The sequence below is a fragment of the Anastrepha ludens genome, chromosome 2 (genome assembly GCF_028408465.1).
Source record: "Anastrepha ludens isolate Willacy chromosome 2, idAnaLude1.1, whole genome shotgun sequence".
In the NCBI taxonomy this organism is placed as follows: Eukaryota; Metazoa; Arthropoda; class Insecta; order Diptera; family Tephritidae; genus Anastrepha; species Anastrepha ludens.
Window position 1 is genome coordinate 26875833 of NC_071498.1, and position 103442 is coordinate 26979274.

Here is a 103442-nt window from a genome sequence, read left to right on the forward strand (position 1 = left end):
TGGCTGTAATGCCATCGCTTATGCGGACGATATTGCATTAACGGCAATTAACAGGAAAACATCTCCAAGTTGAGCGAACTATAACAAAATCTCTGCACTCCCCCTGGGGATAGCTAGTGCAAGGAGAGTGGACTGAGTGTCAACCTCACAAAGCATAGTGTACTACACTTCTTCTGCGGGGCCACTGCTTGATGGCCAACTTTTGAAAAAAATGGTATTCAAGAGCAGACTGGAAAGCATCCAAAGAGATCCAGACTTATTACAGGAGTGCTGCTCTTTATCGCCACTAAGGCTCCTGATACTATTATACCTTCTCACTATAGTTATTAATGCCAAATTTCGGGTTAATTGCAACGCAATCAAATTTATGCATACCTACCCAATAAATATTGTAGATTTGGGCACTCGAAAATTCTTGGAACTTCTTCGGGAAAACATAGGAAGATAAATTGCACACTGCTCTACAATTCTGTTTTGAAAACAATTTTTCCATACGAATCCCAGAAGGAGGCGAACGTGTCTTCACTGACGGCTTGAGACTAAATACTATGGTCGGGAGTGGCATCCTCTCAGAAGTGCCGGAAACTAAGCCCACTGCTACCCGACTACTGCAGGGGCTCTCAAGTCTAGTTTATAGGTATAAAAGGGGTTGCATTGTGGGTCAGTAACTCTTTTGGGGTGGCACAACCGATAACTATCTACTCTAATAGTCAAGCTGAAATAAAATCTCTACAATGCAACAATAATTCTAGAAAAGTGGTAACTGAATGTATGTAGAGCTAGCTATTCTATTGTACTATTTCACAAATCGCCCTTCTTTTCCTCTCCATTCTCTCGTGCTGCCAAAATGCAACCTTGAGCTGACAGAAACGTCGTCTAAACAAAACGAATCTGTTAAAGGTGGTGTTGGTAAATCAGCTAATTTGTTTTTTTTCTTTCCCCGAGTCCATGTAGCTGTCTGCCCGGAATGAAACAAGGCGATTTCATTATTGGTTTTCTAGTCTCCCAATACTTTGCTTTGACAATCAAACGTACAGAACATTGTTGTTGGTCTAGTGCCACCACCATGAATGCGCCTTGCGTCGAAACGACCTGTTTATACGTACTTATATCACCTTCCATTACTGCACCATGGTAAGTATACAAATGTTACTTACCTGTGAAGATAAATTATGAGAGGAAATAACATGTAGATATGGTTTTGATTCAAAAAATTTTATTCGAGAGTTTGCATACAATTTTTTTTAAGTCTGCGAGGATGTTTATTTTATAACAAACAAATAAGTTCGGCCAGAACCGAGCTTTATATTCCATGCGCACCTTTCTATGAAATGTAATTAGGTCAGCATCGTATTTTTAGCTTTAAAATTATTATACGCATACAATTGGAATTCTATAAGTAATAGCATTAGATATATCACATTTTTAATTTTGAAAAGTTCGTGCTATGGGGGCTACTGTCATATTTTATTAATGTTTAAGCAGTGAGTGGTTTTATGAGATTAAAAGCAATGGGGGTCAAAGTTATATTGAGTCGTTGGAGTGTTTTTGCGATACAGACATTTATTCCAAATAAAAGACGTCGCGACCGTATTATTTTATATATAATTGTATTTTTGCAATCATTTCCTATACCTGATCTAACCAATTTTTATTTCTTTATTTAATTAAAAAAAAAAAGCAACCTACTATATAAGAAAAATAACAAGAGTTTCATTAATATTTGAACATTTACTCATGTCATCGTCTGCACGGACGGACCGGACGTACGAGCGGACAGACGTACATGCCTCGCCATCCTGGGCATCCTGGTAATACAAATGTTCGTTTCTATCATGAATCCGTTAGGTTTTTGCAAACAACCGGACAGGATTGAATAGATACATGTCATACACATATACATATAGTACGTAATTAATATAATATATTTTCTTATATATTTTACCACGCTCTGCCTTGTAAAGGCAAATACCCCGTGCACTGTTGCTGATGCCCGTTTGAAATAAAATTATTCTGATTGCGATATGCCATTGCTAAGCTGTTTGACATTAAAGAATTATTACAAGATTGTTGCTGGATTTGATTGTGACCAACGATTGTCCCATTGTAACTGGCAATGAGCGCATTTGATGTGTCTGGAGAGTGGGAGTTAGTTGTTTCTCCTGTAATAAGGTTCAAACTACTTGAAATGCTGTTATTTACTTCCGCGGACCCATTGTTTTCGTTTATAGTGTTATTGGTATTGCTGTTAGAACTAGAATTGCCGTTACTGGCATTGGTACTAGCTTGCTGCGATTGTGGTCCACTGTTATTACCCGCGCAGGGCTTACCATCTTTTACCAGTACAGGTACCGCAACACGTCTAGGCGAACTTGAGGTCTGTAATTAAAAGAAACGCAATATACATAAGGGGTCACACTGTAAAATATTGTATTTAAATAAAAAGTGCAATTTAATAGTAGTGCTTTTCTACAACATTTAATATAGTGCCCGCTCTCGGCTTTTCTTAAAAATGGCTAATCTTCTGTAAGAAGGCTTATATTGCAGAAACAAGCGAGATTTGCCAAACGAGCAAAGTGCATGCCGTAAGGCGACCACTATTAAACAAAATCCGTTCTAACAATTCCAAGTTTATTTTTGTTAGAGTTTGAACTCAGGAAATTCCGCTGGTAACTCACATACAGCGTCTGGTGCGTTTTACTAGGGTACTTGCCGACGCCGGCTTTACCTCACAGCACTCAAAAGCCCAGCAGAGCAAATTAATTCATTGAACAGCGCCCCAAAACGCTAAGACCATTTATGGTACCATGAAATGGGCACACTCGTCTCCTTGGTGGCGTTCGAGGCATATCTAAACATCTGCCTAACTAACTAAGGTTCTAATTGCCTTTCTGCGTTAAACCACAATCACCACGACACTCTTCGAAGAACGGTCTTCACAAGCAGGTTGGAGCAAACTCCTATTCCTCGTGGTATCGAATTTAAGTCTCCGTCAGACTTCGTAGCCGAAACTTTTACGTTTGAACCTCTACACCCCCAATATTCATAACGTCTAAGTATGTGGTCAGTCGCCTAAGAATGACATATGTCAATATGATAACATTAGCGCATATCAAGATTCCACAGTTTCTCCAGACTAAAGAAGAGAACAAAACAATTTCGTCAGAAAATTTACAAAGAAACCTCCGATAACTGATTGAAACCGATCGACTTCGGTGCGGCCCGAAGCACGATAGTCTGCAGCACCAGATTCTCGTTCTTTATGCATCGTCGCCGAAGAACAAATCAGATTTTGGCGAGCGCAAAAGAAAGGATGCTGCTTATAGGGCCACGCTTCGACCACGTAAATGCGAACGGTGTGGAATCACTACCGGGAGCAGAAAAAGGAATAGAGACGTATTACAGAATGAAGATACCAGAGGCCGAAATACGTGAGTGCGAGGAGCTTATGATGCTGCCCGATAAGAAAAGTGCACGAAGGTTCTACCAGAAAGTTTGGCGGCTTACAAAAGGTTTTAAGACACTTGCTGAATAGCGGCAACTGTGGATGTGCGAATATAAATGTGAATATTACGACCCCCCAATCGCTGAAGACGGGATTGCCATTCCGCTATATGACCATGATGAGACCAGAAGCTTGGGCGAAGACAATATCCGATGAGGTGTCCTTTGAAGTGTTTGAAAGAAAGATTCTGCTGAAGATTTATAGACCTTTGAACGTTGGTGATGGCAAGTACAATGAGCTGTATGTGATTTACGGGGACATAGACAAAGCGCAGAGAATAAAGATCCAGCGGCTTCGTTGGAGTGGTCATGTCGACCGAATGGACCCAAAAGCTCCGTCTTTGAACGTATTCGATGCAGTACCAGCTGGTGGTAGCAGAGGAAGTAAAATACCTCCTCTGCGTTGGAAATATCTGGTGGAGCAGGACTTGGCTTCACTTGGTACATATGTCCAACTGGCGCCGGTTAGCACTTGTTAAACTCGGCCAAAATCGCGTAAGCGGTTATCGCGCCAAACAAAATGAAGAAGTATCAAAAATGTTAATTTTATGGTGTTGGGTGTGCCCAGAATCGATTTTGCAAAGCCCTTCTCCGAGCAACACACGACATTGCACCCAGAAGTATGAGAACTATGGCGAGGCTGATGACTGACCGAGTCATTTGACTAGTAATACAGCGACATAGCCGTCATCAACATACATAGGTTTTTCATTAGAGATTTTTATATAATTCATTCTACAAGGTTTCTGTAAGAGGAAGGAGGAAACGACAACGTTTTTTATTGTTTAAAAATATTTAGTTATTATCAAAAGTGATATAATTAAATTTCTATAAGTTAAAGTGGAAAATATTAGAAATACCTGGTTTTGTTGACTTTGTTCTGCCATGGCCTTTTCTTTTGCTTGCCTTTTGCATTTATACCTGTGATTTTGAAACCATATTTTAACCTGAAAATTGCAAAATAATCGATTATATACATAATTTAATAATTTCATTGCTTTTTCTAGCATTTGAATATTTTAATAATAAGACACAAGCAACATGAATACGCTTCCTGCCACACAGTATGAATTATCAGTTTATGACGAGTTTCGGCTCGATACATCCGATGGAAATCAATGTTATTTGCCCTATCATTTTAAATATCTTAAATCACAAGATTATTACATCCATAGAGAAGTCACCGGAAAGCAGTAAAAATTAAAAACTACCTGAAAACCTGAACGCTTTATCGCTTCGTCAGGGGTCTGGCTCCCTTGGGTTTCAGACCCACTGCTGTTCGTCCTATGCTTTAATTATACTCGTATATGTAAGTGAATGCTTCCTTATGCCAAAATTGTACTGTATGCGGATGATCGAAATTGTTTGCAATCTCGACTTACTTTGAACATAAATAAATGGTTCAGAATGTTTTTGGCGAGAACCAAAAATGCCCGCACTACGTCATATTGTATTTCAAATAATATCCTGAAAAATGTTAACGAAACTAAGGGCGTAGGAATTACTTGTGCCACCAAGCTCAGCTTTAATAGTCACATGCGAATGCTCGGGCTTCTACGTTGTAGCATTATGAAGCTTATTGATCCATACAAGCTGAACATTTTATTCACGAGTTTCATCCGTTCTCTTCGATAATATGCAGTCTTTGTTTGTAGACCTTACAATCAACTACAGATGACAAGAATAGAGCGGATACAGAAGTTATTTCTCAAATTTTCTTTTTCTTTTCTGAATTTTGAAACTTCTATGCAATCGTACACATGCCGCGTTATGTGAGAATTGGTTAGTTCGGTTGCTTGTTTAAGACAAGACACCCCTTGGTCCTTGTGATACCTGAATTTGTTTCCCTTCCCCTAACTAAGTTGTTTAAACCACTTAGATCTTTTTAAGAAGGTACCTAGTCGCTCCAGTGAGACATTTTGCAAACTTCCCAGGTCCTCAAAGAAATAATTGGCAAGATTTTTGACACGGCTTCTTTGAAGTGCAGGACATTCACGGAGAAGGAGTGGGTCAGACTCAATTTCTTCTTCATCTCCGCAGAAGTCATTGTGAGGTACACCCATTCTACTGGCTAGGGTGCCAATAGTGCAGGGACCCGATATAACACGTATGAGGACGCTGGTAGTTGATCTGTTGAATCCAATAGACAATTGGTCCTTTTAAGATTTAGTTTTGGTCACACCGCTTTGAAGACCCTAGAGTTAGTTATCAAACACCACCTTCCATTGGTTTCCGCGATTACACTCAGTTCAATTGCCATGTATAACTCGCTTAGAGGAATGCTTGTGTCCTCTACCACATATCTTGAATTGATGCGCGTAGAGGTCAGTGCCTTGATCGCTGCATGGCTATCAACAAAAATGGTCAGGATTGCTGGAGGTAATTCTTCAGTGTTTCGCAGACCGTAGGACCGATGCATGACCGTGTGTGTTTTCTTTTAGCATGCCTGCCGCTTTAATCCTGGAAGCAGATTTGGCCGTTATCCCTTTAACATATATATCAATGGGTCAAATATGTAGGATCAATTCCAGTGCCCTGTTTTATGTTAATAAACTGAGAACTCTCGCAAGCCTACCTACATATATTATCATTAAGTTTTGTCTACAGTGTTATTAAAGGAATAGTTGACTATCGTTATCTCTTAGAAAGAATTAGTATTAATGCTCCGAAACGCAGACTCCAAATCTCTTATCGCCTCCACAGAGCCAATGTTCAAACCAAGTTTCCGAGGAAAGGGCAGGCATAGTCACTTATATTGCGAACCTTCAAAATGATATGTACTTATCTATTCAAACACAACTTGGCAGCGTAGGATAATCTATTGCCCAGCACTAAGACTTACTGAGGATCCGCACTAGCTCGTGAAGAAGTAGAGATTGTGCTCGGTAATAAGGAATTTACTTTCCTTTCTTTGACATATGACCTTAGAGTCTTGGTGCGGAGTTTACTCGAGAGTAGCCGCGAGTTAACAGAGATAGAGTGAAAGTGGTGCACTAATCGGATGACATATTAGTTATGGCATCTGGGTTGTGAGTTAATGCCATCAGCGGGCAGATTTAAGTTCATAAATCACTCAAAGGTCGAACTACGTCTTTTGCGTCTTACGGAACATGCTAACACTTAGGCAATATTGGAGATTGAATATGTACTACTGTTTCAAAAGAGTATATAAAGCCCTCTACTCTCGAGAGAAAAATATTGAAACAAAATAGAGTTGGGGCCGAAGCTCATCATAGCCTGGTTATGTAAAGCATTAATACATCCGATTATTTCTTAACGTTTGCTTATCTGATGGATGTAGGTGGGACGAACTATGTCTTTACAATGATGAGCAGGCTACAGTGTATCTACCAAATAAGCTACAATGAAGGGTTCTGCAGCTATGTAATGGCGAGGACATCGTGAAATACGTCAAGTCCCGATTATTCTGAGATGGTTGCGTCATATAAGGCGCATGACAGATGGCGCCCCCAGAAGTCAATCCTGTCATACAACTCCGTAGCACCTAACTAAAGCACGAGAACATCCAAGACTAATATGGTTTGAATAAGTTCTAATGGACCTGAGAACACTGGCTGTTAGAAGCTGGAGAACTGTTACCGTGCATCGAGACGCATTAAAACGAATCTAGAACGAAGCTAAAGCTTACCTCGAGTTGTAAATCTGCTCGATGATGATGATGAGTATTTCTTTTCTAGGGTTCATGATTTCTACCAAATTTGAGTAATTTAGCTTACTTTCTAACAGCGATATCACACTTTTTTGGTTTAAAAATTAACGTTATATGGGTGGTGGGTATGGTTATTGATTGATTTCTTCCATTTTCAAAACCAAACTACCTGGGATAAAGAGTAAAATGTGTACCAAGATTCGAGGCGAAAGTGACTCCTCTCACCATTCTGAGCATTTTGGTATATCTATTTCGATTCTTTTATGATTTTACTTGCAACTGTTATGTGGATCAAATTATAACACCCTAGTGCGCAAGTGCGCGGGTATAAAAAACGGTTATTTGATTTATTTGTTAATCCTAATTTGACGATTTTAACGCCATGAAACAATATATGCTTAATTTGGGCTTACATTATTCTCTAATAGCATATGAATTATTATTTTATATGTGTAAGTATGGTGCAAGGTAATGTAAAATGTTAAACATTGCTTTTCATAAGACATTGTCGTGGTACATCTATTATGTATAACTCTCAGAAATGGAGCACGACGATTTGTGAAATGTTTTAACGAAGCCAAAAATCTTTTCACTCTATTCACTCCATTCATGTCTTTTCTGCAATTATCGGAATTTTGTAAAACCGAAAAAGCATTGTGAATACACTAACCGCATTTATTTGTTTTGTTTCTAGCACTTAAGATATGAAGTGCCCTTCTATAACACACTTTACAGCATCCCCTAACGGAGGCATGGCAGTACAATAGGAAATTTTCAATTAATATTTTAGGGTAGTTACGAATATTTATTCTGTCCTTGGGTTCTTCATTGTCCTTCGGAACAAAGAAAAATTAAAAAACTAAATTCTGGAGACGTGATATGACACGCAGAAAATTTTTACAGTTTTATTGTTCGATCACGTTTTGGCTGATGGGGATATTTTCCACATATGTATGTATGTGTTTATCCATACGGAATATTTGAAGCATAAAGTAATCGAAGCTATTATCTTGTGTCCCTAACCATCATCTAATGAAAATTGTATGTTTTACCTTTAACTTGCCCTTATTTATACCTATGTATATATATGAGTGTAAAAATATATTTGTATGAATAAAATTGCCAACCTAAAACAATATTTCATTGATCATTTATAGGCTGCATCAGTTAGAAAAAAATTAAACTTCGAAAACTAAAAATAATTACTTAAGCAGCTCCACAGCTAATTACAATTACATTTATGTATGTACAATATATATGGAAGTTGATGAGGATATGATATACACACACATGCGTATGTATAATAATATAATGATATATTTTTCTAAACCATTATTTGATGTTATTCTTCTAAAATTCTGCTCCAATTAAATTTAGCTAAATTATTTTTGAACAGAAATGCATTTTTAAAGATAACATTTAATTTTTTTTTATATCTTAATAACAAATATTCCGGTTGCTCTGCTCTGCCGCTAATGCAAAATATGTAAGTCACCATTTTTTTCTCCTTGTTCACTCCCCTCGGGAGCATAGGGCCTCGGCAATACTCTTTCATCGTACACGGTTCTGTGCTGTTGTTTTTGCACCGTCCCTTGAAATGTCGGCATCTGCTAGTTCGCGCAGCATCGACCTTCTCCAAGTGTTTTTTGGTCGACTGCGACCTCTGCTCCCTTGCGAGTTCCAGTACAGTGCCATCCTCGTGATGCTATCTGGTGGTTTTCTCAGTGTGTGACCTATCCATCACCACTTTCTGCGTTTGATTTGCTTAAGAATGGGTTCCTCGTTCGTTAATTTCCACAATGCGTCGTTACTGATGGTGTTTGGCCAGAATATTCTGTAGATGATGCGGAGGCATTTGTTGATGAGAGATTGTTCAAAGATATAAAAATCAACATATTTTTTTGGATTACCCTTTCGAGAACTTTGATCAATAAGTTCCCGAACAACCGCTAGGTGATGCTCTAAGTCAACTGATTTGAGTTCTGTTTTTGTTTTGTTAGGCTGCCACATCTGTGAGTAACATTCCTCTTAGGATTTTCGCTATTACTTAACATTTGTGAAGGCAACGACATCTTTGAATTTGCAACAACGAGCTTGTATTAAATTTTGTGTTGAAAATGGATTCAATGGTGCGAAAACCTTAGAAATGTTGGAAAACTTTTGTCAGCAATGAATCTCTAAAGAAAACAGCCGTTTACGAATGGCATAATCCCTCAGAAGAGATCGTGAGTCCATCGAGGAGTTAGTTGTAGTTAATAATTTGGGTTGGCCCGTGTTGCTGCAAAGTTGGTCTCAAAGAACCTGAAGTTTATGCAAAAAAGTGGCCGAGTTGATATCGCCAAAGATGTGTGGGCTTATGAGAACGACATGCCATCCAAACATCAGGCGAGTGAGTGCAGAGCTCCAAATGAACCCGATTCTAACGGTTTTTATATATAACAACGGTGTTGTACACCACAATTTTTTTCCAGAAGGTTAGGCAGTTAATAAGGACTATTATTTGAGTCTTATGAGACGTTTGAGCAACCCGTGAAGCAATCCGCCAAAAAAGGAAAGGATTTGTGGGGAAACAACTCGTGGATTTTGCACCATGATAACGGACCGTCGTACAGTGGCATCATTATCCGTGTGCCACCAATTGTCCAATTACGAAACGAGTATCACCCAAAAGTCAACGAATTCAACTGATCCGGCTCCTTTCAATTTCTTCTATGTAATCGAGTCAAAAAACCCTTACGGGGAACGCGTTTCAACAGCCGAAAGGAGGTAATGGAAAACTCAAAGACGGCTCCAGAAACGTTTCGAAAGCTGGATCAAGCGTTGCCATAAATGCGTCAATTCTTACAAGAGCTGTACTTTATAGATCAAGATCTTTACGTGGTTTTTCCACGTAGCCGAAGGGCATAGGCCAACAAGTTGAGATTAACGACGAATAAACATTTCGGCGTCTTTTTCAGCACTTCGCTCTAAGAACTTCGCGAACAGACTTATTGTTTTCAAAGTAAATTTCTACGATTTGGAATAGTTTTTCTAGCGTTTAACGGTTCATGATGACTTCCCAAACCTTACTGTATAGAAATGCCAACATAGTTTGACATTCTCAGCTGTCAAATTATAGTTACCAATATAGATATTTCTCATGCAGCAAAAAACATCTGATATAACTGGCCACGCAAAAACACGGATTTCCGAGATTTATTTATTTGAGTATATGGCTGCAATTCGTTTCGGTTGAGATAAATCCTATCCTACACCTCATAAGAGCGTCTTAATTGTTCCATGATAAATAAAGACTGAGGTTCCCGTGTCACACAGTGGTACCCCAACGAGCCTATATGGTCTAAGTGAGTTGGCCACAAAAACCTAACCTAACCATGACCACAAAACCTTACATACTAACGGTACAATCATCACGTTTTCTAACTAAAAGCTAAAACGAAAGCAAATATATAAGCCCTTGGTAAAAAGGCATAAACCTTGAGAATATATGGTTTTGGGAAGAGCAAAGCTTAGGTCAGTAACAGCTCTTGTAATGAGAGTAAAATTTGTATAAGTTAATTTAGTAACATTTACATAAAACGGAGGAACGAAAACGCAATACTCTATGAGGAATGTTCAAGTGTATCTACTCTAGAAAAACAGGACAATTTACGAGACCACAGACAATGTCATAGATAAACATTACGGTGAACTAAGTGAACTCAAATCTATGAGCACACACCGAGAACAGTTGGACGATAGAGGTTCTACAAAATTAAGCGGTGGAAGAGCGAAGCGAATAAATCTACACTGAAGTCTATCGGTGCTGTGAGAATGCGTAGAATACATCTGATTCCAAGCTATTGGTACATATTACAACTTTGACCTAATCAGGGAATCGTGAAGAATTTAAAGAAGTATAGAAATCCTTAAGAGTATAAGAATCTTCGAAGTCCTTAGCATGGCGCCGCAGAAAAGCTTAACTAGAGCAGGCCTTCGGTACAATAAAGCTAATTTGGCTAATAAACAAAACCCTGAATCACAAACGGCCCTAAGGTCCAAAAATTCATTGAAAATAGAAAGCTGAGTGTTAGAAAGGGTATAAGCAGAGGTTAGTACTATAGAAAATGTCATATGGAAAAAATGATTTATATTAAGAGTTAATTCATTTCTAAAACACCAATCCAGGAATTTTCTGAAACTACCGACATAATCTCAGTATCGATACGTTTGTTTCAATACTGGGTATATCGGTATTCGATCCAATATGGCAATGCTATATTTACTACTCCTTTATTGGCAGTAATCTATCTGCACAATGTGTTTGGATTCAGCAACCAAAGGGAGAGAGTTTAGATGCGAAAGTTCGTTTTGCGCATGAACAGGTTTAACATGCATTAGTATCTGTGAATGTATGTGACAAATCCATTGAAGAGAGTGAATTCAAATGCCATTTATGACATACGATTACTTGGTTTTCCTTTTATTTTTTTTATATCTGTACTGTTTGTAATGGTTGCTGACCGCAATTGTTGATACAGCCAATATCCTTCATATGCGCCCATTGGGTTATTTTCTTTCGTTACTGCATAAAATTCTGCCTCGTGATTATTTGTGCTTTCATTACCTTTCCTTTCGATATCAATACTAATATTTGTTTTTGATACATTCTGTAATATTGGAGCCTATGTCTTTAACACATGGGCTGAAAAGTCTTGTGGCTAACAAAGGAAGCACTTTTTTGCTGAAAATTAGCTTTATGCATCAACATAATTTCCATCAAGAACAACGCAATCATTCCAACGATTTACCTTTTGCCCCAAAAGAGGTCTCAGTTTCAGCGATAAAACCTCTTCACTCGGGCGAAATTTCTTACGGGCCTGCGAACAGCCAGCATCCGCGGGAAGCTAAATTTGGTGAATAGGGTGGATGTGGTAGCACTCCGAAGATCTATTCATGTAGTTTTGAACTTCCGTCTGCTAAAGGATGAATGGAACAATTTCTGTTCTTAAGTAACACTGAATATGGCTGAATATATTTTTATAAGAAATAATTGATTAAGTTTTAAAATAAAAATTTCAGCTTTAACCCTTTAATCCCATGTCGATGGGTCGTTCACGCCCTATGCTTATTTCTGCTATATGACTCCAACAGAAATTTAGAAAAAAATCTTAAGGTATCTTCTGAACATATCCAAAGAGATTTTTTCAAAATTTTTTATTTATATAATATTCTATCATAAACAAACATGCACCGTGCAATGGTTTCATGAAAAATTCATGATTTCTCAACGAATTGGCCGGTCACGAACGACCCATTGACATGGGATTACACCTATTAATCAGTATATTTTCAGAAATTTGTGGAAAAGGTTAGCATTAAGTGGACCTTTCTTTGGATTTTATTCTGTTTTCTATTTCTGTTTCTTTATTTATTACGCACAATTTTATATTCAATTGCAGCCGTCGTTTATAATTTTGCATCAGAAGGCTAAAATATCGATACTTTACTTTCGATACCAATCGAAATATTAGTAACGATATTCATCTTCTAATACATATTTGTTAGTGGTACCGTTACTTTTTGTTATCTCACTTGATGAAACATCCGACAAGCTATAAGATTCTACTAAAAACTTCCGAGCCATCTGCATAAAGCAAAAACTTTGAATGATGAAAACAGGTCCCAATGTCATTAATGAAAATAACAAATAAAAGTGGTCCAATAATGTTTTCCTGGGGAACTCCAGAGGTGGCTTCAAAAATAAGCGATTTATCTATTTCAACATACATACAATATGTACAAACGAGATTCGTTTTGAGAGACATACCGTAATCCAAGTAAAGAATGAGGAATGAGCGCCTAGACTTTCAAATTAACGCAATAGAATATTATGAGAGACGGTATCGAATGCTTTTGAAAAACCTGCGTGATATCGTCCACTGAAAATCCATCCTTGAAAAATGCAATGCAAAATTCAGAAAATGCTGATAGGTTGTCTACTGTAGAACGTCCACAGACAAAATCATGCTGGTGTGGATTGATTATATCCTTGGTAGCATAAATTCATTTTTCTTCCACCACAATTTTACGCCAGTCTGCATTTGTGGTGAATGCACACGTGCTTTGTTTATTGTAATGTGGAAAAAACAAGACGGACCACAGTGTGGCAACTAAAAGAAATTAGCTGGACAAAAATATTCAATTAGCATTTTGGACAGATAAGGTCGAAATCAAAAAACAAAACAAAAAAAAGAAATTGCTTTAGGGTCAGGGTAAGAGAGGGTAAGTGTTAATTTATTTAAAATTTAAAACAAAATAATAAATTCTAAAACACCTTATGGCGCTGAAATGAAAAAAAAAAATAGTACTTAATAATAATAAAAGAGTAACACCCTTTGCATAATGGACAATTTGCTTTAAAAATATAAACTGCACTTTGCTACATCAAAAAAAAAAAATATATACATATATACGAGTATATGTATATTAGGGTGGTCCAAAAATGCATGGGGAAAAATTTATATTAAAATTTTTATGCTGCCGCCCCCCATAATGGTAAAAATGGTCAGGGAATAACAACCAATCTCACAAAAAAATATCATAAAAGTAATATAAAATATTGTTTTTCGATTTTTTCTTAGATTTTCGTTTTATGGGGGCTTTTTGGGGTTCTATAAAAAATAGTTAATACAAAAAAAATTAATTATTTCATAATTGGTTGTTATTCCCTGACCAATTATGAAGAGAAACTGAGTTATCCGGTTAAAATATATTCATTTTCCAGGTTTTTACATGAAATCTACGAAAAAGTATTTTTTTCCCATGCAAAATACATGGGATATTTCAAAGCCCCGGCGGCACCATTAAATATGGTCTGATTAAAAAAAAAAAAAAAATACGGGTCTTTTTATTTTTCATTCTTTACTATTTTGGGGGGCGGCAGCATACAAATTTTTTTTGGACCACCCTAATGTATATACGTATATCAAAGAATATCGGGAATTTTTCATTTAAAAAGCGCGTATATGTAACATATGTCTAAAGTTTTTTTGCTGAAACGTTGGTACAACTGCCCCCTATAGGGTCACAGAGCTTGAGCGTAATCTGTCAATTCGCTTGTTTTTGGCATTTAATTGCTGCTATTTTCAGTATGGATAAAAATATCGAGGAATTTGCCTAAAATTTTGTGTTTTGAACGGGATTTCGTATGCCGAAATCCTATGGCGAGGGTGCTTTGACAAAAACACGGGTCTACGAGTGATATAAGGCCTTAAATGGTTAAGGCTTAACGCCTTCAACGGATGAAAACGTCGACAAAGTCAAGGAAATGGTGCTAGAAAATCATAATTTAAGTTTGAGGGAGGTAACTCGTAACCTTAGTGTGTCTCACGAATCAATTCGGAAAACTTTAACACAGCAATTGGGCATGAGACGCCTGGATTTTCGACTCGTTCCAAGAGAGTTGAATTTATTTAAAAAATTTCATACACCTTCGGCTGAAGACGTGCTTGAGTAAGTGAATTCGGACCCAACGTTTATTTAGCGCATCAGCGCATCATAACAGGTGATGAGTCGTGGGTATATGAGTTGACATGCAAACCGGTCAACAGGCGGCTGAATGGCGCTATTTACATGAGCCGAAACCCAAAAAACCACGTCAAAGTCGGTCAAAAGAGAAAGTTATGCTGCTTGTTTTCTTTGATTCACTCGGAATTCGTTAATTCGTTCCAAAAGATTCTACGGTAAATAAAGAATATTATTTGGAAGTTATGCGACGTTTGAGAGAGAATGTGCCTAGGAAACGGCCCAATTTGTGGAAAGGAAACTCGTGGAAAGGAAACTCGGTGATAACGCACCGTCTGATAAGGCTCGTTTTGTGAACATTTTTTTGACCAAAACTCGACAAATATCATCGAACAACCACCGTATTCACCGGATTTAGCCCTCTGTGCCTTTTTTCTTTTCCCAAAACTTAAATTGCCACTCCGCGGACGCCTCTTTGAGTCAAGAGAGACAATAGAGACAATTCGCTGAAGGAGCTGAACAAGATCTCTTCAAACTCATTTAAAAAGTGCTTTGATGACTGGACTAATCGTTGGCATATGTATGTGTATTGCTTCGAATAGAGCCTATTTTGAAGGCGTCAAAATAAATTTTGATGATTAAACAATTATTTTGCGTCTTATTGAACAGTTCTCGGCACTTTTTTGACAGAATGTAAGTGCAATAGAAATTATGCTCGCAATGCTCCTATTGAAAAAGCTCTTCGTGATTTTAATGAGACCTCCATTTCTAACTTTCTAGATTTCTCAGTTTCTAAGAAAGAATTTTCTGTACTATTCAACTTTTTCTTTTAGTTAGTTAGAAATAATCTTGTATATTTTAGTTAGATGTAAGTTTTTAATTGAATTATGTACAAATTTTCATTATTTTTTAGTTTTACTAGTCAGTCTGAAAATATGTTTTCTTGACTTCTTGAAAATAAATAAATAAAAAAATATTAAAGAAAGTAATTAAAATTTCACTGTAAGAATGGAGAGAACTAAATAGTATTCATCGTCTTCTTCAGTTTCTGAATCTTCAAAATTCTATCTAAAATCTATGCTATCTCTAATTACAATGCGTATTTGTGTATTGGCTCAGGAAATAAGGAGAATTTTCTTTGATGACATTCTCAAAACCTTTATAAGAAGATCTGACATAATCTGTAGCATGAAAACAGATCTTCGTTAGTAGTTATAGGCGAACCCTTTCCAGTATTGTGAAGCCGATTTTTTATAAAATCCTTTTGGCGAGCTTCCTGAGGCTCTACTGACAATTTCCTATTGGCAGAAACGCGTATTTTACCACCTCATGGCTACGAAATAAAATTTTGTTTAACGTGGCAGGCATGTAGCTCCAATGGTATTGTTTTAAATAATCATTTTTTATTTAACTAGTAATTTCTTTCAACTTTTGTAAACTTATTTCATAGCCTAAAGAAAGGTCTTTAATGATCTCTACATCTATTGCTGTAATTTCAGAATCTAGCGGTGGATTTTTGAAAAACCTGCTTGCAGTGCTGCTGTCATTTAAAATTCCGTACGCTGGATTTATATGTAATGACAGCCATTCCTTCTTTAAATCTATAAGTAGAATCATCCACATTATCTCCTTTAAATCTCGATCCGTATTTGTTACTCTTTAGTGCGCCCTTTGGAGTTTCCGCCAATGGTGGTTAGAAATGCTGATATTGTTATTATTCTAACCGATTAATCAGAGGATTAGATTATATTTAGAGTGCAAAAACTTATATAAACCTTCTCTTTGTTTACTGTTTTGGGCTTTGGAACACTTTTCGTATACAGTAGGTTCTGTTTTTATGCGGTAGATACGTTCCGCAAGAAACAGCATAAAAAAAAACAGCATAAAAAAAGCTACTAGTTCTATAGTAAAACTATAGATACGTTTCAAATGCTAAAACCGCATAAATCTGAAATAATGTAATAAAATCGCATAAAAAAGGGCACTAGTCCCATATTATTACTATAGATACGTTCCATAGACTGCATGAATCTGAAATAATTAAATAAAATCGCATAAACAAAATATTGTATCTTTGAAAATTATATCTTTATATATCTTCCATACTTGTAGGGTTAGCATTTCTGATGTAGTCTGTGATGAGTTTTTGCTTAGCTGGTTTAGAATCTTGTTTATATGTACAATTCCCGATAGGTCGACATGCATTTTGTAATTTAAAAAAAAACCGCACTATTTCAAAACCGCATAAAAACAAGCCGCATAAAAACAGAACCTACTGTAGTTCGCATTCACTATCGCACATTCGGAAAATTCGGGTTTTGAAATTGTTGCGAATAGAGGGTTTAGCTTATAAATAAAAAAAATAAAAAATGTACGAATGCAGCCAAATACATAAACTCAGATCTATGTCAAACATTTTCACCTCTATGAGAGTTAAAAAATTGAGAAAAACTAAAACATTTTCAACGGGTTGAGTATTGTTCGCTATAACAACACAAATTCTAGTTCATTGCCACGAATTAAATTTGAAATATCAGTACATACCTTTAACTTTAACACTAGAAATACAGGGTTGCCCATATTCGACGGACCTATCTGGCAACCCTATATGTTTGACAGAGACATCAGATCGCTTAATGACATACCGCGTTGGAAGCGTCAGTCCAAGCAGATTTTTACCACGGACAGTACACGCCACGCGAGCGCTCCCAAATTGTTGAAATTTACATTCACAATTGACGAAAAGAAGAAGTAGAAGAAAAGTGTGATGCCAATTATTCGTCGAAAGCGAATGAGGCAGTTCGGGTTTCAACAAGACGGCGCTCCACCACACACAGCTCGCATCACAATCGATTTTTTGAAGAAATGTTTTCCTCGTCGTTTGATGTCGAAAAATAGCGATTTTGACTGGCCACCGCGTTCGCCCGATTTGACGCCACCTGACTTCTTCTTGTGGGGATATTTAAAATCAAAGGTTTATATTAATAAGCCAAAGTCCATAGAAGAGCTCAAGAACAAAATCCGTGAGGAAATAGCTGCTATTCCAGCCGAAATATTAGCTAAAACTATGGAAAGTGCTGCAAAACGGGCACAATAGGCCGTACAGGCTCAAGGCGGCCATTTGAGAGATATCATATTCAAAAAGTGATGTCAACAAATCTACTTAAACCAAATAAAATGATTATTATCGTCAACATTAAAAAAATTGTATTTTTCTTTGATTTAAAAAAAAAACACATGGGTCCGTCGAATATGGGCAGCCCAGTATAATAACGTAAATTTCACGTATACGCTGCATCATCACAATGAATTGCTAAAATCTCCCTTTGTAAAATAATCTTTTAAGTTGAAGTGACATTTAAATTCATTTTAAAGTAGAAGTGATTCCACAATACCGTCAATTGAATTGTAATAAAATTACTATTTGAGTGAAAACAAAAAAGTTGGCATTACTGATTTCGGCAAAATTGCATCGGTGATTAAATCAGTTTCAATGAAAAAACAGTCATTGATTTTCAAAATCCAAACGACTACGATGGACCAAATAACAAACAAAATATTGAAGGAGCTCTCTACAGTCCTACCGTGTCAACGGCAGCCTCAAATAAAGAATATCCAATTGTTATAGTCTCTGAAGATATTGCAAGCGAGGCAAAATCAATCATCTAACTTTATTTCTGAATAACTTTTGTACTAAAAAAAAGCATAATGCTTATTTTAAAAAGTGGCGAAAAATTAATCATTTAATTTTATTTCTGAATAACTTTTATAGTAACAAAAGCATCATCCTTATTATAAAAAGTGGCGCAAAATTAATCACCTAATTTTGCTTTTGATTAACTTTTATACTAAAAAAGTGATTTTAATTGATGGGAATCTTTACTTTAATCTTTCCCCGCTCCATTGTTTGTCATTTGTATACTGCAGCTGTCTAGCTCACATTTGCAAAAATTATAAATCTTCCGAGAGGGTGATAGGGATCCACAGTTTTAAGCCGACTCCGAACCGCAGATGTTTTTATGAGGAGTTTGTTCATGGCAGAAATACACTCGGAGGTTTGCCATTGCCTGCCGAGGGGCGACCGCTACTAGACAAAACTGTTTCTATTATTTGGTGTTTCGGCTATGGCAGCCGCCGATTTTTAAGATGCTATTATTTACAGGTAAGTAACACTTGAAACTGCTCTTCCAAGTTTCATAATGCTTATTTTTAAATGACCTCCCCACAATGTCTCTAAGTTTTAAATCGCTGTCTGAAACTGTTTGCACATTTTACCCAAGAAATTATTTTCAGCATCATCTCCTCCGGATAAATCAATTTTAATAAGCGTGCAATCTATTGCATCTATGAACCAAAGAAATCGTGAAATTTTTTAAAATTTTAGCTGAGGACTTTTTCATTCCCTCATTCGTTTCACAAATTTTGATTTATGTTGTCTATGCAACGAAGCGCTTTCATTTGATACTTTGTTAATAATCCTGCAGCTGAGGAAGTTGAAACACGAATGAAATCTGCAACTGCTTTTTGCATACATCTGAGGGCATGAAATGTAAGCGTAAATAGAATTCGATTCACTGGTTTAATACTTCCACCCCTGCAAATAATTTTGTTATTATAATTAAAAGTATATAATTGGTGCTTTTGAGGGGTTAATTTTTAGTTGGTGTCGCTATCAAACGCTCATCTGCTGCCAAGAGTGGTTGGCTTTGTTATTCTAAACCCAGTGAAAAATTCCAACTCATCAAATTTCAACCAGTAAATTCCCGGTACTAGCAGCCGGCTTGCAGGGCGGCACAACGCCAAAATAATTGAATTCCAGTACTCTGAAGCCTTGGAAACATGTTTCTTGCAGCTGAATAATGAACGTGCTGATACCGGAAGGTTGGCGTTTATTGAAAAAGCAATAAACAAATTTCCTATTGATTCATAAAGTCTAATTTCCGACTTTTTTACTGTTCAATCCTGGCTAATATACAAATGTCCAAATTTGAAGTGGCTGTCGGCAAAGTCACCAGACTTTAACGCAATTGAAAATTTGTGGAGCTGAAAATGAAATGAATGAATATTTCGTCTGATCTTCAAAATCGTCAAAAACTGATGGCATCAATGCCAAATTTGTTGAAACCTGTTGTGGACAGCAAGGATTATCATACTAAGTATTAAAAAAACTGAAAATTGTGTTTTACTCTACTGTTTTTGAAATTATAAATCCCTGCGTGAAATAAGCTGTGACCTGTATTTAGGCAGTATTTTAGGTGGCGTGGGATTCGCAGCACTTTAAGCGTCCTACTTTTGTTATTACTGAGGCCAAAGTGTTTTTGATATAGCACACGATAAGATAGAACTCCATCTGCCTTGCGCTTTTGTAAGAAAGAAATTGTGCATTTTCCCTTTAATAATAATCAAGGGGGTACCGATGTCTGTGATGGGGACAACTGAAACCGGCAAGCTCATTCACAATTTCATTCCTCTATGTTCCAATGGCCTGGCATCCAGATTAAAGAAAGAAATGTTTCCTGCACAGCCGAGCTCCTCCTCCTATTTGTGGCGTGCGCCTTGATGTTGTTCCTCTAGCGCTTAAATTTTGCAGGAAATTTAAATATCAAAATTGTAGGACTCAACATGCTTTTGATAATCAAAATTCAATACAAACTCATCTCCACCGTTGGGTTCCTCAAAAAACAAAAAAAACAAAACACCTTGATAGTCCGCTCAATAATGTATTTACCCTAAACTCGCCCACATTCCACAACCTACATATACCTTGAATGCACAGTTTCAGTAAACAGTACCAGCAGCCACGTGGATGAGTGGATTTTGGTGGTTGGTTATACTTGTAAAATTGATTGTGTCTGAATAGATTTTTATTGACTACGGATTAGGTGAACAGTTTTGTTGGTAACGTTTATAACGGGGTTGCGAATTTCTGTATTGTATTGGCTGTTGGTTGGCGGCCGCCGTAGCCGAATGCGTTGGTGCGGTAGAACCAAAGGATAGTGACCAGGTTCGAAACCCATTGAGAAACACAAAGTGATAGAAGCAGTTTTTTCTCATAGCGGTCGCCCTTCAACAGGCAATAGCAAACCACCAAGTATATTTCTGCCTGGAAAAATCTCCTTATAAAAAGCCATTTAGCGTTCGTAGGCGGCATAAAATTGTAGGTCCCCCCTTTGTGGATTAACATCAAGACGCACACCACAAATTGGAGGAAGAGCTCCGCCAAATACCCAAAAAGTGTAAGTGGTAGTGTTGAATTTTTCGTCGTATTCTCATATGATTTACGCAACATCTTCGCAGGGAGTAGGGCAATATTTTTGTAATTTTGTCATATACTCGTAATGGGATGACATTTCGAAAAAATAATTAATTGATAAAAGAAGGTGAGCGGCGTACTGTTTGTTGTTCGAAATACATATATCAAAAGTAGTGCACAAGTGTTCGCGGCACAAGAAACCCAGAATCATAGATTTATGTATCACGTTTGCTCTTTAACTATGGTGAAAAAGAAAATTGTGAGGGGAGATTCACCCGAATTAGTTCATCCGAATCCGCTCAACATTAAAATCTTTTCACCAAGCAAGAAACATAGGTGCATGAAATAAATATTGTGCAAGCGCAAAAGCAAACGATCTTGTAAGCATGTGGAAAATAATCGATAAGGTGTGGCCAATATCAGACCGATAACCGACTCTCAGCGAATTTTTCATTACGTCAGCTGATTGGCTGACCGCGCCGGGATTATGACAGCATTCTGCTAACGAAAAAACTGAGACTGTGTTGGTTATATACGAAAAAATTAACGGCGTTTGACTTTCGTCTAATCGAATGAGCGGACCGATGTCGGCTGCCGAGTACCCGGTGACGTGGCACAATTTTGTTCTACACCATTGCAGATTGGCCAAACCTGGTTATCTTCGTCCTTGCTTGTAAGTACGGCAAGCAAAAAATAGATGAGGAATATAAGTGCGATGTGTCAATAATTTGCTCGTCGCAACAATAGAATTCACCGCCACCAGTCTAAGCTCTTTTTGTCAAAAATGTAAACTTCTCAGACCCAGATGTTAGCTTTTGCAGACAATAGATTTTCAATTGTGCTTACATATGCAAAAATTCAACAAATTTGCTACTTATTTCGATATCTGAAATTTTATTTTACTTCTCCTATCTCAATAATAAAACATATTTCTCACAATTATATTTTGTAAGTGCTTTCTTCCCATCAATTGGATACTCTAGTGAGTTTCCATATGTTGCCCACTTGACCAAAGAAAATTGCCGACGGCGCTTTACACTTGTTTTTGTTCTTCAACACATACATATATAAGTAAATTATTTCCAAAAACAATGGCATACATATATAATTACCTACATTGTACATTCAAGTGTATACATACATTCATATATTCGCACAGACAAAGCTGTGCCGTCGTCTGTACGCAAAAATTCTAGCAAGAAATATGTAAATACTTGTAACAAAATCTACCAATGCGTTTACATATCTGTGGATGTATAGAAGCAAGGATAACAAATTACCAGGTTTGGTCATCCGAAGAAAAAATGAGAGCGTAATTTCGGTTGGCACGTCATCGAGAACTCGGCCACACTCGTCCAATTAAACGTTGTTCAGTCGGCAACGAAATAACATACATAAGTGGAGGATGCGTTGATTTTTTCATATAACACCAATACAATCTCAGTTTTTTCGTAAGCAAACCGCCGTCACAACCCCCATGACGTTAGCAAATCAGCTGATTCCTTCAAAATCGCTGAGAGCGGGTTAACGGTTTGATGTTGACTACACTTCTGCATTCTGTACATCGAGATATAGGTGTGTATGTACGAGTATTTGCATCAGCGAAGAAATGACGCGAAACGCCAACAAAATCATGAAGTCAACTCCATCCATTGTTTGATGATTAACGTTGAAAGAGTGTCTGTACACTAACAGCAAAAAAATCTCTCTCTTGTGCCAGAGTAAATTAGCGGCTGTATATGTATGTTCTTGTACTATTTTTATTAATTGGTGAATTCCGTACGTAAAGGAATATATTAATTTAATATTTGTCTACTATGAGGGAACACAAATTAATGCATTCAAGATTTTCAATAGTTTAGACAGACATTTTTTATAAGCTACTTTTTATAAGAATACTTGTATGGTGGCTATCAACTCAAAAGGCATCTTATACGAAACTTCTGAGCAAGGTCCCAAAAACAGCGTTTTTATGCATCACCGCTTTAAGGACCACCCCTAATAAAGCGCTTGAGGTGCTAGTCAACTTGCCTGCTCTAAATCTGATAGCAAACCACGTAGCTGTGACGCTTCTATATTACATACTATGAATAGTTTTAGCCAAGAAATCGACTACTCTTTCCCTAAACCCACCTTTGACATACTCTTCAAGACTAGCATCCCGTCAAGAAGAAAATGGCAAACTCAAAGACCATGAAGAAGAGCTGAAATAAATTCTTACACGGCTGGATCCAAGCTAGAAAATAAAGTAGGCTATAGAGTTTTTTTTAAAGAATTAGGGTTAGAACTATCTGTCCAACTTTCGGAGTACTGTAGCGTCTACCACTACGACAAATATCTTCTCAGACAGCCAGGCGGCCATCGAATCAATGCAGGCAGTTAGACGAAGATCAAAGATTGCTCAGAACTGCCTGGCAGCTCTAAATGATATTAGCACCGTCTTCAAGGTTATCCTTATATGGGTTCCGGAACATAGAGATATATTCTAATGCTGATGAACTAGCCCGAAAAGGTACTAATCTTTCACTGCTTGAAAACAGAGGCAATATTGCGAATTCTATGGCAACTTGCAAATTAAGAATAAAGAATAATATTATCCAGCAGGATAATAGGTCATGGGGTGCAGAAAATATTTGTGTTACAACCAGGCTAATTTGGCCGCAAATAGATAAGAAAAGATCAGGAGAATTGCTTAATCTCTCAAGAGCAAACATCTCGAGGCTTATGTCGTGGCTTATGTCACGGGCCATTAGCTGTTAGGTAGGCACTCTTCTAGACTAGGATGGGGAAGCAGAAGAAACAGCAGAACATTTCCTCAGTAATTGTCCAACCTTAGCTAGGAGTAAAGCAAGGTTGTCAGGTTGAATACCATTTTGACTCTCTTATGGAACTATCCGGTGTTGGCATAAAACCTATCCTACGCTTCATAAGGGAGTCTAACTGGTCCCATGAAATAAAATAAACAATAAGATTACCGTGTTACACAGGGATCCACAATGGATCTATGTACATGATCTAAGTGAGTTAGCTACTCCAAGCCGACTGCCACAAAATCCTAACCTAACCTGCTTGTAGCTGTTTTTGTGCATCTTAGCGTATGTTTCTGCGCTCACTTGACACAAAGCAGTTAAAACAATTGACATTCGCTGGGCGTGTCGAGCATTTAATAGACATACCCTACAACCGACATACCCGAGACACTGCTGAGCACTTTAGGCGCTGCGGTGTTTGTGATTACAACAAGGAGCATTTTTTAAGTCGGCAGTAAGCAGTAATTACATTGTAAGCATAGAAATGATGAGTTGCTTTGTCTTTGTGGAGCAATGAAAAGCACTTACATATATGTAATTGCTATGAGAGGGAAAGAAATATAATACCACAATGCTCCGTTGACTATTTTCTAGTGGTCGTCAGTGATTTCTTCAATTTTAGATTGGGAATTTTTGTCAACGTCAAGAAGAATTGACATATGGGCGGCTCAGCTGGGTGAGGGAAGATGTAGTACGGTCGTTTTATGAATGAATGTTCATACTCTAGTTCTAGAAATACGAGCATGCACTTATGAATGAATTTGTTTATACAAAATCTTAAACTTTTCAGCGCCATCGCGACCAAAGAAATCATGGCCACTGAGTTTGCGCCTATGAATGTATTTTTTTTTCTAGTCGCAAACCTTAGAATTTTAGCTTTGGATGGTATACGCATGTAGAGGCATATTAGTAAGTGCCCTGTATGTGCGATTATATGTGCCTATGTACATTCATATGTGTAAACGAATGAGCATTGTTTTGTTAGAAGCTTAGAATACAAGGCATAAATATTTGTATTTGTGCACACGCCCATGCATATGCGTACATTATTTAATGGAACTAGGCTGCTCATCAATGCGGTTAGAGCACATTTGACTGAGTGTGCAATTTTGACTGGCTGTGGTGCTGGAGAAAACCTTTTTATTAAAATCATCCAAATAAAACCGACTGACCTTCCATTTCAATTTCAACGACTCTAGTTCGCAATCAAAATATGTTTTGCATTGACAATAAATTCAGCTCAATAGCAAACACTTAAGGTTGCGGGTTGGATATTACTAGGTTGGTCAATAAGTTTTGCGGTTCGATAAGAAATCCACAATGTTATGGATTGAAATAAACTTTATTATTCAGTTTAGTCTCCCTGAACATCAATACACTTATTCCAACGAGATTCAAATTTATGAATTCCATCCCTGAAATCAGAATCTAGAAGGGAAGGCCTGAAAAGACGCTTCCACAGCTGTTATAATCTCATCATTTGGTGAAAAACGCTTTCCACTCATGCATTTTTTTAGGTCTGGAAACAGATGGAAGTCGCTAGAGGTCAAATCTGGTGCATACTGTGGATGCTTCAACAATTCCAAGTTTAATTCATGGATTTTAAAATCTTGGTAATGTTCTTGTGACACGGTGCGTTGTCCTGATGAAAAATAATGTTTTAATTTTTTCCCTTCAGCTGGTCTAAGAGTTTACAATATAAATATATCTATAAATATATATAGTGTATATATATATTATATATATGTATACATATATAGTTGGCGCGTACACCCTTTTTGGGTGTTTGGCCGAGCATTAAGGCAGGGACGGACAGTTTCAAGCTGACTCCGAACCGCTGATATTTTTTATGAGGAGCTTTTTCATGGCAGAAATACTACTGTGGGCAAAAAGTAAGAATTTATTTGTCAAACTTCGCGGGATTAAAATTTCGCTCTAGTTATTTTTTTCATGACTCACTGTTAATAACATCTGGGCCAACTTTCATGTGAATGTCATTATCAGTAATATATTTACGCTTGTGCTTACCAAACGACCAAGAGTGCATTTTTCGATTTTTACAATGTCTGATTTGATTGAGCAGAGAAGTGCCATCAAATTTTTTTTGCGGAATGAAATTTCGGCTGCGGAAACATTTAGTATGTTACAGAAGGCATTTGGTGATTCGACCATGTCGCAGAAAAATGTTTATAAGTGGTACAAAGACTTCAAAGAGGGTCGAGAACGTGTTGATGACTTGGAGCGCTCCGGACGACCATCGACGTCAACAGATGACCAACACGTCAATAAAGTTAGTGCTCAAAAATCGTCGGTTGATTGTTAAAGACCTTACTGATATGATCGGAATATCAGAAGGATCTGTGAAAACCATTTTTAAATACCATTTGGGCCTACGAAAAGTCAAATCTCGTTTGGTACCGAAAACTCTCAAATTCTTGGAAAAAAGTCGTCGCGTTGATGTGTGTGAAACAATGCTTTCAGACTATCAGGACAAGCTCAAATGGATCATTACGGGAGATGAGACTTTGATTTATGCTTACGACCCTGAAACAACCGACCAATCAAGGGAATATCGTGCTAAAGGCGAGGCCAGAGCGCGTCAAAGTCGTTCAAAAATAAAGGTCATGATGACAGTTTTTTTCGATTTTCGTGGTGTGGTGCACTATGAATTCCTTCCACCTGGCCAAACTGTTAATAAGGAATATTATTTGAGCGTTATGCGTGAAGCAATTCGTCTAAAAGGACCAGAATTATGGGCCAACTACTCTTGGTTTTTGCATCACGATAATGCACCGTCTCACACTGCACTCGTTCTTCGTGACTATTTCGCCAAAAATTCCACGCATATCGTTCCGCAACCACCGTATTCGCCTGATTTGGGTCCGTGTGACTTCTTCCAAAACTTAAGAGCCCACTCCGGGGAACGCGTTTCGAGTCGATTGAGGAGATAAAAGCTGAATCGAAGAAGGTGCTGATGGCTATACCGGAAATGGACTATTTGGCATGTTTCGGGGATTGGAAAAATCGTCGGCATAAGTGTATTTCATCGAGAGTGTATTATTTGAAGGGGATGAAATTGAATTACAAGAATAAATAAAGATTTTTCATTTTACAACCAAAAAGTAAGGCCCACAGGTATACATTCGGAGGTTTGCCATTGCCTGCGGAATGGCTACCGCTATTAGAAACAACTTTTTCTTAATTTTGATTTTTCACCGAGATTCGAACCTACATACGTTGTCTCTAAATTCCGAATGGTAGTCACGCACCAACCCATACGGCTACGGCGGCCACCCTAACCCATTACTTCAGTAAAAATATTGCTTACACTGCCCAATGAGATGCCTAGGGATTTTACTAAATCTCTTTCAGTCATCACTCGTCGGTTTTCTAATACAATATCCTGTATTTTTTTTACGATTTTTGGTGTTGTTGCTGTTTTTGGACGTCCATGGCGTGGATCGTCGTCAAGGCTTGTGCCACCACGATTCTAATTGATAGCGAAAAGTCCTTATACACTTTCAATACTCGTTCATAAATTTCTTTTGCTTTTAAACCTTCCATAAATAAGAACTCAATCACTGCACGACTCTTGATTGTTTCATTGTAGAGAATAAAAAGGACCCTAATCCTCAGAGACCATTCTGTGTGACTTCAGCCAGCCAATATAGCTTAACTTAACCTAACAAAATGTGGTCCAATGTAGGCTAGTAGCAACGCACTCTCTTATCGGAACCCCTAGACTTATAGATCTCAATGTTTTACACATCGGAAAGTATTTGTAGCTTTGCTCATACTTTTAGACATCGTTTCAAAATTCCATGATTATAATTATATTCTTATTTATAAATAACCGTTTATTTTATGATGAAGCTGTGTGAAACAAGATGCGGGTTGCTACCACTTAAGTACTTCTAAAGATAATTTATTTGTTAAAAGCATAGAAAATATTATCAAATGAATGACAAATATCGTTACATATGCATGTATGTGTATCCATAGTCTCACATTAGAAAATTTTGATTGATGTTAATCGCTACATTTTGGCGACTTGTCTCAAGTTCGGCTTGTGACTCTTCTAAAATAAATATTACCTGAGTTGGTGTTAAGTGTATGAGGCTGGCTAAGTGTTCTCTTTCTGGTGCGGACAGGTACCTTTGCTGCTTAAATCGTCTCTCTAATTCATACACCTTAAATAAGAAAAATATTTTAATGTTATAAAAAGAGACGTCAAAATCAATGGCTTAAAAAGTGTATATACATACATACATATATGTTAGACCTTTACAGCAAGACACGGAGGAGGAAAACTCTAGTTAATGCATGCAGAACAAAAACTAATAAACATAATACATACATATGTATGCCTATTCTTGCTTCTCTGTACAATTGAATTTTATGCATGTGTACGAGTACATCGATTTTGAATAATTTATGCTAAATTCACCTTCTTCTCTTATGGTGAACATATGCCGGATCAATTAAAAACGTGTTTTACTAATAAGGCACAAAACGTTTTTTGCTCCAACCCACACTAAGGGAAACACAATGCGACATGGCAAGACATAGTCATAATTAAGAAACTGCTCGATCCAAAAACCCAAATTTTTTGTAGCCGTATGTGTGTATGTTTTTTTTTTACCTCACTCTTCGTACAAAATCGGTGCACTGTAAAATGAGGGTGTGCATTAATTCAAATAGTCAATGGGCGAAACGCGCCCGCAATTCGGGATAGCACGTGTCCATCGCACTTGGTTGCAGTCAGGGGTAACAAACTTTATTTTAGCGTTGCACCTGACTGATATCTGCCAACCTAAGTGAGTAACTGAGAGTTTGCTGTGCTACTGGTGCCTATGGTACAGCGAAAATTCTCTCTTGTGAGATTCTATTACCGACAAAACAAGTATAGGAAAAACAATCAAGCGGAAGGGTTCGCAAAGCGCATCTCAACTGGCAAATCTAGTGGAGCTACATATCCAGGATCGCCAGGTACTAAATCCTAAATGGAAATCAGCAAGACTAACGCAAGACAAATGTATCAAAATACTTGATAAATTGGCTTGGAACTGACAGAAACTACGATCCAAAAAGTGGCAGACTTACGGGCGAAAAGTGCACGCAACTGGACTCTATGGATACTTCTACATTCAAACAGAAGGTTTTGGGTCATACCAAATATCCTCCAGAGGCGAGAAAACGCAGCCTTACTGAAATCTGCCCTGTTGAAATCAGCTGAAAGTAATTGTGTCAAACAAAGGAGGGCACAATCTGCAAGCAAGAGGAAATCACCTGAAGCTTCGCGTGAATGAATTCTGGCTGCTCTTCAAATCCCTCCCTACACAAATACTCTCGCGGTAGGACGGCAGAGACGGGTTGGGGAACTCCTCATAGAGGAGATGTATATGGAATGCAAATCCGAACTTAAATTCGAAGGTACAGTTTCGACCAGACATAATACTAGCCTACTATCCAACTGAAGAAGCTGCCAACTGGTTGCGTGAAACGGTGTCAAAACAATCACACTGAGAAAGGTGAGATTTAGTCACAGGTGATGAGGACCATATGCAATGACTGAGTACCCACCACGAGCAGCAGACACAAACCAACTTCTGGCCCCTATCATCACTCAACACAGGTGTCTGTACACACACCAATACTAACAGCATTCAGCAGCAAGGAGCTGAAAACAGGGAAACTATTAACAATAGGCATCGACGACCAATTACTAAAAGTAATCAGGAAGAGCAACTGTAGGATATCCTCCAGATTCGGCATGATTCCTCTCCACTACACAAAGAACGAGTTAATAAAGAAACTGTGGCTAAAGCGACATCGTGCGTAAAAACTCTCGCAGATGTTGCAGAAAGATGTACAGAGAAAGTTTTTAATATGTTGAAAGAAGTTTTTTGCCAAAATGCTACAGAATTCATTTGTTTGGCACATATCGTCTTTGAACAAACTTATAATTTTTTATAAATATAATGATTTTTTTGGTTGGAATGCAAAATTTCAAAACCCTTTTCCGTCTGATATAACACATGGGCTGAAAATTCCCGGGCCTAATAGCTCCCAGCAACCACTGGCTGTTAGCAGATCTAAAAAATTGCTCGCTGGTAAGAAATTTCCCTCGAATGAAGAGTTTATCGCTGAAACTTAGGGCTTTTTTGAGGCAAAAGATAAATCTTGCCAGCACGAACATACAGGCTGAATCCGAGCCAACATTTATCACACGTATCATCAGTGTAGACGAGACGTGGGTTTATGAGTTGGACACGCAAACCAGACACCAGGCGAGTAAGTGGGAGCTCCGAATGAACCGAGACAAGAAACCCTCGTCGTTTTCAGTGAAAAAAGAAACCGATGTTCACAAGCCAGCCATTTTTCCAGGTTCTTGAAAGAGGATCCTTTCAAGGGATGTTGTTCGGATGTTGGGTCACCCTGATGTAATACTAGTAAAACTAATATTCGCTAATAGTTAGCTAACAGCATTGCTAATAAATCATTCGAAAAGATTTTCTGAAGAAAATGCTCGCGTATCCTATTTTCGCTTACATTATTTGTTTGTTTTTTTTCTTTTTTTTAACTTGGACAATTGTTTTTTACTTCGCCCATAGTCCACATATGCATATAATTTCAATTTTTCAAGGAAAATTGTATAGCATGTATAGTAGTAATAAAAATACTGGTACTTCTACAATAAATTAATAATAATACAAATAATAATAATAATAAAATTTTGTTTAAATTTTAGTTCTTTTGCTTTTCGCTAGAAAGATTGACCAGATACCAATGATAGTTTTTCCAATTATTAAGTTACGGCAGCTCTCGAAGGTTCCAATGACATACAATAAGTTTGTAAATTTGGCAAACACCATTTCACGTTTTCCGAGCGTGGAAGAATTAATAATAATAATAATAGGCCCTCGCACTCTTTTTTGAGTGTTTAGCCGTGCTGCTCCCCCTATTTGTGCGTTTTGATATTTTTTCACAAACGGAGTGACTTACAGTTTCATGCGTCCGCCGAACTTTTTCATAGCAGAAATACACTCGAAGGTTTGCCTTGACCTGCTGAGGCAACTGCTTTAGAAACAACTTTTGCTATCATTGGGTGTTTCATGCTTGGCGTTTCGTACCAGGCCACTAATGAACGTTAGTCGCACACCAACCCATTTAGTTACGGCGGCTGCGAGTAAAAATTATTAAAATATATTATGAAATTTCAGCCCAGTTGTAAATCCGGAAGACCAGTTTTAAGCCCAAAAATCTTCTCAGACGTGGCCCGTATTTATCAAAACGGGTATGTGAATATGTACAATGGGAATGAATGCACTCCAACCACTAAAATTGATAGTCTGGTGCGGCTTATGGGTGTCCGTATAGGATGATGGTAACCACTTTTCTGTGCGCAAAGCTCGACTCCTTCGTACGAGCTCTGTTCCCAATAAGATAGCGCTACGTGCCATACAAGCAACGCAACGTTCGTAGCTGTAACGACTGGATCAATTCAAGGCGATCATTCATCAATTCTCCAACGAGATTATGCGACTTGGCACTCCTTAATAATTTTTCTTGGCGCTACATTAAGTCTTTAATCTATACTAGCAAGCCAACAGCTTTGGATGATCTTGAAGCCAACATTCGAGATGCTATTACTAGAATAACGCCGCACATATTGAACAGAGTCATTATAATTGGATGACCCTCTTGAAGCACTGCTAGCAAAGCAGAGATGGCCGCTTGAATGACGTATTGGTCCATACCTAATGGTATGAATGGCGGTCACCGTAGCCGAATCGGTTGGTGCGTGATTACCATTCGGAATTCACAGAGAGAACGGTTGTTCGAATCTCGGTGAAACACCAAAATTAAGAAAAACATTTTTCTAATAGCGGTCGCCCCTCGGCAGGCAATGGCAAACCTCCGAGTGTATTTCTGCCATTAAAAAGCTCCTCATAAAAATATCTGCCGTTCGGAGTCGGCTTGAAACTGTAGGTCCCTCCATTTGTGGAACAACATCAACAAGACGCACACCACAAATAGGAGGAGGAGCTCGGCCAAACACCCAAAAATGGTGTACGCGCCAATTATATATATATATGTATATATTAGGCCGGCTCGATTTGTGGGGAGGCAAAAAAATCGCCCATTGCTCTGTGAAAGTCATATTCTAGGGATCAAAATAAGAAACTTTGCCGAAGGAACCATACCTCTAAAACGAATTCTGATGTCCCCCAATTTGGGTCGAACTTTTAGTGTCTTTTGTGGGGAGGCAAAAAAATCGCCCATTGCTCTGTGAAAATCATATTCTAGGGATCAAAATAAGAAACTTTGCCGAAGGAACCATACCTCTAAAACGAATTCTGATGTCCCCCAATTTGGGTCGAACTTCTTAGTTTCTTTTCTATAACTCACTTAAATTAATTTTTTCATTTACATATGTTCCGACTAAATAAATTTCTTAAGAGAAAAAATAGATATTATTATAAATAAATGATAAATATTATTTTATATTAAATAGATAAAAATAAAGAAAAAACATAGCCATTTAGCTGATTTTTTCATGTAAAGGCCAAAAATTGTGATATTTTTGAATTGGGGGACATCAGAATTCGTTTTAGAGGTATGGTTCCTTCGGCAAAGTTTCTTATTTTGATCCCTAGAATACGATTTTCACAGAGCAATGAGCGATTTTTAAATCGACCCGCCCTAATATATATATATACATATATATAATGGTATGAATGTAGCTACAAATTAAAGCCGGAATTGATTTGATAACTCAATTAAATCCGTTTCCTATTAGATCCGTTTCCGTTAGAACAAAAATTGATGAATAGTTTTTTTTCATAGAAAATATACTTAATTTTTCCGCATAATAGAATCCCGGTTAACTGAATTTCTGTGTTTAAAGAATAAATAAATGTGTATTATTACTAAATACACATTGTATTTTTGCGTTTAATTTAACTTATATTAAAGTGCATGCATCTTAAATAATTTAAGGTTTCTTGTCTGAAAATGTTATTTAGTAGTGGTAAAAAGGATTGAATTGTATTAAGTTCAATTTAAGGGGTTTGCTTTATTATTATTCCTTAATTGAATTGGTTCACTAAGACATAATAAATAAATAAATTTTCTATTTTATATAATTAAATATTTCATCAAAACATCGGTTTTATATATATAATAAAATTTATATTATTAATTTTATATTTGGTAGAAATGTTGTTACAATTACCTGAGCCTGTGTAAATAATACTCTTCTTTTCCTCCGTTGTGTCAATGGAAATTGCAATGGCTTGGAATCGGAAACACTGCAGGTTGCTAAGCTTCCCATATTTCCCATATGCCCCATGGAGCTAGTAGCTGATCCACCCATTAGTCTCGTTACTATGAAAAAAATGTAGAACAGGGGCTCAGCATCATTAGGGAAAATATTTTGTTTAACTATACGTTTTTTTTATCCATTTCTTTATGGCAATCTGCTTTTTAAATATTAAGCAATATTTTTACTTAAAGCTACTCAATTCATTTAAGAGGCATTTATGGAATGCACCCAGTGGTGCAACCATTTACTAATTTTATATAAATAATAATCTAGACTAATTTATTATGATATGAGGTCTGTTGTAGACTTTCTCTTTGGTAAAAGCAGACTCTATTGCTATTATTTCTGTGGTAAGAGCGTTTGAGCGCGATTGGAGTCGAGTGTTGTACGAGTGGTGGTGGCATATTTTCTTTTTCAATTGTTATTGATACGAGTACTTTGAGATTACGATGAATTTGTGCATTTGTGGTATAATAAGTGACATTTGAGATTATTTTGAGGGTTTTCGACTGGAATCTTTGAAGTTTTCGATGTTTGAGTTAGCTGCAGTGACCCAAAGTTGAATACCAGATGTCCATATCGGTTTCAAGATAGCTGCGTAAGTGAGACCTTATTTTCGAGAGAAATATGAGAATTTGGATGTAGTAATATATAGAGGCTACTGAATTTTATTTCCAGGCCCTTCCGTTTGGTGAAAATATGGGTTTTCTACGTAAGTTAGCTATCAAGACGCATGCCGAGATATTTTGTGACGTTTCTTTGGCGGATAATTATATTATTGAGCTCAACGGGTGGACAAGTTTTTCGATTTAGTGTAAAAGTGACTTGCGAAGATTTTGCCTCATTTGGCTTAATGCGCCACTCTTTCAACAAATGAATTATTTTATCAAGTCCTTTCTAGGGGTGGGAGTCAATTGTGAGTACGACAGTGTCATCCGCAAACGTTCCAATTATTGTTTTTTCAGAAGCTGGTAGATCGTACGTACGCGTACACATATAACAGGTATAGGATGGAGCCTTAGGGTACGCGAGCTGAACTTTCACATAGTTCAGACTGTTTTTTGCCTTGTTTGACAAAGAAATATCGGTTTTCGAGATAGGACTTAATAAAAATGTAATAATTTATTGGTAGAGTGTCTTTTATTTTGTAGTGTAAGCCATCATGCCAAACGCGGTCAAAGGCTCGAGATATGTCGAAAAAAGCCGCTGTGCAATATTTTTTTGTTCAAATGCTTTAGGTATAGTATTTATGCTAAGTATAAATAAATTCAAATTAGTGCTTGTATAAGTTGTACAGTACTGTTGTCCGAAATATTAATACTTTTTTAAGTGCAAAATATTTATTGAAAAACTATCTATTTCTTTCCGATTTTATTTACTCATTTGCATTGAAAGATATAAAGAAACCGATAAATTAATAATTGAAAGGTGGAAAGAGTTGATTTTAAAAACAAATTTTATCTCCGTCGCCAAATATAGTGAATGGATGGCAACTTTGTAACCGGTGTCAATTCTCAGCACTAAAATCCGTTGCAAATCTACCCAGCGCGCTGAAGCGGATGGCATACGTCCGCCTTTAGTGATTTGGGCCATCGTTTACCCATACCACTAGTTGCTGGGTGATTAGGCGTTGTCCTTGTGCGTTTGCATCTAATTAATTTGAAAATCTTAGATCCGAACTGTATTTCCCAATAATTGTAGTGGGAATGATAAAATTCATTAGGTGGCTAATATCTACGAGTAGGCCTGCTATATCAGCCAAGAGTCTGAATCTCAGTCCGATTATAGAAGAATTAGGAACAAAGTGCTGATGATTTCTCTTTATCTTCCAGACAGCTGCTGCAGATAGGACTCGAAGCAATAACAAATGTCACCGTGTGGATACCTAATGGATAATGTACAGAAAGGAGACCCACAAATTGTAGAGCTTCGGCTTTGTTAGCCTTAGAAGTTCGATCCAATTCGATCTAATCGTGCCCAGAAAGGTTTCGCGTTTTTGCACTTTTGTGCACTAACCCAGTGCTCTCAGAGCTTGCTTGAATCCCACCTTTCCAGGCACAGACCACATGTTTTCCAGGGAATCTCAACCCTCTCTATTCGCAAGAAAATCGTCTTGAGGGTCTTCTGTCTAGCTAGCTAGGGAGAGAAGTCAGGCATTCCTCAACTAATTTGAGCGCACCAACAACGAGCCCTTGACTTACCTAATAAGGGCAGATTTTTAAACTATCTTCAGTTTCTTAACCGACATCGTCCTCTTCAGCGAATTCCATCGGATAAGGATTCTAAACTTGGCTTTAAAATTGTGCTGCACATCCAGAGGCCCATGTTTTCTTCCTAATCTCTTCAATGTTGTGCTTCCACGTTGAATTTCTAACCAGGATCAGTCCTAAGTACTTCACCACAAAGCATCAATGGAGCACCCGCAATTGAGTGGCTTTGATGTATTTCATATATCCTGGTAATTAAAACGAGCCCCATCTCCGTTCAGGTGACCCTGCATTAATTCACGCAGAATATCTAAAAACTTCCCTCTAAAGTTATCTGCTTTGGTGTTCACCTTGCCCCCTCTCCTTTCCATCTCCTCCGGTAAGTCGTTAACGACAACAGCCCAGAGTAATGGTGAGAGAGCACCGTCTTTGTATAAATTTGATAAGGCAATTTCTGATCCGCGCTTTTTCCAGAGACCTAGTGATTACCTCTGGGAGGGCATTGTTAAAATACCATTCAATGTCGAGGAAGGTATTCACTGCGAACTGTTTTTAAGAGAAGGATAGCTAAATATATTTTCCCATATTAGGGAAGGCAGACTCCATTGATCTGCCTTTACAGTAGGCACACCTTTCCTTATGAATCAATCAGTCTCTGAACGGCTTTCAACGGAAACGTGACAATTTGATTGGTCTGAAATCCTCCGGAGATACATGAGTGATCTTGCCTTGGGTATGAGAGTTACTTTCCCAGCTCTCCACGATTTGGGTATATAGCTCTTATTTATGCATCTCGCATAAATTTGGAGCAGCCAGCGACAAGGCACATCCGCAGATTTCTGTTCACTTTGGCAGGTATAAAGACATCGGGATCAGAAAGCCTGAAAAGCTGGTATTGTTCGAGGTCGGATTTGTCAAAATATGGGCATCGAGAAGCAACTTCAGTGACTCCTCGCTGCTAATCGTTTAACAGCCCGATCCATCCTCAGGTACCCCATAGGACAAAAAGTTCTCGAGAGAACGAGTCTGAGCCTCGTGGCAGCATTCCACGGTTTCACAAAATCTCATGAGTCTCACTTAGTTTTACTAATTTCGGATTCGTAAATTCATAGTCTTACTTTGTGCAGTTCCCATTCCTTGTGCCTTCCCATACCTTTTTTGCTTTATTAACGTCTACACGAAGCCCTTAGTTTAAAGAGTTCAGTTGTCCATTAAGGCGGATTTTCCTTTTTAGAAAGCGGTCTTAGTGGACAAGAGTACTCGAGGGTCATGCTACATACTTATTCATATATTGATGCCTCCAAAAGATCTAAATATTCTCGCAGTATTTCCTGAAGAAGATCCTGCAGATTTCTACAGTATAAATCCTCCAATAAGTACTCCTCCTCCCATTGAGGGAGAACGCCATTGAGAGAATAAAACTGTGATCCGAAAAAAATGAGTATACATTCGGTACAGCCGTGAGGAAGAGGGCAGAATAAGATCAAAAACCTCCTGACCACAGTAATGAAAATGAAGACCTTTCCCCTATCACAAATCTTCTAATCCAATCTTCATAAAATGGAAAATTGGCTCACCTTTGGCAATAATGTCCATACTTCCCCAACAAATGTGATGGGAATTCGCGTCGGTAGCAGTGGTAACGCCCGTTTTCCTTTGTCTCACCTCAGTCAGGGGTCCCTTATCTACCAGAGTTTTCCGAAAGGGCCTTCCAAGCTTACAGTAGCAATGTTCTCATTGCTGAAATTAGGCGAGGTAAATGCTGTTAGTTATTTTCTGAAGAGAATGTAGGATGTAGGCTTACCTGTACACCTATCTACCATCAGTAAATAGCTTTTCGTTTTGATTTCACTTTCCGTCCTTCTGCTTAGCCACGACTCCTGGAAGAGGGCTAAGAGCGCTTCACCTTGCTGAAGGTGGAGTAGTAAATTGGGGGACGCTGCCTTAGACTGCTGCGAATTTATCTGAAGAATTTTCATCTTCAATAATCCTTTCCAACATCACTAGGTCAGTGTCCTCACTATCCGAGGCCAGAAGCCTCTCAAACAAACTTGGAGGGACGGAAGAAAATTTAGTCTTAACATACGAAAATGTGGACGCAGTTTTAACCGATCTTAATAATAATTATGTCGGATCTGGCTAATGTGGGGTGCAAAACATAAATATACCAAGTTTGGACGAGTTTCATTAAGTCGTATCGAGATACAGGCATTACTCAATTTAATACTAACCTACCTTGGATAAAGGGTAATATGTGTACCAAATTGCATTGAAATATGTATGTATGTATGTACATACATTTTTTGTCGATTTGGGCGCCGGCACGACTCGGCTAAATCAACTCCACGTATCATTCTGAGCATTTTGGTATGCATACGTCCTAGTCTATCTTGATTTTTGTATGCTGTTACACACAACCGTTATGTAAACAAAATTATAATACCCTCGTATACAAGTGGGCAGGTATATAAACAGGTTTACTACATCAGCGACTGATGCTCTTATACAAGCACGCATTGTAAAAGTACAAAAGCTTAACCGTAGGAGTTCCCAAATTTAAAAATGATAACTTAGTAGTGGTGAGTAAATACAGGTATGTATGTAGATAGTAAGCTGTTTTGTGTTTCGTGGGTATATTTTGGCGGATAAACCTGTTGACAACCATAATAAAATTATAATTGGCGTATACGCTTCTATTAGGTATTTGGCCGAGCTCGTCCTCCTGTTTGTGGCGTGCGTGTTGATGTTTTCCACAAATGGACAAATTTATCAGCTACATCAACAGCGGTAATCAAAAATGTAACTGTGATGGTGATCACACCCACCAACATAAACGAACGCCCGTATCAGCTGACCCGATGAAACTAATGAGAGCCCCATGTAAATGAATTCTCACCACCGGTCTGTTCCGTAGTATCGTAGATCGTTGTTTAATACCATATTATACAGGCGTACGTTTACGTATGAAATTCGTACAGCAAAAGCGTTGATACTCTCCCACTTTGAAGTCGGTAGTTTTGATTTGCGGTGCTTCGAAGTAATATTTGTTGGCAGAAATCGGGAAAACCATCAGCAGGAGTAAAGCAACTGCGCAAAAGGTAATACAAAGAATAAAAAAAGAGAAAATGATCGATCAGAGATCAGGTCGCCCTATAAAGTTAACAGAGAGAGATAAACGCCTTATCAAGAACACAATAGAAAAAATCTTTTCGAAGGTGCTCCAATATGAACGAGACTTTATCAATAAAACGGTCCGTGGATGACATATGGCAAAAATAAATTTTTTGTTGGATGGTAGGACTGTTATAAGCTTACATGGCAAATTTCAGCGTGATATGTCACATAGTTTGTTTTCTGTGCTACTGTAAACAAGTCAAGCTCGAGTGTCTTTTTCGAATTTAACGATGGAAATTCAAGTTGAACAAAAAATTTGTTTGAAATTTTGTTATTCCAACAAAATTTCGGTTTCAGACGCCTTAAAAATGTTGCAGACAACCTATGGGGACTCTGCTCTATCGCGTGCACGTGTTTTCCAGTGGTACAAATCGTTCAAAGAGGCCCGTACAGAGGACCCAAAAACTCACGCCAAAGTCGCTCAAAAATTAAGGTTATGCTGACTGTTTTTTTCGATTACGAAGGTGTGGTGCACTCGGAGTTCCTTCCGCAAGGCCGATCGGTTAACACTGAATAACAAAAATAATGTTAATATCGTTCCGCAAGCACCGTATTCGCCTGATATGACTCCATGTGACTTCTTCCTGTTTCCCAAGCTCAAGTTGCCGCTCCGTGGAAAACATTTTGAGACAATTGAAGTCATAAAAGAGAATTCGAAGAAGGAACTGAAATCCATACCGAAATTGGCCTTCCAGAAATGCTATGATGATTGGAAAAAACGTTGGCATATGTGTATCGCCGCCAATGGTGATTACTTTGAAGGAGATAAAATAAAAATTGAACAATAATTAACCGTTTGTGTTTTATTAAATCAGTCTCGTTCATATTTGAGCAGAAGTATAGCTACTGTATTGCATCTCTAAACACCATTGCTTCATCGGATATAGTGCGAAAGTTAATCAAGAAAAATGGATATAAGGCATGAATTGTTAGAAAAAATGCCTTTGCCAGTGATACTAATAGAAATAAAAGGCTCAAATTTGCCAGAACTTATAAATTCAAAGAAAATGACTTCTGAGGCAGAGTAATTTTCTCTGATGAATCGAAGTATAATATTTTCGGATATGGTGGACGACTTAAAGTGTGGAGGATGCGAAATGAAGAATTAAATCCAAAACATCAAAAATTTAAACGGTCAAGCAGGGAGGTGGCGGAGTCATGGTTTAGGGCTGCATGTCCACATCAGATGTTGGCAATCTTGTTTTTTTTTTGTTGATGAAATAATGACAAAAGAAGTACATTTGAAAAACCTTCAAAAAAACTTGTCACAAAGCGCTGAAAAATGGAATTGTCAGGTGAAATTTATTTCCAGGAGGACAACGATCCCAAACACACCGCGCACATAATAAAGATGTGACTAATACATAAAGTACCTCATTTGTTATCAACGCCTCCACAGAACCCAAATATGAACCCTATAGAGCATTTATGGGATCATTTGCAAAAATGATTAAGGCAACACCTCATAACTTCCAAAAATCAACTTAAAAGCTTGCTCCAACTTGAATGACAAAATATATATGCGGATTATACAAAAAACTTGATTCACTCAATGTTTGACCGACTAAAAGATACTATTCGATTACGAGGATATGCTACTAGATATTAAATGTAATTTTTCTCAAATTGTTATTAAACTTTTTCATACATAAATACTTTATTGCAAGGGTATCAACATTGCGAATTTTCAAATTTTCTATGATTTTTTCCTTCTTATTTGAGAATGAAATAGTTTTTATATTTTGCATTTCACACGGGAACAATTGGATTTATTTAATTTTTAATAAAATATTAAAATACGTGAATAAAGTAAAAAAACTTTCCTGATATTTTTTATAAAACATCTTCGCAGTGGTGGAGTATCAAGACTTCTGCTTTCCTAATAGCGGAAAGTGCTGAAAAAGCTTCTCATAAAAAACCATTTGCCGTCCGGAGTCGACTAAAAACTATAGGCCCCTCCATTTGTAGAATAACATGTTATAATAAATTTATACGTAAAAACATTTAGAGAGGAAATTTTGCAAATTCTGTTTTTTTTAATATTTTGTTTTTTATTATTATCTTGCATTCCCTTTTTAAATTTCTAAATAATTTTATATTTCTATGCTGAAGGCACGAGCACACTTTCAGGCTTCACAAAACAATCATCAACTTCAAGTTTTTCTCTCATGAAAAATGCCACTCTGGCGAATGCATTTTTTCCCTCTTGCATGTAAAGTACAAAAAGAACCATATGATCTGTTTTACACCACTTTATATCCAAATCAAAAATATTGAAGCATTTGCATATGTATGTATGTATTAATAAGAAAATTTTGTTTGTAGTAGTTTTCATCATTCAATTCTTGAAGGGTCAGTACTCCGGTGGGCAATAGATTCAAAAAGTGCACTAAATGGTAAAGAAATATTTAAACTGCTCTGAATTCTGACGGACATACATATGTGTGCATATGTGTAGATACTCGAACGTACATACATATATGTATGTATGTATATGTATTTTTACGTACACTGGCGGAGCAGTTTATTAAAACAACAATGACCTTGTAAAACATAAATATTTAGCCATAGTTGGTTTTTGTGTACAGCAACAAATATCTAGTAGCACAAAATATTTATTCCGAAAACCCGACGCTTGCATTTATGAAAGGATCAACTTAAATAAACAGTGATTTAGCAGTTTTCATACACATATGTACATACATATGTACAAATCTACATTATTACTTTGCATTATTCTTCCGCACAGTCATGATGACAGAAAGAAAATATAGCGAAGGCAGTATTTGAATAGGCATGATTAAAAAATGTTATTCATTTAACGTATGTGTGTATGTACATACATATGTGTGTACATCTACATATGAACATACTTCGTATACGTTTTCAATGACATTTTCAGGTGAATTACTTCGGTTTGATTTTATTGAATTTGATGTTTGTCAGCACCTTTCCAAACAAAAATTAACTAAATTTTACAAGCAGCAGCGGCGAACCAGCACCGAGATGCAACTATCAAAACCTAACATTAGCTTTAGTCCCATGACTGTAACTGTAAAATCTATCCAATTTCTTCTTATTTAAGCAGAGTACTAAATAACGACTTAAATTAGAAATATTTTGAATTTAAATTATTTTTGGAAGTAAATAAAGTTATAAACTATTTTCTCTTGGCCCAACAGTGCGCTTATCAGTGGACAATTCAAAAACATAACCTCGATAATAACCGATTGCAATCGGTTGTGTGTGTGTGTGGCGATGATGATGATTTCTGTCATTTCTTTTGAGATTCCGAAGTATGTATGTATGTATGTAACACTTGAGCGGAAAAATCATAACATTCTTAATAAACAATACTTACGGGTTCGAAATCCCGGGCATGAAACATCAGATGATAGGGAAATTTTTTTCTAATATCATGTTTCTGCCATAAAAAAGTTTCCCATAAAAAACCATCTGCAGTTCGGAGTCGGCTTGAAACTGTATATCCCTCCATTTGTGGAACAACAACAAGCCGCACGCCACAAATAGGAGGAGGAGCTCGGTCAAGCACCCAAAAAGGGTGTAAGCGCCAATTATATACATATGCATGTATGTATGTATGTATGTATGTATATATATCTACTCCTATTTCAAAAGCAATACATATTTCGCATATTTACATACATATGTATGTATTGTGAATGCTTTCTTTACAACATATGGATACTATTGCGATTTTTCATGTGTTGCCCACTTGACCAAAGTAAATTGCCGACGGCTTTTTATATTCGCTTTATGTTTCCAAATTCATATATGTATGTACATATATATATATGCATATAAGTAAGTTATTTCTAAAACACTGGCATGCAAACACAATTACATACATTCAAGTGCATTTGCATACAAACATACATATATTTGCGCAGACAAAGCTGTGCCGTCATCCGTATGCAAAAATTCTAACAAGAAATATGTACATATGTAAATAAGTGTACTCCAATGCGTATACATATCTATGTATGTAAGTATGTATGGATGTATATGTATATGAACTATCACGTTAGCGTATGTACACTTGTCGAAGAAATAACGCGAACCGCCCAAAAAATCATGAAGTCAATTTCATCCATTGTTTGATGATTTAGGCAGATTAAGGTTGAATGCATGAATGTACACTAAGAGAAAAAAAGTCTCGCTCTTGTTTCAGAGTACACATCTAACTTTGTTGCTATAAATGTATGTATGTATGTTCTTGTGCTCTCTTTATTAATTGGCGAATCCTGTATGTAAAGGGATGTATTAATTTAATATTCGTCTACTAATAGGGAACAAAAATTAATGCTTTCGAAATTTTCAATAGTTTAGACAGACATTTTTTATAAGCTTACTGTGGCTGTTTTCGTGCATCTTAGTGTATGTTTCTACGCGCATTTGACGCACAGCCCTTAAGACAACTACTGCCGTGCATTAAGAAGGCATACTCTACAAGACACGGCGGAGCACTTTAGACACTTCGGTGTTTGTAATTACAACAATAAGCGCTTTTTAAGTCAGCAGCAAGCAGGAAGCACATTGTAAGCAGACAATGTTGATTTGATAGAGAAGCTTTAATCCTGACCCGGCCCTCATTTGGGGGAGGAACAGTACCTGTAACAAAGTACAGCTCGAAAATTATTTACTAAATGTTCAGCACAATTTAACAGCAGGAGATATGTTAAGAGGGAATAACAGAGTTAGAGCTGAAATAAACTGTATGCTTACATTTGATGTTAGATATCATTTTGTGGCATCTCTTTATTTACATATTTGATTATCAATCTGATTTCTTATATTAGATGAGAACTAATTTAAAGTTTTTTTTGTGTAATATCCACTACCTTAATATTTCTCATAATATTTAATTATTTCTCTTTATTTTCCAGCTATAGTTATATTCATTATAATTATAAATAAGGTATGTCATGGTGGGCTACTAAACAAAATAAACGCACTATTACCAAATCAGTAGTGCGACTCACTAATTTTGAACGATTCGACAATTGCTATTTTTGTTTGCAGTATTTGCCGTTTGCACTAACGATTTTGCTATTCACAAAATTATGTTAACTAACACTGAACATCTGAATTTTTCTATTCAAACAGTCAATTAAACATTCCCGGCACTTTTTGAACATAGGGTGTGCTTCGGCTAATGGACGACTGACTCATGGATATTCGCCGTTGCTCATCTACGGGTCGTTGATAACATCAAGTTGCAAAAAATCGCAATGCAGCTAGAGCCTTGTAATATGAAGGCAGAATTCAGAATTAAATTAGCTTGAAGATTTACCTATTTTTCAGTCGAAATCGATGTTATTCTGGAACCTCTAAGATGACTGTCAACCTGAGAAAGTACGTACCTCAGACAAGTCTAGAGTTAAGACGACTGTCAACCTGAGAAAGTATGTACCTCAGTCAAGTCTGGAGTTAACCGGAATAGTTATTGGAACTTCCCTGCAGCCAAGTGAAAAGGATTGCCCATATCCCGGAGCAAACTTCAATCCACTGCTTGAGCGTTCACTACCTCCTCTCCATTCGATAAGTCATAGACCAAAAATTCGAAATATGTTTAATATATATTCGCGTTGTTTTAATAAGTTTTCGTTAACATAATTTCATAGTTTTTATTCATACCACTAATTCTTGTTTTCTCGTTTAATTAAACCACTCTCAAATTAATCAATTAATTAATTAATTAATTAATTGATTAATTTGCAATCATACAAACAGCTGATTTTGTTTTATCGATTATCGTTATGAAATGGGTTACCGAATAGCAAAATTGTTAAAGTTGTGGTGAAGGAAAGAAAACAACGCGAATATCGTTAAAATATGTTAGTGAATCGCACTGCAGCACTATCCATTTTACGTTCTTATTTATCCGATCGTTACTTCAGAGTCAAACAAGTAGATGCGTATTCAGGGCTCAAAGAAATAAAGACTGGAGTTCCTCAAGAAAGTGTGCTTGACGCTATCCTAGATTTACTGTTCACATCTGACCTGCCATGCAATCAAAACTGAGTAAGAGCAGCATTCGCTGATGATACAGCAGTAATTTCAGCTAGCAAGACTGTAAACGAATCGACTTCGCAATTGCAAATCGCCATAAACAAAAGGAAATGGCATATTCGACTTAATAAAACTTAGTCTGTACACGTAAACTTTACATACAACAAAATAGTCGCGCAGTACCTGCCTACATACATATACATATGTATGTGTATGAATATACATGTGTATCATACATACATAAATGGGACACAAATTCCCTAAACAAATACAGCAAAGTACTTAGGCATGGCATTGGATGCTAAGCTCAGCTCAGCGAACACGTAAAGAAAGAAAGAGGAGCTTGAATTTAAATATAGAAATACGAGATGTGTTCAAAAAGTATCGTGAATTTTGAATTTTCGCAGGTTACATACATATATTCGAATTTCAATTTTTTTGTGGCGATATGTTGGTACTCATGTCTCTCACTCATGCCGACGAGTTCGGCCATTTTGCTACTTGGACCAAAGCAACGTTTATCGGTGGTACAAAATGTTCTCAGAAGGCCGAGCAAATATGAACGACGAAAAGCATGCCGGACGCCGGAGCACTTCAACAACAGACAAAAAAATTGACGAAGTGAAGAAAATGGTATTGGCCATTCGTCGAATCACTGTTAGAGAAGTTGCTGAGAACCTAGACATGAGACGGGTCGCCGCGAAATTCGTACCAAAACTGCTCAATTTCGACCAAAAGTAGCATCGCGTGAACATTGGTAATGAGATGTTGGACTCTGTCCGCGACGACCCAAATTTGCTCCAGAGGGTCATAACTGGTGACGAATCGTGAGCTTATGGATATGACGTGGAAACCAAATCTCAATAATCTCAATGGAAGCTACCGCACGAAGACCGAAAAAAGCGCACCAAGTTCGGTCGAATGTAAAAGTTTTGCTTACCGTTTTATTCGATTGCAGGGGCGTTGGGCATCATAAGTTCTTGCCACAGGATAAAACGATTAATAAGAAATATTACCTGCAAGTTATGTGCAATTTGCGCGAAGCAACCCACCAGAAACACCCAGATTTGGGGAAGAACAAAAATTGGCTCTTACATCACGATAACGCCCCTGCTCACACATCGTTGCTTGTGCGCGACTTTTTGGCCAAAATAGCACACTAATGATGCCACAGTCACCATATTCCCCAGATCTGCCACCCTGTGACTTTTTCATGTTCCCGAAACAGAAGAGGCCCATGAAAGGACGACGCTACGTTACGATTGACGAGATAAAGACTTCGATGCCGTGGAGGAGCTGAACAAGATAAAAAAATATTTTTTTTTTTGCGAAGTTTGTATTTTTTCAAAAATTATTAATTTATTCATTCAAAGGTTTCAAAATAAAGTGCTAAAATGTGCCGTTGGTGCTTCTTCATATATCCGTAGCTCTGATCTCGAACGTGACCTCCCGCTTGATTCAGCTCCACACACAATAAAGAAAATAGCCAATTCTCATAAAGAGAGACTGAATAAACACATAAACACAGAGGCCTCCACCCTTGCTGACACAAATAAATGGGGAAGAAGGCTTAAAAGCAAAACTCCACAAGACCTGGCCAATTAAAAAACAAAAAAAATCAAAACCCGTTTACTTATTTCCATAATATTTAAGTAGAGTATTCCAATACTAATTTGTTTTATACAAACTCACTAAAGATTCTTCGTTAGTTTTAAATATTTTGCAACTTATGGTAATGAAAATTTAATCAAAAAAATTATAACTTTAATAATTTATGAAATAAAAAATAAATAATACAAATTAATTAGACATTCGTTCGTTGCTATGCCATTAAATTTCCTCAAACAAATCAAATTTCTATCTGCATAGGAAAAATCATCGTCACACGTCTGTAGAGCCTAACAAGACAGACATGCATACAAACTTACACACAGCACCTAACAAAACAATCACCATTCGTCGAAAATAAAGTGAAAAGATGGCATATTTTTCTTTATTGTTTTCGTTAAAAGTGCTCAAGGAATGCAGCGCACATTCATAGGAACAGCATTGTGTCGAAAAGTATAAATCATGAAGCATCAACAAAATTTTTTCATACTTTACTTAGACACCTTTTTAGGCCTTTGATATGTATTACATTATTTTTTGGTATACTCGTATGAATTGTTATCTTAAAATTAAATTTTAGTTCAACAATTGCGGCTTGGAACCCTGTTGTTCTGAACACATTTTTACATACAAATGCTGCAGGCACTCGCCGTGACAAAAATGCGCGATTACCAAATATTAGCAAACTGGCAAATAATTATAAATAATAAGAAATAATGCAATATTGACTTACTCTCGAGTGGCCGTTAGTGATTTCTTGAAATATATGTACATAGATTTGGAATTTTTGTCACCGTCAAGAAAAATTGGCTCAGGGGTGTGAGGGGAGATGTAGTGAGCTCATTTTATAAATGAAAATAGTTTGATCCTAGAAATATGAGCCCGAACTTATGAATGTTTTTGTTGTACTATATACATATGTATGTATGTATGTAAGTACAATATTTCAGACTGTGCTGCGCCGACGCGACTAGTGAATCTGCTACTGGGTCTGCGCCTATGAATGCTTTTTGTAGTGCATTCGCAAGGTTTAGAATTTTACTCTTACGCACGCAGACGCATAAAGAGAGTGTCCTGTGTATGCAGGTATATATGCGCATACACACATATACATATGCATACGAATAAGAATTGTTTGGTCGGATGTTTAGAAAACAAGTATATATGTATGTATTGCATTCATGCATACATTCATGCATATAGGTATGTATGTATACGCATACCGTTTAAATGAAAAGTGTTTTTGCATTTGTTAGGAAGGAATTCGATCATTTGTGTATTTATTCTTGAATTCTCGTCAATATGCAAATGAGATGTGCTGTGTGGTGGGTCAAGATTTTTTCTGCTCACAAATTTATGTATGTACATACAGTTAGTCACTTAAGTATGTACACACTAGCTCTGTCTTTCGAAAAGATCGAAGTTAACGCGCTTCCTGATTTGTAATCACAAATTTTTACGCACACATACATAGCAAGTGCGTTTTGGCACACACATTCACGAAATTAATATCACAAAAGTTGGTATACAGTGGGCGGTTGTTTGATGAGCATAACGCGACTCTTTCGTTTTGATTTAGAAAGTTCAAATAATTTGCAAAAATTTTCAAAACGAGTATTATAATTTAAAAGTTTGCGTTTTATCTTAAATGGTTTAAACAATATTAAGGATTGCACCAAAAGGAAAAGAGCTTTCTGATGAAGAATTTGATAAGAAAACATCATAAAAAACAATAAATCATTACGCAAGATCGGCCATTAGTGGATCAGTGGATAAATGTTATACTACAATTCAAAGGATGGTAAATAAATATAAAAATGCGCAAAACACCTTTAAGCCCAAAGTAGAGGTGCCATAATGGTTATGCCATAAATGTGCAACTCTGTAATTGATTAAAGGTGACATGTCACAATTCCGTAGTTTTAGCCATTAACATAGAGGCCAATTGAATTTTGGTTTTTCGCCGTAACCATAACCAGTTGCATGATTTTGCGTTGTTTTGCATTGTGATTTGTTGCATTGTGGTATACTTTTTGTTATCTTTTGTTGAGTTTCTGCATTTCGAACTGCACAGATGCGATAGTTTATGTAAATATTAGCTGCCTATGGCTATGTCACTGATAAACTGATAATTGATGACACATGTACATATGTAAATATCATTATGGTTAATACTATGGATAAGAATATGGCGTTATGGTATGGCACCTCTTCTTTGCGGTTTAATAAGGCTCCAGTCGGTCACGGGTCTTCAGTGACTGGAAAATAGCGTGATCGTACGCAAAATAAGAACAAATCCCAAGATACATAAGTGCGCCTAAATTGAAAACTGATATGGAAAATGGGATTGGAAAGCATTGTAGTGCTCAAACTATCTGCCGAGTATTGCCTATCGTTGGTTATCGTGAGCGTAATCTACATATATACATATGTAATATACTAGCGAAAACCCGCCCGTTCCGCTGGTCGTCTTAAAAAAAATCCAGATTAATTAATTAAATTAAGCCGAAAAATACTGTGTGTATTTTATAAAAATTCTCGCTCATGAATAGTAATGAAAGAAGTTTTGAATAGTAGTAGCAATTAAAAAACGTTTGATGTGATTTACTTTATTACTTTTTTTTTTTTTGTTATGCTCTTTGGTGTACAATATTCTTCGTTTTTCCATGCGTTGTTGAATAAATGAACAATACCGATGGCTTACCAACTCTTGAGCATGAAACATAAAGTTGGCCAGGAGAAAAACATGGGTATTCTAAATCAATACCACAAATTGATAAAGTTTGGCCTTGTGACTTATTAATAGTAATCGCGAATGCAAAGCGAACAGGAAATTAATACCGCGAATACCAATGATACCATCGGATATGCCGTTTGAATTCAAACGTCTTCACCAGAGTATTTTCCATTCAAAATTGTTGCTTCAATGACGTTATTCATCAATCTCTTAACTGTTAATCGAGTGCCATTACATAGTCGTGGTTGATTTATGTTTCTCAACATAATAATCGGTGCTCCTGTTTTCAAGTTTAGCATGTGTGGCGGTAATCCAGGTAAATCAAGGGAATTCAAAAATTCAGTGGGATAATTTACAATACCATCTTGATTTGTAACAGTGTCAACGGATCGATATGTTTGTTCTGGACTTGGTATGTTAGCCAAAATAGCCGCATTCACTTCATTCACATCTTTATTTTTGCCAGCCATGATGGCTCGTTCACTAAGCCAATCATGATTTTTGTAATTTTGAGGCAAATTTGGGAAAATACTTTGAATTAACTGTTCTTTCGTTTGACTTATTTGTAAAGTTATTAAACCAGTTAAATTATCGACAGGAACTTTGCCATTTCCAATATCCAATAATTGCTGTGAAAACTCAGCAGCTGATGGATCATTTTGCATTAGAACACGTACATTTGTAGTTAGTTTGAGTGTTTGAACATATCTCCACAAATATGATGATTTCAAACATGCAGCCAATTCATCTGCTACAGTTGCTCGAGGAATAACAGGCAGTGTTTGTCTAAAATCACCTGCCAGCAGCACTAAGGCACGAGCAAACATTTCATTTTTACTACGTAAATCTCGTAATGTCCTATCAAGCGCTTCCAGTGACTTTTTATGTGCCATCGTGCACTCATCCCATACAATTACGTGTGCGAAAAAGCGGAGAAGGAGAAGAGAACTGTTCTATTCCCCCCCGCTTTAACCCAGCTATGTGTTGAGGTGCAAATGACTTTTTTGCGTGAAGTCTGATATAAAAGAAGTTCTATTTACTCTTCTTAAATTTATATAAACTTTTCCAGGCGAAGTAAAAAAACTGACATATACCTATTTGCTTCAACCGTATATTTGTGAGTACACAGGTAATACGTAAATATATGAATGATATAGGTAATACCTATCTCATATTAGCATAACCTTTCTGCAAAAAATTAAGGAAACGATCACCAATCACGCCGGCAATGATACAATGAATTTTTCACTATAACTGACTTCAGATTAACGTTTATATAATAAGCGTATATGTAAAATTTTAAAATTTTTTTAAGATTTGTTTTTTAATTTTTAATAATAAGTGGTCTTCCTCTTCCTCTTCCTGTAGCTATTCCTTTTCCTCTTCCATCTCCAGCTCCATATCCTTTCTTTATCCCGGAAACAGGCAGTAAAAATTACTTCACTTAAAAGCTTTCATCAACAGCTTCCATCTGATACCCATATTGTACAAACACATCCAAGGGTACCTTGGTCCACCTTTTCGGCTATATCTCGAGACCCTGGTAACTCAGAGATCTAAAAAATACTCTGTATTAAAGCACTCATCAGTAGCTTTGATTTGATACCCACATTGTAAAAACACATCCTAGGGTTACCCGGGTCCTCGTTTTGGCCTTCGGTAGCGCCACCTGGTGGCGAGTGGAATCAATAAGCATATTATACTAACCTTCACCGTGGAAAAATATTTATATATACCAAATTTCATAATAATCGGCCCAGACACACACGACCAAAATGTATTCAATTCTAATGAATGCTATGTGCGGTACAAAAAATACGTGCGGCAAATAGCAAAAACACACTCACTTAACCGACGCACCGCACACACACGCGTTATCGGATTTCAACCAAACTTCACAGAAACCTTTGCCAAAGAAACACCAACAATGTGTGAAACTTTCATTGTTTTCCTTACACGCGTTGCTGAGATTACCGGAGACAAATGCACACTTTTTTTCGGCTTAATTTTTATATGTATACATAGATAAGAAAGTCATGTTAGTTACACTATTTATAACTCGAGAACGGCTAAACCGATTTGGCTGAAAATTGGTGGAGAGGTAGCTTAGAACCAGGAGACGGACATAGGATACTTTTTACCCATTCGAAAGCGTTTCCGTGAAGTCACTATAAAATGTGTTATAACAAAAACGCATCTGATATGGAATAACAAAACGCAAATGACAGCTAAAGGTAATTTTGTCTATGGTTAAGTAGAAAATTTCATAGTATTACACTTGAAGTGCTTCATCGAAGAATTTTCAACGACAGAATCAAGGTGATACGGTTACTGGTTATCCGGATGTGCGTTCTACTGATGCTCTTGGTCGTATGTATTCAGTTCATCCAAAGAATGATGAATGCCTCTATTTGCGGCTGTTGCTGGTAAATGTGCGTGGGCCTACGTCATTTGAGTCACTACGGACTGTTAATGGTACAATATTCGCAACATATCGTGCTGCATGTGAAGAGCTCAATTTACTAGAAAACGGTACCCATTGGGATACGACAATCATTGAAGCCATTATCTTTGCATCTCCAAGTCAGATACGCACATTATTTGCTATCATCATTTCGACATGCTTTCCATCGAACCCATCTAAAATATGGCATAAACACAAGGATAATATATCAGAATATATTTTACATCAAATTCGTGTCAGTTCCAGAGATCTGGATCTTGAGATGAATGACGAGATACATAATCGGGCTTTACTCTTGATCGAAGACATGTGCGGTAGTTTGTGTGAAATGAATGACGCATTCGTGAAATGAATGACGCATTTAATCGAGAGTTGGAACGGGAACGTAAATATGCTCACCAGGAATTAAATTTAGTAGTTAAAACGAATGTACCACTGTTGGATCGCCAAAAGTTTATGATGCATTAATGAAGGCAATTGATGATGGAAATGGTGGTTTATATTTCCTTGATGTCAGTAATTTTAGACACTGTTCGTGCGAGATCCAACATTGCGCTTGCAGTTGCTTCTTCTGGAATAGCAGCCACATTATTAGAAGGATGCCGTACGGCTCATTCAGCATTAAAATTGCCGTTAAATCATCAAAAAATTGAAGAACTAACATGTAATATTTCAAAAAACTCAGCAATGGCCAAAGTTTTATCAGCATCGAAAATCATCATCTGGGACGAATGCACAATAGCGCATAAACGTGCATTAGAAGCACTTAACCGAACATTGAAAGATATACGTTTTGTTTTGGAGGCGCAATGATTTTACTGTCTGGCGACTTCCGCCAAGCACTGCCAGTATTTCCAAGATCAACGGCTGCTGACGAAGTAAACGCTTGCCTCAAATCATCGAATCTATGGCGCTATGTGAAGAAACTTTAGCTGACAAACATGAGAGTTGCATTACTTAATGATAAATTTACTGAATATTTCTCTGAGCAATTACTGACTATCGGTAATGGTCGAGTACCTGCTCAGAATAAAGATGTAGATGACTACATAATTCAAAATGATATCATTGGAACAATACATTCATTCAAATCCATTGACTATGTAACAAATGAAGATGAAGTCACCAACTATCCAATTGAATTTTTAAACTCCTTGGATGTGCCTGGCCTACCACCGCACAATTTACGCCTAAAAGTTGGCTCCGTAGTAATCATGCTTCGAAACTAAGCCCACCAAATCTTTGCAACAGTACGCGTTTGGTGGTAAATAAATTGATGAACAATGTGATTTACGCGACGATACTCAAAGGAAAATTCGAAGGTGAAGAAGTTCTCATTCCGAGCATCCCGATGATCCCAATCGATCTTTCGCTTGAGTTTAAAAGACTTCAATTTCCGATCCGTCTGATTCCGATTTTTAGAATTTTTTGAATCCAGGCCCGATAGTGCTCATCCTTCCTTTAATTTTGCCAATTGTGATTTCCAAACTCTTGATAATGCCTTACGTAAAATTGATTGGGAAGTATCTCTAGGGAATATTGAAGTTGCTGAATGCTTTAAGATATTTAAAACTTTGGTCCTTGATATATGTTCTCAACATGTTCCAATTTTTAAGCGTGTAAATTATAAGATTCCTTGGTGCACGAAAGAACTCAAACATCATAAAAATTTGAAGTTTTTTAAGAAGTTCAAGTTAACTAACGAAACCCGCTATTATGATTTGTTTATCCTCCACAGGAATAAGTTTCGTACTTTAAATAAGTCTTTATATAAGGAATTCGTTCACAAATTTGAGCTTAACATAAAAATTAATCCGAAGAATTTTTGGCGATATATTAAATCGATTAAAAAGGTCTCTTCTATTCCTAATTCTGTTTTTTATAGGGACGTAACTGCCTGCTCTGTCAGCGATGCAGCGAATTTCTTTGCTGATTTTTTTTTCATCTAACTTCGTCTCTGATGAAGATATTCAGGAAGAACATTTGGCAGCCATTCGCCATAATTTCTTGGGGAAAGTGTCTTCTTCAGTTGACTTTGGTTCGCTTGTTCTATCAGATGATGATGTCATTGAGGGATTGTTAAAGATTAAAAACTCGGCTCATTCGGATGTAGACGGGCTTTCTGTAACTTTGTTTAAAAACTGTCGCTCTTTGGTTCAACCTCTTAAACTAATTTTTAACAAATCCTTGGCCGAAGGAATATTTATCGATGATTGGAAGCTGACTTCAGTCACTCCTATTATCAAAAGTGGTAATAAAAGCGATATTGTAAATTACAGACCAATTTCCAAATTATCTGCTGTATCTAAATTCTTTGAATGCGTTGTTAAAGACAAGTTATATTTTAGTGTTAAAGGTCTAATTAGTCCATGTCAGCATGGTTTTGTAGCTGCAAAGTCTACCTTATCTAACTTATCCGTTTTTTCTGATGATTGCCACGCAGGCTTCCAGAATGGTTTCCAAACTGACGCGATATACACGGATTTCTCTAACGCCTTTGATAAAATCTCCCATACGATTTTAGTAACTAAATTGGCTTGTCTTGGTTTTCATTCTACCTTCCTTGATTGGATTCGGTAGTTATCGATGGTGTTTCTTCGAAACACTACACTGCCACCTCTGGTGTACCTCAGGGTAGTATTTTAGGACCTTTGTTATTTGTTTTGTTTATTAATGATATTTATTCGTGTTTTTCCTTTGCTAATTTTCTTCTCTATGCTGATGATCTTAAAGTGTACGCTGAAATAAGAAATTCTAGTGATTCAGCCGCCCTGCAGTCCGAGTTGAATAATTTATTTTCCTGGTGCCTTATAAATCGTCTATTTCTTAATATTGAAAAATGTCATAAAATCACATTTTCTAAGCTTCAAAACCCCCTCAACACCTCTTATCATATCAATTATACATATCTTGCCTCGTCTGATGTGATAAAAGATTTAGGGGTTTTCTTTGATTCAAAGCTTAATTTTATCACGCACCTAAATTATGCCGTTTCCAATTCTCTTGCTATGCTCGCCTTTGTTAGACGTAACTCATCGCACTTCACTGATCCATATACTCTTAAGATTTTATACTCTGCGTTTGTGCGGTCCGAATTAGATTGTGCCTCTTTTATTTGGAGACCTTATCATGCAGTTCATATAAATCGAGTGGAGAGGGTTCAAAAAATTTGTGTGCGTTTCGCGCTACATTCACTAAATTTCTCAGACCCCAAACCATCATACGACTCACGCTGTCGTTTGATTAGTCTCTCTCCATTAAGTGACAGAGGTACGTTTCAGGCAGTTTCTTTTATTTTCGATCTCGTTAATGGACTAATTGACTGCCCGTTTCTTCTAGAAAGAATACATTTTAATGTTCCTTGCAGGAACTTTCGCCGTGTCAAAATTTTTCATGTTGGCGTTAGGAGGACATTATATAGTGCCAAAGCGCCTCGTGTTAGACTCTGTCTGACATTAACAATCTCGCCTCCCTTTTGGATCTAGACTTTTCCAGGGCGAAACATGTATTTAATACCCAATTAAAAAATTTCTTCCTTTGTAAGAATTTTACATAATTACCTAGTATATTTTGTTAATTTAGTTCAATAATTAAATAATTAAGTTTAATTTAACTTTAATTAATTTAATTTAGCATTAATCTGTTTTCATAGTCTGTAAGAAATACTGTATTTTTTAGACTATTAATTGAATTAAATTATATTAAATAAATAAATCGGCCAATTATTTCGTATTTTTTTATTAAAAAACTGATTTTTAGTGTGTCAAATTCAAAACCGCGCCATTTTGTTAATTTTTTTTTTAATCTAGTACCAGACTGATTAATAATTGTTTTGGTTTTTGTGTTTCAAATAAATAGAACAGTCAAAATGGGCAACACCGTCCAGGTCCAATTTTTTGGGAGGGTCAACTTCAGCGCCATTTTTAAAATTATTAAAATTAAAAAACTAATTTTTTTATTCATTTTTGTATGCAAAAGAAATTAAATAAAAAATCTAAAAATTTAAATATCGTTTTTAATTTTTTTTTAATAAAAAAAAATATATTCCTGAAAATACCCTAGACCACCTGAAGATAGAGCTGAGTAAGACTGCGCGTATGTGCCTTTCTTCCGACTGCAAATGACCGAGATGTCTGAACCTTCTCCGCGCTATAACGCTACATTCAAGGAAAAGATACATTGGCTATTTGAAATTTTTCAAAATAATCTGACACTAGCTGAACACACCGCCCCAATCACCAGGTACAAATCTAATAGAACATTTGTGGCAACATTTAAAGTGTCAAATATGTAAAAGTTCAATACGAAGTAAGGAACAATTAAAAAATGTTCTTCTAGAAGAGTGAAATAAAATAAGGCCAGCAGCAACTGAAAACTTGGTGAAATCAAAGTCACCATGACTTAAAACTATTATTAAGTCCAATGGTAATCCAGTCAAATGTCAAATGCTTTTATTTTAAGAATGGTCTTTACTTAATTGTATATCACATATTTCATTGTATAATAACTTTTGTGATATTATTTTGATGCTAAAATTTTGTAAATAATCTGTGTAGAAGATGATTTTTGATGCTCCTTTCATGTGAATAAAAACTTATTATAATTTGTGTTATATCAAAGAATCAATAGCGGAAGTAATGCAGATATATGTATATAGTGTATACTTACTTAAGTGACTAACTGTACATATGAATGATAGATGTTGAAATTGGTATTCAATTTATAGATAGGTATATTATTTAAAGCAATACTAATATTAAATGTACGTAAATGGTGCACGAAGTCAGCGCTTTACAAGGGTTGCCTTTTATATTTTATATATTATATCCGTCAATTGATAACGAAAATGGCTTTATTGTTTTTCAAAATATTCTCCTTGGAATTAAAAACACTTCTGCATTTGGTTAAATCTTTTTTCAAAGCACTTTTGCCACTCAGAAAGGAATACCTCTTAAACGAGCTATTTAAAGGTTTGTCTTCGCATTTCAGTTTTTACTATGTTCCGCAACAAAAATAAATCGTTAGATGTCGAATCAAGCCTGTAAAGCGAATGACCCATTAATTCGATCGTTTGAGCGCTCAAAAAGTGTCTTATCTCAGCATTTATCTAAGATTCGTCACCTGGTTGATGTCATAGATTGAACAACATTTCTTTGCACCAATCGGCACGGGCCCTTTTTGGGACAATTGTCAAATTATGCGATATCCAGCAAGAACAAATCTTCTTGACGAAGAATGTTACATGATCTTGCGTTTTCCATTGACGCACAGCATCCATTATTTCTGGCACAACGACCGGTTTTGGACGGCCTTCATGAAATTCACCCTGCAAGGATCGACAGCCACGTTGCAACTCATTGTACCAGTGTTTCACAGTGGCTAGGCGTGCCGCTTCAACGCCAAGAGTCGAAGTAAGGTGATCAATGATCAATGTACTGCTGTCTCGATAAGCCACATCGCAAATCGTAATAAATCATCGTACGAAAATGTTCATGAGTTAATTCTATCTTTTCGGCGAGCTGAATTTTTCAACTCACTAAAAAAAGAATATCTAAAACTCGTGAGTGAAGACGTTGTATGTAAATAAGTTTATGCTAAAAAATACCAAACTTTTCGAATAAAGTATCGAATTAAAACTCATGATAAATATAAGTATGAAAGGCAACCCTCCTGTTTATACGACTTCCATAGTAAATTTTGGTCAAATGTTATACCCAAAAATTCTACTTTCCTTCGTGAAAACTACTTCGGAAACAATTTTAGGTAATACTTCATACTTCTGATCTTGACGCTTTTGAATTTAAGAAGTGGTTTGAACATGAGTTTTAATACTACTCAAACTAAGGAACACATTGTGTAATATATGAGCGGAATAAATCGACTTTCTATTTGTAATTAAAAGTTGTATTTCGACTTACTTGCAAATCTGGGATCATTTGTTGTAGATCCATACCAAGTCGCTGAACTTCTCATATCTGAATAGTGTCCCGCCAGAGAGAGGTTATCTGCTGGGCCGCAGTAGCTTTGAACTCCTGGGCTATGATAAAGTGAACTCATGGCGTACGGGTTTGCCATGGTGGCAGATCCTAAGGTACTGGGTGAAGTCACACTACTTCCGCTGGAATTTGTTCTGAAAAATAATGTTTTCTTATTAATATTTATTATTATGATGGGTCTTGAATATATTAGTTATTTTAAAATTTCTCAAGAATAAAATAGTACCTACAAAATAAATTGCAGATATAATTAAATTTATACAGAAATTGTTGCCCTAAAGCATCATCGGACAGTAGTAAATTATTACACTCTGGTAAATCGATAAATATTTGTATTGAAAGGTATTCAACCCAACAATGTTTGAGAATAGATTTATGTATGTCTTACGCTGTTGCTGCTTCTAACACCGAAACAGCAAACGCAACAGTGGACACGCGGAGGAGCCGCTATACATATATCCGGCAAGTAAAAATTAGCAAAAAGAAAAATTAGGTTTAAAATTGGCGTGATTGGTCAATTATACGACTGCTTTCCAAATAACGACCAGTAACACTGAATACTTTTAATTATACGAGGTGTGTTGAAAAAGTGACTTCAAATTTCTCGGGCTTTCACTTTTCGAAATTTTTACGCAATTTTAAATCTTACCAAAATGTTTGGTCAGGTCCGAATTTAATACTTCTTACTTGTTTAGTTGTGGAAGAACGATTAGCAGGGTGTAATTGAAGTGTGCATTTGTAGCCGGGTCGCCAGGTATCTAGCCTCTCTCACACCAACACTGCAAAGTGGTGAGATAAGAGATGCAAAATTGCATCCCTCAACATCCTAACCTTGTTTTTCACAGAATAATACGAATCCAGATCCGGGGGATGCCGAATGTACCCTCTTCCCTAATCTCGGGCGTCATGCGTTTCTGTGCCTCCTAGATGGGTTCTAGTCAGGGGCGCCCGACTGTATTCTAATGAAGCTTCCTTGATACCTGTGCATCACCGGGCGTAAGGATGGACTAGCTGTGGCATGAAGCTCTGCCATAGTCAACCGTTTCCTCTTCCCTTAGTTTTACCTTGCTAAAAGATCTCCTCTAAGTAGGTGGCCAACGCACCATATATGATGAACGAAAAACACAAAAATTCTCAGAACCGTGGACGGGAAAAATTTCCAGCACGGCGAAAACTCTATAGCTGCCTCCTCGTGAACCACTCTGATGGTGCAAAGACCCCTCGGTATTATGTTCCCGAAGATAAACCTCTGGAAGGGAAATCGCTACCAGGTGAAACCGGGTGGACTAAACCAATCGAGGGACCTCAACGAGTCTGGACCAGCCACTGGTAGAACTCATACGGTTACTTCTATTACGTTATATGCAGCGCATAGCATTCCTCAGAGAGAGGTTATCTCCTCCTGCTCAGGATTCTTACTATAAATAGCCTACTCTTAAGATAGCAAAATACTCCATGTAACGTTATAGCCTATGCTAATGACATTGCATTAGCCACATCTCCATGTTCTGAGTGAACTTTTTCAAAGCGCTATTTATATTGTGGATAACTGGTTCAGGGAGAGAGGTCTGAATGGCAACCCACAAAGATCGAAGTTGTGCTACTCACAAACAAATATAAAATACCCGCTTTAAAGGTATACTTACTAAGTAAATTAGGTGAACTTGAAGTTGATATCGAAGTAAAGTGCAACGATATTATTCTGGATCCTAAGCTCAACGGGGACCGAAACATAGAAGACACGTACAAAATGCTGCAGGTAAAAGATGAGGTTTAAAACCGGGCATAGTACGCTGGTTACAGGCTACGGTTAAGAGGCCTATCCTTTTAACGCGGTCTATGGTTGCTAACTTTCGAAAATATGAAAAGGGTAAACAAGGAGCGCTTTCCTCTATCCCTAAGGGCCGGCGAAGTAACCATTGGTTGCCACAATACCCCGGTCTAAGCACCTTGTAGAGTGGCGATGAAAGTAGGCTTCAAACGGACAATTGAAACCTTAATCTCGCGGTTGTTCACTTCGACTACAAAATACTTTTATATACATAAGAAGGTGTTGAATAACTCAGAGCGAACCTCTGTATCGTGGCGATGGCGATGACCGTACTATATAGATCACCTCGAATAAAAAACGGTGTATACGAAAACTTTTTGGTTTGTATCAATTAGCCGCAGATCTCTTATACACGTACCATACGTTTGACAATATACATGCATACAAACGTTCCGTTGCTTGCTGGTGTGCCATCTTTGAAGAGCTCAGAAGGTAGCCGTAAATTCTCGCCCTCCGCTAGATGCGCTGAAGAAGTGTATGTATGTACATCGTAAACACCATCAAATGAGGGGCAAATATGAAGCCCACTGACTAACGTTGAAGCATAGGATTGCTGTTTTAAAAGTACGAAGCCACCTTTCACATATTCCATTTGTTTGGGGGTGATAATGCGTTTGACGAAAATGGCGAATGCTTTGGACACAGTCGGCTGCGCTTCTGGCGTGTGAATCTGCCTGCAATGGTGAGGGTGGGAACGGTCTACCTAGTTCGATATGTAAGTGCACACACCGATGAATGGGACTTTACCGTCCGCTGTAGCAAACTTCGGTCATAACGAATTGTTTTGTTCCGCTGGCACTGCAGACAACTATGCGCGTAATTTCTATTATCACGTTGAACACCAGGCCAAACAAATCACTTTGTCACCAGACGAGTAGTGCCTGATATATCTGGATGTGACAGATTGTGAATTGACCGTAAAACCGTTTGTCCAAACTTTTCAGTTACGCTGAAGAAAAAAACCCACAATCAAATCAAACACCTTTTGAAGTTAAATTAAACGAAAAGTGTTGGTTTCAATAGCAAAGTTATTGCTGCAATATTTTCAGAGAAATACTCTAAATCCATGAATCTTTCAGGTCGCAGAGCTAAATTCCCTCATAATAATAATGAAAATAAGGACAACTTCATTAGGGGTGAGCAGAAATAGAAAATTAGCCCAAGAGGAAGATGATAAAATTCACATTGCGATATCCTAATGACCATGACCATGTACTGTCGCTCTGGGCTACTCGGTGGACCACCACAGTTTAAAAATTAGTCAATGACATTACTCCATAGACCACCATAATTTCAGAAATGACGAAATGCAGAGTATTCTTTTCTGTTTGAGACATTTTTTTTTGAGCATATTAAGGATCACATTTTAAAAATAATTTATTAAATTTTGATTGAATTAAGATTAAGGTATCGGCAAGACTCTTCCGTCGTACACGGTTCTGTTCTGTTGTTTTTGCACCGTTCCATGAGATGTCGGCATCTGCTCTTTCGCACAACATCGACCTTCTCCAAGTGTTTTTTGGTCGGCCATGACCTCTGCTCCCTTGAGGGTGCCAGTCCAGTGTCATTCCCGTGATACTATCTGATGGTTTTCTCAATGTGTGACCTATCCATCGCCACTTTCTGCGTTTGATTTGCCTACGGATGGGTTCCTCGTTCGTTAATCTCCACAGAGCGTCGTTACTGATGGTGTTTGGCCAGATTATACTGCAGATGATGCGGAGGCATTTGATGATATTTATTATGAAAACAAAAACAATTAAAAAAAAATCGCATATTTGAAAAAAGAGAGAAAAAAAATAAACCAATCACAAATCCGTTATGAAATTGAATAAATCATATAATTAGTCATTAAACCAAGCGTATATAATAAAACACATTTAATTTTTTTTTAATATGATAAATTTGGTTTAACTAAAAGCTTATCACATCATCGCACAATAACAAAAAATAATTTGTTAAAGAATAAAACAGAAAATTTAGTTTACCAACTTCAAACTAAATGCTTTTGAGATTTTAATTTACTCATTTAAACTAACTTTCGATTAAAAATAAGGCGAACGTGTCCTTTTTTACAACTTGAAGAGCACCTCGTAATTCTTTTTCGATATTGAGTGAATTTTAATCTGCTGCAGCTGAAATAAATTTAACGAATTAAATTATAAAAGACATTTTTCGAAAATTAAAATACAAACCTAAAACTATGTTAAAACGATTTTTTCTGTTTCTCAATTTTTTTTGCCACAGATTCCATCCGTATAAGGATGGCACCAGATCCGCATTCTATAGTAAGTTCTTGGTTGTGTTTTCATCAAGTACATGTTTCACAATGGATATCTGCAAAATTAAAAAAATAGATGCATGATATATGTATGTACACTATGTAGTAAGGTTATTAATATTTAAAATATTTCACAATTCCATATTTTCCTCATTGTGTTCGTTTATTTCCAAATCGATTTTCAGCAAATCCCTTTCAGTTTTTACTCGACATTTTGAGTCCAGTGCATTTACGCCTTACGTTTTGCGTTTTGAAGTATGATATACATACATATGTATCCTGTATGTATTCAGGTAGAATCGCCATTAAAAGTACTTTATTTTGATATGGCAATAGCAGAAATTTGCATTGCGAAATATGTGAAGTCTACACTCATGTTGTGTGTTCATTATTTATATCACTAACGCAATCTTATTGCCAGCCGGAATCTGCACGATCTTTACACATATATTTATTCACACACTCGTCCACACACCTATTAACACACTTGCCCAAACACTAACACATTCTTAGTTTTTTCATAAGCAAACCGATTCATAACCCCGGCTACGTCAAAGCATCAGCTGATTCTGTCGAATTCGCTGAGAGCCGCATAACGGAATGTTCTCACCTTCTCACTTCTTTGCACCAAAGTAAGTCCGCATCTCTTTCAATACAATCAGCATGCGTGTTGGTTTTGTAAGCAAAAGTATAAGCAAAAAATGAATCATCCAAATTTATTTTTGAATAAACAAAAATGATTTTAACTGATGGAAATCTTTATTTTGATCTTTACGCGCTCCATTGCTTGTCTTTTTGCATACTGCAGCTGTTTAGCTCACAAGCTCATGACGTACGACGCCTTTTGCGAAAATTATAAATCTTCCATAAGGTGATTAATTCTGCACCACCTCAATACAATAGAAAATATTTTCATGGTTCTGAATTTCGGAGTGTTCAAATCAATGGGAACCATTTTGTTTTGCTTTTGATAACAAGATGCAATTTATTTTAATATATACAAATTTTAATTGAATCAATAGTTAAGGTGATTAATTCTGCACCACCTCAATACAATAGAAAATATTTTCATGGTTCTGAATTTCGGAGTGTTCAAATCAATGGGAACCATTTTGTTTTGCTTTTGATAACAAGATGCAATTTATTTTAATATATACAAATTTTAATTGAATCAATAGTTACTGAAATAATTTTATAAATAATAATATGAATATGAGTATTTAACGAAGCATATGCGGATATATTAATAAATTTACTGTGAATTTTAATGTAAAGAAAAAAGGTTTAGCAATATGATATAATAGTAGATATACATACATATATTAAATCCAGCCATCGACTGCCACTTTCGGCGTTCGGTTGTCTTGTTTCGCTGTGCTCATCGCAGTTTTTTGCCTTATTCATCTTATTTCTTCTATTGCTTTGTTTTGATGAATTTTTATTACTCGTCACCGTGCGGGGACCTACCCTACACATACCCTTACATGGGTATACCGCGGGCGTATCTGTGAACTTTGAGGGATTTCGAGGAGTAACGTTCTTTAATTTAGACGCAGAACAGAGATATGGAAGTGGTAAGCGCAATGGAGGAAAGACACCAAAATAAACTAGGATATAGCATCACGGGTGGGGACTGAGGAGCCGGTAAAGTTTGTCAACTTAAAGTTTCCAGGCTACTCCGATGTATCCAAAGATGCTTGAGGGGTTATATACTGTTAGAATTTTCAGAAAATCGATTTTTATTTTCTTGAAGGACATATATTTAAGAACACACACGGAAAGTTTAATATCGTTCCGGTGAATATTTTCGAAGTTACACGCAAATTTGAAAAAAAATTATATCCTATGTAAAGTGCTTTTTAAACTTTAAACGGGTTTTTCTAAAAATGGTGTTTTCAATGCCGGTGATCAACATTACTCGAAAACGGCTAAACTGATTAGTCTCAAATTTTAGCTTCTTAAATATATTTTTTAGTAATTAATCGAAGATTTTTTCTCACCAATAAATATTTTTAAAAGCAATTTAAGGCCGAAATTTTGGTCAAAAATCGATTCTTCTTTATTGAGAAACCGCCATTTTGTCAAAAAAATGTATTTTGCTTATTCCTTCGATTAATTACTAGATTTAACATTACTTTAACGAAATCTTTTTGGTATTTTAATTTCAGAGGTTCCAATTCAAAGATATAGTGGTCACCGCAAAATGTCTTGTTTGAGAGGAGCTCCCGGAGATCAGCTGTAGCTCCTTTCCAAATAAATAATTTAACTAATACTAAGTCTTAAAAGCAGTTAAAAGATAACATAATATGTGCACAAATTTTTAGATCAATAAATTCTCAAAAACAAATCTGGAAAATTCGCTTTTTTTCGGCCTTCTAACTTAACCTCTTAAGTGGGGGAGCCAAGTTAATGTGGATTGTTATAGTTATAGAGTTTTTGGGACTTGTCTGGCATTTGGCCTCCACTCTTTTGAGGAAAATCGTGGTAGTTTTCATTCCCAAATACAGGGCACACTACATACAGGGATAACTGTGCAGTATCGACCTATGCAGTGCAGACCAACCAATTTGATATGCTTCATGCTGAAGAGTATGGAGTGCACGGTCGAAAGGTATATTAAATCAAAGGCTGTGGTGGGCGTCCGACATCTTGTGATTTAACATCTTGTGACATTTTGAAATTAACAGTTTTAGTTACGCCAATAGACGTTATACCCAACGTATACGTAACTGAAACTGTTAATTTCAAATTGTCATAACTTTTTTTTCAAAAATCGTACAATAATTTAAAAAAATGAGTTTTAAAGCTAAAGAGTTGCACTATGCAACCTTTTCGTCGAAAATTGAAAAAAAAAATTTCTATCCCAAAAAAAATTATCAAAAATGGCTAAAATGGCCATTTTTTGACCTTTTAGGCTTCATTTACCAAAAATCCTGACGTGATGGAGCATTTTGAAGGTCAGATTCGTTTTCAGCGCATAAAAAACTACAAGAAACAAGTACAGCCATTCTAGAAACTCACCCTCGCAGGACTGTGTTATTATTAATTTGATTCACTTAAAGAATTTAAAATAAAACCAAGTTTGTTAATAATACCTGTTGTTTTAATGTTATTATTATTAATTTTTTTATTATATATGAAGGAAAAAATGTATGGTAATATTTACCATATACCTTATAAGATATGTTGTATACTAATATATGTATGTAAACATGCATACATGCATACATACATACATATACTTTGGTGCAATTTTCAAAAAGAACAAATCTATATGTAAAGATGCGTACAAGTCATATGGACATATCAAATATACGAATCTATTCCGTACGCAAGCAAATGTAAGCTAATGTGCTTGAACTGCAAGCGAGAGCGCGGAACGAACGGCAAAGAGCACAATCGGCCCCCGCGCTCGGCAACGTTCGACATCTGGCTCTGTCTTACTTGAGTGAGCATATATATGTATGTATATGCGCATATGTAGGTATATAAATTCACATACTTGTATTTGCATATGCCTTCTTCCTGTGTGCATGGTAATGAACCATTTCTCTGTTGAGAATAGGACGATGATAGAAAAAGTAGGAAATGAAAGGGAGTGTTTCGAATGTAAAGTGTCTTGAAAAAGGCAAATCGATGATGGTGCCTCTTAGTGTTGTTGACTTATTAACGTCTGATGCACAATCGAAATTGAACATATCTTTCATGAATTCGAAAAATGTTTCGTCATTTTTCACGTTTGTGTTAATGTAACTTGACCTATTCCATTGCAATTCCATTTACCTCCTCCTCTATATCCATACAAAATATCTATCAAACAAATAAAATTAAAATTTTGTTTTGAAAATTGCAAGCGTTCCATCAATATTTTCTTATGACGTTGTCACGTTAAACTATCGTCGGTAAACCGACTTTACAGACAACCTCTTTTTTTTTTTAAATTAGAACATGTGTATATTCCATATAAACCACGTGGTAAAATAAGATAATCTTTATTGCTTTGCCAACTGAATATTTTAGGTTAATATTACAATTTAAGTCACTAATAAGGCTTAATAAGCTGCATAGCTCGGTATTGTTGGACTGGCTCTCAGCTAAATCATTCTGATTTAAAACAACACCAGAAGTTATTATATGCGCGGAGGCAAATCAGCTGCCATGTTATCTTCATCGCATACTCGAACATGGCGAATACCCGTAGGGATTTGCGTTATAAAATTAAATAAATAAAAATTAATGAATTTAGCGATCGGAAGCTTTATCAAGCTGTTGCTAAACAGCATAAATCAGCGGCTTGTGGGTAGTATAAATGTGTCAACGTGAACCTTCAGTCAGCTATCTATCGTAAGTCTGTTTTCTGCGGAAATAAATCAGCACGAGCAAAAGCCTAATGTTTGCAGCGTCCCATTAACGACTCGGTACAATGCGGCGCCATCAGAGAAGTTGGAGCCGCCCACCCATAGGGAAAGCTCTGCATCATGAAATGAATGAGTGAGTAGCGCGCAGTTTGCTGGTTGCTCCATACACGGATTAAAACAATTCATGGTTTCCGCTGAGGATACAAGTTGTGTTGTATCTTTTCGGCGATTTCCACGAACTAATTCAAAAAGGAGAGTTTCAATATTAAGTGTATTTGGTAGCTGAAAACAGCAATAGGAATTAAGTTTTGCTCAGAATCGCGTAAATTCCTTAATGATAGCTGGTTTTTTTAAATGTATAATGCGATTGCATAAAATATATAAGAAGTCAGCACCGGTATCTAACGCATTTTCGCTGACGTATCGTACATGCGCAACTGTATGTCCTTGCTGACCTAAATCTGAATTATTTTTTTAATTTAGCCCATTTTGTGCAATGTTTTTTTGCATTGCTAGAAAATTAATAATTTAATAAAACTATGCCAATTTTCTAAAAAAAATGTTCTTATTTTACTCCAGATCAGTTAACAGTAATATTTTTAGCAACTATGTACATATTTTTAACTTCTAGTGCATACAACTTTCACGTTACGGTCGCGTTGGTTTTGCTTTACCTTAGCTTGAACGCTTCGGCTGCATACGTCTTGGCTATAAAAAATATAAAGGACTTGCAATTCTAAATGAATTAACTTAACTTTATCATTGAATTTATACTTATCCTTTTGTTATTCAAATTCCATCGCGCTCACTTTTTAATAATTTTGTTTGCCTAAAATTGTTGGTTAGGCATAACACAAGTGAACGTACTGTAAAAAATAGGACTCGCTAAAATATATCCAATTGCGCAGAACCAAAACAACAAGTCGAAATTCGCCCAAGTCCATGGTGAAAAGAATTCAGAAGGTGTGACTAACGCCAAACCGTTAATCAGCTCTCAGCTGATTTGCTGACGTAACAGGCGATGCGACGACGATTTGTTTCCGACATAACTGAGATTGCACGAGCACGACGCGAATTCATTAAATATGGTAGCAGTAAACCAACAACAACGTTTCGCATGCATGTCATGACAAAAGAAACTAGAAAAGAAATATAAAAGGACGAATTAAATTGAAGAACCGGAATGCAGTTGGAGTTAACCGATGCATACGACGATGTTGCGAATGGAACGACTCTTCGCCATTTCATTTTGTGCTGACATCCTATTGTACACGGCGAAAGAAACACAAACAAACCAGCTGGTCTAGTGATATTACCTTTAACAGAATTGTGTTGGACAAGCGTAAGAAAACGTGTAAAATGAGTGACAGAATTTTGCTGCTGAATTCTATATGACGTGGCCACCGAAATTACTATCACAATTTTGCCTCAGTTGACCAATCCTTGTATATCGTCCTTAACCCGGCGATATATTTATTTGAATGCAGAGGCACCAAGCAATGGAGGAAGGAAGGAAGGGATGATGGGCTGACGTAACCGAAATTATGACAACGGTTCGTTTACGAAAAAATTAAGATTGCGTTGGTGATATACGAAAAAAAACCAACCCTACCAATGCACAATGGTTTGAAATTCAAATATTTTGTCATAAATCCAAAATTTTTTTTTTCTTATTTCAAAAGAATAGGTACGCAGTATTAATTGAGACATGTCAGTGGTCTAAAATATACAAAAAATTATTTGGATATGGCAACTCTGTTCTAAATATCAGCTGTAAAACATGATGCTTCTGAAGCAACAACAAGCTTGTAAACAGTTCAGTAAAATATTGTAAGAAAACAGCTGTTCGATAATAGTTAAAAAGGAAAAAAAAGAAATAAATTTATAAAGGAAGAATATAAGGAAGGTATCTATTTTTTAACTTAATGAAAAAAAATTTGGTTTAATGTGTCATATCTGTATAGTGTGGAGTTTTGTTTAATAGCTTTTTTAACCGAAAATTTCGTATTAACCTGTGTTCTGTGGAGTGAAAGTTGTGTGTATTGTCCCGTATTGTTCCAGATTTTTATGTTCGGTGGAAGTTTGGGGTATGTTCTTTAAAATCATGTATGTATGTAGCATTTGCCCGTTTTTGTCCCATTTAAGTATATTTGTAATTTTCAGCAACCTTTAAATTCCAGCACGAAGAAATGCTTGGAGTTTGGATGGAGGGCGATCCGAAAACTAATGTTGTTTTGGATTGGGTTTTTAAAAAAATTAATACTAATGAGTTAAGCTTAAAGAAAAAATATGAAATAAGAAAAAAAATACAACATTTATTAGCACATGTTAGCGAAAAATTATCAAAATGTAATCGTATGGTTAATAGATTTAAAGAGAATTACCCCCAGTGGGTTTCCGCAACAACTATTATTGAAATTTCTGAGAATGATTTTGAAAAACCCTGTTCAAGTAAAGCAGGAAGACCAAAGCTTAGCTACACAGATGCAAAAGATCGGCTTAAGAGGAAGCTGGCAAGTGATCTTTCTTGTGAAAACAATGACGATGTTGATTTTTTGATTCATGCAGCTACTGTTGTGGCAAAAAAATCAAAACAAAGTGATGTAGCATTTATTTTAAAGAAAACTGAGCATCAAGCAGAACAAAGCGAAGAAAAGCTGTTACCTCCAAAAAACCCGAAGCAGTTCCACTAACTCCGGAAGAAGCTCTCGCATTTTTACTTGAAAATGATTTAAGCAAAAGACAATATATCAACATGAGGTTGTTAAATAAAGAAAGGAATTGCAATATATATCCAAGCTATGAGGAAGTAAGTAAATGCAAGCTCTTTATATATAAATATTTGGATAATAAAATTATTTGACCACTTTTGCCTATCATATGCAAATTTTTCATTTTATGAAACCAAATTTTTACTATAGGTCCAAGGGAGGTACTTCTAGGGACTGGCCGATTTCAACTATTTTTGGTATCGTCGATGCGTATTACGAGAATAACATATTTACCAATTTTCGTTAAGATATCAACATTTTTGAAGCTGAAATTCAAAAATTTTTACTATAGGTCCAAGGGAGGTACCCCTGGGGAATGACCGATTTCATCCATTCTTGGAATTTTTCTTAACTAAGTCATATATAACCTGTATGCGAAATTTCAATGGCCTAGTACCACTCCTTCTAATTTATGGCAAAAAATTTGAATTTCAGACCATAGTGCAATGTTTAAATTACTTCGATGCCGTCTGAACAACAACTGATTAGACGAGTGTATGAATACGAGTGAAATGAACGGGCAGAATTGTGCTGCCGAGTTCCCGGTGACGTGGCAGCCGAAGCTACTCTCACAATTTTACTTCGGATGCACCCCATTTACACACGGAGACATCTGGAATGGAGACACTGGAAATTCTCTTTTCATATCTCATTCGCGGACACACGGGCAAAATTGTTTTCGGCGACATTTTGACATTTAATACTTTAGCATCGTCTGGTTCGGATGTATTCTAGCACGCGCTTACATGTAAAGCAGAGAGCGTTCGACAACAGTTTCTTAAATATATGAATGAAAAATGCAAACTGGTTAAATAATAAATAATTTGTTGTTTTTTTTATTGAAATATATTTATAAATTCTTATACTTGAATAAAAAAAATTAAATTAAAAATACTTCATATGTAAATAATTAACTTAAAATTAAACTGAGTATCTAGAAATGCAGGGAAAAATTAGAAATCAACATAAACATGCCCCATAACTATTTTAAATTATACTACTTTACTAGCAAAAATAATTGTGCATTTCCCAAGCAGCGTTCGTATGTTTGTCATCGTTGTTATCTTCCGTTTGCTTGAAAACCAACACATAACTTAGAACTTTCTTCCACGAAAGAAGAAAACGAATGAAGCAACTGTCAAAAATTGCTTTAAGATTGGAAATACGAATAAGAAGCACAAAGCGTGTCGCCAGTACAGGAGACAAATTCCCTTCTCTCTTCCGCGGCCGTCCTTCACCACCGAACAAAATGTTTCCCTTCCAGAGGAGACATCGTGTAAATGGGCACATGGCCATAATTTGTAATCTATCATCATTGATTGTCTGTACTGCCTTCTCATAAAAATCGTGATGAAAGAGACCCGAGCGCACATAATAATCAGCCAAAGAACTCTAAAGATGTCCAAACTGGACCGTATACCTAAATTTAAACACTTGCATAAACTATATCCAACAAAAAATTTAAATTTTAACATAAAATTCTATAATGAAAAACAAAATAGGATACTTACCGGCTTGACTGCAATGTTTTTGTTTCTATTTTTTCACGAGTAATTCGCCTTCAGATGTAGTCAACTGATTTTGGCAAAAATTATCAGTTTTACGAAAAACATAATACGTGTAAATGTTATTGCTGAAATTCATAACTTTAGTAGAGCATAACAACAGCATCGTTTAAATGCACTTATTAGGCGGATAGTCTTAGCTACAAGTGTTTTTCGTAATGTAATATAATTATGAATTATGAATAATAATAATAATAATAAATAATAAAATAATAAATGCACTTATTAATCTTAGCTGTCAAAGCGTAGCGTAAACAATACCTTAGCCAATATTTTTGATCTTTCCAAAGAGTTCAGTCTCTTTCTTATATACTTTTATAATTTATAAATTATTTTAGCTCTGTAGAGAATACAAAGTTGGCGCCACCCACAGTGCCGCTACTTTATTCTTAGCGAATTTGACAGAATCAGCTATTTGGAGTGATGTCAACATAGAAAATAAACAAGCCCTTGTGCGCAAAGTAAATATTGGCACTGTAGATGCAGCATAATCTAGCCCCTCTACCGAAACTGAATGAATTACTTCAATTTTACTCATATACTCGTACTTATGTATGTATATTTTATACATATGTACATAATTTCGTATATAATTAAAGAATTTCGTGATGCCTCTAGAAATATGGCTTCGATGTGGTGTTTGAACTATGCGTGGGGCGGTAATGACTATGCACCTACTTTTCGTTATATATTTTAATAAAGATTATAGTTACCTAAACGGTGAAGGAGGGCTGCAAGTTAACTCCAGTTTCCGATATGATTCCTCAATTGGACTTAAAATATCTGTTACACTAAATGGCGTAGAATGGTTGCTATTAAATATGGAGCTGTGATGTTGATTATGTAAGCTTTGCATATGGTGAATACTAGAAAAATTATTCTGATGAACCACTGAAGTCGCTGCTGCCGAAGCAGCATGTGGTGATGGTCCCACAGAAATATTATGCTTTAATAACTGTTGCTCCAATTGGTGGTGTTGGTGAATTGGTGTCGAAGAGGATAACTTTGGGGATAGACTCATAACCAAGTCGACCCCATTAAGTTCCGTCAATATATCACTGTCGTTCTCCGTATCGGGATCCTCCGCAAAGGATTCTGAGTTAATTGGCAATGATAGTGTTTAGTAAAAATCAGGAGCTCAGCTTATTTGCACGTCCACTTTATTCAAAGTCCAATTAAAAAGGGGCGACAAATGGGCGAACAGTAAACAGCAAAATAAAGAAGCATAGATAATAGCAAAGGAAACAAAACTACAGGGTAATTCAAATGACATAGTTTAAAATAACTTCATAATCTTAGACATCCTCCCCGGTTGAAACGTTGGTTTCAATGTGATCCTCCAAAAGAAGGCATAGCTTCTGCACGGCCCGGGTGCACGAACCATGTGCGGTTGCCAGTGTAACATTTCTGACTGCTCCGTCGGTGCCTGGGTGGAGTTCAGTGACGCGTGCTAGTCTCCAATGAGTAGGTGGTAGATTTTCGTGGCGTATTACCACGATGTCACCCAGTCTTATGTTAGGAACCCGTCGTTGCCACTTTGTCCTCGCCTGTAAAGTTGCCAAATACTCCTCATTCCATCTTTTCCAAAAGAGCTGATGCATCTGCCGTAACCATTGCCAGTGCTTCACTCGGTTGGCAGGAATCTCTGAAACGTCTGGCTCTGGGATAGCTATTATTTGAGATCCTATTAAGAAGTCGGCTGGAGTTAATGCATACTTGTCATCCGGGTCATCGTGCAATGGTACGAGTGGGCGAGAATTCAGACAAGCCTCGATGCGAGTCGCCAACGTCTGTAGCTGAGAGTACCAAAGTGCTTGCGTACCCACTACGCGTACTAAGTGCCGCTTTGCAGACTTCACAGCTGCTTCCCATAGGCCTCCTTGATGTGGAGCGCTCGGCGTTATAAAATGCCACCGGGTACCCAAATCAGCCAGTGACTGAATACTCCGTTCCTTAAACCAGGCGGCTAAGTCTTCCTTCAGAACGCGGTTAGCTCCAACGAACGCAGTTCCGTTGTCGCTGTACAAGTCCCTACATGGACCTCGCCGGCTAACAAACCGAGTAAATACGTCCAAAAAAGCTTGTGTGGAGAGATCATCAGCAACCTCAATATGAACAGCCTTCGTCGCCGTACAAACAAAAATCGCCAAGTACGTTTTCACTGTAGTCCGCGATCTTTTGGTCCCAATACGCAAGTTGAACGGGCCACAGTAATCAACACCGGACGCAATGAAGGGTCGAGCTGCCTGAACCCGATGCCGAGGTAGCGAGGCCATTTGTTGTGTTAAAACAGCTCCCCGGTTGCGACGACATATGACACATTTGAGGATCAGACTACGTACTGCTACTCTCCCATGAATAATCCAAAAGCGACATCGAAGAGTTTGAAGAGTCAGCTGAGTTCCGCCGTGAAGAGTGTCGATATGTGCCTGTGTAATAAGCAGCCGGACTAGCCCCGTTGACTTCGGAAGAATGATTGGGTGTCTATGTGCCTCGATTAACGCAGATTTCGAAATGCGGCCTCCAACTCGTAGTAGTCCGTGGTCATCTAGATAAGGATTTAACGGGAGTATACTACTAGCAGTGGGTAATGCCGACCCACCCTGTATGCACCTAATGTCTTTCGGAAACGCATTCATTTGATCGATCCTCATAAGCCATTCTAACGCCGTCTCCATCTCCTGGGGGTCAATTGTGGAACGGCGAAAACTCCGACTTCTAGGAAGCCACCTCAGTATTAACGCCGTAGTATGTATAAGTTTTTTTAACGAGCTGAATCGATCTGTAAGCGGAATAATTTCCCCGTCTAAACGTCGCGTTGTCAATGTTAAATTAGGGACTGTGACGGCTAAACACTGTACCCTTCTCTCGCTATTCACTACAGCTTCATCGCAATCACGTAGTTTAGGGTGACAGGTGGGATCTATTGTGTCATCCCGTAGCCAACTGGGACCACTCCACCATAAATGGTGGTCCAAAAGTTCTGAAGCAGATATGCCTCTACTAGCGCAATCCGCGGGGTTTTGCGAGGAACGTACATAATGCCATTCATCCCTCAAAGTTAACTCTTGTATTCGCCGGACCCTATTTGATACATAGGGTTTAAGCGTCTCAGGCTGTTTTCGCAACCAACAGAGGGTGATAGTCGAGTCTGACCACAAAGATGCTACTTGGTCGACTAATCCTAATGCACTTCGGACGTTTCGAAGAGTCTCAGCTAGTAACTGTGCCGCACATAGCTCTAAGCGAGGTATAGTGGCTCCTCTTAGGGGTGCCACCTTGGTTCGGGCCGTAATTAAAGCTACGTGAACGTCCCCCTGAGAATTCGTTGTTCGAGCGTACACCACAGCAGCATATGCCTTTTGGCTGGCATCGCAGAACCCATAAAGCGTGGTAGTCGACCCTTCCTTCATCCCAAGCCAACGAGGTATCCGAAGCATGTTGAGAGCAGTAAGGTCATTGCGAAATGTTAGCCAAATTTCTCGTAATTCCGTTGTTAGAGCAGTATCCCAATCAATACCTGCGGACCAAAGAGTTTGAATAAATATCTTCCCCACCACCACTACGGGTGACAAGAATCCTGTTGGGTCAAACAACTTCGCCACCTCGCTGAGCACACTGCGCTTGGTGTATACACCGCCGGGTTGCTTGAGTTCCACGTTGAACAGCAGGATGTCGTCGACTGGACTCCATCGCAAACCTAGCACAGAGGCCACTGGTGCATCAATAGGGCATTCCGTCGGTGATAAGCCCTTCCCTAATGGAATCAATACGGCGGCGTCATTAGAATTCCACTTCCGTAACTTAAAGCCTCCAGCTGTCAGTATGGTGTCGATATTCGTTGCTAAAGTGATAGCACTGTCGACGGTGCTACAACTGGTGAGGAAATCATCCACGTAGAAGGATGAGAGAATGGCTTCTCGCGCTTGGATGCCCATATTGCGATCGTGAATCTTGTCGAAGCTGTCGTACGCACACTGATGCATAGCCCTTATCGCATTATGAGGACTGCATGCCATGCCATACGTGACAGTAGACAGCCGGTAAGTAATTACTTCCTCTGATGGAGATTCACGCCAAAGTATACGCTGAAAGTCTCTGTCTTGTGCTGCCACGAGAACCTGGCGAAACATCTTCTCCACATCGGCTGTGATCGCGATGGCATAGCGTCGGAAGCGGAGGATAATGTTGATTAACGAATCTTGAATGGGGGATCCAACCAGTTGGATATCGTTAAGCGAAAGCCCGTTGGAGGTAGGAGCGGATGCATTGAACACCACTCTAAACTTTCCCAATACAGCATGGTGGGGAATATAATAGCATCCGGATTGAACAACTGGCTGAACAACTCTTTCCATATGGCCAAGGGACTCATATTCCCTCATAAACGCTATATATTTTGCATGCATGTCCGGATCCGCAGCCAGACGTCGCTCCAAACGCGAGAACTGACGTCGAGCGTTGACGTAAGAGTCGCCTAACGGTTGACCATCTTGACGGAATGGCAATCTCACAACATAGCGTCCGTCGGCCATACGTTGGTGTGTAGTGGCAAAGAATCGCTCGCATTCATCATCCGAGCTCTTAGTTGTCACCGGTACTTCTTCGAGCTTCCAAAAATTACAAATGAGATCCTCCAAGTAAGACTCGTCTGTAATCTGCGCGCAATAATTGCCAACTGTTGTACTAGAATGGCCCGGAACGGACGCTGTCCCAAATACAACCCAACCAAGTCGGGTAAGCTGTGCGTGAGGTTCATCATACCCTCCATGTATGACATCCCCTTCTACAATCGAACCCCAGACATCAGCACCAAGAAGTACATCAACATGACCCGGAGTACCAAAATATGGGTCTGCCAATTGGAGATTTGCCAAATGTCTCCATTGCCCAATATCGACACTAACCGCTGGTGTAACTGAAGTGATCGAACCAATAACCAATGCATGAATGTCCAGTTCAAATTTAGAAAAAATGCTTTTTATCGTAAATCGGACGCTACCCTTGGTCCTCGAACATGCAACTCCACTAATTCCCTCCACCATAATCTCACACTTGCTCCTATAAAGACCCAACCCATTAGCCAAACATTCCGAGATCAGGCTTACTTGAGATCCAGGATCGCATAATACACGAGACACCCGTTGCTTGAGATCCTTGCCGATGACGTTAGCACGGGCTGTAGCTAATAGAACAGTCTGGCTTCCCCTCTCGACACTAGTAACGATTGTATTGCTTGCTAGTCATAATGATGGTGGATTGGATATTATGTCTGGCCTAGCCACAGACGAATCTACCTCGTTGCTTGAAATAGGTTGTTGTGATTTGTGACGGCAAAAAATAGTATGATGTCTGTGGCCGCACTGGCGACAGTTACCAGAGGAACAAAGCTTGGATGAATGCCCGGACCGCAAACAGTTAAAGCATAGGTTCGATCGCTTTAAAGCTTCAAAACGTTGCTCTGGTTTCAAGGCTAGAATCACCGGACAACGCATAACCTTGTGTGATCCTCTACAGTGTTGACAGTTGCCATCATCAGTTGTGGCGAGGTTAGACTTTAGAAGACGGAGTGTGGTTTTCTGCTTTGACGAAGAATGCAGCACTTCATGATGATCCGCTACCGGGCAAAGTTCTGTCGAAAGACTGTGCGCTCGTTTTTCTAAAAATGCCAGCAACTCATTTAAAGTGGATAGCTCGGTAGGGGAGCAATTCATGCACCATTCTCGCTGTGTGCGAGTAGAGAGTTTAGAAACCACAATGGGGACGGTAAGGGCATCCCATTTGTCGACAGGTAACTTCATTACCGCTAACGCTCGCAAGGACTCGTTTACCCCATCAACGACACCCAGTAACGCCCTGGACGTATCCTCAGTCTGTGACTTCATGTTCAGAAATCTAGCAACGTGGATCTCCGCTAATTGCTTAGGGTTGTCATATCGATTTTTCAGCGCCGTCCACACTTCTTCATAGCCACCCGAATACAAACTTCCAACCAACGGAACCGCCTCTGCCTTAACTGCCTGGCGCAATTTCCCCAACTTGTATGCCACCGGCAAATCCCGCTGATGAACCAATGTCTCAAATGCATCCTTAAATGCAAGCCACTTATAAGCGGATCCGTCAAACGATGGTATACACAGCGGCTCTAATTTTAATTCCATTGGCGAAACTTTGTGCGAATTGTTGGCAGGCAGAGATTCACCCTCCAACTCCCTTCGTCGTTGATTCAGCGTTGCGCACAAATCTATGTAGGCAGCTTCGGTGGAGTCCCACCATCCTGAGTGTACCTCTAAGTCCTCCTCCTTGGCTGCGCCAACCAAAGCCTCATGATTTGTGAGCATCCGATCAAAATGGACGGCAGCAGATTTTATACGCTGATCAATTTGAGTGACATTGAGGTCACCAGCCTTCGCCTCTTTCGTTTGGTCATACATCCGCAAAATAGCGGCCGCATGGAACTGGCGTAGATTTAACTCCGACATGTTCCAACCTCGAATAAGTTATCTGCAATTATCCAGGAAATCAGGCCTAATCCAACGCGAAGCCTTTGTGCACCGTAATCGTGCGAATTAAGCTGATGTTATAGTGAATTTATCATTCCTCACAGGAGGCACCAAAAAATGTTTAGTAAAAATCAGGAGCTCAGCTTATTTGCACGTCCACTTTATTCAAAGTCCAATTAAAAAGGGGCGACAAATGGGCGAACAGTAAACAGCAAAATAAAGAAGCATAGATAATAGCAAAGGAAACAAAACTACAGGGTAATTCAAATGACATAGTTTAAAATAACTTCATAATCTTAGACAGATAGTATTACTGGCGCTGACATACGCAATATAAAGCATACAACCGTACGTGGTAAAACAGCTCTCTGAAAAAAGAAGTAAATATATAAAAAAGAAAACAATTAAAATTGTTCAGTACATTATTCGAAACGAAAAGATAAGCACAGAGTTGAAAGCTTACACGCGTTAGAAATGTTGGTTCATCGGGATATTTTTAGATGAATACCAAACTTTCTAAACAACATACAAATGTTCTAAATATCATAATTTATTATTACTGTTATTATTTTTTTTTATGTTGTTTTCTTTCGAATAGGAGAAGAAATGCTTTACGCACCTATACCCACTAAAACCCTGGCCCCTACCGCCCGTGCGTTTATCGTCATCCACAGTTTCACAGTGCAGGCAGAGCGGAGATTTCAGTCTGCCTTTCTATGGAGATACTTGTAGTGGTAACCGTGGAACCTTGAGGAACTCCAAGGTAAATATCAACCTCCCCATGAGGACGTTTGGCCGAGCTCCTCCTCCTATTTGTGGTGAGCGTATTGGTGTTGTTCCACATATGGAGGGTCGTACAGAGTCAAGCCGACTCCGATCAGCTGATATTTTTTATGAGGAGCTTTTTCATGGCAGAAATACACTCGGAGGTTTGTCATTGCCTGCCGAGGGGCGACCGCTATTAGAAAAAACTTTTTCTTCATTTTGGTGTTTCACCGAGATTTGAACCTACGTTCTCTCTGAATTCCGAATGGTACTCACGCACAAAGCCATTCGGCTACGGAACTAAAATTGGCATCGATAATAATGTCAATTCGGAAATCCAGAATATTTCTTACCAAGAAGTGATACTTTTGATTAAGTAAACAACTAAGTAGTAAACCCTTTCTTTGACGTGATGTAATGCAGTGATGCAGCGGCTACGTTGCCTGGGTCATGTCGTCCGAATAGATACAAACGCTCTGGATCCGAAAGTATTTGAGGTGGTGCACGATCTGTTGGTAGCAGAAAAAAAGAAAGGTCTCCTTTGCATTGGAAATTACTTGGCTTCACTCTATGTGTCTAACTGGTGCCAGTTAGCATGAGGGAGAAACGATTGGTGCTTTATTAAACTCGGCCAAAATCTCATAAGCGGTTTTCGCGCCAATCAATAAGTATAAGAAGCCTGCATTACCCATCATTTCCGCAATATTTTATAAAGGCACTCTTTTATTTAATTTTTTCAACAACATTCGAATACGGATCTTTGTAATTTTACGTTTTTGTTGTGTTTTATTATTATTTTGCTTACGCACACATGTCTAATATTTTACCCCGAACAATTTCTATCAACACTGCATGGGAATAAGAATATCCTACATCTGATAACCCAAACACAACACGCTAGCGCATTGTCTTCTTCACTTTTGTTCGCGTTTCGTTTGTCTTGCGCGATGCGTCCACTTTCACATTTTATCTATTCAGTTCCATCAAGTGGTTGAATTTTTCTATAGGAATTATAATTGTTTATGTCAAAATATACGATAAACGAAAAATCTCTAAGTTTATTATGAAAATATTCACCAAAATTACATATCTACATGTGAATTTCTGTGCATTTTTGTGATTGGGTTTTGGTTAACCATACAAATAAAATATTTACTTTAAATAAAAATGTCCCCTATTGGGGCATTACTTATGATATAAATGTGTATATGTACATATATGTATGTATTTTAGGAACTGAGTGGCAAAAGAGGCTGTAATAAGCGAAATCTGCGCGGCTTGGCGGAAAAAATAAAAATTAATCATTAGTAAGTTTGCCGGTCCCGCTTAGTTTTCTGTTGAAGAGAAGACTTTAAAAGATGGCACAAATTATGCACATGCTTTGCAAGCAGAAGATGAATGACTTCCAAGTGAACTTGGGCAATGGCGCACAAACACAGCGAACACCTATTGAATATTTTAGTTAACGCCAATGTATGGAGACGTACCCTGTTGTTGTCAATACCAGCCTGCCAACTCGCGAACAATGGTATGACAATAGTAATGACAAATAAAATTTCTCTAGGCGAGGGAATAGTTCTTTATGAGCTCATAATATGAGCCAAATAATAGTGAATATTTTACTTTTATTCAAATCCAACACACTGCATAATTTCCAGAATGGCTCAAAAAAAGTCTGTCATTTTCAGAACAGAGTTTACGACAAAGAAAGTCCAGTCAACAAATAATACTATTACAGCTCATAATGAAGCAACAACCCAGTATCATACCAAATGTTTCATAGCTAAAACCAAATACTAACTGGCTTGAGAAAGCTCATCAATGAGGATTTGCAGATCGATAGATAGTTTTCGATAGGAACTAAAGGGTGATCAGATTGGATGTATTTTTTCCAATAGGGCTCTTTTTGACAGTTCTCGCGTCAAACGAAATTCATAATTTGTTCAGTATTCATTGACATTTCATCATGGAAAGACGATTTAACAACCTTTACAAATCGTACAACTGTATTAAGGAAATCGACGCCATGTGAAAAGTGTTCATTGTGAGATCAGCGATAAAGCCCATTTTTGGCTTAGTGACTACGTCACCATTGACAAAATTACGTATAATTTTACATCATTGGATGATATTCGACCGATTAAACCATGTAAAGGCCGAAGTGAATACAATCTTGCGACTGTAAATGGGAGTTTTGTAGAAGAACCAGAAGATATAAGCAAAATTGTCGTATTTGGGCTGAAGAGCAACCCGAAGCCATTCAAGAACAGCTATTACATCCATTGAAAACAACAGTTTGGTGCAGCCTATGGGCTGGAGGAATCATCGGCCCATATTTCTTCAAAGACGAGGCTGGCGCCAATGTATCAGGGAATGGCCAACGTTATCGCGCTGTGATGAAGGACTTTTTGATGACGGAAATTGAATTCCGTGATCTCCACAATACTTGATTCCAACAAGACAGCGCTTCTTGCCATACAGTCCGTGAAACAATGGACCAGCGGATTGGCCACCAAGATCGTGTGATATCACACTTTTGTACTTTCATTGGTGGGGGTATGTAAAGTCTAAATGCTTTGTGGATAAACAAGCTTCGATTGAATCATTGAAGGCCAACATTACTAATGCTATTCACGAGATACCGACCAAAGTCCTCCAGCGAGTCATCCAAAATTGGTGTTTATGAATGACCGAATTACGACGCAGTTGCAACCAATTTGAAAGGGATTATCTTTAAAAAAAATTGCCATGAATGGTTCTAAACAAAAATAATAAAGATTGCCCAACCAATTTCAATTTCAATTTTCATTGTTTTATTTTAATTTAAAATCCGAAACCTCTGAATTGTTCACCCTTCATCAAGGAACTGAAAAAAGTTGAATTGACGTGCAAAATGATTTCACTAAATATGTAAGTATTTAACTTATATGAAATTCTATAATAATAAAGTCCATACTTCTCAACTTTTACATCAGCGCTTGCCAAAACTCAAACAAACATATTTGAATTTCGCTAAACGATTAGAGAATGAAGAGAGGAAGTCGTTCGTGCGTGACGCGTACAGTCTTGTCAATGAATTTGAATTGCAAATTATAAGAAAATAGAGATTTTTTATTATGTGAATAATATGAAAGGTAATGTGAAAAATTAAGTTTTTCACTCTGGATCACTAAACATTCGTCTAACAGACTACGCACGAATGAAGTTTTGCGAATTTGACATATTCCCGTCTCACCACCTCACTAAAAAAACTTTCATAAATACTTATAATGCAGCAGTTTTGATGAAAAATTGCCCGGCTTGGTCTATCCCCTGAAAATTATATTCAACAAATCTTTATTGTTAAAGAATTTCATGGAAGCTCTCTTCCACTACCTTCTGTAAGAGTGACGATAAAATGACATTAGAAATTATAGGCTTATTTTAACTATTTCGACTATTTTCAAAATGTTTGAGCACGCGGTCAATGCAAAACTGAGCTTTGTGGTTAAATCTTTAATATGCCCAAACCAGCGAGGGTTTGTTGTTAACAGATCTACAATATCTAATCTGACTGTTTTTAGTGAATACTGCATCGATTCTTTCTCGGCTACTTTCCAGGTCGACTGTATTTACACTGACTTTTCGAAAGCCTTCGACAAAGTTTCTCATAGAATTTTAATTAAAAAATTCTGCTTTTCTGCAATGGATAAACTCTTATTTGAGCAATAAACGTTGTGTTGTAACAACAGGTGGTATTTCATCTACTCCCTTTGCTGCCACCTCCGGTGTTCCGTAAGGAAGTATCTTGGGCCCGCTCTTATTTGTGTTACTTATTGATGACATCAAAAGCTGTTCCTCATTTGCTAAATTTTTGCTTTATGCTTATGACTTTAAGACCTTCTCAGTGATTAAGGCACAAGGTGGGGCTTGTTCGAGGCACGTAATAAAAGCGGCAATACTGCTGCACTGATGACAATTTGCAACCCTGTTGCAATTGCTCAACTGATACTTTTCTGATGTTCGGCAAACAAAAAATTTTTGATGCCGATTTATTTGTATTCTCGCGCAACATTTGCCGAATTTTTGACACTTCGAACGTGATGCTTTTGACAATTTTGCAAAAATTTTACATCGAACGTGATACTTTCACAAATCGTGCAACACTGTGGTTGTGATTGAAGCTCGAACACGTCCATGATGCCATTAAACTTCAATCCGATATGGATAGGCTTTACTTGTGCTGCCAGAATTCACGTCTTTCGCTGAACTTATCCAAGTGCTTTCAAATGTCTTACTCGAAAACATCTAACATTGTGTGTACTGAGTAGAGTATCTCGACTTGTGTCCTACAGTGTGTTAGCGAGTTTAAGGACCTTGGCATTAAGTTCGCTGATCCTTATACCATAAAGTTTCTCTATACATCATTTGTTAGGCCTAAATTAGAATATTCTGTTTTTATTTGGAGACCAAGCTGTCAATAGAATCGAGCATGTGCAAACAATTTTTATCAAATATTCCCTTCGGTCTCTGAATTTTAATGATCCCATGCCAGCATATTCTGCTCGTCTCATGCGTATAAGTCTCAAGTCCTTAGAAATTGTGTAGGTCTACTTATATCTGTAGGTGTCTGTCTTTTATTCATAATATCATTATTATAATATTATCATGTTGAGATTTTTATTGACATTTTAAACATATCAAACGAACAACAACAAGCAAACAACAAATCAAAATGCATTTATCTTCAAATTTTGAATTAATTTTTTTTTATTTATGTACGTTCATATTTTATAAGGTAAGCCCTATGTTCCGACTAGGAGCGATATAAAATGCATTATGATGTTTTTTTATTTTTTTCGAATTGAGAATGCCATGTAAATAAATAATTTATCAAATAATAAAAAAATTTAACTCCATAATCATTTGAACGCGTTAAATCAAGTCCTAAATGTAAAAGCAAGCTCACATACAGACTCTTTTTAACTCACATGGGCATTTTCATCATCTTGAACGTGACCAAAGTACACATTCAAACTGAAAAAAGCGTCATCTAAAACGTTTTTTTATTTTGTAAAAAGGCTTACGTTGCAGCTCCTGAATAGCGCTATGATTGGTATTAAAATTGGTTTTCGTTTTTAAGATAATTGCGAAAAATCAAAGCATTCCCTAGGGACAAAAAGCTGAGGCGGCTTTCGCGACCACCTATGTACAGTCTGTGTCAAAAGAAAAGATCCGGCATTTTTCTTGTAACTTCAATATATGTATGTATATTTCGTTCTGCTTTTTGCTACGTAATAGTCCCACCCAAGGGCTACGACACCAGTGCTAACTCAGGTTAGTGTCGTTCGACACTTTCCCGTAAACGCAATCAAACAAAAATTAGTGAGAAGTGCGTGAAGCGTTTTGAGGCGGTATTTTTATGCACGCGTTTGAAAGGGCCGAAATTATCTTACGCCGCGGCTGCAAAAGTAATTAAAAAATCAAAAAACTTTGTTGTGATGTAGAATCAGCGGTATAAGGTGTACAAAAATGTTGATGACTTTTTCGAGCGCGACTTGAAGCGAGTGACGACAAAAAAGCAGGATAAAGTGATCGCCCAACTTTTTAAGCGGAACCCTTCTTTGTGACTACACCAAGCACGATCAGTTCTTGCAAAAAAGGGAATAGATGTGAGTATCAACAGCATCGAACGTCGACTGAAGGAGGTGAACATATCCTACCATCCCACATCATAAAAACCACTGCTCTTAGAAAATTACATTGAGAAAAAACAAAATAAGAGAATGGCGTACAGTACTGGACTGTCTTTCCCAGACGCCAACCCCATTGAAAATATTATATGTGGGAACTATGAAAACGCATCTTGCCAGAAGGGGCCAGACCATGATTTAAAGCAAATCGTGCGTCAAGTTTGCAAAATCTAACTCTGTTTGTCGACGAGCTACGCAGAAAAGCTTGTTCAAGCTGGTTTGTACACACTTCCATGTAAAAAAAATTTTAAATATACATACATATATCTTTTATACTTCATGAATAATTGTGACACAGGCTGTAAATGCCGATATCAGCGAACCTAAGACCACATTTCAATGTGACTAATTTTGGAATGTTATTTGTACTTTGATGTGCGTTTACCCAAAAATGATTTATACTTTTCTTTTTAATTTAATTTAATCAATATCGCACGTGACATTTTTTGCCACCACAATATTTATATTGTTTCTTTACTCTTTTTACGAATTTATTTACATAAGCTTAGTAAAGGTGTTTTTAAACCAACAGCAGTATTCAATGTATTTCTTTTCACATAATAACAACAAACTAAACAAAAATATGTAGTAAACACAAATACATTTAAATGAAAATAGTAACAGGAATGTTACTTTGTTTATATTTTTTAAACAAAATTTCAAGTACATACTTCGAATTTTTTTTTCTGCATGCCTTCTGGCAACGCATCCTCAACTCTTTTACGGCTTTTGCTAACGTTTGTTTGCATTTGTAAGGCTTGTTTGTTTTGCATTTCGCATTTTTGTGAACTTCTCCCGACTTTGTCCCTCACGTATGCAATCATTTCATTATTTGCTTCAGCCAACACTTTCCGCTTTTGCCGTTTCCAACTCTCTTTATTTCTTTTGTCTCTGAATCTGCTCACCTATATTTAAGTAATTTAAAAGAATACGAGAAAGCTTGCTTGGTAGCTAGGAATAAAATAACTCATGCCTTCTGTTCTTAGCAAATTCAACATTTTATTTTCTTAAACTTAGTGTTTACAATTATTAAAATGTGCTCGTGTGTTCTCGAAAAGGTATTGCCCGCAGTTGATGGTACAATTCGAGTGTTGAAACGTAGCTTAGCAGACATGTATGTATATGGTTATGTCCAAACTATACATAAGAAAATAAGAGAATCACAAATATGTAATAATGCTCTAAGTAGACAAATATAATGCAAGAATAGGTGCATTCTTCTACCAAATCAGCTGCTGTTTCGAATATCCTTCCCTACGTTGAAAGTTCAGGGTTTTCAAAAGATTTTCTAGCCGAAGAAGTCACAGTTCATTAATAGCTCGACATGTATTGTCAGTGGATGTAAGCCATAACCTCACAATCCTCACTTATAATGATTTCCTAAGAGTGCACTTGAGAGGCGCTGAATTTTCATCCTTTATGTATGTTATTTGATATAGTTGATTTATATATTGTTATGAAGGGTGAGATATTTTGCGCATTCCCGAAGAACGGTGAGGTATTCTTCGCTCTACCGTTTCCAAAATAGCTGATTGCAGTTTAGAGCCGTGACGTTATGTTTAAAAGCAGATGTAAGCCGGCAACCAATGAGAAAAAGGTCTACCGTTAAAATGCTAAGGCCTTCTGGATTTTCTGAAAAAGGTTCGAAAGGGTGAGAGTTAATCGCAACGAAGATTTGGCATACCAATGTACGTAGTTCACAGAACTCAAAAATTGCATAACAAAGAGTACAATATTGGTGTTATTTAGCCATTTTTCCTTTGGACTCTCACAAGCGGCCGAAATGCAGCGCAGGTCAAATTCATTATTGAGGCAGTGAACGCGGTAATTTTTGATAATGAAGTGGGCGTTTAAGTCAAATCGTTCTTAGCACTCACAAAATTGGTTGCGTTGTCAGACCAAATACAGATTGGCATGCCACGCGGAGCTTTGAGACGCTTGATAGCGCCCAAGAAAACATCAAGGGGCAGTGATTGAGAGGAAATGCCTCTCGAAGAAATGAACGCTTCGATTTTCTTTCAGGGCAACGTATTCTAACTAAAGCTCCGCTCTCTGAACAAGAAGTTGAGTTCCATGATATATCTTTTTGTGTACGTACCCGTTGCGTTGCATCATGAAGAGCAGTGACATTTGGCTGAGATCAACGAACTCCTTTATAAATTCTGAGTACCTTAACTTTAATCAAGGCTCTCAAATCGGCGTCTTGCTTGTAAGTTACTCGCCAAATGTTTCTACTCCAAGTTTCAAAGGAAGGGGAACCGAATATTACCCTGAGAGTAAAAAGTGAAAAGTTTTTATGGAAATGCGGCTAACCGTCGAGATCGTGCTTTGCTGTTTTAACGATTGTCTGAAAAATATGACCTCCTTCCGAAAAGCCAGGTACCATATCATCTGGTCGAGTACCACAGTCGATGGCCTTTGATTGGCCACAAATGATGAATGCTTAAAAGTGTACTGGGCACCACCTGTTAGCACCCACCCGAGAAGATTTTTTAAAAGAAAGCACAGAAGTCGTCCTGCTCTCATGACCAACATGAATATTGAAGTTGGAACTAGCTAGTTGGATGTTCGAGAGGACATTTCAATACGTAATGCTCACTGAAAATCCAGATTTATTGTTTGCACTACGGTGTAAGTATGCGCGTTGAGAAGTCTGAAGTCGGCACTTCAGTACAGCATCGTCTGAGCAGCCTTCAGTTTATAGTTTCAGTGCCTAGAAGCACAGCAGCAGATGATACCTCTCTCTATCCGCGGGCAAAATGAAAAGCGTGAGTTTTTTCAGTTGATAAGCCCGACAAGATCCATATTCAGAATCTCTCATCTGATGAGTACACTTTAGGTAATTAATACAATTGGCTTTTTTCTGGCGAATGCTTGGCGAAAGCTTGAAAAATCGCTGACGGTTGTAAGTTTGATGGTCAGTGCAGGGACAAATCTCGCAAGCATCTACCAAGGTATTCGAACCAACAAATGATTTTCTTTTATTTGTACTCACAGTTTTCCCGTTCGTACCAGCTTGATCCCTTTAAGTTTGTATAGTATGCTCCACATTTTCGGGAGTACAACACCGCTTCTCCAAAAATGCAGTTAATTGACTCCACAACGGTAGCTTGTTGTTCGAGGAACTTTCTTCCCATTTGTATTTTGCAGCTTTGCCTAACTTCAGAATCAGAAATTCAACTATGATGCAGTCAGCGATGTGTTCCCATGACTGAAATGACTGCAGCGCGTGTACATACGATGTAACTTTGTCCGTCAACTTCCGCACCTTGCTTACGTACGCATCTGCGCTGTTCAGCCAAAAATCTGTCTGATATATGCCTGAAAAATAACTCGCTTGTTATCAAAATCGTTTTTAGGTAAATCTAATGCAGTTTTGTAATTAGTTTCGTTTATCTCCAGTTTTGTAATTAGCTTCGTTTTATCACAAGCACGAACGCAGATACTGCGGCTTATCCCTTTGCATTAGGACACCATCATTATCGATGGCAGAGGTGAACATAGAGAAGAAATTGATCCACTCGGTGTAGTCGCCACTAAATTTAGGCAATGAAGTCTTTCGGCGTTCATATCTGTTGCTGTATGTAGGTATGTCATTGTTTTCAACTTCAAAAACGACATAGGATTTAAGGCAGTCGCCCATTCGTTGGACCAGTGATTGATGAATCTTCCCTGATGAAGATACCACCAGCCAGAGGCTAAGCAACATGTTGAAGGACCGGAATTAATAACTTCGCTGGTGAGGTTATATCGATAGCGTACGAAATTAAAAGGCAACAAAGTTCTATGTATACGGAAACCCTTGGAAAGAGTTGCTTCATGGAAGCGGTACAAACTACGGTATCTTTATTAGGCTGCGAACTTGCCGTGTAAATTACTAAACGGTTTTTATTTAATAGATATGGTTTAACATATAGGTTTAAACATAAAGTTTAAGAAAATAAAATTGAAAATTCGCCAAGAATAATAACACTTAATTATTTTATTCAGCAAATTTTTTGATGACCCCGACGAGATAGTTATATATTTTTTATGGTTTTTTGTAAAACTAAACTTTTCAGCTGCCAACCTTTTTGTTATTTTACCAATTGACCGTTATTCAGCCAAGAAGAGTGGTTCCACTTAATCACGTATATTTTACGAACAATTTCAACAATCTTTGTATGAAAAAATATAATTAAAAAGCTTCTCATATAAAATATTTGCGGTTCGGAGTCGGTTTAAAACTGTATCTCCTTCCATTTGCGGAACAACATCAACACGCACGCCACAAATAGGGCAATATTTATCATTATTAGTATTAGCTTCGGCTCAATCACCCTCTATCATTCCCAATGTGGCGAAACCATTTTGGCTCCCAGATTAACGTTAAAATGTTGTCGAACGCTGCGAAAAAGAATTAGAAGTGGTTTTATTACCTTTGTGGTATTTTAGAGTGCATATTTTGTAAGTTTTTGAAATTCTTAAAGCCGAAGACGACAGGGTGGAATATGAAACCAAGATCTTTAAATGCATTCGATTACTGTATCGCTTAACCCCTTGCCGTGCTTTTACGAGTTTGACTCGTCATGAAAATTTTGGCCCACATGAATATGACGAGCCAAGCTTGTGAATAGATCGTAATGAAATGAATCGATTTCAAATAAATAATAAATACAAAAGGTATTAGAGTTTATTTCCACAACAGCAATATTGTGCAAAGAGTCTATATCAGAGGCACTTACTTTTCGGCTCGTATTGTGACCTTTCTCGCGTATCAGTCTGATCTGTTTACCACGTGTTGATACTTGGGTCCGAGTTTGGTCGGCTCGTCAAGGGAATAAAAATAAATTATAAATACCTAAATTGATATAAAATCATTTACTTACAAACTGCCGTGTAAGCAGTTATAAATTAATTTGGCGGACCATAAACCATTGAATCCCGGGTAATGTTTTCATGATGACTTGATCCCTTCTATAACGGAAAACATTCCAGTAGAAGCGTAGGCACTCCGATTCTATTAGGTTTTTACATAACGCTTTTACATTCTTAACTATGATCGTTTTTTTTTTCTTAATTTGCGAACATTCTGTGTGATTCAGACAACACAAATTCTGTGCAATAAGATAAGGATAATATGTTTTTTAATAATTTACTTTTGCAATTGAATTAGAATAATTTTCAATTTCATTTGCTCGACTGTTCATCTATCCATATGTCGATTGCCTACATAATAACAAAAATGTAGACATTAAAAAAAAGTTTTGCAGTGGCGTCATGAAAGAGCTTATAAAATTAATAATGTAATTGTTGGCAAGGAAACTTCTTAGAGATCAGAAAAAAACTCTACCCCAAGCTGTTGCCGTTAGGATCACATTATTTAAAAGGCCCACAAACATGAACCAAATTGTGTATGTATACAACTGTCTCGCACATACATCGCATCGATCAGCATGAATTGAATGCATTATATAAGAATTACGTAATCAGACGTTTTGACCACATGCGGCTTCATTTCTACACAAACGCATATGTACATACACTTACGAGTACATTTCATTGCATACTTACAAGCGCATTCATACTATATATAACCTCAGCAATAGGGTACTTTTGCGAGCATTCTCTATCATACATGCCTGAGTACATATGTATGTGTAAATTATCCTTCTGTGCATTACGTCATTGTCTTATCCCAAATTAGAGCGATTCTGTACTTTATGTATTTTACAATTGAGAGCATTTCGACAATTGCCTAGTCATGTGTAAGTGAGCAACAAACGTTGGCTTTAAGTGTCGTTTTCCCTCTTTGTAATTTTTTATTCATACAGCGATAAAAAATGCAATTTTTGTATATACTCTTGAATAACAATTTGATGTCATATATGGTGTGCATGTAGTAGTACACGCAGGACGGCTGCGCGACCGCGTCGCATCAAGCTGTTATAATAAGAGCGACTCCGCGACTTACAGAGCCACAAGACTTTTTTTTTTTGTTTTTTAGCCGCACCACACTGATATGCGCTAACAAATCTTATGAGAATGAAAGCTCAAATAAATAGAAACATAAAGGAGCTACCCAGTAGCTTAGGTTTCATTCCCGCTATGACATAGGCCAACCAAGCACGCTCACAGATATTTTTTAGAGAAATTTCAATAAGAAGATAAAATAAAGCGGTTATTTCCAAAACAAAAAAAACAGAACAAAATATAGTAAATACAATGTTTAATACAAACTTTTTCAAAAAGTCGTTCGTTTTCTATTTGGCAATAAGTATTTTTAAATGAAATTCTGAAATGTTTGTTCTATATTTGTAAACGTGTATTTTCAAATAGGTATTCCCAAGAAAGTTTTCAATTAAACTTCTAAAATTTTTATTTTAGCCTTTAATACGAATATTTATAAAAAGTCTTTTAATACGTTCGTTAAGAAGAATCAGTAGAAAATGCAGAATTCTATTTTTTAAATCACTTTTACCAAAGGATTTCTTCATTCAAAAAGTTTCACACGAAACTCTGCTCTGCCTCCAATGTTGTTCATGGCATGTTTCATTCCAATACTTTGGATGGTGATATTCCATTCCAGTGTCTGCAAACAAAATTAACTAATTAATTAAATTCATCAGTTAATTCGTTTAAATTTTTGCCTATCGGCTAATGCCGAATTTCTCCATTTCCTTGTATTGTATATTAGTTTTCTTCTTTCACACACTTGCACAGCACCACTGAGCAAAATCAAATGAAATGCCAGTGGCAGAGAAAGGGTAGCCTGTTATTACTAAAAATATTTCGTATGTATTTTAAAAGAGTTTCGTTTTACTAACAAAAATAGTTGGTCTTAATTTTGAAAACTTTTGAAAATTAGCTTACAAAGTGATTCATTAAGAACGCAAATTTTCTTTTCTAATAAAAGACCACAACAAAATGTGTCGATTTTTTTTATTATGTTTTTCAGTCTACGGTTTTTTCAGTCTACATTTATGCATAAAACATAATGCCCACCATAACTCCCCTAACAACTTTTGAGTATAGTTCGAGCTGTACATCGTTTATAACGCATATAGTATGATTTAATTTTTCAGTTTCGGAATTGTCTCGAGCTTATTGACATACTTTTCACATAGCCGCACAGAAAGAAGAAAAGCAAGCAATTGTTTTCACACCTAAGTTAAGAGGCAGAGATTTAAAGAGGTAGAGATTTGATCCAGTGTAAGAAATGTGAGTGGAGGCTCATACTTGACAACTGAGAGAGAAAGATTTTTGAAGGGCCCTGTCAAAAGCCGTCGTAAAACCAGATATACAGTATGCAGTTGATGTCCGGATTTGAAGGTCGTTTAACAATGATCGGTGAATAAATCTCATTTAGTGGCTGGAGATCTACCTTCAGTCAACTATATTTTTGAAAAAAAAACGTGTTTTATCCCTACTTTTATCAAAAATCTGACGAGTTAGCGCACAAATTATATCGGAAACCAGGCTCATATTAAAAACAAGTGAATTTTGTAGGCCTATGTAATTATTCAAGTTATCCATATTGCCATCTTTGGAAATTGAGGTTATTGATGCTTTTTGCACCCATCAACAAACACTTCAGATGAAAGTAATTTATTGGGTATCTAATATCTTGTTTAGACTAATATTTAATCTCCTCCAAATAAAATTTATCTGACTCATTGCTTCTTGCTTGTTTCGTATTATTTTTCAATATTGCGAAAAATTTTAAAACTTCGTATATAGTAATAAAAATTGAATTATTCTTTTTAAATATTCTTCACTCATTGGAAATAATGGAGGAATTATTTGATACCAGACGTCAAACAATGAAACGTTTGTTTTTGCTCAAACGATGCACGAAATAGTTAGCGCATGTGAATCAAATTTAACAAAGTCAGTTTGGACAAATATTTACACATTTGTATAAAAAAGTTCTTAGTTTAATTAAAATAAGTATTGCACATAATAAGATTCGTGACCAAATGCGCTGGAAAGTTGATTTCCAGTGTAATTCGGATGCATCTTTTAAAAATAATTTGAATTAATTAATGAAGCCTTCATCTTCAAAAATTTTCATCGGTCAAAACTTTGATAATATGCTAAAAGGTCGGGAGAGGAGAAAAACCAACTGCTGCAAAACAATTCTTGCACATTGAAAAAACGAATTGCAGTTGTTTGTACGCCGTTGGTTCTTCGACGATATGCCGTATAATTGCTAATATATTCTGAAACGGTAAAAGCACTGTTTATTTGAGTTTTTACATTTTACATTGAGTTTTTCCACGAGGTCAAGAGATGTTTGTGGTCATTACATTAATTTGGGAAAAAGAAATCCATTAACTAAAAAAATTCTTTTGCTGTTTTTTTTCATACAGTTGTGAGTTTCAGGGTGTTAACAATAGAAGTCAACAAAGAGAAAATTCGATACATTTTACAGCTTTTATAGAGGCGAAAATACAAGTCAGGCCGCTGAAATTGTGAATGGTGTTTATGGTGCCGATTACGTGCAATTTCGGTTTCCTTCCGTTCGGGTTCCGTTCTGGCATTTTTATGTTAAATAAAGTGTCGGTAAATAATCGAAATAGGCCGGCATGTTAGTAGCCGTAACATCGCCTAGGAGCTAAAGATCGACCATAAAACAGTTTTAAACCATTTGCACATTAAATTTACGCAAAAATAATGGATTTCTTTTTCCCAAACTAATACTTAAATAAATTTAGAAAGAACGAAATTCAATTAAGGGAGTATTTAAATGCTTTCGAGTCACTGGGTTTCCCTCAAGTGTTCTCTTTATAAGGGACTTGATTTGATATGATGGGTGCCACATAGAAGTTCATCCAGCGGCAGAGATAATTAAATCAAATCATCAACAAATTATTTCGCTTTCTTTCGTTTGGTTTTAATTGTTTGGCATTCGGTGATTGACAGGATCGGCCGTAATGGATTTTTTCACAAACAGAAGAATTTCATGTGGATTAAGTTTTAGTCCGCTCGTTGACGAGAGAATCAAGTCATATTTTTATATAGCGAAATCTAGCTAAATCTAGTGAATTTCCAGATAATACATTTAACACCGATAATTACGGTATTAAATTTTCGTCCGAATATAATATTAGAGCCTCGGCACCGCCATTACATTTTTTGGGCAATATAAAGAACATACCATCAGCATCGGTTTGTGTAGAGGGTTTCAAGGATACGATACGCTCTTCAACATACTTAACTGTAAGAGACGAACAATCAAAAGAAAAGGCATAGACTTATGGCTAAAAGACTTAGCAAATGAATAATCTGCATCCTCTATTCTTTTGGCTGACTGGTATTGGAAACAAAAAGTAAGATTTCCGAATGTTCTACCGCGATTTCCCTAATTTGGTAAAGTTCCAGAAAACTTTTTGACTACTTTTAATGCACAACTCATAATTATGAATAAATGATTTGTGCAACCTTTAGTCCTATTTATTTTTCACTGCAATTTCTTAAATTTTGCAAATTGTCTTTGTATAAAGTAAAATGACGAGGACTATTTATCAACTTAAGCTTCTTGTGGAGCCTATTCTCTAACTTGTTGGGCATAATGGCTATGAGCCGGCGAGATCGGTGGAAGGCACTCAATAAGGATTCGCTGAATAGTTTGCGCAATCAAAACTAGATCTAATGTGCGACTCAGTTAATTTTCCAAATTAGTTATCTATAAAAAATGCATAATTCCACTATATTATTAACATTTGTTAGTATTACGATAAACGGGCTCCCTATAAAAGACCAGTTTACATTGTACACTGTAAACGTCATCCGATTTCATTATCATGCCAGAAATGTTTAGAAAATAAATATTGCACGCTTTTGAGCAGCATTTAGAAAAATAAATTTGGGCGAGAACTAAGCGACTATGGCTGGATGGTAGTTTTTACGTTGGAAAAATCAAAATGGGCGCACTGTCACAATAGCAGACCAGACTTCCAGGTTCTTCAACTTATCAGCGATTTTCTGCAACACCCAGTTTGAAATTTACCTATATTAAGGACTCCACTATTTTAAAAGATTTGCCGTTCCGATCCGGCTAAAAACTGTGGGTGCCTCCATTTGTGAAGCAACATCACACCACAAACACGAGGAGGAGCTCGCCTAAACACCTAACAGAAATGTAAGCGCCAATTATTTATTTAAAATTTATGTTATCAAAAGGAAAAACGATGCTGAATGAATCCACTTCATTTGAACAGTAACTTTTAGTTTGGCATTTGCACTGGAACCAACAACACGCGAATTATTTTTTTATCGCCTTTCTTATTGGACATTTTTAAGAAAATGAGGCTGTGGAAGTGCAGGGATGGGCTTTCCACTACTCCTAGAGTTTGCGGTCAGATTGTTCACGAGCGTTGCAGTTGGATAGCCTGCAATGCAGGAAAAATACAGAAGACAGCCTAGATACCGGTGAGGAGGTATTACTAACAACAGTTAATTGCTACTAAGCGGTGAAATATTAGCACAAAGAGAATATGCTTTAACAGCAATTATGGTATCAGGGGCAATCAGAAAACGGGCGGACAAGGAAATGTGTGAAAAGGGCGAGTAAATACAATTAGAGGTGGAGGGATTACAGAAGATGGCCAAGAATGATATAATACAAGAATGCGCCAATCAGAGAAGAAGAAGAAAAATGCACAAGTGTACGCCCATCTTTAACCGCAATGCTGCTTGCATTGTATTTGACAGAATCCGCAGTGTAAAGAATACAGAGGTGATGACAGCCGTGAATCGCTGTCCTGCTCTCAGTGAATTTGGCAGGATTAGCTGGTTTACTGACGTGATAATATTTGTATTCATTTTATTGTTGCATTGTTTATCACTTATTATTATTCATGAGCGAAGTTTCCCTACAACGCCGTTCTCTTTCTAGTTTTTTATTGTTACGTCACAGCCAGATCTACTTTCATGGTGGAAGCAATCTTTTAATCTATCATCCTTGTGTACATTCAGCTAATAAGTTTTTAATTTTTATTGTTATTAGCTAGCGAATCTCTCTTATTAAGCCGTTAGCTTTCCTGTTTGCCGATTGTTGCGTTACAGCTAGAAATACTCTCACGGATGTCGCAATCTTGTAATCTATCATTCTTGAATTAGCTGCCCTAAAAACTTCACGTATGAGTAGACCTGCGTTATTTTCAAACAGACCAATTAGTTGAGGCAATCAAGCCTTAAATTACATCCTTCACATACAATTTACCTTACACACCTAATTAGTATTTGATAGCTGTAGGCATTTTGATTTCATTGTAAAAAGATTCGGTGAGAAAAATGAAAAAAAAACTTTAGAACGATTTTTATTAGTTTATAATAGATGTGTTGAACTTACTCAGTAAATACAATAGAATTTTGATTGCAATCAGGCTTCGTTCAGAAGAAAAGAAGGAAACCTTTCTTATTCTTTTAAGTTTAAAGCGGAAACAGATTTTGCTCCTTGTAGCATTAAAACAAAATGCAATTCAAAAAGTGATGTGAAAGCTGATGTGAAAGCTGATAAATTAAATTAAAATACGTTTTTTTTTCTCTGCACGATTTTAATATCTTTCGCTTTCTTGTCTCTTCATTTTTACGACGTTTCAGAAACTCGATTTTTTTTATTAAGGTACATATATTTAAGAATACACGCAGAAACTTTAATATCGTTCTTGTGAATATTTTCGAAGAAGTGCTTTTCAAACTTTAAACGAGTTTTTCTCAAAATGGTGTTTTTAAATGCCTAAGCCGATTAGTCTCAAATTTTAACACGAAATTCTTAAATATATTTTTAGTAATTAATCGAAGATTTTTTCTCACCGATACATTTTTTTCTATAAACAATTTAAGGCCGAAATTTTGGTCAAAAACAAATTTTTTTTTTGAGAAATCGCCATTTTGTCAAAAAAATTTATTTTGCTTATTCCTTCGTTTAATTACTAGATTAAACATTACTTTAACGAAATCTGTTTGGTTTTTTACTTTCAGATGATCCAGTTTAGAGATATAGCGGTCACCGCAAAACGTCGTTTTTGAGAGGAGCTCCCGGAGATCAGCTGTAGCTCCTTTCCAAATAGATGTTTTTACAATACTAAGTCTTAAAATACAGTTAAGAGATAACATAATATGTGTACACATTTTGAGACCAATAAATTTAACAGTTTTCTGAGAAAAAATTTTGGAAAATTCGCTTTTTTCGGCCTTCTAACTGTATATAACCCCTCAAGGCTGTTAATCTCTTTGCAAATTTTTATAGCCTCGCGTCCCTGATTTTGCTTATCCACTGTTATTGACTTTCAAAACATCTCTCAACCGGAGCGGGTTTATTGAAGCATGGAAGGAGATGCACATTACTCCTATTTTTAGTGCCTATTTTTAGATTATTGTTGAATAGTGCGTGACTACCATTCGGGAGTGTGTAGGTTCGAATCTTCGTGCATGAAATAGCAAAATAATAGAAAACGTTTTTTCTATTAGCGGTCGTCCCTCGGCCGGCAATGGCATACCTTCGAGTGTATGTATCTCTGTCATGAAAAAGCTCCTCATAAATGAAATATCTACCGTTCGGAGTCGATTTAAAACAGTAGGTCCCTCCATTTGTGGAACAACAGATAGGAGGAGTAGCTCGGTCAAACACCTAACAGAAGTGTACGCGCCAATTATTTATTTTTTATTAAACGGAAAATATTATTTGTAATTAATCGGATTATTACTGTTAAACAGTGTGGCTTCGTGACTGGTAGATCAACTATTTTTAATAGCTCAAATTGATATTTCTTCGATTGACTTTACAAAATGGTTTGATAAGGCTGCATATACGTCATTTAATATTAATTTTCATTTATTTTTGGTGTATATAATCGTACCTCACTAACCGCCATTGCGTGGTGGTGGTAGACAATGTGTTTTTCCATACATTAATTGCGCCATCTGGCGTGTCGAGGGAAGTATTTTGAGTTACCTATTATTTGGAATCTTTATCAATGACATAAATGCTTGTTTTAACTCCTCAGAATCCCTTTTGTACGTCGATTAAAATCTACAATGCATTTAAATGCACTTAGACACATTCAATTTACCATCGGATATTGACAAAGTTTTCGCTTGGTGTAGCAAAAATAGATTATCCTTTAACTTACGGCGTTATAGTAAATTTTAAACTCCCTTTTTTATCTATATTTTTATGTGTATAAAAAGGCTGTTGAAATGTACTACCAATTTTCCAGAGTACTACAAAAAGTTTTAAATATTTTCTTTCTTAGTAATGTAATTGGAGTTAATTTCGATTGGTTTATTTAAATAGATTGGTTTATTCATTAACATATAACACAAAAACTTCTATTTAATTAAAAGAGAGAAAATGGTGTCAAATTTACTACCACCTCTGCATATGTACTGTGCATAGGATACAAAATTTCACCCCATAAATTAAGGGTGAAATTCAAATATAAAAAAGCGTTTTCATATCTCAATCTCCAAATTTCGTTCCCTTATTACCTGCTTCATAACATATAAGTAGGTCTAGTTTAACCATAATTGGGGAAATTTCTCATCTGGGTGTGACGTTTGACTCTAGATTCTTATTCATTCACTAATCCGTATAATATCTGCTTTACCTGAATACGAATTGCCTTTTACGTCATTTGTAAGTTCTATTTTGGAATAAAAAAAGATTGGCGCGTACACTTCTGTTAGGTAATTGGCCGAGCTCCTCCCCCTATTTGTGGTGTGCGTCTTGATGTTGTTCCAAAAATGGAGGGACCCTACAATTTTAAGTCGTCTACGATAGACTAGGAACGAGAAAAACACTCGGAGGTTTGCCGAGGCGGCGACCGTTATTAGAAAAAACTCTTTCTATGATTTTGCTGCTTCATGCACGGAGACTCGCCCCTACGCGCTCTCGAATGGTATTCCCGCACCAACTCACACGGCTACGGCGACCACTAAGTTGGTGTACAACATCAGTAGACCCGAAAGAAACCAAAAAGTGGTTTGGTTCAGTTCCCTCTTATAATGCCAGACGCATGCTCGTTAACCTTAAATCGTGACACAATAGAAGCATTTTACTCTCGCTGAATTTGGTTTTTATCATAGTAAGTCGTGCTGTTGAATCGCATTTTGTACTCGAACGCATTTATTTTAATATCCCGCAGAGGATATTTTAAGAATTTATTCTCTTGATTTTTCTTATACTAAATACAATTTCAATTTAGCTTTCACTGATTTGTTACAAAGCTCAAAAAATGTTTTTAGTAAGAAATGCAATATTTTCTATATTTTAAATAAATAAACAAAAACGAGGACTATATTCCAAATCCGGAAGTCACTTTACAGAAGATTAATCCAATAAATTCAATGGAGACAGATAGATACCAGGTAGGTAAATGGTAGTTAGAACTCTCAGTCCGTCTTTAAGCCAACTCATCAATTATGATATCACAGCAGCAGTTTTCCTGCTTCTGCCCGTTAAACCAATTTGTTTTAACTGCAAGCCCATTGATGTGGCTGCCATTTATATCCCTAAGGTCATCAGTATCATTTAAGTACGTTGAACCAAAGCATCTAAACCTAGTGGCATGTTACGTAGGTCAGTGGCAAAAAAAATGTCTAACAAACTCTTAATCCTCCTCATTCTAGCAGCTTCTTTAATGGTCAAAATGAGGTACATTGAATCTTTAAGCATGTTAACCTAGGAGACAGCGGGCTGTGATCAAAGCAACTAACATAGAGACGTTTTCCCTTAACCGATTAAGTAGCGCCTGACGTCCCATTTTGGCCACATTCTTTTTTTAGCATTACATTACAGACAATCAACCCATCTCGTGTTGGCTGTTACTTATATCTCCTTACCAAAGGGATACGACAGGGGACAGACAGGGGCCAAGGCATTTAGAGAAAGTAAAGGCAGACGGGAGCTAGAAAAATTGGCAATTTGAGAACAAAATTTTTCTAGCAACTATTCTTTTGAAAAAAGTGCCGAATGGCCTCAAACTAACTTATTTAGTTATATTAAGTTCGGAACGGGCTTGTGCGTGACTTTTGGTATAGCCCAGGTTCGAAGCATCGAATCACCAAATGATATTCAAGGTTCAATATCAATTGTCAACCCACAAGAGCATTTTAGCGACGGAAAAGCTGCTCATAAAAAACCATCTGCCGTTCGAAAGCGGCATAAAACTGTAGTTTTCTCCATTTCTGAAACAACATCAAGACGAACACAACAAAGTGGAGGAGGAGCTCGGCCAAACACTCAACAAAAGACGTGTGTATGCGCCAATAATATGCACTACCCTATCGGAAGAACTCAAATTTTTGCAAATGACGTCGTACGTCAATCATATTTGACACTTATGAACTAGGCAGCTGCAGTATACAAACAGACAAGTAATAGAGCGCGTAAAGATCAATCGCTCAAAATATTTTTTTTGATTAAATAAAAAAGTTATTCAAAAACAAAATTGGATGGATGATTAATTTACATATACACTAGGGTGGTCCAAAAATGCATGGGAAAAAATTTATATTAAAATTTGTATGCTGCCGCCCCCCATAATGGTAAAGAATGAAAAATAAAAAGACCCGTATTTTTTTTTTTTTTAATCAGACCATATTTAATGGTGCCGCCGGGGCTTTGAAATATCCCATGTATTTTGCATGGGAAAAAAATACTTTTTCGTAGATTTCATGTAAAAACCTGGAAAATGAATATATTTTAACCGGATACCTCAGTTTCTCTTCATAATTGGTCAGGGAATAACAACCAATCTCACAAAAAAATATCATAAAAGTAATATAAAATATTATTTTTCGATTTTTTCTTAGATTTTCGTTTTATGGGGGCTTTTTGGGGTTCTATAAAAAATAGTTAATACAAAAAAAATTAATTATTTCATAATTGGTTGTTATTCCCTGACCAATTATGAAGAGAAACTGAGTTATCCGGTTAAAATATATTCATTTTCCAGGTTTTTACATGAAATCTACGAAAAAGTATTTTTTTCCCATGCAAAATACATGGGATATTTCAAAGCCCCGGCGGCACCATTAAATATGGTCTGATTAAAAAAAAAAAAATACGGGTCTTTTTATTTTTCATTCTTTACTATATATATACTTTCGGAAATGAAGAATTGCGTTAAAAAAATGCGTGAGTTAATAAGATTACAAAAAAGTATACAATTTTAATAATTAGCCTTTATTACGGAGGGCAAGTAAGTGCCACCGCACACGCTCCGTTCTCACTTTGCTGAATACAGCCGTCGGGTGTCAACTTACAGCTAACTTCACCTGACAAGCATTCGTGTGCCTTTTTTGTTCCTACGGCTCAAGTTACCACTTCGCGGAAAGTGTTCTGAAACAAATGATAGTGCGATGATTTATGAACACAACGCGCAAAATGTGTCAACTAATACGATTAGTCCTATAAATATATTGCAACAAAACTTCAGTCCATAAGTTCGTGCGTTTTTTAAAGGTGGTTTTAAAATTAATAAAAAAGATATTTAAAGTATGATAGAACAGTAAGAAAGTATCGCAAATATCAACAAGGATAATGACCATGGAATGATAATTTGACTAATAATGTCTCGTAGATCCCAGCTAAGTGCAAGATAAGGGGCCCACCGCTAAGTATTCTAATAACTCGCCAGTGCTAGTTCAGAGTTATTATTATTATTAGTTGCTGCGGGCAATTTGCTCAACGATAAGTTGTTAGCCTAGGGTCCTAGCCGCATGCTCGAGACAGACACTATTTTGGGCTAAATGCTTACTGAAAGGCGGCGCCTCCTCACCTTGTCGGTGATGGATTTGGTTTTGAAATTTTTATAAGATTGTACAGAGCCTACTGTCCAACCTTCTACGTCCGTATCCACCACCCGCTGCTTGCTCGAAGACAAAAAATTGCCTGCACTCTGTCTAAAAACCAACATGTAAATACAAATTAATATCAGAATTAAGTATTTTGGAGGTGTCATAAACAGAAGTTTTCCACTTAGGTATCGTTGAAGTTCTATATAGCTGAATCTGCATGCATTACATCCAAGAAATCATATATTAATTTTTCGAAAAGATATTCAACTACATACTTGGAAATTACTACTGCAATAAATGACGAGTATCGCGTATTTTTTTAGCTGCTGAGAATTAAAAAATTAATCAGCTAAATATAGAAAACATTTGGTTACAATGGACGGTGCAGCTTGCCATTCAGCTGGCTTAACAATCAATTTATTGAATTGGTCGAATGGGCCATGTATGTAACTCGTAGCTGCGCGGACATATCATATTCAAAAAATAAATAAAGGGTGATCAGATTGGGATCATAATTTTCTCAGTATTCATTGACATTTCATCATGGGAAAACCTACGCCTCAACAACGTCTACAAATCGTACAACTATATTACGAAAATCGACGCTCTGTGAAAAGTGTTCATCGCGCGATTAGCGATGAGACCCATGTTTGGCTTATTGACAAAATTACGAATAATTTTACATTATTAGATGATACTCGACCGTTCAGACCATGTAAGGTCCGAAGTAAAGAGAATATGGCGATAGTAAATGGGAGTTTTGCCGAAGAACCGCTTCGGCGCCGGTCTCAACAACTTGACCTATTAAACCCCCCCCCCAGACGAAGTTTTAAAAAATTTTTTGACATGAATCAATATGAAAAAATAGGCACTCAAATAGTAGTAAATATATAGTTATAATAAAAAGGTTCATTCCAACACCGATACAATAAATTTAAGTTTATTTGACTGGACGGTCAAAATCTGCTTTAAAAGCATTTTGTGAACTTTCCTTAAAAAAGAGGCCAGAAAGGTAAGATATGTGCTACAAAATTGATCTTGCTAAAGTTCTAGTTTCAAACTTTGACAAATCCCCCAGGAGGAAGTTTTAAAAAAATTTTTGACATGAATCGATATGAAAAAATAGGCACTCAAATAGTAATAAATATATAGTATATGTTCAATTACTTCTATAAAATCTGATAATAGCTAATGACATAGATCGATTAGATGTACAGAGAAAACAAATTATATACGAATAAATCATGGAAACATTGATGAGTTATTATAAAGCATATTATAATAAATTAATTTCAATCTTATTTTGATTATTATTTATCCTTATCACCAATCAATGATTCATCATATCCAAAACTGTGACTTAAGCGTGTACTTATAAACACAATCAAAGTTATATCAGACTGCAACAAAAGTTGGAACCCCCCCTAAATCTGAGGGTCTGCGCACGGGCCTGTATGTAACACTTATCCACCAACTCCTTTTTTATTACTAGCATTCATTAAATGCTTTCTCTTCCAGTGCCACCAACGTATGTTTATTTATGCCAACTGCTTTAGCAATTCGCCACTCGCTAACGCATGGCGAATCGGAAACGGCTATTATTATTTTAGCTGCTTTCGATTCACTAACCACCTAGCGAGTAAACAAAAAGTGTGCCATGGATCTAACGTTGCATATGATTTAGCTGCACTGCATTTTTTACTATTTTTGTTTTTGCCAAATGTTAAGTAAACCCATTGCTTTTCGAAGCGTCCTACCTGAAAGTATACAAAAAGGTTTGATCCCGTCGCAGGACGGTCAAACGCTAAGCGCGTTGCTCCGCATCACATGTAATTCAATTGCTTTTCGCAGCATCTCGCCTTATGTATGCAAAATATATAATAAACAAATATTCCTGCTTATACCTGGAAGCTAGCGAGCAGAGAAGTTATTTTGGCATATGTAGCTTAATATATATATACATACTTATATATATATATATATATATGTATTTATATAGTGTACACGCTCTTAAGCGGACACCTAAGCGGCTAAAAAATTTGACCGCCTATAGGAGCTGGCCGCTTATGAGAAAAGTGTAAAAAAAGTTAATAATATGTTATGGAAGGGTTAATGTGGTATGACAGAATTGTCCGTTCAAGAGAAAAAACTTTTAAAAATTCTTAACAATCCGTTGGACACCCGGGTCTGGCCAGACTGACTTTTTTGACTTTGGACGTAAATTTTATATATTTCTATTATTTCTAATGACTTGAGCTTCCAGACAGCTTCATAAAATTTAATTTTCTATTTATTTATGGATATAACCTTTTACAAAGGATTCTCGAACAAGACGAAAAAAGGCCAGACCCTGGTGCCTAACCGAAGGTTTTGAAAAAGGTTTCCAACGGAGGGTTAAGGATTTGTGGTATGTACTGAAAAAGTGTCCGTTAATGGGAGGTGTCCGCTTAAGGGAGGTGTCCGTTAGAAGAGAGTACGCTGTATATATTGTATTACACAGTTCTTACCTTTTCTATCATTTTGGTATTTCATGTACGGAGATTCGAACCAACACACTTCCGAATGGCAATCATGCCGCCGGCTTAATAAATTTATATTTATAATTTAATATAAGCTGTTTCCGGTGGTTCTGCCAGATACATAAATGTTTTTTGTTATCATAAGAAAGCCAACACATTTTCTGTCGAACACAATTTTTCATTATATCTTTATTCTATCCCCTATCCCATGAACTCAATTCGTATCTGGTCTTATCTTGCCTACGTAAACCTATTATTTCTAAGTCGAATGCAGCACCTCTAGAGTAAAATATTTTAAATTTTATTTTAATATGAATATTCATATGTACATAATATAAATGTTTAATTCCCTTATAAATAAATTAATTAGTATTATTCTTAAAATCAAACTTACGAAAGGAGTAAAATTAGCATTTCATCTCTCCAACCACGCATTTGGACTTTTTTTGGTTTAGAAAAATGGGGTTTCGGGAATATTTTTTGGGATGTTCCCACCAAAACGGGATTCCGTTTACTATAAACCCAAATTCACAATAATTCATATAATTCAATAATAACGGAATGCACTTTTTGTATGTCCGTGGAAGTAAATTCATCCGACATAGAACTTTCATAGAGATCGCAAAGGGAGTCTTACAACTACGGATACTGATTATGTTCATTTTGACTTGAAGATCAAGTTTTAATAATTTTATATTTCTGGGAGATATAATTCAAAAATATTCAATCATATTCAAAAAATGCTCAATATATTGTTACGCCCTAGTATACGAGGTATAAAGCTTCCTTTTTACTCACCCAAACCTACTCGGCTCAAAACACATACATACATACATATGTATGTTTCCCAATTGAGACTCGAGTCGGCAAAGAATTTCATTTTCTTGGAGGTTTTATGGGGGCATATAAACGAAACCCTTCGTGCTTTAATGAATTGGACAGTTAGTACGATTTCTTATGAAATAAATGTAAATTCCGAATACGACCTGTATCGCAAATTTCTTCAGAATAGCTCGATCACGATCATGCACCAAACACC

The 103442-nt window shown here is 36.9% G+C and overlaps 3 protein-coding genes across 3 annotated transcripts; all 3 read right to left on the minus strand.

Moving 5' to 3' along the window:
- Positions 1-1201: 1201 nt before the first annotated feature.
- On the minus strand, positions 1202-71211 carry LOC128866338 (thyroid transcription factor 1). Its single transcript, XM_054106974.1, has 6 exons — positions 70810-71211; positions 57213-57424; positions 32982-33133; positions 27838-27933; positions 4365-4451; positions 1202-2379 (listed from the first exon to the last, which is right to left on the minus strand). The coding sequence occupies exons 1-6, from the start codon at positions 71115-71117 to the stop codon at positions 1942-1944; spliced, it is 1293 nt and encodes a 430-aa protein (XP_053962949.1). The 5' UTR covers positions 71118-71211; the 3' UTR covers positions 1202-1941.
- A 180-nt stretch (positions 71212-71391) lies between these two features.
- LOC128855037 (uncharacterized) lies at positions 71392-75141 on the minus strand. The gene has a single exon (XM_054089650.1). It carries the CDS (start codon positions 75139-75141, stop codon positions 71392-71394), a length of 3750 nt encoding a protein of 1249 aa, XP_053945625.1.
- A 198-nt stretch (positions 75142-75339) lies between these two features.
- On the minus strand, positions 75340-76578 carry LOC128855101 (uncharacterized). The gene has a single exon (XM_054089770.1). It carries the CDS (start codon positions 76576-76578, stop codon positions 75340-75342), a length of 1239 nt encoding a protein of 412 aa, XP_053945745.1.
- Between the last annotated feature and the right edge of the window lie 26864 nt (positions 76579-103442).

Coding starts and splice junctions, on each gene's coding strand:
- LOC128866338 (XM_054106974.1), bottom strand. CDS start 71,117: ATGAGTCTATCCCCAAAGTTATCCTCTTCGACACCAATTCACCAACAC. Junction 57,425..70,809: donor AGCCCTCCTTCACCGTTTAG/GTAACTATAATC, acceptor ATTATTTTTCAG/AACAAATTCCAGCGGAAGTA. Junction 2,380..4,364: donor AACAAAGTCAACAAAACCAG/GTATTTCTAATA, acceptor TTTTAATTACAG/ACCTCAAGTTCGCCTAGACG.
- LOC128855037 (XM_054089650.1), bottom strand. CDS start 75,141: ATGGTGGAGGGAATTAGTGGAGTTGCATGTTCGAGGACCAAGGGTAGC.
- LOC128855101 (XM_054089770.1), bottom strand. CDS start 76,578: ATGTCGGAGTTAAATCTACGCCAGTTCCATGCGGCCGCTATTTTGCGG.